This window comes from Megalobrama amblycephala, linkage group LG1 (genome assembly GCF_018812025.1).
Source record: "Megalobrama amblycephala isolate DHTTF-2021 linkage group LG1, ASM1881202v1, whole genome shotgun sequence".
Classification (NCBI taxonomy): domain Eukaryota; kingdom Metazoa; phylum Chordata; class Actinopteri; order Cypriniformes; family Xenocyprididae; genus Megalobrama; species Megalobrama amblycephala.
Genome location: NC_063044.1, coordinates 3,306,660 through 3,427,544, shown reverse-complemented (window position 1 = coordinate 3,427,544; position 120,885 = coordinate 3,306,660). Strand labels below are relative to the sequence as shown.

Sequence of the window (120,885 nt, the reverse complement as noted above, 5' to 3'; positions counted from 1 at the left end):
GAAGACCACAAGCACTCAGTCACTTCAGAGGATCAGATGTTATTCGTCAGATCGCTCGAAGCTGTGGAGCAGAACACCCAGCGGCGTTATCCTCCACGAGACTGAGGAAGCACATGGCCACCATGTCCAAGGTCCTTAACTTAAAGGACAATGAAATGGATGATCTTGCTGACTTCCTAGGGCACGACATCAGGGTCCATCGACAGTACTATCGGCTACCTGAAGGTACATTACAGCTGGCCAAGATAAGTAAAATACTTATGGCCATGGAACGAGGACAGCTATCTGAATTCAAAGGAAGGAATCTCGATGAGATCCAGATTGATCCACAAGGTAAAACAAGCCTGATTAAATAACCAAGTAAACTCATTTACACATTTTCTTCCATAGTTTTTTTTTTATTATTATTTCTTTGGCAGATGCCAATGAAAAAATAAAGCTGATTGAAAAATCTCAAATACCATGTTACAATCAGCAGGAACACCACTGTTGGTCATAGACATTTATTGAATGTAGCTGTTTAAAAAATATTTAGTTTGCTTCCTAATTATTTAGTTTGTGGGGTGTCTGTGTTTTCTAGAGAGAGTACTGATGGACAGTGATGGATCAGACTCTGAGAACGAGAAAGAAATGACTGAAAATGATGCTTTAGATTCATCTTCAAATTCAGCAGGTATGTAGTCTGTCTTCTTTGCTTAGCAGGCAATAATGACCAGTGACCACTTGAATTAAAAACAAAAGAGCTGTTTATTGTAGTTTTGTGCAGTGTTATACAAGAAGGAATTCACTTGTGAAGTGCACACGCGTGCGTCATTCACTATTCTCCTCCCAGCATGCTCTCAGTCTTGCAAAGCATTATGGGCAACATATTCTGAAAGTGAACAGGACTATAAAGATAGTTTAAACTGTTACTGCTGACATTATTGGAGAACACTCTCACTATTACTAATATAATTTAATTCACAACAGTCTGAAAGGGAACGATGGGAAAGCTAGAAAAGGCTAAATATTACTGGAAGAAAAAAAATGAGTGTGCTTGCTGATATTTAAGAGTTGTTATTGAATAATCATTTATGCATCCAGACAAATCAAAGAAGTCCACTGCTGGAGTTGGACAAGACAAAAATCAACAACCTCCAAAAGGTAATACAGTTTAAATGAAAAGGGATTAAGAAAACTTCTAATATTGTTGTACTTGTAAAAAGAGTGCATTCCATGCAGTGCTTTTATGATTTGCATGCCTTTTATTATTTTTATATCCTATACATGCTATATTATATTTTTATATCCTGAAAAGAGAAGGAAGTGAAAAGATCTTTTTTGTTGTTGTTTCACCTGTTAATCTTTGTTAAATACATGTGACACAATTACTGGTAATCATTTAGTCAGTATTCTATGCTTTTACTGAATATGGCATATATTGAAAGTCTTCTCAGTTGTGCTCATTTGTTTATAACAGGCAAGAATGATAAAAAAACTGCAGTTGAATGACAAGGACTTGGAGGGACCACACACAACAAAGAGTAAGCTGTTTTTCAGTGTCTTGTGAAATAGGTCACACTTTCCATTTTTTTGTGAAAGTTCCATCATTTCAATAGGAATCTGCACAAAAAAAAAAAAAAAAAAAAAAAAACATTTTGATGACAACAGAATTCCCTTGCTTTTCATGTGGAGGTGAAATTTGGAGAAGTTTGACATGACCATATAGAAAGTGTGTATTTTTCAGTGATCTGTATTGATGGAGCTTTGTTACAGAAGCATGACAGTTCCAAAATGGACAAAGTTTTTATTTTAGCGGTTTCTTCCTAGACAGTTCTGTCCAATACAACATGGTATTTTTGCAGCTTAATATTCACAGACACTAGTCCATATCGCATTTTGATTTAAACAGAATCAGAAAGAGCTTTATTGTCAAGTATGCTTGCGCATACAAGGAATTTGTTTAGTGATGCCGGCCAGATGGCAAAAGCTCAAAGATGGGGTAACTTGGATGTGAGGGATCCAGAGTGATTTTCTGAGCCCTTTTCCTCACTCTGGATGTATACAGTTCTTGAATGGTGGGCAGGGGAGCACCAATAATCCTTTCAGCAGTCCGAACCGTTCTCTGTAGTCTTCTGATGTCTGATTTTGTAGCTGAACCAAACCAGACAGTTAATGAAGTGCACAGGACAGACTCAATGACGGCTGAGTAGAACTGTTTCAGCAGCTCCTGTGGCAGGTTAAACTACCTCAGCTGGCGAAGGAAGTACAACCTTTCTTGGGACTTTTTAACAATGGAGTCAGTGTGATTGTCCCACTTCAAGTCCTGAGAGATGGTGGTGCCCAGGAACCTGAATGACTCCACTGCAGTCACAGTGCTGTCCATGATCATCTCCACTGTCTTGAGCGTGTTGAGCTCCAGGTTGTTAAGACTGCACCACACAGCCAGCTGTTCAACCTCCAGTCTGTAAGCAGACTCGTTACCGTCCCACATGAGGCCGATGACTGTGGTGTCGTCCGCAAACTTCAGGAGCTTGACAGAGGGGTGTTTAGAGGTGCAGTAGTTGGTGTACAGTGAGAAGAGCAGTGGGGAGAGGACACATCCCTGAGGGGCACCAGTGTTGGTGGAGCAGCTGTTGGACATGAATTTCCTCAGTCTCACTAGCTGCTGGTGATCCACTGACAGATAGAGCTAGGAACAGAGAGCTGGGTCAGTTTGGTCTGGAGGGCTGTTGGGATGATGGTGTTGAAAGCCGAACTAAAGTCCACAAACAGGGTCCTCACATAAGTCCCTGTTTTGTCCAGATGTTGCAGGATGAAGTGCAATCCCATGTTGATTGCATCATCCACGGACCTGTTTGCTCGGTAAGCAAACTGCAGGGGGTCCAGTAAGGGTCCAGTGATGTCCTTCAGATAAGCCAGAACCAGTTTTTCAAACGACTTCATGATGACAGATGTTAGAGCCACAGGTCTGTAGTCGTTAAGTCCTGTTATCTTGGGTTTCTTTGGGACGGGGATGATGGTGGAGTGTTTGAAGCAGGAAGGCACTTTGCACAACTCCAGAGATCTGTTGAAGATCTGTTGAAGATCTGTGTGAAGATGGGGGCCAGCTGGTCAGCGCAGGTTTTCATACAGGCCGGTGTAACACCATCAGGGCCTGTCCATCCAAAATTTGGCGAATTCCGCATTTTACAGTAAATAATTTTTTTTGACTGGATTCTGCGATTCTGCATGCGTTTTCTGCATCGCGGAAGTCATAGGACCCTACGTTATGTGACACAATTTGTCAAGAAGGAAACACTGTGGGGGGTGTTGGGGTATGACTGAAATGTGAATGGGTCTAATTAAAGTATCAACAAAACTGCTATAGACTGCAGTGCAACTAGAGATAAAAGAATCGGATAAACATTTACAAAATCCCTTATAATTTGTTTTTTAGGTGATTGAAAAGCTCCCCAGCAGCACTTCAAGGGAGAAGTTGGGAAGGGGTGAAATTTTATGTTAAGAATCATATTGATTCCTTAAAGCGAAAAATGTAACGCAAAAGGTGAAAGGGCCTTTATCTAGATGTCTTTGCCACTATGTTTTTAAAGGCAACAAGTTCATGTTGGTTTCTTAAAGCAAAAAATGTAAAAGCAAAGGTGGAAGGGCCTTTACCTAGATGTTTTTTCCTGTTTGTTGAAGGCAACGTTCAAAATGTGTTTGCTTACAATACAAATTTCAGTACGTTAATAGAGCTTTCAAGTTAACACACTGACAAAGTTAAATAAGTGTTTAAGAGAATTAAGAAGTCAGTTTTGTGTTGATTCACAAAGACAGTGTTAATGTGAACAATTGCTCAAGCTGAAATTGCACATTTTTATTTATATGCAGCCAGTTGCATATTGTGCCAGTAGTATTGTATATTGAATAAAAGAAGTGATGCATTTGATCTATTCCTCTACTCCTGAGTTTTGTGTACTGTTACAAGCCTAATATTTATAGAAATATATAGCAGTATGAATGGCAGGCATGTGGTGTTTTAATTCAGAGTGGATTCCAGTATGCACAGATCACTATTATTTAGACCATGATACCCATTGGTGTCAATGCTCCATGAACATTTCTTACTTGTCATACAACATAACTTGTCTTAGTTGTTATTTGGACCTTTTCAGATTCTCAAAACTGAAGAAAATTAGATGTGTTAAACAGGAAGTGAGGTAAGGCTCGTTTTCACTGTTTACATCCCCAGAAATGGTCTATTCAGTAAAATATAAATACAGACTGAATTTATCCCTTTTAAACAACTCTTTAATGATTGTCCAAACTTAAACTTTGTTGTTAATCTTATAATGTCTTATAATTCTTATAAAATAGATCATCTATAGATAATTCATAGTAGTGACACCCGATGGTGGTTTGTGGTAAGACACAATAGCGACGTCCCCACCAGAATAGAAAAACCTGACAAAAACGAAGCTTTTTAAACTTAAGATTTTTTTGATAATAAATATGATTTTTTTGAATAAAAAATTCCTCCTGACACCTCTGACTTAAAATTATGGCTTTATTGTATTTAGAAATTGCTGTCCCCACATGTAACCTCCTACTCATGAGTCCCCGCAATGTAGCAAAAACAAGTATGTGTGTGTGCGTATGTGAGAGACGCAGGGAAAGGAAATGCAGCTAAACGTTATTTGCTCTATGAAAGACATTGATAAAGACGAAAACTAAGGACATTTAATCTATAATTTTATTTTATTTTAGTTAGTTTTTCCAAACACACATTACAGTTTTAGTTAGTTATCGTTTTTTTGTAATGCCTCGTTTTTATTCTATTTCAGTTAACGACAATGTTTTTTCCCACCTAGTTTTCGTTTTTCCGTTCGTTTTCGTTAACGATTATAACATTGGTATACAGAAAGGGCAACATACTCGTTTGAAATCAGAGTTTCGAAATCCTACATGATAAAAGACACCACGTCTCGACTTCAGTTTCAATCCCACATCATAAAGAGATTCAAAGGATCCTGAAAAATGCACAACAACATGTTAATATACAGCATGAGAATGAACTCCAGCAGCATCTGCTTGTGACGAAATACACCTGTGCAGATCAGGTGAGGAACCAGCAGAAGACGAGGAAAAATGAAAACTAAACCCAGAAGCATCAGGCTGACATAGACATGAACCGTTGGCTCAGACGGATCTGTGCCTGTCGGATCCACTCTGGATGTGTGTGGAAGCTCCTGCGATGGATCCTCAGGCACAAAAGCACACACTTGGGTTTCTTCCTGGGTTTGGATGGAATCTTTCTTAGACTTCCACTTCCTTCTCCGGAGGCCAGCAAAGAGTTTCCTCCCTTGTGTGCGCTTTTCTGCAAACAATCAGAATGAGAAAGAGCTTTATTGCCAGGTATGTTTACACATGTGAGACAGAATGACAGTGACAAGACACAGATAATGTGGCCAGTTACATAAACTTAGCCTCTATGTTAAGACTGAATTAAGATCTAGTTAGACCAACTAGCAGTTAGTTAGGGCTAATCAGTCTTACTTTTCTTTGATTTAAAGGTGGTACAGGGGATGTTTTCATCGACTGAGTTTTTGAAATGAGCGCATGCGGAAGAACAATCCCCCTCCTTCACAGCTCATTTCAAGTGAACGCCTCCCAAAACTCGTTCACGAGTGTTTGTTTACCACCGGCATTCGCTGTGTTATTAAGCCGGGCATACATTTAACGACCAGCTTAAACATTCTGACTGTGATCAACATACAGCGATTGTTTCCTGCTCCTGAAGCAGATTTATATACTTTCACATGGAATTTGAACACCGACTGTAATCGCAGACTGAACGCAACTGGCTCTGACTGGATGCGTTTGAGCGTGATCAGTCATAAGTATCAATTTACATTCATAATCGGCCTTACAATCATTAAGTGTGGGCGCGACTTAAAGCCGCGCACACAATTAGTGGATTCATTATGTCGGACTCACTGCAGGTAACTCATAATCTGCAGTTGTTACTCCTTTCTCCTGACAAAAACATTGCATGCGGCGCCTGTGGAGTGTGGAAAGTTACTGGAGAGCGCAGCCGTGCGTCTCTCACAAGGATCGTCATGGCAGTGATTGACAAGCCAGAGGGCCATAATTCCTATGTAATGTTTATGTACATTATTTTACAGTCCTGTCCTGTTATTACCCACAATTGTCTGTAAGTACTACATAGTAATTGTGTATATACCACTAGTAAGTACAGTAATGTGTCTTAGTTACCATACATAAATGCCTTTTATTACCCGCACTTGTCTGTAAGTACTACATATTTACAATGTACATACCATTAGTAAGTACAGTAATGTGTCTGTTAGTTATCATATACGGACACTATAAGTAAGCGCCTGTTATTTTCCTACACTTGTCTATATGTACAAAGTAGTTACCATGTATGTACCGTTGGAAAGTACAGCAGTGTTTCTTATTAGTTTCCATGTACACACATGTCAGGTAAGTACCTCGTGTTACCACTCTTTTACCTGTATGTACAACATAATTACTATATATGTACCAGGAAAGTACACAAACTGTAAAATAAAGTGCTACCAAAAAGTTACTTTACCCTTTTTTCTTTTATTGGGGTTTGAATTGGCAGTCCGTGGCTGAAATTGCTGGGGCTGTGGCTGGGTCAGGACCTGGAGCTGTATCTGCGGCTGATGGTGGACCAGAGACTCTGGGGGCTGGGGCTCTGTTGTGGGGATATGCTGTTGGATATGCTGGTCAGGCTGGGGCTGGGGCTGAGACATCTGGGGACCTGTTAAGAAGGTAACAAGTTAACATGAATTTTAATCTGTATACATTAAAGAAATATGTATTTTTTATATATAATTTAAAAAGAAATGAGTTCTGCATAACCCTAACCTTGCTTTTTAAGTATATACTCATATGCCTTTTTCATGGCATCAACAAAAGGTCTTGTGTCCTCAGTCAGTGCCATTCCAGCACTTATATTGGCGATCCATGAATTTTTTCTTTTTTTGCCTATAAATAAAATGGGCATATAGCCCAAGGCAGCCAGTTTCTGCACCTGAAATGAACAAAAGTACTTAGAAAATTCACAATGCATTAATATCAAGTTTACACAATTCACATCAACATCACTTTTTGTCCAGGTGACATCACATTTGTATGAAATCAATATTCACATAGTGTCAGGCAATGACTGGTAATGCTTTACTGATCTGAGTTTCTAAACACTGAGAGGAGCGTTTCACAAGTGTTAATGGGATCTGATGACATTCATAAGCTGACCCACTTCCGTCATAGAAAAAAACGTGTAGATTATAGAGTGAAACAGACTGGTTGTAAGCTGATGAACCATCAACATGCTGACAATGAGCTCTGACATGACTGTTAAAATGAAGGTTGCATTGCAAAATAAACAGAGCCATATCTGATTTAGAACAAGATTTGGAGGTGGCCCTAATCAGAATTGACAGTCAGATTCCCTTGTTGTGCACCATAGCTGCTAAAGGGGCTTCTCTCTATTGGTGCCGTTCGGCAACTAGAGGGTTGCAGGTTCAAGTCCAGCTTTGCCTGTCCCCATCGAAGTGTCCTTGAGCAAGATACTGAACCCAAAACTGCTCCTACTGTGCAGGTTGGCACCTTGCATGGCAGCCACCGGTGTATGAGTGTGTGGGTGAATGCAAGGCATACATTGTAAAGTGTTTTGAGTGCTCAGAGGGGTGAAAAACACTATATAAATGCAGTCCATTTACCATTTTACCATATTGTGAGTGGGAATAGAAATGTAATTACAAACTGGATATTATTTTGTCAACATTGATGCCATTCTCTTTCTCTTTTCTTACGAATGCTGCTACAAAGAAACTTTGGGTCATCACTATTAGAAAGCTCATCAGTTGCATAGGATAGACTATGTTAAATGTATCTGTTATAAGCAAATTGAGAGAACATGAGTAATTTTGGACAAAGTTCACATCCATCCAAATGTGGTCCTGTTTATGGTATGTGTGCCAGCTTTAGGATAAGTCAAGGTCTGTGGGATGCATGCATAGCGTGTCAGTGAAAGGAAAATTTTATAGGAAAAATTTATAAAACTGTACATTCAGTCACAAGATGACAGAATCTTTGACCAACCAAAAGGAAAAGTCCAGCATAAATCAACCCATATCCCTGTTCCTCGAAATCAGTGAGTGTTGTCATTAGGTATAGAAATGAGAAAATTTGATACAACAAGAACCGAATAGCAAAATGGCAGCTAACACTAAGTAATGAGGGCAAGGAAAGTTTCAGTTTTCTGTGGCAGTTTCAGTTCTGGTCAGCTCCCACTTTGCAAATTCGGTCTATGTCGATGTTTTTTCTTCCTATTCCTACTGACAGCACTCTGTGAATCTCAAGCAACAGAAATATGGGTTGATTCACGCCAGATTGTTCTAATGATAATGTCGATAGTTTGATCATAGGATAGTATTTATGTTAAATGTAATGTGTTTTGAGTTTCATATTGACTACAATCCAATTCATGGAAGCATGAGTATTTTTACTTACTGCAACTTGGGCAGAAGAAAGCCACTCTTGATGCATTCCGGGTTTTTCCAGACCCCCTGCCCCCACTCATTATTCAGGCGGTCTTTGAGGGCCTCAATCTTTTTATTTTTGCTGAGGCTTGCATAGCAGGCGATGCAGCACTTCCTAATCGCCTGGTTCTCAACCTGGCAAGAAGGGGAAACGTTTGAATTTTGGCTTTGTCATTCTGAAATGTACCACACACACACACACACACACACACACACAGGGTTTATTACAATATTTTAATACATTATGATATTTTAATTTAGCACATTTTAAGTGCAAACCAGTTGTCATACAAATATAACCACAACAAACACATACAGAAATAGCCTAAAGGCACATTTAATGTCAAAATTAAATTCATTTAGACCAACCCAACTGTGAATGGACTCTCTGTTGCCCTACTATTAGGCTTGGACTAAGGTTTTTCATTACTGTCAAAAATACACAGGTCTATGTCAATGGTTTCAGTCATTGAATATACATGTGGAAGACCCTAAAGCTTTTTTCCCCTAAGGAAGCTCCATGGCTTTTGGGGCACATTAGTCACATACACAACATATAGTAGACTAAATGATCATTCATAATTAGTCAAACATGTAGAGTATACATTTCAACTGTAAAAAATATGTAGCAAAAGAGGTTTGCCTTTGTTGAATTAATTTATTTCTAGAATAATTAGTGGGGGCCTGTATCTATACATCTGTATTTGTGGAACTAATGGTCACTCTTTGATTTGTTAAACACAATCCAGAATGCACTAAACATACTCCATTATAGAGAAAAATAGCAAATGAAAAAAAAATATTTAATCATAAACTGACCCATAAATAAATAAATAATCTAGGCGACTATATAATTCAGAAGCTATGGAATGGCTTCAGATGACTTTGAATATAGTACACGAAAACTTAATAGAGTGCCTCAGGGATGACGCATTTTTGTAGGCAAAACCCGGAAAGCGAGTTAGCATTTTAGGACTTCCGGTTCCAATCGCCTGTAAAGTCTATGGGTTTTTGAATGGGTTTTTGCTAAATCGCCTGAAATAAGGTCTGTGGTTAACAAAGCCTCTAAATACTTTCACGTTTTGATCTATGACATAAAACACACCAGTTATAACCCGCTTGTGATTTTTTTAAACTTTTACTGGTGTCTTAAAATTCGGCGGTTTGCTAACAAATTGCTAAAAGGGACTACTTCCTTTGGCGGGGACTTTAGATGTCATCATGACAAACAGGACATTTGGACAGCATTTCTCATGAAAAAGTGGATAAGTATTCATAACAGCACTGTTATGATCACCGTCTGTTCCTGTCAGTTCCCGGACTACATTACCCATAATCCTCTCTGCCAATCACCTGCACTCACTCCACCAATCACTATCACTAATCACCACACCCAGCTGCAGTACATTAACAGGACTATAAAGGACTTTCACTCACACCACCTCACCGCGAGGTCTTGATTACTCTGGTATCACTTCTGAGCGTTTATATTCCTGTCTGCCTGTCTGTTGCCGTTACTGTCTGTTCCCTGTTATTGACCCGTTGCTGCCTGTCCTGACCCTTGCCTTGTCTACCGTCCTGTGAATGATATCTGCCCGTCCTCGATCTACTGCCTGTACTCTGACCACGACTCTGCCTGTTCCTTGCTGTTCCTGTCTGATCCTGATTGACCCTGCCTGTACGACCACGCTCACTTCTAATAAAACGCTGCACTTGGATCTCCTGCCTGAGTCTCCATTCGTTACAAGCACAGATCATAATCAGTGAGCATGTTTTTAAATAAGACTTGTTTTCTAAATAACAGTTTGAGGAACGCTTGGTGGTGACGACGTTGATCCGCGACCTATGGTGTGCCTGTAGTCCGTTTATAGCCTTACTGTTAGCCTTTTATATATCTGACGACTTTATTTAGGCTTCAAAATCTATAAATGTTGTGTTAACTTGTAAAGATTATCTTGATAGACAAAACGTGTAAGTGTCATAACCCTTTGTTAAACACAGAGCTTATTTTCTGCGATTTTCCAAAAGTCTATGGGAAAAATGAATGGGCTTTCAGTCGAGGGAACCCGTGCGCTGCTAAACTTCCGGGTTGGCCTACAAAAACGCGTCATCCCTGGGGTACTCTATGCTCTCTGGTATAGGAGCATGCACTGGGCTGAGTTCAAGGACTGGAGAAGACACTGGAACGGATTCAGGGGCTGGTACAGGCTTTAACCAGAAGTGGGTGGTTGCCTCAAAATAGAGAACTGTGTTTTATAAACCTAAAACTGTCAAACATCTGTCCTAAATTAATTAAAGAGGCTATATGTAAGATTTATACTTTAATAAAGCACAAAAATACCCCAATATGTTTGCAGATATTTAGGAAACATGCTAAGTTCACCTACTTGTTTCCCAGACAAACAATGCTACAGCCAGATATTCTACTTTGAAATGTGTGTTTCGTGTCAGAATGTCTGTCTTTGTTTTGGTCTGTGCGAAACTGTGTGCAGCCAGTTTATCCAATAGTATTTTGACATCACAGGTTGCCAATTTGCGGAAAACACTGCATATTGCAGCCATGGAAACCAGCAAACAAACTGGGTCAAATAAATGCAGATTCTACTTGACCTCAGGGATGGACTGGGACCAAAAATCAGCCCTGGCATTTTGTCCCAGACTGGCCCACCACCACATAAGATCACAAATACCACCCGTCCTTCCGCTTATATATATATATATATATATATATATATATATATATATATATATATATATATATATATATATATATATATATACACACAGTGGGTACAGAAAGTATTCAGACCCCTTAACATTTTTCACTCTTTGTTATATTGCAGCCATTTGCTAAAATCATTTAAGTTATTTTTTTTCCTCATTAATGTACACACAGGAGATGGGAGAAAGTTGTAGAAAGTCAACCATCACTGCAGCCCTCCACCAGTTCGGGGCTTTATGGCAGAGTGGCCCGACAGAAGCCTCTCCTCAGTGCAAGACACATGAAAGCCCGCATGGAGTTTGCCAAGATAGTGAGAAATAAGATTCTCTGGTCTGATGAGACCAAGATAGAACTTTTTGGCCTTAATTCTAAGCGGTATGTGTGGAGAAAACCAGGCACTGCTCATCACCTGTCCAATACAGTCCCAACAGTGAAGCATGCCCTAGTGAAAAAAAAGTATACTTTATTGTATTTTAAATATATTCCCTTTTTCTATAGTACACTGCAAATATACTAACAAAAAATGTACTATCATTAAATATATAAAAAGTATATTAGTATCATATTTTCACAATGCAACATTTAACACACTTTAAAATAATTGTACTTTAGTATATTTTCTAAAAAATATATTTTAGAAAAATATACTTGAAGTGTAAGTTCAGTTTATTTTTTAAAAGTGTATTTATTTGCACTTTATAAAAATATATTTGAGGTATATTTTAACAGTGTGCTGAAAATGATCATTGTAACAATGCACTGGAAGTATATTTAAAAAATACATTATTTAATATCCTGAAGTTGTAGTGTATCTAATGTTAAATTTGAGTTATATTTTTTAAGTTTACTTCTTCATCCTTGGAATTCATTATATTACTTGTGCTATTTATTTCAGTATGAATGCATTACAAGCCCATTTCAGTATATGCAGTGTAGCCTATACAATTTCCAAATATGTGTAAATGTTTATTAAGTTTACACTGGCAGAATCATTTTACAATCGTACACACAAATCTATATTAAACAACACACCAGCAGCACAAGTAATGCGAAAAAATATGTCGAGTGGTTAAACTTATCGGAATTCAAATGTCTCTTCAACTTGGTCTGTGACCAATCAGATTTTGTTGCTCACTGCCTTCAGCCAATCAGAGCTGCTGACGTCACGGTCCTCATCTGAATCCCCTCGTTCAGTCACTCGGGTGAAGTATAATGTCGCAATGTATAATTTATTTAATAAAACACTGAAAGCGCAATACATCGCTCAATCTTGGGGATTCTGACCAGTTCAATCAAGTGACATCGCAGACTGACCGTGATGGCGACGACAACCGGCTAATCTAATGGCCTACGCGATCCTGAAAGAACCGAAGAAAAGTGCTGCTATTGGGAGGTGAGTTGTAGTCTACCAGTTAACAAACTTTATTTTATTTTCTTTAACAAACGGAGAGTGAGATTTCGGCTTGATATCTCCCTTTTGAGTTTTTGTGTGGTAGTTTATGGCACATGTTTGTATGCAGCACCAAAACATTCATATGATTGGTCAAATCGGCCCGTATTCTGTACGATATTAATTCATAAAGTGTTTTATGCTTGACTATGTACCGAAAACAATATCGACATGCCATTCTGATACAGTTCCCTGCTGCTAATCCTCATTTACTGTTCAAAAATAGTATTGGTTCAATGTAGGATTCAGACAGACTATTGTAAACGTGAATAAAGAGTGAACATGCTGTCTTATATCTTTGGTATATTCTGTTAACAGATGCTGTTCTTCACGAGTCTCTGCGGTCATTATTGTGCCATCAAACACAATGAGAAGCTCATCAGAAAATGGAATATAATGTGTAATTTGTATTTGTGTATAGAGGGTCACCATGGTCCAATATTTTTTTTTTCTTTAATGAAAAACATGGTATGTTTTGCTGAATCTAAGTTTAAATAAAAACTATTGGATTTGTCAATGAAATATGTCTCTTCATTAGTGATGTTGTTACATTTTATTTATTTTAATGGCCTTGAAAACAAATGCATTCAACTTTGGGAAAATGTGTTAAACTGTATTTAAATAGTAGCACAACTGTATTGTGTGAGATTATGTAATTCAAAGTACAGTAGTCAACATTTAAAGTGGATCAAAAAAGTTAGGACAACTTTGATTAAAGGTTTTGATCCGCTTCAAATGTTGATTATATTATACAAAGTATAAGTAATAACAAAGTGTATTGTTGTTGACTGCAAAGTGTGTAATGTTTAATATTTGGAATAAGCCAAAGGTACTGAGCATACAGTATATACTATTACCTGTAAAATAATATATTAAGTGTATATTGCTTGTGTTTTCTGAAGACACTCGTAATTATTTTGTAATGTACTTAAATCACAAATAAAGTGTACTTATAACACAAAGTGTACTCATAACAGAAATAAAGTATACTTATAATACAACATATATTATAACAAAAAATATACTTTTTACACAAATAAAGTATACTTATAACACAAATTAAGTACACTTTAATATCAATCATGTAATTAGTCCCTACACAGACATATACTTAAAGTGTACTAAGTATACTTGAAGTTGTTCCAATTTAGCACACATAAGTATACTAAATAAACTTAAAGTTGTATTTTAATACTACTTAATTTCAACTTAAATATACTTAGTACAAAATTAGTTGTTTCAAAATAGCACACTTTAAATGAACTAATCATTAACACACTTGAAATATACTAATAATTAGTCTTGCTGCAAGTATACTTAGTATATTTTTTTTCACTAGGGCAATCCCGCCACCAGAAACAAGGGGTCTGACCACCGGATGAGGGTGTGACTGCAGCTCGGTGTCACGAGGACACGGAGTGTACCGCACTGCCACGCCCATCTCGAGACCCGGCTGCGGAGCCAGTGTTGAAGCGGCAACATATGGAGCAATCCGAGCAGCGTGACCGCGGCTGCAGAAGCGTACTCAGGCAGTTTAACACCGACTGGACGTGCTCCTCGGCGAGAGGCGTAGTCCGGGCGACCGAGTCTAGCTCGAGACCGAGATAAGAGATCCTCAGCCCGGGGGTGAGTTTGCTCTTGTCCCAGTTGACCCGAAGACCCAACCGGCTGAGGTGAGCTAAACCACGTCCCTGTGTTCGCACAACTGCTCTTGCAAGCTGGCCAGGATCAACCAGTCGTCAAGGTAGTTGCGAACGCCCTGTTCCCTGAGGGGAACAACGACACCTGAGTGTAGTGGACATCCCTGAAACCCGGAGGACACCGGACGAACTGAATCACATAGCCGAGTCTGATAGTGCGAATGAACCAGCGGAACAGGCTGGAGAGCACTACCCAGGCTTCCAGACACCAGCAGAGCCAAACGCACCACAGACGTACCGGGGTGGGGCAGCGAACCAGAGTACGGGGACCCGACTCGGACGGCATGGTAGCGGTCCAGAGTGTGATCAGACTCTGCGAGGTAGCAGTACGTATGGGAGACGGCACACAGGGCACGGCCTGCACCAATACACTGACACCTGCTGGCGAAGTGAGAGGGGACTGGGAGTGGCAAGGCGGAGCCCTGCACACTGCCAGCCACACCCACTTGGGACCTGGAAGATCAGAAAACAGCTCTTAGTGGGTACCGCTGGACTCCGGAGAGCCAGCGGCGGAACAGACCAAATTCTCCACCCGGCCCTCCTCCGGGGAGGGAGCGATGCGAGCATCGTCTCCCGAAGAACTGTTTACCTCAGCTCCAGGTCACCTTACCTCCAGGACCGCTACCCGCTAGCCAACTGGGTTGACTGCGGGCTGGGTTTTAGGCCAGCTTGTGAGATGAGTGCATCGAGAAAGCGTACTTAAATGGCGACACATCCCAACAAGGCTAGCCAGGGGTGTTTCTGGACCACCAAGGTGGACATCGTCTGGCCAGGGGCCTGCACTATGACTTGCATCATGTGTAGCTCAACCTCGACTCAGAACTACCCAATGCAATGAGTACTTTGGCCTAACACGGACTTGCCGGGGCCAAGACTCATGCAGGGCAGAGGTGGTGTGCCCGTAGCACTGCCACCCCACCCTAGAGGGTAGTGAGAGAGAAAAAACTTGCAATGCAGATTATGCCCCCCTTGGCGTTCCATATTTGACTCCAAAAAAGGCCACAAACTGACAAGTTTTTCCATGCACTTCTGGGCTAAGACAGGGTGCAGGGCAAGGCAGGTACGCGTCGCACAACGCCCCCAGAGGCCCGGGAAAGCATTGTTGTCAAGTCTGAATCTGATTCAGCACGAGCACACCACAACCGTGGGACGCTCAGCTTCATCTTCATTTTCAGAGCCCAACAACACTCTCTCAAATGTAGCAGTCGACATCTGATCCTCTGCTGAAACTCTGACTAAGACACTAGGTCCCCCATGAGAAGGACCAGCAATCCAAGCAGAAGCTACCAGCCATGTTGAACAGTGAACGTGGCCGCCCAACTGGATGACACACGGCGCACACGGCGCCGACATGGCCATGTTGTGCTAAACATGAACCACCCACGAACACAGTCACAACATGTTTGCGATGCAGTAGAGGAGTGGGGGGCCCACAGAGAACGGCTCGGCGGGTATTGCCCCACTGTGATCCTCTGGTCACCCAAGCTTATTAACCAAAGTAGTATTTTTCTGATTCAGAAAAATAACTAGATCAAGGGAATAAGTGAGGGGACTCCACCTCATTAAAAGGCACTCGAGTCTCGACCGTTTTTGCATCTAGAGCGCCAGACAACGTGCAGGGTTGCCATAGCAATGCGCGCTGTCAACCGGCAGCTTGACGGCACAAGGCGTGCTGAGCGCTCAAGCCCTTACGAGAAAGGTGAGACAAACAACGCGCCGATGTGGGCATGCTCTCATTTTTCACGAGAACAAGAACCACTCACAAACACAGTCTCAGCACGCTAAGCAGACATGAGAGAAAGTGATTGTGGCCGTCAGCGAGGATAGGAAACGACCGCCTCCAGAAACGCACAGCTGAATGACGTCTTGAAAAAGCGAGTGTCTGTCTGTGAAATCTGATTTTAGAAGGGGAAAAAGCTCTTTCTGTGTCGAGACACCAGGGAGTGCCGAGAGTGTGTGTACACACACACACACAGGAGACCAGCCCAAACGCACACCAACTTTATGGATTTACAGCGGAACGCTGTTTCACAGCAGTAGTTTCTGCCTGGCTCCTGAAGCTCGCGGACTCGCTGCAGAGTCGTAACAACAACACGGTAAGGCTGCTTCTTTCGTTCTTCAGACTTGTTTGAAGTTCAGTCAGGCTGTAGGACACCAAAGTGTTGGCTCCGAAGTGAAAGACAGAGTGCGATTGCATCTGCTGCCAAATTTATGTCCCCCAGATGTGGGCAGTGCGCATTATGCAAATATCGCACGCCAATGTTCATTGGCTTGTTTTAGTTCTCTCGAAGCTGATAGGGGCTCTCTGGCGATATCCCAATTCGTCTGTCATTACTGACGTACGTCGAACGTGACCGACTGAAAGGGAACTCAATGCATCACCAGGTAAGCGACTGTCATCCTTGCACTGTGAGTGCTGTGACAAAAAAACAAACAAAAAAAAAACAGTTCTTCAGTATAGTCAACACAACTTCTAAAGTAAGAGTGAGATAATATGAAAGCAGGGTCATTGCTAGGGTATTTATCTACGGCCCGTGTACCTTCGTATAATTTGTTTTTTCGTTTTTGTTTAAAGAACTACGGAGCCCGGCACGTCACCCATAGGAGAAAAAAAAACAATCCGTGCTGACGGTTTTGCAATCCGTTCCCTCAGTTTATAAACCGTACTTACGAATTCTTAAACTGTTCCCTCGGTTTAACAAATCATGCCCATGGATTAATAAACCGTACCCACGAATTCCCAATCCGTGCGCTCAGATTTTGCAAACCGTATCCTCGGTTTTTAAATCAGTTCCCACAAATTCATAATCGGTTTGTAAAAACCGTACTCACGGATTCATTTTAGAAGAAGAACAGCAAACTCCCAGGTATGTGTTAACGAATCTTATTGTTTTATTGTGTATTATTCATCAAATTATATTAACTGCAGTGATTCTCTATCAACGGGTAGCGGGATACAACGATTTAATAAGAATTATGTGCGTCAAAATCTTGTTTAATTGTAATAATCTTAGCACTTTATTATTATTGCCCAAATAAACCTGGCATTGTGTATTATGACTGACTTTTAATTTCTTTGTTCCTCTTTTCTTCTTCTAAATGCAAGTAGCCTAAATGCAATAATAGGCAAATAATAATTATAATAATAATAATAACAACAATTATTATTATTTATTGTATTTTTTTAAATTTATTTATTTATCAATTATTTTTAATATATGACTATAAATGAGTGCACTTAAGACAGTATGTTTATCATAAAATAATGAATGCTTTATTTAAAAAAAAGTGTTTACAGTTTTAGAAATGTTTGTGTACTATTCATTCTTAACATGAAGACCTGTTTTGGTGATTTTATTATACTATGCTTTTTGCCCAAAATTGACTTCAAAAGATAAAAATAATAACTCTCTCTCTCTGTGTCTGCCCTTAGACTTCCATCCACCTCGAGGTCACATTTATTCCTTACCCTGTAGGATGGACAGATTTGGACTAATTCAACATTACTTTGACCTAGGTCTAAAGTATGAAGAAATTCTTCATATTTTAAGTGTTAAACATGTGATTATCATCAGCATTAAGACACTTAAAAGAAATCTTATGTAGAAATGGACTAATTCGCAGAAAACTATTTGACAACTTAATTGATGTTATTCAGTTTGTTAGGGAAGAGCTCCAAGGCTCAGGAGCATTGCATGGATATAGATGGATGTACAGTAAATGCAAGGAAAGAGGACTTCATGTGCACAAAGAAGACGTCCACCTCATTCTGTCCACTCTTGACCCACTGGGCACGGAAATGCGAAGAAAAAGAAGACGGCACAGAAGAGCTTACTTTTCAAAAGGCCCCAACTTTATATGGCATGTTGACTCATGATAAATTGACTTATGATAAATTGAAGCCATTTGTCATTTGTATCAATGGGGCAATAAATGGATTCTCAAGGAGAATACTATGGTTGAATGCATACTGCACAAGCAGTGATCCTAAAGTCATAGGGGGTTATTTCCTCGAGACAGTAAGAATTTTGGTGGCTGTCCTCGAATCTTGAGAGCAGATATGGGAACAGAAAACAGCACCATAAGGGATATACAGGTCCTTCTCAAAAAATTAGCATATTGTGATAAAAGTTCATTATTTTCCATAATGTAATGATAAAAATTAAACTTTCATATATTTTAGATTCATTGCACACCAACTGAAATATTTCAGGTCTTTTATTGTTTTAATACTGATGATTTTGGCATATAGCTCATGAAAACCCAAAATTCCTGTCTCAAAAAATTAGCATATCATGAAAAGGTTCTCTAAACGAGCTATTAACCTTATCATCTGAATCAACTAATTAACTCTAAACACCTGCAAAAGATTCCTGAGGCTTTTAAAAACTCCCAGCCTGGTTCATTACTCAAAACCGCAATCATGGGTAAGACTGCCGACCTGACTGCTGTCCAGAAGGCCATCATTGACACCCTCAAGCGAGAGGGTAAGACACAGAAAGAAATTTCTGAACGAATAGGCTGTTCCCAGAGTGCTGTATCAAGGCACCTCAGTGGGAAGTCTGTGGGAAGGAAAAGGTGTGGCAAAAAACGCTGCACAACGAGAAGAGGTGACCGGACCCTGAGGAAGATTGTGGAGAAGGACCGATTCTAGACCTTGGGGGACCTGCGGAAGCAGTGGACTGAGTCTGGAGTAGAAACATCCAGAGCCACCGTGCACAGGCGTGTGCAGGAAATGGGCTACAGGTGCCGCATTCCCCAGGTCAAGCCACTTTTGAACCAGAAACAGCGGCAGAAGCGCCTGACCTGGACTATAGAGAAGCAGCACTGGACTGTTGCTCAGTTTTGCATGTCATTCGGAAATCAAGGTGCCAGAGTCTGGAGGAAGACTGGGGAGAAGGAAATGCCAAAATGCCTGAAGTCCAGTGTCAAGTACCCACAGTCAGTGATGGTCTGGGGTGCCATGTCAGCTGCTGGTGTTGGTCCACTGTGTTTTATCAAGGGCAGGGTCAATGCAGCTAGCTATCAGGAGATTTTGGAGCACTTCATGCTTCCATCTGCTGAAAAGCTTTATGGAGATGAAGATTTCGTTTTTCAGCACGACCTGGCACCTGCTCACAGTGCCAAAACCACTGGTAAATGGTTTACTGACCATGGTATTACTGTGCTCAATTGGCCTGCCAACTCTCCTGACCTGAACCCCATAGAGAATCTGTGGGATATTGTGAAGAGAAAGTTGAGAGACGCAAGACCCAACACTCTGGATGAGCTTAAGGCCGCTATCGAAGCATCCTGGGCCTCCATAACACCTCAGCAGTGCCACAGGCTGATTGCCTCCATGCCACGCCGCATTGAAGCAGTCATTTCTGCAAAAGGATTCCCGACCAAGTATTGAGTGCATAACTGAACATAATTATTTGAAGGTTGACTTTTTTTGTATTAAAAACACTTTTCTTTTATTGGTCGGATGAAATATGCAAATTTTTTGAGATAGGAATTTTGGGTTTTCATGAGCTGTATGCCAAAATCATCAGTATTAAAACAATAAAAGACCTGAAATATTTCAGTTGGTGTGCAATGAATCTAAAATATATGAAAGTTTAATTTTTATCATTACATTATGGAAAATTATGAACTTTTATCACAATATGCTAATTTTTTGAGAAGGACCTGTATAGCTGGAGAGGAGAGATTTGGCTGTGGCTAACTTACACAGAAGAGATTTTTTTATTCAGCACATAAAAATGAACTACTTCATTTCAGACTGTGGTGATGTGGTTTCTCCACTGCATGGATCTTCATGTGTATCTTCAGGTGACTTTTAAAAGAGAAACTCTTTCCACACTGATCACACGTGTGCAGCTTCTCTCTGCTGTGGATCATCTCATGTGTTTTCAGATTTACTGACTGAGTGTATCTCTTGTCACAGTATGAACACTTGAAAGGTTTTTCTCCAGTGTGAATCCTCTCATGTGTTTTCAGAGATGATGACCGACTGAATCTGTTGTCACAGTGTGAACACTTGAAAGGTTTTTCTCCACTGTGGATCCTCTCATGTGTTTTCAGAGATGATGACTGATTGAATCTCTTGTCACAGTGTGAACACTTGAAAGGTTTTTCTCCAGTGTGAATCCTCTCATGTCTTTTCAGAGATGATGACCGACTGAATCTCTTGTGACAGTATGAACACTTGAAAGGTTTTTCTCCAGTGTGGATCCTCTTGTGTGATTTCAGATCTGATGACTGACTGAATCTACTATCACAGTGTGAACACTTGTAAGGTTTTTCTCCATTGTGAATTCTCTGGTGCAGTTTTAAATGGTTTGCTGTAATAAAAGTCTTCTCACACTCAAAGCACACATACTCTCTCACACCAGTGTGAATTTTCTCATGTTTATGTAAACTACACAGCAGTGAAAAACTCTTTCCACAAACAGAACATGAATGTGGCTTCTCCTTTGTATGAACTCTCAGATGTCTCTTCAGGTTTGATGCCCATAGAAATGTTTTGTCACACTGATCACATGTGAATGGTCTCTCTCCAGTGTGACCTTTCGTGTGACTCTTAAGATTTCCTCTTTGTGTGAAGCTCTTCCCGCACTGATCACATGTGAACGGCTTCTCTCCTGTATGAACTCTCATGTGAACATCAATATTTTGTTTGTTAGTGAAACTCTTTCCACACTGATCACATGTGAACGGCTTCTCTCCAGTGTGAACTCTCATGTGATCCTTAAGATGTTTGGTTGAGAAACTCTTTCCACACTGAGTGCAGGTTGAAAGATTTCTTGGCTCTTCTTTTCTTTAGAAATGTATTTTTAGTCTTTAAGTGACTCAAAGGTTTTTCTCCAGATTTGTCATGATGTTCCTCCTTCACTTCACTCAGTTCTTCACTCTCCTCCTTCACTTCTATCAGTTCTGAAATGAAAGAAAAAAAAAATTCATTTTCAGTAAATCAAAATAATTTAAAGAGAGAAATATGAAGTTAAAGGTCATAAAATTGAGACTTGTTGTGATAGACAACTGCTACAAAACTTTGATCATTTTGATGCATTTGCATAAATTGAGTTGCATATGTCCCTGAAACTTTAACATTAATCCTCCAATCGTAAAGGACCAGGGCTGTTGTTCCAGCGACAGAATCCAGTGGTCTGGTGAAGGTATAATGTGTGTACGTCTTGTTCAGTGCTCCATGTGAAGTTCACTTAATTTTAGAATTTAGTCTCAATTTTACTTTAGCTGCTCGTTTAATCTGACTCCAATTTCAAATGGTTATTACATTTAGATTTACTGAATTAAGACAGTCAGCACTGAATGGACGTCTTCTGGCTACAGAATTTCCCAAATAGCTGCTCTGCCACCTTCCTTTAAATAATACTTAATAATTTATAAATAATATTAAGAAAATAAAGAAAACATTGCTCTGAAATATTTTGAGTAATATATTTGATCAATGACAAAATGATCTAATGTGATATTAACAGCCATATTTTGACATCAACTTTTAAGATGATAATAGGTTTAATAAATTTTCCTAAAAACTGTGTAATTATTAAGGCCCGTTCACAGCAGACTTCTCCTTCCACTGACTTCCTTTCAAACACATGTGAATGTGGGACACCAGAAACACAAGATCAAGTGAAATTTGCAGTAAAGTGGAGTAGATTGTATATTTTAAAATTTGAGTGATTATTATTTGTTATTTATATTTTTTTAAAATATATCACAAGTCATATCTTAACCATTGCCGTCTCTGTAGAAAGTTCACATGCTCAAAGTCTAGACTGACTGCATCTTTAAATGTGTTATTATCAGTGTCCTACATGATTCACTCAACCCTGTTACTTCTGACATGATTTTCCTCCTTTCAAAAACAGAGGATTTCTTAAAACTGTGACACCAGGAAGTGACATCATCTGGGCTCTTTTCTACAACATGATGGGAGGACAAGAAAATGATCTCAATCCATTGTCTCAGTTTTTACACACATGAATGACTGCATTCATCAACCCTGTTACCAAAGTTACTGTAAGAAGAGATTTTGCTCAAGTTACACTCACAACCCTGTTAGTCATTCTGGAAAGTTAATTTACTTCATACATTTTGGTGTTTACAGTTTATTCCTAAAATTAGCAATGTTGAAAACTGTATTGAAAATGCCTAAATTCTGGTAACACTCCTGGAAATTGTGAAGCAGATATGAAACAAATGTAAAATACGTAAACATTTAGTTTGATCTGATGTTGAAAATCAGTATGAAGTTTCTCAAACTTCCCCTTACTGAGCTTCTGTTAGAAAAGAACATTATGTATCATTTCATAGTTTAACTGCAAATCTGCAAATTAACTGCAAATCACTGATGATGTGACTGATGTGGGAGGAGCTTCACTGATGATGTGACTGCTGTGGGAGGAGCTTCACTGACTGAACTACAGATTGGTTGGAGGAGATGTAACGAATGTAGCGGTTCGTACAGTTATTAATCAATTTATGGCTGAAATATGAATATAATAATTCATAAGGTTATGAATAAATTATGATTCATATATCGACCCAACGGGGAATTAAACATATATTGTGAATCAATTACAACGAATTATAATCAATTACATATATGATTAGTTCTGGTTTAATAATTATTTAGAGAAACTGTTCGTTTGTCCAGCAAACTAAGTCCCTCACCGAATATTATAAAACGGAGTTATTCTCTGGCCAATGAGAATAAATTCCTATTATAGCATCAAAGCCTAAAACGATCGAAAAACGTTAAAGTGACTTGGTCTTCAGTTGAAAGAACAACAGAACAATCGAGCGTGAATTAAGTGTTTAATGCAGCTACGACTACAGAGATTATACGTCTAAAATATATACAGAAGTATACACATATATATACACAAGAGTGAAAATAAAGAAAAGACATGGAAAGAAAGATGATCAAAGGATGGCAAATTACACAGTTAAACCTTTTTGGGAGAGAGCCAGCACAGAAATCAGTTTAGACAAATTCAGATAAATGATAATACTTGCTTATTGGTTCAAGTCCGTGTGTAGCAGTTTCAATGCGCCTGGCTGGGTTGGTCCTTTCAGAGAGGGTTTATCCGGCGGGGTTTTCAAAAGAGGTTTAAGCTGAAGTAACTTAGCCGAAGAGAGAGAGAGTCTAATGAAGTGGTCCTCCCGAGCTGCGCGCGTGGTTGGGAAGCGCGGTCACCTGAGGCGTCCGTGCACGAGGTGCTCGTGAGTCAGTCGGGAGACAAAGGAGAAGAAGAGGAGAGCGAGCGAAGGTGTGTGTCGTTGTCTTTATGGAAACCCAAGCTAACACACCTCCTGAATTGTAGCGACCAATAGATGCGCAGCACTATTTGGCGGGCAAAGTTGCTTTGTTTGGTCTCCTAGCTGAATTTGCATACTTGATGACTATCAGCCCGGATTTCGAGATTGAGTGCTTTCTTCACAGTATCATTAAACACATAGAAAAATGCATATGTCAGCCATGTGACCCACCTCAGTGAATAGCTCGAGTCCAGGGGCCGTATTCACAAAACATTTTATCTTACCACTAAGAGTTCTCCTAAATGGCACTAAAAGTTCCTAGTTAAGAGTTTTCTCTTAAAACCTTTTCACAACTAGCTGCTAAGACAAACTTTTACCAAGGAATAGAGAAAACTCTTAAGCTAAGAGTAAGGGCGGGGTTGACCTCGTTGCTATGGATGAAGTCAACATTCTTATTACATATAACCACAGTGATTGGCTGATGCACTCTAAACCCGGATTTTGTCTTAATGAAACTTTTAAGTGGTCATCGCTTATTCTTTGTTGTTTTATTTTTTTATTATTATTATTTTAAGTTGTCATTACTAAATCAAATTAGTTGTTTGCACTAATCAGACGAAATATTTAGTGCAATAATCATGTTAAGCTGTGATAACTCTGAATGTGCTTCTGTAAGGGAGGGATGGGCCTATTGAAACAGGTGATTGTGTGCAGAGCCACTGTTTGAAGAGTCTACCCGATGCTGCACACTAAACGTGGATTTTTGAAAGAAATTTGAAACGGTGAGTGTATAAATCCTATCTTTCTGACAAAAGTGATTACCCCAAAACCGGGCCAATGTTAGTTAAACAATAAAGGTAACGTAATGTTATTATCAGAATGCTTCCAGCATATTTATGCGGCATGGCCCAGCTAATCAAAATACGTAACATATACACCTACCCCAACCCTATACCTTACTACAATACAGTGTTGATAGCAAAATGTGATAGGTAGCAGCATTATTTGTTAAAACACCGCTCGACGTTACTCTTTTTTTTCCCCTGTTGGTTCACAGATTAGCTACGTTAACATGTCAATTTCAAAAACGTTTGCATTTCGTTGTTTTTTTTCTTTCTGTCTGTTCATATCAGCATGTGTGAATGTATGTAGGCTACACATGCTTGTGGCTAACATTAGCGTATAGCTGCGTTCCATTCAACAGGGTCCCTACGCAGTGTTTATTGTTCCCCTCCCTGAGCACGGTATATCCGTTGAAGTGGACTTCGCTGACAATAATCGCTCATTTGGAACGCCCTGCAAATGTGATCAAAGAAAATCAACGACGGTGTCGCGCAGATTATGATATAACATAAATAAATAGATAGGCTATTATAATATACTTTCGAATTTAAAATTGACTCTTTACAGATTTGAAGCTGTAACTGTCATGCCATATGAAAATAAATTCTCATTTGGTTAACTGTATGTTTTCTTAATCCATGGTCTGAGTCTCATCTTGTGCGCTTTCTTTTCCACGTGCAGCCATATAGTAAACACTTCTGAGGTAAATTAATATAATAAAAATGACAAAGCCTCAGCTGCTTTTCAACAATTTTACTTTGTCATGCTTCTTCATACAATAAAATATGCAACTGTAACATTCATCGCCATAACCATTCATTCTTTCGTTCGTATAAGAATAACAACATGTATGAATACTCGCAACCTAAATGGACACAAACGTAAATTCCTCAATCGCAGAGCCGTTTAAAAACTCGTTTAACGGCTCTGCTCCATCGTAGTTCTGACTGGTGACACTGTGCGCAATAACAGTTGGGTAATTTTACCTCTCTACTTCCTGTGAAGTGTTGTATCGATGTTCCCTTATTCCCTATACCGTTCGCAGTGCCCTTTGAACTGAACACGTTCGCTCCCTTCGGAATGGAATCTCACTTAAGATGGTGAAATACCCTGTGAAGTCCACTTCGCAGTCCACTTACGGTCGAATGGAACGCACTTTGTCTCTTTGGTGTATTAAGAGAACTAACAGTTTAAAATTGTGCTTCTTAAGGTCATAAGCCAGATGGTTGAACGCTGTCCTGCTCCTTTAACAGAAGATCATGTATGTTCAAGAATGTTTTACTTATCTATCTTTCTATTATTATTTGATGTCATTGTTTGGTCATATTTACACACCCTCATGCTTTTCCCGATGTATATGACTTTCTTTCCTCAGCTGAACACAAACCAGTATTTTTAGAAAATATTTAATTTTGGGGTCCATATAATGCAGGAGGACCCCCAAAGTAGACACTTTAAAAACAACATAAATTGAACATAATCCACACAATCAGTTATGTTGTGTTAAATGTACTGCTCTGTATTTTTTTCTATTTTTGCAGGTGTTCATGGAGTTCAACAGGATTTTGGGAAAGAACCTCAAGCAGAAATTCTATGAAAGCATTGATCGACACAGTATTCGTCTAATTGAGATCTTTCAATCTGAGAGAGAATGTTGGACAGCTGTTGATAATGCTTTCACAACAAACCAGGCTTAGCCCATATCCATTGTACATTTGCAAAACATGTCACACTCACAATAAGTGATACCACATTGGTTGTCCAATACAATCAAAATTGTTATTTGTTGGTTATTCTTTCTTGTAGATCACTTCTTGTACATTAAAGTATTTCCTGTTTTGTTTTGTTTTTGTAAACAATAAAAAACATTGAAATGTTATTGTTTATTTCTTCAAATAATACAAATAATATAAATCTAAGTAGTATTATTTTTTAAATAAGACATTACTTAAATATATTTATTTCTACTTAAAATAATTTAACTTAATAGATATTTCATAAAATGTATGCCAGAAAACATTAATAATGTGAACTAAAGAATTTCAGTAAAAACATCTCAGATGTAAACTTGATTTGTCTGCAGCATCACTTAACACATAATATTTTATGTTCATGCTGTGTAAAAACAAAAATGGTTAAGTTAAATGCATTTCCAATAGGGGTGACGAGACAGGTAGCTCACGAGACTCGAGATTGAGTTCACGAGACGAGACAAGATTTTTACACACTATTTTTAAGAAATCTTCAGTGGCGAAATACATGACTAGAAAAATATTCTGCAGGTGTATTTGAAATGTTTTAATTAATCATCTTGTAATGAATGTCATTTCAGTTCTACTCTCTGAGTAGGAATTATCATATGCAGTAAAAGACAACAATACTCAAGTACTATAAAAGGTTTTGCCACTAACTCGACTGACTGACTTCTCTTCTGTATGATTTCAGTCTCTTCAGATCTTACTGTACATGATTTATGAGCTTCTACAACTTTTGACCTCCTAACTGAACTCCTTTCCACAAACTGATCATAGAAATAAAAACAGTATAAATAAAAATGATAACACTTTACAATAAGGTCTCATTTATTAACATTAATGTATTTACCAACATCAACTAACAATGAGCAATATATTTGCTACAGTATTTATTAATCTTTGTTTATGTTAGTTAATAAAAATAATCATTAATTGTTAGTTTATGATAGTTCACAGTGCATTAACTAATATTAACAAATGAAACCTTACTGTTTGTGCTTACTAAGATTAAGAGAAAACTGTTATTAATTTTTATGGTAACACTTTACAATAAGTGCAACCATAATCGCACTCTCTCAATATTCAAAGTGCAAATAAGACCACATTTTTCTTTGATATAAGAGATGGTTACAACTACACTGCCCAGCCTGATATAGCTTTTATATTGGAAGATATTGAATACGCGCTCGCGTTTACTTTCACTTTTTTATTTTTTTTATTTAAATGTGTAATGTAAACGTAGCATATTCGTCGTCACAATTTAATTTCGCGAGATCTCGTGACACGACATCTCGTCACACCCCTAGTTTCCACGTAATTGTCTAGTTAAGTCAGCTAATTCAGGTTAAGAGGGTGTCTGTCAGTGATTTAATCATAGAAATATTGTAGAACAAAGTATTATGTTGCCACAATCAAATAAAGGTTTTAAAATACAAATGTTGCCATATTTAAATAAGGGTTTTAAATTGTAGTTACACAAATTACTAATTACAAAAGTATAAGTATATTTAAATTACTAATTACACAAGTATATGGTCAGCTAATTGTCCGCCTGCTTACATCGTAAACAATTAGTAAATATGTACATAAACAGCCTTTTAAGTAATAGACTAGAAAAATCATGGCTGATAAGACGTGCAAACGTAAAAGAAAGCCGAATTGGACACAAGAACAGCTCTTACTTCTCGCCCAACTTGTGGACGAGAAGAAGGATATCATTAAAGGGAAATTTGGGGTTGGGATAACTTCAAGAACTAAAAAAGATGCGTGGGAATATATATGTGGCCAAATAAATGCGGCTTTCCCCCTTGTGCTGAGAAGCAAGGATGATTGTGAAAAGCGCTGGTACTGTCTACAATCTCAGGCAAGGGCAGAGATCGCCGAATTCAAGAGGCAAACAACTGCCACAGGTAGGACTTTTTTTTTTAAGTTGACCGTAATGTTAACCTTTGCTGATTAAAATCTATACTTCAAAATATTTATTGTATTCATGAGGAGGAGGATCAGCACCCAAGGCTCTGTCACCTGTTGCCTCAATGGTGTACAGTGTACTTGGGCACTCGGACACAAGCATAACAGGGCTGGAGGGGTGCATTGATCCTGCAATGCAGCTTCTGAATGAGCTTGAAGGGTAGGCTATGTTTATTTTATTTATTTAATGGAATATTTGCCTCATATAATTATTCACAGCTGGGACAGTAATGTCAATAAATCAATTACAAATCATATAATTACAATGACTAACAAAATGATGATAAACATATCAATTTTCATATCAAAATATATCTCTCTCTCTCTCAGGGCCATCACTTCATTTGGCAATCATGATGATGCTCCTGCTCCCCTCCTTCCTGCCCCCCTGGCTCCTGCTCTTTCTCCAGGCCCTGCTCCTGCCAGTCCTGCAGCTGCTGGTGGTGGCCCTGCTCCATCAGCATCTCTGTTGGAACAGAAATTGGAGCTCGAAATTAGTTTATTAAAGAAACAACATAGGCTCCTTGATGCACAAGAGAGGCTTCTTCAGATACAACAGGAGTACTATTCTCAGAAACTAAACATGCTTAAACACAGACAATCCCTTGAATAAAAACATTACACTAACTTATGTTTTGACTCATTTGTGTACATGCAAGTTAAAGCTATATAATTGTAATTTAAGTACTTCTTATAGCTTGGTAACCCAAGGTCCATGTGTCTATACTATTGCACTTACTAAAGCTGAAAAGTAAGTCTCTTAGTCTGTGATTCTGCTCTTATTAGCAGGATATAGTGGTTGTGATGGTTTACCCAAAGTGTATGTTGACAAACTGGTCCCTGTATGCCAGTCCACTTTGTAAGTGAACAGCCACTCTGCCTTCGTCAGCAGCATCAACGTCGTCGTCATCATCATCATCATCATCATCATCTTCATTCTCCTCTGGCTGTGGGATATTTTGTTGCTTGCACAGGTTATGCAGAATGGCACAGACAGTGATGATTCTGCTTGCTTTCTCTGGAGTTAGACGGATTTCCCCATGTAGGACATGAAACCGACGTTTCATCTGCCCAATGCCCCTTTCCACAACACTACGAGTTTTCTTGTGGGCTCTAAAACATAAAATGTCTTGAGTGAGACTGTGAATACATATTGAAAAGTTCAATACATTTTAGGTTCCATGTGCAATTTTTTTTTCTACGTTTTACTTAAGGTGTTTATGCGAGCTTAGAGAGAAAATGCACATTTAATTCGGATTTGCCCTACATAATCAGAGAGTGGCCTATTCTTTTCGTTTTTAATTATTTAATTTAAAAGTACACATTAAAAGCGTTCTATATATTTCTCATGTCTGCGAGGCAGGCAGCCTAAATGCTGAGTTTCGGATCATTTAGCCTATAAGACGTGCTCCAGTTCATGTGCAAGTGATCGCGCCCGTGCCTCCATGTCATTATAATATTTTCTGCTATATTTGCTTCTTATTTATTAAATCCAGGCAATTGGTTGATAAAACATTTATTAAAATTAAGATGCAATTTTTACTAAACGAAATTCACTTAAAAAAAAAGGCTTATTACAAAACAAAACTTAATGAATTGGTCAAAATCATGTCTGGATGTCTCCCTAAATATTTTGCGCATCTTATGATGTATTCTATCTTACTCATGCTGTTTTCTTTTCATAATCAAATAGATGAATTTAAAAAATAGCAATGAATTATTATAATTATTAGCCTATTATTAATTTATTTTTAGACATTTAATTTTGGGGGCATCCAAGTTAATTGCCATATGATATCTGAAGTTACGCAATAGTTACTTTCCCTGGTAATTATTACTTTTATAATGATGTTACTCAGTTACTATTTGTGAGAAGTAACTAGGCCTATATAATTCTCTTTTTAAAGTAACGTGCCCAACACCGGTGACCAATATAACTATAGCTAATTTCAGAAGAACGCAAGTATTTTGTGAGCTTACCTGTTGTAATTTAACTGAGGTCCAGGATGTGGGTGGATGTAAGGCGTGAGGAGCCACGTCCTGCAGGGATAGCCACTGTCCCCCAACAAGTGACATCCAGCTGGCACATGATGCCTCTCAAAAAGGAGTCTCAGGCCACTCTCCTGTAGGATCCGCGAATCATGTGTTGCGCCTGGCCACTTTGCGACAATGTCTAAAATAGTGTAGCTAGCATCAAAAACTATCTGAGTGTTAATGCTGTGGATTTTTTTTCTATTTACATAAGCATGTTCGTCTTCTGATGGTGCAATAATTCGGACATGTGTCCCATCTATAACACCAACTACACCGGGAAGTCCAGCTATGTCCATGAAGTGGGCGTTGTTTCTGTGTAGTTGGCGAACATCAAGTGGAAACCTTATAAACTGTCGGATGATGTGGCGTCTACAGAGGGCATTTATTGTCTGATGCAATATTCTGCTGACGGATGGCTGAGATATGTGTAGTTCGTCCGCGCTGCACAGCTGCATTTTCCCCGTGGCCAGGTAGCGCAGAGTTGTTAAAACTTTGATCTCCGGTGTTATGGGGTTATTTCTATTTGTCGGTGAAGTGACTGCGTCCCTGACCAGCTCGACAACAGTCATAATACCTCCGCGATTAAGGCGATATCTTTTTAAAAGCTCGTTATCGTTAAATCTTTCTAAAATGTTTGCGTTCCGATGTGGATTGCCGGCAACAGCCATTTTAGGATTGTTTGTGAAGAGGCACTAAAAGTTCTTAGTTAAGAGTTGTCTCTTAAAACCTATTCACAAAGCTGCTGAGACAAACTTTTACTAAGGAATAGAGAAAACTCTTAAGCTAAGAGTAAGGGCGGGGTTGACCTCGTTGCTATGGATGATGTCAACAAGCTTACTAACTATGCCCACAGTGATTGGCTGATGGAGGAGGAGTCTCTGTCAGTGATTCATTCATAGAAATATTGTTGAAATGTATCATGTAGCCATATTCAAATAATGATTTTAAAATAAAAATGTCATATTCAAATAAAGATTTTAAAATAAAAATGTCATATTCAAGTAAAGATTTTAAAATAAAAATGTTGCTATATTCAAATAAAGGTTTTAAAATGTAATTGTCACCATAGGCATAATTTGCGGGTGGGACGGGCGGACATGTCCCCACCACTTTTTGAAAGGGTCGATATTGTCCCGACCACTTTTTGAAACCTCTCGCGGCACGGATCTAATACAAAAGAAACACCTCTAGTTGATTATCAATTTGTGTTAAATAATAGGCGATCTGCCGCTGGGATGTGTTGTTTTTGAAATCATGTTGAGTGCTCCTTGTCGCTGTTATCAGAGGTGCAACAGTGTTCTCTTGGCGCTCGTGCATTCATTTCTCACAGATGAGCGCTTCTATGGTTTTAATGAAATTTTTTTTTTTTTAAATAATACATGGTTGGTTTAGAACCCAGAACCTCTTGCATGCTAAACGATAATGCTGCCACTAGTCAATTAGGATAATCTTATTTTTAAGAACGGATCCACGTATTTAATTAATTTACTCACTCTGGGCCATCGGGGCTAACGACATAACGTCAATAATGACCTATTGTATTATAGCAGATGTAAGGAAGAAACTATCATATTATTTTAATATCATATTATTATTATTATTATTATTATTATTGTAATAATAACACAATACACCCTCCACATACATATTCCTGTCCCACCCAATTTTTAAAACAAAGTTACGCCACTGGTTGTCACTAATGAAACTATGTAGGCTATATGTACATGTTTGCGTCTCGAGAGATTGAAGTCAGGTACATGTATATGTACATGTTTGCGTATCGAGGGATTGAAGTCAGGTACATGTATATGTACATATGTACATGTTTGCGTGTCGAGAGATTGAAGAATTCAGGTGACAAATTATGTTTTATTACCAAAGTTTGCGAGGAGCACATTCAAACTGTCTATCTAATCAGCTAAATTCTTTTTGGGCTAAATTCCAAGCTCGGACCCCTCGGACAATTATTATTATTATTATTATTATTTACTCTATTCGATCATTTGTAAGTGTGAACTAGAGAAAATAATTTCCACATGTAATCAGACATTATGTATTTATTTAAGATATGTTTTTTTTTTTTTTTTTTAATTTTGCCTTTATCGTAGATTCAAATCTATAAATCAAAATATGTATTGCATTTAGGCGGATTGCTGAGGCAGACTGACAGTAACAGCTATTAGGATTGCTTGTGATTTGGTCTTAGTGACTTAGGAGTCCTCTTGACTACTCCTTACGTCTCACAGATTTAGGAGCTAGTTTTAGCGCTAAAATGCTTTGTGAAATACTCTTAGAACAAAAATTTAGGAGTCCAAAAATTAGGACGGACACGCCCATTATTTTTAAGAGTTTCTCCTAAATCGGCAAGTTAGGAGCTACTTTTAGCCTTAAGATAATTTGTGAATACGGCCCCAGATAGGAGTCCTCTTGACTGCTCCTAACGTTCACAGATTTAGGAGCTAGTTTTAGCGCTAAAATGCTTTGTGAAATACTCTTAGAACAAAAATGTAGGACTCCTAAAATTAGGACTGACACGCCCATTATTTTTAAGAGTTTCTCCTAAATCGGCAAGTTAGGAGCTACTTTTAGCCTTAAGATGTTTTGTGAATATGGCCCCAGAGCTTTACGGAGAGATCAAACTCGACAGATCAGAAAGGCATAGACAAGAAGTTATGGTTTACAGACAGGATTCCCCTATTAAAATGCACACTAGCACAAATACACTCATTTAAACACTAGGAAACATGCATAGGCTCTAAAATATATCATATATATATTCCAGCATAGTGGTAGTTCACATATACAGTTAAAAATGTATGATTGTGTGTTTCTGTATGTGTCTGTGTTCTTGTGTGTCCCAGTGTGTGTGGGGTGTTGGAATGTGGATCTGGTCAGTCTGCGATGAGGTTTTACAACCCAGTCCAGCATGCTAAAAGCGTTCTGAACATTCAAAAGTTTATTGATTATCCTGATACGTGTGCATACGCTACAGAGATGATCTGCCTAAATCAAAAATATCAGTTACTGTGTTTGTTTTCATAGGGTTAAAGACCAGACATCAAATTTTAGTATCCGCATCAAATTAAATGTACAAAAGTGAATTTAAATAGAAAACTATGGAAGAGGATTTTTAATAAAAAAATAAAACCATCTCGAGATTAAACTTGTTAAATTTCGAGAAAAAACTTGTGATAAAATGTTGAGAATAAAGTAATTAAATTACGTGAAAAAAAACGTTAAATTATGAGAACAAATTTGTTAAATTTGGACATTTTTCTCATAATTTAACGAATTTCTTCTCGTAATTTAATGAGTTTTTTCTCATAATTTAATGAGTTTATTCTCAACATTTTATCTCGACTTTTTTCTTGAAAGTTAATGACATTTTTCTCATAATTTAACAAGTTTATTCTCATAATCTAACAACTTTTTTCTCGTAATTTAATGACTTTATCTCAACATTTTATCTCGACCTTTTTTCTCAAAATTTAATGACTTTTTTCTTGAAATTTAACGAGTTTTTTCTCGTAATTTAAGTGTCAATTTACAGCAGATCTGAAGACATCAGCATAATGAATGAGGTGAAAACAGGAACTATTGACATGAATAAAGAGTGTTTTCAGCAGTTTCTCTTTTAATATTGATGATCCTTAGACTATCAACACTCATTCAACAAGACATTAGCAGATCATCTCACTTTATTCTGAGTGTTTGCTGTTATACATTATTGGAGTCACAATGTATGAGAAAATCCTATAAAACTGCTCCATTGAAAGACAATACTGTTATTTCTGATGATATAACATGAATAAAACATTAACACAAAAACAAACACTAATGACACTCTAAAGTAGAAGTAATTCTACCAGATCTTTTATACAGTGATTACACACACACATACATACAGTGTGTATGGAAAGTATTCAGACCCCCTTAAATTTTTCACTCTGTTCAACTAAAAAATCATTTAAGTTCATTTTTTTCCTCATTAATGTACACACAGCACCCCATATTGACAGAAAAACACAGTATTGTTGACATTTTTTGCAGATTTATTAAAAAAGAAAAACTGAAATATCACATGGTCCTAAGTATTCAGACCCTTTGTTGTGACACTCATATATTTAACTCAGGTGATGTCCATTTCTTCTGATCATCCTTGAGATGGTTCTACACCTTCATTTGAGTCCAGCTGTGTTTGACTGATTGGACTTGATTAGGAAAGCCACTCACCTGTCTATATAACACCTTACAGCTCACAGTGCATGTCAGAGCAAATGAGAATCATGAGGTCAAAGGAACTGCCTGAAGAGCTCAGAGACAGAATTATGGCAAGTAGTGTTGTCAAAAGTACCGGTACTTCGGTACCAAGTCGGTATTAAAATTTTGAAAATGTGACGATACCCGCATTTCTGTAGTACCGGTAGTACAGAGATTCCGGGTATATTCGGTACCCCGTGGCAGTATTTACGTGAATAAAAGTGAAGCACAAAGCTTTGTTTACAAAAGAAATAATAGGTTAGCAATTAAATGTAACATTGCAGCAATGGAAACATTTTGGTTCATGCCGAATGAGAGAGATAGGCTACGTGAGTCCATACATTTAAGCTTTGTGTTCTGTTTAGCGAATCACGATCTGGTCACCTGATTATCAGAGAATTTAACAACATTCCATTGGTTATTCCACTGAACATGGAATCTGTTTCTTTTCCCAAATCTTCACTCACGCACGTTTCTTTCTTTCGTTCGCATTTAGGCCTATTATAGGCTATTACTTCTTAACTGTGGTAAAGCAGAAATAACAAGCAGTGTGTGCTTGTTATTAGACTTTATTTGACGCGTCAAGTTTATTTGTATAGCGCGTGTCACATGCCGGTTATTTTTACTTTCGCTTTCTCTGGCAGCACAAAATCAAACATAGCCTGAATGTCTTGCCCCTGCAGAGGATTAAACTCGCTCTTCAGACCCTTTACAACAAGTGTCAGTTGCTTGTAACATCAGGAGATAACATTAAGATATTATTATAGAGATATTATTATATCTCTTTCCTGCTTGTGTCCCACATCCCTCTCAAGTGCAGAGCGGTAGCTATATCAAAGACTAATAACGAGACTTTGGCTATATGACGCATCTTTGTGTGGAAATAAAAAATGAATGGGTTTTTTTATATAATATTTAACTTTCTTATTATTTAGGTTACCATTATTTACCGATATTTATTTCATAGTTTTACAGGCTAGTGTGTTGTTTCACTGACAGAATAGCTAAAATAAACACACATGTCTGTTATCCCTGTTGAAAAAAAACAGCAAATTTCAAAATGTATTTAATTGAGGTTGCCTATATATACACACAAACATACACACTCTTCAAATCATATTTAATGCTTTTAAAATAGGCTACATAAAATAGTAAAATAGTTCCAGCAGATGTGGTACCGAAATTGGTACCGAGAACTGTAAAATTTTCTTGGTATCGGCACCAACTACTGGAATTTTGGTACCGTGACAACACTAGTGGCAAGGCACAGATCTGGCCAAGGTTACAAAAAAAATTCTGCTGCACTTAAGGTTCCTAAGAGCACAGTGGCCTCCATAATCCTTAAATGGAAGACGTTTGGGATGACCAGAACCCTTCCTAGAGCTGGCCGTCCGGCCAAACTGAGCTATCGGGGGAGAAGAGCCTTGGTGAGAGAGGTAAAGAAGAACCCAAAGATCACTGTGGCTGAGCTCCAGAGATGCAGTCGGGAGATGGGAGAATGTTGTAGAAAGTCAACCATCACTGCAGCCCTCCACCAGTCGAGGCTTTATGGCAGAGTGGCCCGACGGAAGCCTCTCCTCAGTGCAAGACACATGAAAGCCCACCTGAAGGACTCCAAGATGGTGAGAAATAAGATTCTCTGGTCTGATGAGACCAAGATAGAACTTTTTGGCCTTAATTCTAAGCGGTATGTGTGGAGAAAACCAGGCACTGCTCATCACCTGTCCAATACAGTCCCAACAGTGAAGCATGGTGGTGGCAGCATCATGCTGTGGGGGTGTTTTTCAGCTGCAGGGACAGGACGACTGTTTGCAATCGAGGGAAAGATGAATTTGGCCAAGTACAGGGATATCCTGGATGAAAACCTTCTCCAGAGTGCTCAGGACCTCAGACTGGGCCGAAGGTTTACCTTCCAACAAGACAATGACCCTAAGCACACAGCTAAAATATAGAAGGAGTGGCTTCACAACAACTCCGTGACTGTTCTTGAATGGCCCAGCCAGAGCCCTGACTTAAACCCACTTGAGCATCTCTGGAGAGACCTAAAAATGGCTGTCCACCAACGTTTACCATCCAACCTGACAGAACTGGAGAGGATCTGCAAGGAGGAATGGCAGAGGATCCCCAAATCCAGGTGTGAAAAACTTGTTGCATCTTTCCCAAAAAGACTCATGGCTGTATTAGATCAAAAGGGTGCTTCTACTAAATACTGAGCAAAGGGTCCGAATACTTAGGACCATGTGATATTTCAGTTTTTCTTTTTTAATAAATCTGCAAAAATGTCAAAAATTCTGTGTTTTTCTGTCAATATGAGGTGCTGTGTGTACTAGGGGTGGGAATCAGAGGGTACCTCACGATACGATACGATCACGATAAATGGCTCACGATAACAATAATATCGCGAGTCAGCGATTCTACGATAATCGATATATCGCTAGACAATCCTATAATGATACATCGCGATATCGGTCTTAATATGAAAACAAAATGCAAGTGAAAAGGTTAAGTGCAGGTTAACTGATAAATCCGATCTTCAGTTCCCGCGATATATGTAGATTAATAGAGTTCACGTCACCGAAAGAAATATGAGGTGCATTTTATTGACCATCAGTTAATTTCAAAATCAAGACCGCAATAGGAGAGAGCGGCAACAGCACTGGTAAGGTTTCATTACTTTTAATGTTTGCGCATTAGCTTGCTGAAGAGATCTGCGGCGATACGTGATGCAGTAGCGTTGTCCTATCTGACTCTCACATGTTTCAGTTTTAGTATTTTTGGGAGAAGTAAAATTTACATATGTAGTTTCAACAACCAGATGCATTTAGACTGATGCATAGACAGTTTTGACTGGAATGCGTCCCAGACCACCTCCTGAAGCGGTTTGAACGATCGGATTTAAATCCGTCTCAAATGCGTTTCGGAGGGCATTTAGACCTGGTCTTTTCACGATCGGATAGCTATAAAATGCAGACCCTTTGACGTTCTTCACCGAGTGCTTAGATATACACGGGCGTTCGAAAGCAGGCGTCTATCAGAGGATCCCTAATATATGCTTTCAAACGCTCCCGTGTATATCTAAGCGCTCGGTGAAGAACGTCAAAGATGTCTACGTTTGTCACATCAATGGGATAAAAGTGTGTCAAGACTTTGAACTTAAACGTGGCTGGGGCATCTATTTTACTCACACTGCTGTCCGCCATCCTGTTAATAACCTCTTTTTCTTAGGCTAGTTAACTTAAGTTCACGTTTCCCTCATTCATGTGTTGAGCGCCGCCTTGAAGTAGTGACGCTTTGAGCAGAGAAATCTATTTATAGCGCTTTATTGTTTTTTTAATTAAAATATCAATATTTGGCGCAGCGATGCGATTCTCGTATCGCACAAAGAACGACGATATATCGCCATATCAATATTTTGTCCCACCCCTAGTGTGTACATTAATGAGGAAAAAAATTAACTTAAATGATTTTAGCAAATGGCTGCAATATAACAAAGAGTGAAAAATTTAAGGGGGTCTGAATACTTTCCGTATTGTATTAAACTTTGACAAAGAGTAGCTTTTATTGTTATAATTGTCATTTCATAATATTTAGATATAAATCCAACTGAACAATACTTGTGAAAATGTCTTTCAGTCAGTCAAATAGCAAATAGTGGAGCTCTGCAGCATTTACTGGTAAAAGTGATTTTTTTACTTTTAAAACTGCATTTTCCAAAAGATGGGCAAAAATCTTACACTAAACCATGTCAAATTATCCATTACTCCTATTTTTTCTGTAATTTAATTATAGTTACTTCTGATGTAATTGAACTAGATACTGTGTTTAGAACAATTATATATAATACAATAGTGGATTTAACATCAAAATTATGGCTGTTAATAGATTAAATTTTAATCACGATTAATCTCACACTTATCGTGAAATTAAGCATACATCAGATTGAAGTGTGATTCTCACAAAACTGTATTTTTCAGCTTTTATCAAGGTAAATTTAGGTCTGCAAGAGGACACTTGCAGACTCCAAAAGGACACCAAATAACCAAATGCTATGAGTGAATGAATGAATATGTATGTTGAACTAGGAAACTAATTATATATAAGATTATACTTCTGTATATTCTCTATTTCTGTAGAGCTGGACATTTTAATAATGATCAAATGACTGAGTTCAGCTGTGAGAATAAAACCAACCTGTTTGTTCCTCAGTTTCTTCATGTTTCACACTGAATGTTTCTTCAATCTTTATTTCTTCAAACTCCTCTTTATTAAACTCAATCTTCATGTCTTCAGCCTCATCTTTAATAAACACCATCTTTAAGAGGAGAATAATTATACAGTTAAAAGTCTTCAATGACCTGTTGGACAAAAAAAAAACACTCAAAACTAACGCTGCAAATTAATAAACTTCATATTTCAGGCATTTTTGATCTACATTTGGTATTTAATGAGTTATAGATTATATTTAAATTATTACTCTTTGATGAAAACATGATTAGTTAGTTTGTTAGTGTTTGTTGTTCTCGTTCATGTTTGAGCAGCACGAGTCGTGATTCACTGAATCATTTCTCAAAATGTTTGATTCAATTGACTCGGAGTTGAAAAGTTCAGTTTCTCCATCATTACTCGCCAGAGACTGAACTCGAGTTCATGATAAACTGATTTATGATATATATAGAGAGAAATGAGACGCAGGTTTGCTGTTTCTCATCAGTGGATATGAGTTTTACTCACATAAATATCCTTCATTACAGTTAGATAAAGAATCACAATGTTACATTAGATAGTAAATAAACTATTTTAACATCGCTGGTAAAACTATTAAAACTACAAAACTGTTTCTGTCGATTAAAACAGCTTAAATTCTTAAAACAAACCTTTATTCAGCAGAATCACAGCAGATGCAGGAGCGCGGCGCAGTTATATAACGTCATGTCGCCACTCCAAAATAAAAGACACGCATTGTCTACAATCACAGAAGTGCATAGAAATCCAACTATTTTACCAGATAATTTTTGTATATTAAAACAGTGACAAATATGGTACAAACAATGTTTAAAAAAATATTTGTGACAAAAACAGAAGGGGGATGTTTTGAAAAGTTTTTTTTTTTTTTTGTTAAAAACCACAGTGGAGCTATATACTATTTTTTGGCAGCTGTTACAGAAACATTTTTACAAAAAATCTTCTGATTTAACCTTGAGATTTGAAGTATTAGATAGCTTAGATATTTTCACCACTATTTACAATGACACTAATAATTCTTAATTTCTGATAGAAATGCAAAATCAATCTGTAGTTATTAATAGAATAATGAGACACAAACCTTTACATTCAATTGCGTTTGGCCCCATTTATTTTTGATCACAGTAATACACGTTTACTTCAGATTTCTTTAGATAGAATATAAGCCGGGCCGTACGCAGGGTTTCATAATTACCCTGGTCAGAAAATGTTGGTCCCATAGAAAATTTAGATTTCCCTGGTGTACATATGTGCATTTTTAAGACGTTTTAAGGTCAACAAACAGGATATCAAATAGCTTTAAAACCATGTCAATAAATACAATGGTGTGAAAAAGTGATTTTTTATTTTTTGCATGTTTGTCACACTTTATTGTTTCAGATCATCAAACAAATTTAAATATTAATCAAAGATAACACAAGTAAACACAACATGCAGTTTTTAAATGAAGGTTTTTATTATGAAGGGAAAATAAAATCCAAACCCACATGTGCTTGCCCCCCGCTGTTAAAACATAACTTAAGTATCTAAAGATTATCAGTATTCTGCTCTGTTGCTTAAATGAACAATGAAGAATGAGATTTATTTGCTCACCCTCATGATTTTGCCCACATGACTGACTTCTGCAGAAACACGAAATATGGAAATACATTGTGAATCACTCAAGTGTCAGCAAACAGTGTGTGTAATTCACTAATTATTAATTCTGTCAGTTTTGGTGACTAAGAACCAAGTCCAGGGGTGTCCAATGGGTGTCCAGGGTGGCCTGCACTGTCCTACAGAGTTTAGCTCACCTGAACCAGATAATCAGCTTCTTACTGGGCATACTAGAAACTTCCAGGCCACTGTGGAAGTCAATGGGGCTCGAAAACTGGTTACAAACAGTCTTAAAAATATCTTCTTCTGTCTTCAGCAAAGAAATGTTTACAGGTTTAGAATCGAGGGTGAGTAAATTTCATTTTTAGTTGAATTACCCCTTTAACTTAAAATAACTTTCACTGACATCTTAAAATAAATAAATAAATAATAAATATCATAATAGAAGTAAGGGCTAGTCCTATCTTAAGCTAAGCCCTGTCTGTGAAATCTTCCAATTAATACCAAGGTATAAAACCAGCATCTTCCCTCTTCCTGTTGTTAGTTCTTTTGCCTGTTATAGGGGGGGCAATCGGAGCTCGAGTAGAATATCCTTTCCAAGCCCCTCTATAGACGACAGCGAGCCAAATCTGTTTACCGCTTACACTAAGATTATATGGGCATATGAACTCATGAATTACATATTGTAGAAATGGGTTCCAGATGTTTGTAAATATGGACATAGTTTTCTTATTGGTGTATGTATATAATGTGATGTATTCTGTAAGAATATCAATCCAGTGTTTAATATGTATAAAATTTTTGGATTTTCAGTTTAGTAGAATTATTTTCTTGGCTATAGTTAGAGAAATAAGAAGAGTATCTTTATATTTGATCGGGAGGTTATGGACTTCTCTACTGTTGCCGTGTGATTTTGAGTTAACCCATGTGACCATGATTTCTCTCTGCTTGTCACAGTTGCATTTTTATACCATTTTCTTGTGTTATATTATGAATGTTTTTCTTTTGTAATAAACTGTGCGCACAAATGATAATAAATGAATCTTAATCTGTATCAAGTTATAATCTGTATCATTGCTTTACCTGGCAGCTCAAACCACTTCCAAGAGGGCACTTTTCCTGACCTACTGCTACATCTACTGGTGGCCTGTTTGCTCTGTAGCTCATAGGTGTCCCTGTCAATCCTCTCAGTAAATCCAAATCCTCATCCGTCACTTCAGTCAAGGCTCTGCGATATGCAAAATTCTTGTCTACTTGTGTCATAAAAGGACTGGTACTCCAACGCCACAGTATGTTACATGGTTTATCATATTTGGTCTTTATAAAGTATAAAAAAAACTCACCTGTCATTGCTGTAGTGACAGAAGACGGGTTTCCGTTTTCGGTATTTCTTCGCCTTCACCACCACAACAGCTGTCACTGGCAGTGGTGTTATTTTTCTGCCTCTTGGCTATGCCACTGTCGGGGCAGGCTTGTGGAGGACTGGACTGACACACTACTAACATGTTTGACTTTACAGAGGTCCAGCGTATAACTCTCAAAATGGATCTTTACAAACTCTTCGTGATGCAGCATATCAGATCACCAAAAATAATAACTAGGCTTACTTTATAGGCCCATTATGTTTTTTTTTATTTTTTATTGTGGGGCCAGTGAACCTGCTACATGACTGGATTTAATAGGGGAAACTGGGAAAACGCGAGTGAAACAAACAATTACACTAAAGATTGGGCTTGAAAGTGTTCCTTACGACATCTCAAATAAACCTAATCCATGGATATTGACATGCAGCCAGCAGGAGTCGTGTTTCCTGACATTTATACGTGCCTGATTTCAACGCCGTGGAAACAATTAAAGCAAATTTGCCTATGAAAGCTTTATATAATTACAATATAGGTAGGTCGTCCTAAGCCCTAAGCCCTAAGCCCTTGATCGAATCCGCAATGGAGCCGATTTATTATTTATTTTTTTCCCCTTACAAAATTGTTTAATACAGCATTCTATATGTATATATGTGTTTTAAATACTTTAAAAAATAATTATTATATATACAAATAGAGTTGTTTGTGGTGGGTAAATGGGTTGGCTTGCATTGTGGGTTTTTGGAGCTGCCTGAAGTGTACATATGAAGTAGACTCGTTCCCTCGGTTAAAATCGAGTCCATATAAACTTCTCGTCACTTCACGAAGTGGAACGCACTTCAAAATGGTGGCAGGGGAAGTGTTTAGGGAAGTTTGCAATTGGAATGGAACGCAGCCCTGGATGGAAATCCTCCCACCGACACGGGATAACAGGTCATCAAACTGGGACAGGCTCAGCAGAAATACCGCAGAAAGTAGCCGTCATCCAGGCGCAGCTATACCCTTGCAGAGTCAAGTAGTCTTTTATTATTATTATTTTGTTGCCTCTTCTGACTATAGAACCCATCCCGTTTGAAGATCCAGTAGTGTCAGTTACTTTTCAAATGTCCTATGGTCAGATGAAACAACAACAAAAAAAGAGCTTTTTTAGCAGCAAACACTTAAGATGAGTTTGGTGCACACAGGGGTGAAAAGTAGCCCATGTGTAAAATGAAATATACTGCTGGATCTTTAATGTTGTGGGCTTATTTTTCTGCTGGAGGTCCTGGACATCTTGTTTAGATACATGGAATAATGGATTCTATCAAATACCAACAGATAAAAAATCAAAACCTGACTGTCCCTGTTAGAAGTCTTATAATGGGTCGTAATTGGATCTTCCATCAGGACAATGATCCAAAACACACATCAGAACCAACACAAAAATATGTCACTGAGCACAAAACCAAGCTTCTGCCATGGCCATCTCAGTCCCCTGAGCTGAACCCTAAAGAAAATGAGTGGAGTGAACTGAAGAGAAGAAGTACCAACATCTGAAGGATCTGGAGAGATTCTGCATGAAGGAATGGTCTCTGATCTCTTCTCAGGATCTTGTCAAGGAATGATCTCTGATCTCTTGTCAGGTGTTCTCCAAACTCATCAGGCATTATAGAAGAAGAGTCAGAGCTGTTCTCTTGGCAAAAGGAGGTTACAAAAAGTATTGAATAAAATGGTATGATTAATTGTGAGCAGTGTGTATTAGAGAAAAACATTTCTCTCATAATGAGATTTTCCCATTTAAAATTATTATTCTCCAATGAAAGGTTGGATTTTTGTAGATTTTTAAAATGAAAGATAAAAGTATTAATGATGCAGATTTATTTTCACAGCCTTCTTTAGTCATATTTACAAAGGGTATGAATAATTTTGAGCACGACTGTATTTTATAACCAGTAATCCTAGTCGAAACATAATAATATCCAGTTGGGAACCATAATAAACCATGTAAAATGTAGTTAAATATAAATATATACCTAATTTTTAATGCAAACACTGAAATATATTTTACCTCTTAAACTGTCTGGGAAATTGGCACCTGTCTGAAACTGTAGAATTAAATACAAATAAATAAGAATGTAATACATGTTTGACATATCAATCAAAATGTGAAAGATTTGTAATTATATAAATAAGTACCTTCAGATAATCTTCTTTTAAAACAAGATGTAGGGCCTTACAAATCTCTGCAACAATCTTGGATACAGTGCTGGCCCCCATCCTGAACTGGAAACTGAGGGACTTATAGGTTTCACCTTTAAAAAGATAACAATAATCCATACTCAAAAACAAAAAGTAAGTTAAATGGTCCTAAAGCAAATCAAAAGCATACAAACATCTTACTTCCTGGTCCAGAGGTGGCATCTGCTCGTCGCCCTTTTCTGACCAGTTGCCAAGAAGCGCAGAGTTACAGCAAGCCTATCCTTTACAGTGATTGCTAGCCCTAGTCTGGTGTCCTGTCATGAAATGTGAGGATCCACTTTTTCCAAGAGCAGATTTAAGTCAATATCATATCTGTTATTATATAGCATGTGATAATAGTGAGCATGATAATACACTGTTTTTACGTTAATGTTTATTAACTGTTGTACCGATTGTCATGGTTGTTAGCTTAGCGCTGCTAATAAGATAGACAGGGATAGCTGCATACTGTAATGGGCATGTCGAAAGGTGAAATGCTACAATTGTAAAGACCTTACGTCACGTCCATCATCATAACAATCTAGGTGCTGGCAGATGGAGGCTTAGCGATGCTACTGTGATGGAGCATCAGTGATGATGCAGGTCAGGAGAGCTGAGGGGACCATGAATAAAGAATAAAAACAAAAGGTATGTTTCAAATAAGCCAGCAATAAAGTATTCTGCTAAATGTGTATTGTACTCCTGTTTTATATAAGGAATCATACTAAACTAAATATAAAATATATATTATAAATAATTTAAGGAATCATACTGCAGTGATGCTGTACGTCATGAGTGCTGCAGGGTGAAGACCAATGATGTTGGCTGGGTGCTGGTAGGTTGAGGAGTAGTGATGTTGGCTGCGTGCTGGTAGGTTGAGGAGTAGTGATGTTGGCTGCGTGCTGGTAGATAGAGGAGCAGCGATGTTTGCTGGGTGCTGGTAGGTTGAGGAGTAGTGTTGTTGGCTGGGTGCTGGTAGCTAAAGGAGCAGCGAAGTTGGCTGGGTGCTGGTATGATCGCATCACAATTGCTTCCACCAGAACGCGATTGTATTCTTCAAAAAGCAGTTCCGTTCCGTAAGTTGAATGGGGAAGGCGTAGTTTTGAGTTTTCGATACCTCTGCTCTGGCGATTATTACAGCATACAGGTGTCTACCAGTATGTCACAGATTTGGAGTTCTCACTGCTTTTTGAAAAGGTACATTTTACATATTTTACAAATTTACATTAGTTTTTTCATGTAAATTAGGCCGGGCTTAAGCGTCACCATTGGTCCACTGGTTCTAGTTTTGCTGTTTTAATTGGACCGATAGTTAGATTTTACTGAACAACAATAATGTCATTAATTTCGGATACCTGGCAACTGGTGACTCCTACACCACCATTGCTTTTAGTTACAGAGTGGGCATCTCCACTGTGGCAGGCATTGTGCCAGATGTGTCCAAGGCCATTTGGGACAGCCTGGTGGATGACTTTCTGCCTGTACCAAAGACTGCTGGTTGGCAGGAGATTTCCCTTGGCTTCAAGGAGAGATGGAACTTCCCTAACTGTGTGGGTGCAATGGATGGGGAGCATGTGGTAATCCAGGTTCCCAGTATTTTAATTACAAGGGAACATACTCTCTTGTACTTCTGGTGGTTGTGGATGCAAGGTATCTTTTTAGGGTGGTGGATATTGGAGCTTTTGGTTGGAAAAACATTGGCCGCATTCATCTTTCCCTCGATTGCAACCAGTCGTCATGGGTCTTGCACTGAGGAGAGGCTTCCGTCGGGCCACTCTGCCATAAAGCCCAGACTGGTGAAGGGCTGCAGTGATAGCTGACTTTCTACAACTTTCTCCCATCTCCCGACTGCATCTCTGGAGCTCAGCCACAGTGATCTTTGGGTTCTTCTTTACCTCTCTCACCAAGGCTCTTCTCCCCCGATAGCTCAGTTTGGCCGGACGGCCAGCTCTAGGAAGGGTTCTGGTCGTCCCAAACATCTTCCATTTAAGGTTTATGGAGGCTACTGTTCTCTTAGGGACCTTAAGTGCAGCATAAATTTTTTTGTAACCTTGGCCAGATCTGTGCCTTGCCACAATTCTGTCTCTGAGCTCTTCAGGCACTTCCTTTGACCTCATGATTCTTATTTGCTCTGACATGCACTGTGAGCTGTAAGGTCTTATATAGACAGGTGTGTGGCTTTCCTAATCAAGTCCAATCAGTATAATCAAACACAGCTGGACTCAAATGAAGGTGTAGAACCATCTCAAGGATGATCAGAAGAAATGGACAGCACCTGAGTTAAATATATGAGTGTCACAGCAAAGGGTCTGAATACTTAGGACCATGTGATATTTCAGTTTTTCTTTTTTAATAAATCCGCAAAAATGTCAACAATTCTGTGTTTTTCTGTCAATATGGGGTGCAGTGTGTACATTGAGGAAAAAAAATGAACTTAAATGATTTTAGCAAATGGCTGCAATATAACAAAGAGTGAAAAATTTAAGGGGGTCTGAATACTTTCCGTACCCACTGTATAAGGGAACCTTTTCTATAGGTCTCCTTGCGGTTGTGGATGCACAAAGTCGCTTCCGGGTGATTGATGTTGGGGCATACGGCAGGACGAGCGATGGTGGGATACTGGCCAACTCCGCCTTTGGTCAGGCGCTTCGTAGTGGCACACTCCATCTGCCACCTGACCATCCAATACCTGGAGTGGACCAAAGAGGACCCCAGCCCCATGTCTTTGTTGCAGATGAGGCCTTCCCGCTGTGAAGAAACCTGATGCGGCCATTCCCTGGGCGTGTCCTTCCCCGAGAGAAGCGCATCTTCAACTACCGCCTCTCCCGAGCCCGGCTGGTGGTGGAGGATGCTTTTGGGATGCTGTCTGCGCAGTGGAGGCTGTACCGCCACCTGATTGAGGTCCACCCTGAAGTTGCGGAGAAATGTGTGAAGGCGACATGTGTTCTCCACAATTTTATAAAGGTCCTCAGCAGCGAGACAGGCACCTGCAGTGAGGGAGGTTGTGGCCACCGGAGAGGAGCCGCTGCCAGGTCTGGGACGGGTTGCAGCCAATAACTCAGGTTATCCACAACAGTTGATAAGGTGAAGTGATTAAAACATGATAAATAGTAAAACTTTAAATAATTTTTTGCACAGGTCTGTTTAAAAAGAAACAATTATTTGTTGTCTTGCTATACTGTGTGTTTTTGCAATATGACATAGTACAAATAAACAAATGTTTGCCATAAGTAATCTAATCTTACTGAATAAATAAAATTATTATTATTTTTTTTAAATCAGACTGGAATTTCCTGTGAGAAATATAATGGTTTACTCTGTTGTGTACCACACCAAACTTTTGGTCACTACAAATATAGAATTAATAAAAACATAAAAATTATTGACATTAATAATAACTTTAATAATATAAAAATAACATTTGAACTATTAACATGTGAGACAGGAATAAAAAGGACCATGCATTGGAAGAGGGACGATGGGATAGTGAGGGACACAAATTAAAGAGGAGATTCCCTGCAGAAATTAATGCCTCATTTAATTAAAAAAAAAATCTATTCCGTAGAATCCAATGTTTCCAAATTAAGCAGAACAGTGCTGCTTTCATAAATTAATTTATGTATTTGAAATTTGACGAATTCCTTCGTCTGAGGCGGCAACTTCTGCAGTGACGGAAGCAGACTTAAAAGAAAATGCTCATCTTCGGAGCAGGGAGGAGGTTGAGGCCTGGATCTCAGAGCTGTTAACAGCTCCTTTTCAAAATTCATGGACTCTTCCCGAGGCCTTCTACTCCTCCTCGATGGTGGTACTGTAAAAAAAAAATAGTGCAATGAGAAGATGTTCACAGAAAAGTCTAACTAAAAACAAAACTAACATTTTTAGTATTAAAAATCTCAAATAAGACTGGCAGTGCAAATGAGCAATAACTCTATTGAGCAGAAATGAATACTGTTTATTGGAGGCATGTTGGCAAAAGAATAAATGCCTGTACACACCAGTGGGTACAGCAGCAGCTGATGGGCCAGCCTGAGCAGGAGAAGCAGCAGCAGACTCTGGCAGAGGGGACTCGGGCTCTGGTGGAGGTGACCCAGGCTCACTGCCTTCCAAAGAATCAGCGGGCTCTGCCATGGCAATAATACATATTTAATACAACACATTTGCATATTATACTGGTTAGAGAGATCCTTTCGTTGTTCACCTGAAATATAATAATACACAATAGTTTTTCTCTGTGTGGCTACACTTGTCAACACACCTCCTGTCTCCGATAGCTGCTGCTTCTGCCTGACTCTGGTGGTCATACCCTGCGGTCTGCTCATCCCCGTCCCTACTCTCCATATTCCCACTCGTCTCCCGCGGGTCGACGAAGGGGTCGAGGAAGGACAGGACCGCAGAGTACTTCCACCTTTTGGCTGACTCTGCTGCTGACCCACTCCTTTTCTCTGTCTCCTTTCTCCTCTCTTTCAAATATGTGTCCCTCAGACTCTTCCATCTTTTTCTGCACCATTCCTCTGAATAAAAACATCATCTCGTCAGTCGGAAACTAGTAGCGGCAATTTGGCGCGGTTATGTCGGCCGGCTTTTGCTAGCTTAAAGGTGGGCTAGAATCAACGGCTAAAATCATGCAAAGCGTTTTACAACTTACCAGATTGTCCGATTTCCTCACTTATCCTCTTCCAGGCAAGGTCCTTTTTATTCCTGTCTCGATAAAAATATGATGATACATCATACAATTCAGGGTGGCCACACACCGCAACTATCAATTTGTCCTCCATCTTTGTTCTGGTCTTCACCGCTGATCACGCCATAAACACGTAACTCCAAAGCAGAGTCCCTGATTGGTTAACGCGCCGCAAATTTACGCCAGATTTTTAAACTCGGGCGTCTAGGGCATCAGATGCTCAATTCGCGTGTCAGCCGCGCCGCGCTAGACGCTTGATTCGCGCCGCAGGACCTCTAGACGCGCATTTGCATTGACTTAACATGTAAATCAGACGCTCCAGACGCGTTCGGTGTGAACGCAGCATTAAAGCATTTGTCCACCCTGTCATGCAAAGGTCCACCCTGTCATCTTGAACTTTTCTTAAAATAAACAAATTATTTGAACAAGTTAATAAAATATTTTGTGTGATTTATTAATAAACAAATGAAGGCCAGTTAGTATTATTTTAAAATTTGACTAAATATCTTTGTTGTTAGATTTTATTTAGAAAAGAATGTGCAAGTTGCATATTTTATTGGGGAATAAATATTTTAGCAGTAATTTCGTTATCATCAAAAGACTTTTACCATTAACTAAAATGTTTTGTTGAGAAAGGGACACATTATCTTTCTGCAAATCTACATTTCATAATCACTATCCAATGAAAATGTATTTAAACTACTTTAAATTTGTCCATGACAGGGTGGACATATTTTGTGGTTTGCTTGTATATTGCCTGCTTGCAGTTAATTTATAAAAAATGCTGGAGCTTGACCAATATGCATTTCTAACAGCCTAAGGTCTCCTTAATACAAAACATATGAAGTTAAATGGAAAATCACAACTTTTTATTTTGGAAATTGTGCAGTCTCAAAGGCACTTTATAGTGATATTGACCCTTAAAAGATAAATGTGAATGCTAAATGGCTTCCAAGCTGTTGCTTTTGATTGCACTTGAGGGTGTGCGGTTTTTCTTTCTTTTTTTTTTTTTTTTTACATCCCAGGAAAAGCTCTATAAAACAATAAACAGTGTTCCTTTTATTAAAAGGTGCAAAAGATCGACAAATGAAAGCATTTAATTGTTTGGAGAGAGTGCTGATGATAACCTGGTCATATCCTGCTCTATTCTTGGAGTAATAGCAGAAGGCTGCTGTTGTTGCTGCTGCTGACGACCCTGAGCTGCCTGAATCTGACCCAGGCTTTGGGTCAGAAGATTTATTAAATTGTGTGCCACAGTAGCAACATCTGGATTCTCTCTCTGCTAAAACGTGTTATAGCAAAATAAATCATACACTAACAATGAGCATCGTTTAAACTTAGCCAACTAACGCAGAATTTTAAAAATGTTGGGATGGGACGTTTGTTTAAATCAATTTACTTTTTATTTATACATGTACAATCTGCTCAAAAAACAAAAATCATAATAGACTAATTCATCAACAGTAAAAAAGCATGCAAATTATGAAAACTGACGTAAGATGCTAACCTTTTACAACAAGTTCACATGCAAATTATCTCTAACTTCTTTGGCAAATGCCGTTAATAATAATCGCATTTAGAAAAAAAAAAACAATGCACATTTTAACGATAAATAAAAGGAAACAATCACCTTTACATACCTGGAATCCTCCCACTTGCCTCTGCTCTGCCATGCTTGATCTGTTCTGTTGCGATCTGCGTCTCCTGCCGATGACGTGTTTCGCGGGGGCGTGCCCCCGTTTCTTGACTCCACCCCACATCAAACCAGTGCCATCGTGAGCGGTATCGTGAGCGCACGCTTGACTGAAACACAGAATAAAATGAGCGTTGCAAATGATTTTGTAGGTTTGAGCATGAAAAATATGTGGTAAAGATAAAATAGGATTACAGCTGTCATTGATTTTTGTAATTGATTATATTTTTATTTTTGCACTACTTTATTTTATTTTGCAATTTATTATTTTTGTTTGCAAAACTTATTTTTTTCCTCTCAATACTTTATTTTTCCTTTGCAATTCTTTATTTTTGTTTGCAAAAATTTTTTTTTGCTCAATTCTTTTTTTTGTTTTGCAAAACTTTATTTTTATGCAAAACTTTATGGCATTAATTTGACTCCATAGTTTTCTTGCCATTATTTTGCATTACACTGTCTTTTTTAGGTCATCACATTGAAGCGCCGCTGCTGAAAAACAGTACTTGAAACACTGCTTACATTTGTATTTTATTCTGTCATAAATTTGGGGTGGCAAAGCTTTTTCTCAGGGTGGCAGTCACCCCATGCCACCCCGGTAGATCCGCCCCTGCTCCAAGTGTTAGATAATGATTGGTTAGATCTAAACTAATATGTGACAAAACATTTGAGTCTTCCCGGCAGAACTTGCGCTAGAGCTTCATATCTGTGATTTCTTCAAGAGTGGGTAAAAATGATGGTATAGAGCACAGGTTTTGGTAAAGCCTCTCAGAAAAGAAAGAAGGAAACAACCCTCGATGCACGAGTGCCACCGCAATCATTATATAAAATATTAAATAATACAGACAAATATTAAATACGGTACAGACCAATCTGTAATGCTGCAAAAATGAAAGTGCTGAAAAACAGAAGAGATTTTTTAATCGGTAAGGGTGTAGGAAGTATTTGCATAACAAAACAATTATAAATTCAAATCTACATTATAAAACAAAGGCATCTGTAAGTTGAGTTTGTTAAAAGAGCATATATGAATACTAACCATGGCTATCCAGAGACTGATTCTTATTATTCTGTGGCCCTTTAAGCTTTCCTTGAGCTGTCATAAGGAGCCTGAAAAACTCCTGTTTAGGCCCACCCTCATCCAAGCCAACAAAGTCAAATAGGTGAAAAATCTATCATGTTTATCAATATAAAAAAGAAATGTACAAGATATTAAAAGACTACAGGGCCTTGTAAAAATATACATTTTAAAAGTAATCAAATTATAAATTGCTAGATTTTTGGTAAATTATGAATAATGGTATGAAGTATTCTGATATCTGAACCCAATTTCTGAATCCCTGAATTGGGTGTGTGAGGTAAAATCTAACGATATGGTCATCAGGACACTTTAATTGGAGTGGGATGTCCTGTGACTCAGCCAGACTGCTCAAACTGAGATGCCTTCTTTCCAAAGCCTGTCAAGAAAGCACAGAAAAATATATCAGTCTATGATTGGTTAAACTAAACAACAAATAAGTTGCATGCATCTTCAGTTCTCCATAATTGCTTCCCTGCGTTGTGCCTGGTCCTGTGGGTGAATTGAAAAAATGGCCAAATTCGCTTGCAAACACATGAACTCATGTATAAACAAACAGAAAAAAAGTTTTAAATACATGCTGTAATTACTAACTCTGTCTTGATCAGCTCGCAGACTTGAAAGGTATTCCTCATCTTGACTTGCACTAAGTTCACGCCACTCACGCAAATCCTATAAGCAACATTAAGAATGCACTTATGATTGACGTTAATCATTTCAGTAGCCCCTAGTATTAACTCTTTAAGATAAAAAAAGATTACATCAGCAACATAATTTTCTCATATCATAAGATTCATGTGCAACATGTAAAATTATCCATGTCATTATATTACAATGTCTATTGATTATCTACTATTTCCATGGATAATAGCTTATTAAATGACTTGAATAGTAATTCTATCCAAGCATGGTTGAAGTCATGATTGAAGTCTTCCCAGTTATGCCATGCAAAGTATTTTTTATTTATTTATTTATTTATTTGCAAGTGTCAGAGTGATGTTCTTGAAACATTTTTGTTGCGTCTTAAAGAAATTGTGACTCATATTGCATGGACCACATGTGAACAATAGGCCTGATATTTCATATACATCAGATAGTGAATCAGTAAATGATGTTTAGGCAGTAAATTATTTTCTGGAAATAAACACTTAAACAGCCTGTGATTTTCAGAAATTAAGTGTTTTAAATAAACAGTAAGGCCCTGAGTTAAAATGGGAGAAAATACAGTGTTTACTATTTGTAGTAAAATTATAGTAGTTGGCAATATTTATCATTTCTTGGCCCAATGTCTCCAAATATTAGTGCCGAAATCATTGTTCTTATCATCCAGTTTTACAGCAGGAGGTGGATTTCTCCTCTCCATGTACGCATAGTTAAATGAATGCAATCTGCCATCTCTTTTGCTGTCAAAAAACTGTCTTGTACATAATGCAAATCAAGTTTTAATTCAAACTGTGCAACTCCCTCTAAAACATCATGCAGTATGTCTACAGAAAAATTGTCTGATACACTGAAGTACTGCAGAGTTTTTAACATGCATGGGGCAGTTTTGGGTCTGATTGAATAGCTTTGCAGTGTTCCAAGTGTGTCTCTTTAGTGCACAAAGTTACATTCGGCTCTTCTTAACAGAACACAGTTTGATAATCGCCCCTTTTCAATTAGGCAAATCCTGCAGCTATTCTGAGCTCTAAAAGATTCAACAAAACCAAAAATACAGTACAAACCAAGATTGTCTCCTGTTACTTGGACAATGCTTCCACACACACAACCACCAAAATCTTCTATTCCCCTGGTTTCAAGGATGTTTTGATGTCCCGGGCATGGAAAAGTGCACATAAATGTCTGTTTGCTAAAGATGAATTGAATTGTGGTGGGAAATTTCTCAAAGTAAAATATATACCACCCAATTTGTGAATCCCCTTCTTTGACCCCAATGGACTGGCAGTCTCGAAATAATCGTAAATCAGTTGAATCTGAAGTGCAGTTTTTTCAGTGGAAAATAAGGGATGACTCTTTATGTACCATCTTCAATATCAGGGTAAATGCCATCTTTATTTGGTATGCCCGACTTAAACCTGTATGAGGCGTTTGGATGCATTAAAATGCTCTTTAAGATTTTTAGAGTTGGAATTTATGCAAACTTGTCAGTCAGGGCAACTTGCTCATATCTGTCAAATCTGACCCCAAGTACTTTCTCCACAGGCTGGACAATTCCCCATTTTTTTGGTAAAATATGAGTTTCGTCTAGATATGAACTTAAGTAAGGTGAAAGGGTTTTCAAATTTCTTGAAATGACTGCTCTATTGTACTTTTAATGTCTGGGTCCTGTGAAGATGAGCAGTTTAGAGCGGTCTCTTTTACTTGATCCTGGATGTCTTGAACAACTTCTTCCATAGACATAAAAGTATTAAAGGATTAGTTCACTTTCAAATTAAAAATTCCTGATAATTTACTCACCCCATGTCATCCAAGATCCAAGAATATCCAATGAGATGTGGTGGTGCACATGTGGCAAATGCCAACAGAGCAAGAATCTCAATGCTGCCATGACTGGACCATTTCAATCCCGCCATTAGAATCAGTCAGTGAGTCAGCTGGTGAGACCATGTCTCCATCTCGCTGTATCACCGAACAAAATGGACCCCCTCCTAAAATCTCACCCTACAGCACTATTATAATGGATGTGTTTGGAGAGGACTCACCAGCTTTTACCGGCCTAAAAGGCTGTGAGACTAGTGCCACCTACGTAGATCTAACGGAAGAAAATCAAGCTGAAGCTGAAGAGGATTCAAGTTTTTCTTCCATTTCAAATGTTTCATCAAACACCAGTTATGAAGGTATTGCCTCTTAAAATAGTGGACTGATAAATAGGCTAGTTATAGGCCTGTTTACACGGAGTAGCCTACATAAATTTATGGAGCAATTTATCTTTTAATAAAGCATTCAACTTTTGCAGATAATCCCGACCCGCCTTTAGCACAGAGGACAGCTCCAAAAAACATGACAACAGCACCTGTTCGAAGGACAAGAATTCAGGATCCCCATTCTGTGTAACTGGAGAAAGAAATTATGAAAGTGGAGATGGAGACAGAGAAGTTAAGGGTAGAAAAGGAGAAGCTTGAGTTAGAGAAACGGAAACTTGTCTTAGAAATCCAGCTGTTAGAGCAAAGGGCCCACTACACAATCGAGAATGATAGTGTGTTTATGAACATTTAAATATTCCCATAGGCCTACATGATCTAAATAAATGTTCTTTGTATACTTTTAATCCATAATTAATCCCTAATTTTAATCCTAAATGCATCTAAATATATAAATATTAGAAAAACATCAGCAATCTTGTTTTATTTGACCTTATATACACAATTTAATCAGTAAATTTATTTTACAAGCTGGCTACAGAAACATTATGCCATTTTGCACAATTTTAATTTATTCACTTTGCTTATTTTTAATGACAATACAAAAATGCGATATGTCGAAATGTGAAAAAAAATATTAAAGAGGATATTTAACTAAAGTAGCTACAGTACATTCTTTTTAATATACACATTACAATTATATTTACAGGCTGATCAGCCAAATTATATTGTTTCGGATGAGACGAGCTGCCACATCCTCTTCTGCGACTTCTGCGTTCTCTGATTTGTACCACTTCTGCCTCCACTGGTCTCAAATCCTCCACTGGAAGAGGAACTCTCTTATCTACACAAATGTTGTGCAACACAGCTGCTGCACATATATTGGTGCATGTCCTCTCTGGCTCCATCCTGATTTCACTGTGAAGGCAGTGGAATCTACAGAAGAAGGGAAAAAATTGCAGCTATGTATTATCCCATAACATTACTCATTAAAAAACAATGCCAGTTTAAGTGTAGGCTAAAAATGAATAAGGGCTAGGCATGAGTCACACACACCTGCGCTTGAGCACTCCTATGCATCGCTCAATGATTGACCTCGTCCATGAGTGCACATAGTTGCATTGCCTTTCCTGCTCCATTCAGGGTACCATGACTGGTGTCATCAGCCACTTCTTTAAAGGGTAGCCACTGTCGCCAAGCATTATGCATTATGCCAGAAAGCCGTCCCTCCTCACACACTGTCGCCAGTGCGCTCTCCCTCAAGATGCGTGCGTCATGTGCAGAGCCATACCACCGCGCCACCACATCAATTCATTTTATGTTTGCATCGCAAACAACCTGCACATTGATTGAGTGAAAGCCTTTCCTATTTACAAAAAGGTACTCGTTTTTAGATAGGTCTTTAGTATTTATCTTTTGTTTACTTGCTGTAGTTTTGTTACTTTCATATTCAGTTTTATTTGTTGTTGTATATGCATCAACACTACATACTTATTATTGATGTCTCACACAAAAGTTTATTTGGAAGAATAAAACAAATTTGAGATAACTACAGTCACTGATGTGTAAATGCAACTGATGTAGGGTACCATAAGGTCTATATATTCAAACTAGCACAAGAAATCTTTTTTTTTTTTTTAAACCAACGGTGTATTCTGTCGTTACCTCAATAAGAAAAAATGAGGAAAAACTATAAACAACATGAGTAATAATAGTTATTTTACATTAGACTCATAACATTTTAAAGTAAATTAGTGTCCAAATCTTGATAAGCACTTTGCAAATTTCTTCTTGCTTGTCAGGCCTTGGTTTTAAGGTATGTTCTGTGGCAATGAGCGATGAGTCAAATGAGACCTTGTAAATGTAAGGCCCATCCAATCGGCCCAATGGCGGTTTCCCACCGGGCGGGGAAGGTTTCTTGCGCGTTCCGTCTTTTCAGCGTGACAAAGTAGTTTAATTCCAAATAATCTTTTATCTGACTCCATGTTATTATGACCTCGAATTTAGTTTAGAATGTCAATTGATTATTGGTCATTTGTATAATAATTTGGCTTTACATTTGAATATTCTATTTAACTCTTTACTCTTATTGTTCTCGTTCATTCGGTTCTCAGTGTCGCACAGGGTCCTCGCACTGGCCATTCATTAATATGCAGGCCCACGATCACAAACTCGTCAGTCTTGGTCACTAGACAGAGGTAATTGACTATACTAATAGAGTGCCGCTCTCATGCTTGCTTTCTCTAAAAGTATTTGGTTTAGTCCCCCATAGATCTGTATACACTTGAATTAAAGTAACACTAACTCTAGTCAGAGGTCATAACCACTACTACAGATAAGCTGAACAATATTACTTCTCTTATAGTAGCTTTGGTTTGTTTATGCCATAGTTTCCCATGTACCCTTAGCTAGAGTAACATTACAATAAACAGAGGTAAGGCTCACCCTATGTCACGGTGCACACAAAAACAAGAAGATAGGATCCAGTTGCAGCGGTTGTTTATTGGGTAATCCAAGGTCGTAATCCAAAAGCAGGCAAGGGTCAAAATCCAGTAAAGCAGTCCATACAAAACAGGCACAAGAAAAACAAGAAAACCAGGGAAACAGAAGTACACGCAACATTAACAACGAACCACAACCAAAGACAGAAACAGCTCACTATAAATAGACAGACACTTATGACATGATACAAAACAGGTGAGTGCAATGACGTGAGATGATTAGTCCGGGAAGTGTGTATAGGGATATGTAGTCCATGTAACAGGTGGAAATGAGAGTCCGGGATGGAGTGCCCTCTAGTGGCTGAAAGGGCACTCTCACTGGTGATCATGACATTACCCCCCTCAAAGGAGCGGCTACCAGACGCTCCACCAGACAAAACACAAAAAAAACTCAGGAGGGAGGTGGACAGGAGGAGGATCAGGGGGAGGGATGGTGGGCCAGATCCAGGGTGCCAAACTGATAGCCAGGGCGGTGCTGGAGGAACTGACCAGGCTGGTTCCAGCGGTTCTGGAGTCCTGGCTGAGTGCCAGGGCGGCGCTGGAGGAACTGACCAGGCGGGCACTGGCAGGTCTGGATTCCTGGCTGAGTGCCAGGGCGGTGCTGGAGGAACTGACCAGGCTGGTTCCAGCTGTTCTGGAGTCCTGGCTGAGTGCCAGGGTGGCGCTGGAGGAACTGACCAGGCGGGCACTGGCAGGTCTGGATTCCTGGCTGAGTGCCAGGGCGGTGCTGGAGGAACAGACCAGGCGGGTCTCAACGGTTCTGGTAGCCTGGACGGCGGCGGCAGGGCAGAAGGCTTGGACGACGGCGGCGGCAGGGCAGAAGGCTTGGACGACGGCGGCGGCAGGGCAGAAGGCTTGGACGACGGCGGCGGCAGGGCAGAAGGCTTGGGCGGCGGCGGCAGGGCAGAAGGCTTGGGCGGCGGCGGCAGGGCAGAAGGCTTGGGCGGTGGTGGCAGGGCAGACAGCCTGGGCGGCGGGGGCAGGGCCGACCAAGGGTGCTCCGTGGCCGTATCAGGGAGAGCGGGCAGCTCGGTGACGGCCTCCGTGGCCGTATCAGGGAGAGCGGGCAGCTCGGTGACGGCCTCCGTGGCCGTATCAGGGAGAGCGGGCAGCTCGGTGACGGCCTCCGTGGCCGTATCAGGGCGAGCGGGCAGCTCGGTGACGGCCTCCGTGGCCGTATCAGGGGGCTGGGGCTGCTCTGAGTCCATCACAGGACTGACAGGGAAAGCATGCGGGGCTGGAGTGGACTCACTGGCTGGAGCGGGCTCTGGAGCGGACTCACTGGCTGGAGCGGACTCACTGGCTGGAGTGGACTCACTGGCTGGAGCAGGCTCTGGAGCGGACTCACTGGCTGGAGCGGGCTCGGACTGTTCTGAGTGCATCCTCCAGGCATGCAAGACCGCCAAAACATAAAAAGTGAAGACAGCCCTTCTGGCCATCACAGGACTGACAGGGAGAGCATGCGGGACTGGAGTGGACTCACTGGCTGGAGCGGGCTCTGGAGTGGACTCACTGGCTGAAGCGGGTTCTGGAGTGGACTCACTGGCTGGAGCGGGCTCTGGAGTGGACTCACTGGCTGGAGCGGGCTCTGGAGTGGACTCACTGGCTGGAGCGGGTTCACTGACTGAAGCGGGCTCTGGAGTGGACTCACTGGCTGAAGTGGGCTCTGGAGTGGACTCACTGGCTGGAGCGGACTCACTGACTGGAGCAGGCTCTGGAGCGGACTCACTGACTGAAGCGGGCTCTGGAGCGGACTCACTGGCTGGAGCGGGCTCTGGAGCGGACTCACTGGCTGGAGCGGGCTCTGGAGTGGACTCACTGGCTGAAGCGGGTTCTGGAGTGGACTCACTGGCTGGAGCGGGCTCTGGAGTGGACTCACTGGCTGGAGCGGGCTCTGGAGTGGACTCACTGGCTGGAGCGGGTTCACTGACTGAAGCGGGCTCTGGAGTGGACTCACTGGCTGAAGTGGGCTCTGGAGTGGACTCACTGGCTGGAGCGGACTCACTGACTGGAGCAGGCTCTGGAGCGGACTCACTGACTGAAGCGGGCTCTGGAGCGGACTCACTGGCTGGAGCGGGCTCTGGAGCGGACTCACTGGCTGGAGCGGACTCTGGAGCGGACTCACTGGCTGGAGCGGCCTCTGGAGCGGACTCACTGGCTAGAGCGGCCTCTGGAGCGGACTCACTGGCTGGAGCGGGCTCTGGAGCGGACTCACTGGCTGGAGCGGGCTCTGGAGCGGACTCACTGGCTGGAGCGGGCTCTGGAGCGGACTCACTGGCTGGAGCGGGCTCTGGAGTGGATTCACTGACTGAAGCGGGCTCTGGAGTGGACTCACTGACTGAAGCGGGCTCTGGAGTGGACTCACTGGCTGGAGCGGGCTCTGGAGTGGACTCACTGGCTGGAGCGGGCTCTGGAGTGGACTAACTGGCTGGAGCGGGCTCTGGAGTGGACTCACTGGCTGGAGCGGGTTCACTGACTGGAGCGGGCTCTGGAGTGGACTCACTGGCTGAAGTGGGCCCTGGAGTGGACTCACTGACTGGAGCGGGCCCTGGAGTGGACTCACTGACTGGAGCGGGCCCTGAAGTGGACTCACTGGCTGGAGCGGGCTCTGGAGTGGACTCACTGGCTGGAGCGGGCTCTGGAGTGGACTCACTGGCTGGAGCGGGCTCACTGACTGGAGCGGGCTCCGGGCCTTGACGTCCGAAGGAAGCCTTCTTCCTTCTCCTCCTCCTCCCTTTACCGGGGTGAAGCTGAGGCTCAGTGCCCACCTCCCCTGTGACTTCAGAGACGGATTCATGATCTGGAGCATGCACACTGCCTGGTTGACTTGGTGAGATAGGCGGCGAATCTCCAGAAATCCAAGTCCTGTAGCCCTTCCATCTCACACTGAGGTAGAGGATCATCAATGCAGCAATTAAAAATATCCTTCAGTGCTGCATCGTTGTACCTCAGCCCCACCGCCATCGTCCAAAAGACCGTGGCGAAGCATCCTACCTCTTCTCCCTCCTGGCGTAGAGCCCTCACTGCCCCAAGCAGTGCCACACGCTCCTGCAAGTGCCTGCCAGAATGGTCCTCATGCTGCTGGATCTTAAATGGTGGTTCGTTCTGTCACGGTGCACACAAAAACAAGAAGATAGGATCCAGTTGCAGCGGTTGTTTATTGGGTAATCCAAGGTCGTAATCCAAAAGCAGGCAAGGGTCAAAATCCAGTAAAGCAGTCCATACAAAACAGGCACAAGAAAAACAAGAAAACCAGGGAAACAGAAGTACACGCAACATTAACAACGAACCACAACCAAAGACAGAAACAGCTCACTATAAATAGACAGACACTAATGACATGATACAAAACAGGTGAGTGCAATGACGTGAGATGATTAGTCCGGGAAGTGTGTATAGGGATATGTAGTCCATGTAACAGGTGGAAATGAGAGTCCGGGATGGAGTGCCCTCTAGTGGCTGAAAGGGCACTCTCACTGGTGATCATGACACCCTATTTAGGTTGGTCGATTAGTTGTCCTAAACGGAAATTCCCATTTTAGCCTTTACAGTCTCAGTACACTTGAACTAATGCCAAGCGTTAGTCGGAGCTCTAAAATCACAGTTAGTGTGGCCCTATGCTCCACTCAACTGGACTTTAGTCCGTTACTAACCTGACGCAGATTTGTGGTAACAATGGATACATCGGTAATCTACTGAAGTCAATAATTTCAGAGTAAATCAGAATAAAGTCAAATGTGACAATTTATTAGTCAGGTAAATGTATCATGCCAATTACATAATCAATTCAAAGATGATCAGTACAAAACATCAAATCCTCAGAAATAGAGTAAGATGAATACCTGACATTAGGAAAATACACATTACTGGGTGTCCTAGACACCCAGCAATGAGGGCACATCTGAATACAGAAGCGCCTTGAGCCTTGTTGCCACATTTCTTTAAATACTCAGACCAAGACAAAACATCCCCCAATGTGAGGCATGAACTTACAATCAGAATTTGCATTGACTAGGGTCACAGACCTCAGGGGTTCGCACCTTGCTGTGGAACAGGAGGTAATTTAGATGAAAGACCCTGGGAAAGAGGCACACCCATGGTTGCAACCAAAGTATCCCTAAACTCTTAAAACCTTTAATACCTTTGGTTTACTTTTATGTAGACGAGACCGTTGTACCAGTTGCACTGAGACATTTCAGACGATACCAAACATTGTATAGCATTCTTTGATGATTGTTCACATTAAACCAGATAGATTTTGGGTGAATTCTAGGTCATCTCTGTATGTAGAGAGAAGGAGATGGGGGAAGAGGGTGAAGGGAGTGAAATGTAGATTAAGGCAAATGCTGAGGTGTGATCGACTCAGTGTGATTGCGTCTTCGGGTGGGGATGCTATTTTGCAAGAGAGAGTTCAAATGTTAATTTCCTTTGTTTTCTCAAAGAGTAGCCCTTTCTTGGTCCAGGCACTCTGGCATCAGTCTTACACATAAAACTGTTACATGTTAAATATCTAATTACTTTATTACAATGAATCTTATCATAAAATCAAACCATGTTTCATGGTTATAGTTAATTCATAGTTATTTAGCAGCAGTGGTTGATGAAGATGAGTGGCGTTACTGTTTGTTTTTGTATTATTGGTGTTTTATCCATGTCATGGTGTGAGAAATAACAGTATTGTCTTTCATTAAAGCAGTTTTATAGTCTTTTCTCATATATCCTGACTCTAATAATCAGTTTCTATCAGCAAACACTCAGAATAAAGTGAGATGATCTGCTAATGTCTTGTTGAAAGAGTGTTGATAAGAGGATCATCAATATTAACAGAGAAACTGCTGAAAACACTCTTTATTTCATGTCAATAGTTTCTGTTTTCACCTCATTTATTATGCTGATGTCTTCAGATCTGCTGTAAATTGACACTTAAAGCTCATTTCATTGCTGTCAGCAGACTCAGGATTTGTTGACTACAGATATGTACAATTATTTTTGTCTTTATGTGTAGAACTGTTTTCCTTACCATTATCCATATTTGGAATAATTTTGCTACATTATATTCTGTTATCATTTACTGTTTTGCGGTGTGTATTTTGATCTTAACACCTTTTAACCTTATTATTTATTATTCTCAGGTTAGGTAAAGTAAGTCGAGTCTGGCCTAAATTATAAGAATTTTAAATTACTTACAATTTGGTCAGAAGACTCCTCTGTGGTACGTTCTTGTTCAAAGTCTTAAAACACTATAAATCAAGCTAAGGTAGGCAGCTTTTGTAATCAATTAAATTTCTTTGAATTGGTTACTTTTCTTTTATAATAAACAAAAATGTAAAGGCAAATAAAACTTCATCATTAAGGTATAAAATACAGTAATCACTCTTGAGTCAAAGGTGTAGTCAGCTCTGGGCTTCCCATCTTCAGCTTGGGGTTTCTTGTCCTCAGCTCTGGGCTTCTAGGCGTCGGGGTACTGACGTATCAGTATCCCAAGAGGCAATCAGCTCATCAGTCTTTTATACTCGTGTTGTTTATCACAGACGTTACGTTATCTTCTTGATTGACGTACGTTGTAACTTTCCCAAAGTTTCCAGACACTTCTCAAGGCCTCGCAGGTGCAAGCTGTCTGGCTTTTGTGTCCTTGGACTCCAGTAAACTCAGCCAAGATGGCTGATGTCCTTATAAGGTTCTAGGAGTAGAACCACAGTTCTCTGTGTCCTTGAGCACACACACATAGAACCACACACACTTCTGTGTGCTGCAGTCCAGCTCTGCTCCTCATAAACAGGCACACACACATAGCAATAACTGTACATCTCTGGCCATACAGTACAATACATTTCTTAGAAACAAACAAATATAAATAACAATAATATTATAAGCAATGCCTAATATTTAATACATTGGCCAAATGTGTAGCAACAGACATCCAAAACCTTAACAAGGAGGCAGGGTAATTGCATTTTCTTGATATAATACAACATTACATATAAAAACAAACCCCATAACTGATATATTTTTTTTGGCAGATCAGCTCCTCCCACACTGGGATTCATCATCAGTGAAGCTCCTCCCACTGGAATGCGTAAATAAATGCTGGAATAATCCCATCAGATGAGCATCAGAGCATCAGGAAGAGCTGAAACCAGTAAAGACTGAGTTTATTAAAGAGGACAGAGAGAACATGAGTGATCCAGAACCCTGCAGAATGAAACACACTGAAGATACTGAAGAACAAAGAGGTTGGTGTTTATTCTTCATTCTTTCATGATGCTGAACAACATTCATGTTCTTGCACATTTAGATAAACTATCAAATACATACTGAACTTTTAATGACAACATTCATGTTAGAAAGATTCAACTACACATTTAGATAGGCAGTTAATCTAATATTCAACAAATGGTCAGTAAAGTGAGATTTGAAAAATGTTCATATTGATTATCAACATCAGGTACAGATTATTTTACATTTATTTTATATCTGGTTCAAAATTTGCAACAATGTAACCAAAATAGAAAAATATTAACATCAGTAAACACCAAATTGTATCAAGTAAATTCACTTTCCAGAATGGCTGACAGGGTTTTAAGCTTGACTTAAGCAAAAGCTGATTTATAGTTATTGATAAAGTTGTATTTTTCATAAAATGTAGAAGTTATTCGTAGTTATAGAGATTATTCTTCTTAGGCCGTGTGTCCACCTAAGCGTTTTTCCAGCGACTAGCGTACTTTTTCAATTGTTTTCAATGGGAACAGCAAGTTTTTTAAACACCAGGAGCGTAACGAGGCGCTGAACGTCTTTTTCACGCTCAAGCACTGAGAGCTCGCCGTTTTTTACTGGTCGCCTCGAGTTGAAGAATGTTCGACTTTGAGTAAAATGCTGCACTCATCACTGTCACTTTTTAGCCAGCCGTCCAATCAGAGTGGAGGAGGGGCGGGACAAATACAACTCCGACCAACTGTCACACTCTTGCTGTACAACATCACCAACAAGCAGAGAACGGAACAAAATGGATGAGAAATTAATATTGCTGCTCTCCGAACATACATAGCAAGTAATTCCACATTGTGTGAACATTTTTAGTCTGAAACAAATTACCTGCAAAATCAGTTATAAGTAACAGTGCCGCGGATATTCCGTATCATAGCAACAAAGCGTCTCAACGGAAAAAAACACTGTGCTGCAGAAGCATTCTCAAGCGCTCACAGACGGGCGTTTTAAGCAGAGCACCTAGCGTTTTCAGCTGGCTAAAAACGCTTTGTTGGACACACAGCCTTACAGTAACTTTGGTAACAGTTTATGTAAAAACAGAGATGATGGATTGAGATTATTTTCTTGTCCTCCTATCATGCTGTAGAAAGAGCCCAGATGATGTCACTTCCTGGGCATCACAGTTTTAAGATGAGGAAAATTCATAACAGGGTTGAGGGTCGAAATTCACTTGAGTTTGTTTTCAGTGTCCCACATTCACATGTGTGGAAGTCTGTGAAAGAAAAACTGTGACCAACCCTTAATAATTAATCAGTTTTAGTAAAATAAATATCAATCTAAAAGTTGGTGTCAAAATATGGCAATAATTGTGTCATTCATCAAAATATTTAATAGTTCTCACTACAGAAACAATGGTGATTTGTCTATAATGTTTTAAATATAAATATATAAAAGGCATCAAAGTGATCAGTATATTTCATAGCAGTTGTCTACTTCAGTACACGAAGGTTCACTTTTATGTTCTTTCACTTCATAATCCTCATTTTGAATTTAATATACTGAAATTGAACTTTTTTTGTAATTTCAGAGCTGATGGAAGTGAAGGAGGAGAGTAAAGAACTGAGTGAAGTGGAGGAGAAACATCATGAAAAACCTATTGAAAACCCTTTGAGCCGCTCAAAGACTAAAAAGACATTTTTAAAGAAAAGAAGAGCCAAGAAATCTCCAACCTGCACTCAGTGTGGAAAGAGTTTATCAACCAAACAATATCTTGAAGATTCACATGAGAGTTCATACAGGAGAGAAGCCATTCACATGTGATCAGTGTGGGAAGAGCTTCACACAAAAAGGACATCTTAAGGAACACATGAGAGTTCATACAGGAGAGAAGCCACACACATGTGATCAATGTGGGAAGAGATTCACAACAAAACGAAGTCTTGAGATTCACAGTGGAGTTCACACCGGAGAGAAGCAGTTCACATGTGATCAACTGTGACAAAACATTTCTCTGGGCATCAAACCTGAAGAAACATCTGACAGTTCATACAAAGGAGAAGCCACATTCATGTTCTGTGTGTGGAAAGAGTTTTTCACAGCTGTATTATTTATATCAACATGAGAAAATACACACTGGTGTGAGAGAGTACATGTGCTTTGAGTGTGAGAAGACTTTTATTTCAGCAAAACAATTAAAACTGCACCAGAGAATTCACACTGGAGAAAAACCTTTCAAGTGTTCACAGTGTGACAAGAGATTCAATATGTCATCAAATCTGAAAGCACATGAGAGGATCCACACTGGAGAAAAACCTTACAAGTGTTCACACTGTGACAAGAGATTCAGTGATTCATCACATCTGAAAACACATGAGAGGATCCACACTGGAGAAAAACCTTACAACGTGTTCACACTGTGACAAGAGATTCAAGCAGTCATCACATCTGAAAACACATGAGAAGATCCACAGCAGAGAGAAGCCGCACATGTGTGATCAATCTGGAAAGAGTTTCTCTTTTTAAAATCAGCTGAAGATACACATGAAGATCCATGCAGTGGAGAAACCACATCACCACAGTCTGCAATCACAATAAGTAGTTCATCTTTATGTGCTGAGAAACAAAGTAGTTTCCTTACAGACACGATAAGCGGCAGGACAGTTTGGTGGTTGCTTGGAAAATCTGAATCTTCTTCTGAAACTACAACAGAACGATCAAATCACTGTTAAAACAGACAGTATGGATTCTTCCCTTAAGGTCATTGTGACAAACTAGCGACTTACACTTGAACAAACTGCCATGTTTCTATTATTGTCATTGACAACATAACAATAAAACAACCTACAACAGACAATATTAACTTGTTGTTGGTCCTTGTTGTGGAAATTTTAAATTTTTCATATGCTTTTTACCTGTATTCTTGTGAAATATGAAGCTTATGGAACATGGTATGATGTTGGCTTAAGTGGTAATGGTTAACATAGTGTTAACATAGATGTTGGAAATAGAAAGAGCAAGATATGGTATGGGGACATGCAAGATGTATATTAAAAACATGTCTGTGCTAACAATGTGTGGAAAGTGTAAGAGTGTATAAGAGATGTTCCAAATATGGTAAAAGGACAGAGGCTTCAGCCTTGGAGGTTAGAGATATAAAAGTGAGGGGAAGCTTTCGTTCTTGGTCTTACACTCTGCAGCTACTTGTGTTTCTGTATAACCCTGTCTGACCTTTCTTGCAAGAAATAAAACTTTTAAAGACAATTGGACGTGTTTGTCTCTTATGCAGTAGTCAGGGTTGATTTTTTTGCCACAACAATTTGGTGTCAGAAGGTAGGATTCCTTGGATGTGCCTTTTGGACCCGAGAGCGGACGGTGACTGATCATCCTGGACTTAATAGTAGTCTCAGCCCTACCCCGAATAGATTAAGGGATGAGGGGCCGACCGCCAGGGTCCAGAGGGGGAACCACTGGAATCAGAAAACGAACCCAGGTGGCTACACGACTCTCTGGTAAGAGATAAATTTAAATTTTATGGGGAATTAAGAGTAAGTGTGATTTGGTAAAATTTGGAAGATTAGGAAACAGGAAAAAATTGATTTAAGTGATTTAAAAATGAGTTTATGTGGGTAAAATAAGTTTTGAATAGAAAAAGTGAAAAAAGGAGAATTTATGATTTGGTAAATAAGTAATTAGGAACCGGGACGAACCATTTTAACTGCTCTGGCTGACTCTGTGGTCGTGGTCGGGGGGGTTTGGGAATTGAGGTCGGCTGCTGCAGAAAATTTCTAGGGGAGAAATTTTGAGCTGTATCATGCGAGCTGGAGCAATCTGTGGGAATTGAACCCGGGAGGCAGATTGTGCCAGGTGGTATGACATATTTATAAACATCGTAAAAAAGAAGCAGTGCGATCAAGAAGTTCCTAAAACTGACCGTGTGGGCAGTAAGAGCGTTTCCATAGGGGGAGATTTATGATAAGTCTGGACTGAGTCACACTGAAACAAATTTTGGGATTGAGCCCAGCTACAGCCGGGGTGCTGTAGTTTATAAATTTGTGAAGGCGTGACAGTCTAAGCGCTCGAGTCTGTAGTAGTCTGAGCATTGAGGCTCAGCCCATCCAATTTTGGGATAAAAGTTGGATCTGGAGGAGACGTCCACCAGATTATTAGGTGCGCATCGAAAAGTAAATCCACGAGAGTCGGGAGAACCGAAATGGGGAATCCCAGAGCAAGTTTGCAAAAAGTGAAGTGATAGGGGGTGTTGTAAAATATGATGTAGCAGTGTTTTATCAAATGAGAAAATTGATTGGCCAAAGATGCATGTAAGATATAGAAAAGTTAGTTAAGTATTATGATTTTCCAGAAGAGGGAACGTTGAGTGGTCATAAGACTTAAGGTCGTAAGGGAATGAGTTGAAGAGAACTGCGATTTGGGGATGTTGTGTTTGTGTGAAATGTAAGCAGACAATAGATTGTAGGCTAGAGGAAGCAGACAGAAGGAAAAGAAGGTGAATGCAGAAAGAATTGGCATGTAGGGAAGGAGGATAGAATGTAACTTACTGTAACAGAGCGGGACTCAAGGTAAGATCCAAATGCAGCTTTATTAAAAGGTGAGCGTGGTCATACAGGCAGGGGTCAGATAACAGCAAACAGGTACAGCAAGGAACAGGCAGAATCGTAGTCAGGAACAAGCAGAGGGTCAGGGCTGGCAGATATCAATCACAGGTCAGTGTACAAAGCAAAGGTCAGGACAGGCGGCACAGGATCGTAGACAGGAAACAGACAGCGTGATCGTGACATAACGCCCCCCTCCCGGAAGGCGCGTCCTCGCGGCGTAAAAGGAACAGCTAGGGAGGGGGGGTGGGTGCATTGGAGACTAGCATGTCGACAGGAACGAGGTCCCCAATGCAGATCCAGGAACCCGGGCAGTCATGGAGGGTCAGGAGCCTCGGGTGGCCACGGTGGGTCAGGTGGTTCAGGCGGCCACGGTAGGTCAGGTGGTTCAGGCGGCCACGGCAGGTCAGGTGGTTCAGGCGGCCACGGTAGGTCAGGTGGTTCAGGCGGCCACGGTAGGTCAGGTGGTTCAGGCGGCCACGGCAGGTCAGGTGGCTCAGGCGGCCACGGCAGGTCAGGTGGTTTAGGCAACCACGGCAGGTCAGGTGGTTTAGGCAACCACGGCAGGTCAGGTGGCTTGGGCAACCACGGCAGGTTAGAGTCCATAGATGACCACGGCGGGTCCATTAATGGCCATAATAAGTTGCAGTCCAAAGGTGGCCGGGCATGGTCCCCACCCACAAGCTCCCCACCCTTGGTATACTGCCCCCCCCCCCAAAAAAGTTCTTGGGGATTTCAACGGGGTCCGTAGTGGGTTCGTGGGCAAGGGGTTTGGGTGGCGCCGGCAGGGCCAGGCGTTTGGGCAATGCTGGCAGGGCAAGACGCCTGAGTGGCGCTGGCAGAGCAAGGAGCTTGGGCGGCGCTGCCAGGGCTAGAAGCTTGGGCGGTGCTGGCAGAGCAAGTAGCTTAGGCGACGCTGGCAGGGCTAGAAGCTTGGGCGGCGCTGGCAGTGCGAGGCGCCTGGGCGGAGTAGGATAGACCTCTGGAGTGGTCTCCAGACCCCCAGCGGCCTCTTGAAAGGCTTCTGAGCCTAGATGAATGGAAGAAGGCTTCTTCCTCCTCCTCCTCCTCCTCTTCCGAGAGTGAGGTGATGGTTCACCGGTTGGAGCGGGTTCTAGAGCGGACTCAATGGCTGGAATGCCCCCTACCTCCGTGGGCACCGAAGGGGCGGCCATCTTGCCCGTGGGCACTGGCAAAGCAGCCATCTTATCCATCGCGTCCAGGGCGCTTGAGTGCGTTGCAACTGATGAATTTGAGTGCGTTGCAACCGGTGAATTTGATTGCGCTGCAACAGGCTCACATGCGAAGCATCCGGCAGGCTTGAGAGCGAAGCGTCCGGCAGGCTTGAGAGCGAAGCGTCCGGCAGGCTTGAGAGCGAAGCGTCCGGCAGATGCTTCGGAATGCCAGCCGCTCGAGCTGAAGTCAGTGGAGGATCAGCCACACTGGAACGTAGTCCTCTCCGCTCCCTGGCTGATCTAGAGACGTGACGTGGCTCTGGGCGATCAGCGGCGACGTGACATTGCTCTGGGTGATCAGCGAAGGCGTGACGTTGCTCTGGGCGATCAGCGGAGATGTGACGTGGCTCTGGGCGATCAGCGAAGGCGTGAACTGTTGCTGTTGTGATGGTAGCCGCCATTTCATGCGTGTTCCTTGGCTCGGCGGCCATTACGTGATTTACCATGGTGTCAGAATCCTCCGCGACACCCACAGTTAAACGTGAACCATCAGTTAACAGGGCAAAGTCCAGGAATTCCATAAACGACCCTCGGGGACCATTGGTAAGCAAATAGTCCTTTAATGGTTCATTTAATCCATAACAAAAAAAGTCCATGAGGGCACAGTCCGGCAGATCAGATAGGTAGGCAATATCCAAAAAATTCTGAATATGTGCCTCGAGGGTACAATCACCTTGACGCAGGCTGACGAGACACCATGCTGGATTCATGCTGAGGCTGGACATGCTCAGAAAAGCTGCTGGATCTTGATGGGGCGAAGTCTTCTGTAACAGAGCGGGACTCAAGGTAAGATCCAAATGCAGCTTTATTAAAAGGTGAGCGTGGTCATACAGGCAGGGGTCAGTGTAATAAGTTCAAGTTCGTAGGGAAGGAAGAGGACAGGGTCGACTTTGACTGCTGACTGAGTTTTTATTTCAATAACAAGATGTCCAAACAAAAGTCTGTGCAACGCACAATAAACAATCCACATCCACAGACGGGCTTCACTCCAGTAGTGCTCTCCAGCTCAGTCCCAGTGTTTCTCAGTCAGCAGTCCCTCTCTCTCTCACACACTCCTGCTTCTCCTGGTGTTTTATCCTGTCTCCGTGCCAATTACTGGAATTAGAAACAGGTGTTCGTGATTTACAATTAACCCACTCACTTACCAAGCGTCTCCCGACTCTCTCTCCTGCTGCAGACTTCACTGAACCACGCCCTCCCTGCCACAGTCAGATAACAGCAAACAGGTACAGCAAGGAACAGGCAGAATCGTAGTCAGGAACAAGCAGAGGGTCAGGGCTGGCAGATATCAATCACAGGTCAGTGTACAAAGCAAAGGTCAGGACAGGCGACACAGGATCGTAGACAGGAATCAGACAGGAATCAGACAGGAATCAGACAGGAATCAGACAGGAATCAGACAGGAATCAGACAGGCAGACAAGATATAAACGCTTTGAATTGTACACAGAGGCAACAAGACTTCGCGGTGAGGTGGTGTGTGTATGAGTCTTTTATAGTCCAGGTAATGTGTGGCAGCTGGGTGTGGTGATTAGTGTGGAGTGATTGTGAAGTGAGTGCAGGTGATGAGCAATGGAGGATCATGGGAAATGTAGTCCGGGATGTGACAGGAACAGACGTGATCGTGGCACTTACAAAAAAAAATTTTGTTTATTCATCCATTAAATGGATGCATGACATCAGATGTCTAGAGAACTACAATGTATATAAGAACAGTTGAAGGAGAAAGCAGCTATAATGCTGTCGGTGCAACTTAGTAGTAGAAATATGGCTAAAATAATATTGTGGTTCTGCAAAACAGTAGAAAACATACTGATAAATATTTTTTGCATCTGCAGACTAACTATTTGATAGTGAGATAAGTGGCTATGATGAAGAAAAATATAGCAGGAGAAAAAATTAATGTTATGAATATGAAAATGAAAATTCTGAAAGAATGTTTCACTTTGAGAAAAAAAAAAGGTTGAACAGTCTCAAGTATGTTTTTATGTGATGAGCGCATCGCTATAACAATGTAAAATGACTAAAATGATTTTGGACCTTTAATGTCTAAATGTTTGGTTTTGATGGTCAAAAGTTAAATGGCAGGAAAAATGAGGCTGCCAGTTGTAACAAAGACTCAACCTGACTGGAAATTTGTAACCTCTAATTTCCATGATGTGTGAGTAAAAGACAAATATAAACATAGTTGTTTATTTGGAAATTAATGTCATTTCTGGCAAAGTCTTAAGCTGGGCCAGAGTCAAAAGACAGCAGACAAAGTTTGATATTAAAAGTTATGAAAGGCAGAGTACCATTCCTGAAATCCTCAGAGTCTCTCTCATTCAAAGTCAGCTAAATGCTGCTATCTGAGCTTGTGTCATAAGTGATAACAAGCCATTTATAGTGAAGCACAGTGTCTCAGCTGAAAATCATGACACAGAGATGTTGAAAGAAATTATTGCCATGAAGAGGGAAATTAACTGTTAAATTTGTTAAAGGAAAACTCCATAGTGTAAAGAGGTCTTCAAATTAGCAATATAGACCTTGAAGGACAGAAGTGACTATTCTGATGAATTTCTTCTATGACCAGTAACTTTTTTTGTCTGATCTTTGTCACCACCATGTGCAGGGCTGATGGCTCCAGTTACAGATGTGGCAGAACATTACACTGAATGGACAGCTGTGAGAATTAAATTCACCGAGTATATTCTCAGCACTGATATGTTGCTGCTGAGAGAATGCACTTTCTAATGATTTCAGTGATTAAATATTGCTGTTATTAACCTGTCTCCATGTTTTAACACTATTAGGCAGTCCAATGGCTCTGGTGGCTCTTGAATGCAACTTCCCTAAGCTCCAGAAAACACCTGATTCTGTTGAAGAAAACTGTCAAAGATCTGGAATGGGAAAGAGCGGGTACCAGTGTGTACGAGGTGATTTCTCAATGACGGGTAAGATCCTCTTTGGCCAGACGAGGACAACCTAAGGCAGGGGGTTGCCGCCGCCACTGGGCATCTACCCTGGAGGGAGGTGTTTATGTGAGATGGGTATGAGAGTTGAGCAGGATGTCTGTGAGGGCAGCAGCATCATGAAGGGGGAATGACCTGTGAGAAGGACAGCAGTCTGACCCAAAAATGCTCCTCTATACCACTCACCAGAAACCGCGTTCCTGAGAGGGCTTGTTTCATTGTGACAAGTCCACAACTATGCCAGGGGACAAGACCCTGAGGAAAAGGAGATTATTGATATAGAGCTGATGGGAATGAGCTTTCAAGAGCCGACTGAGACCATGAGGTGATTGTCCGTAATTTCTGTGGAGACCAGAGTAAAATTTAGTAACATGATGTTGGTTGCCCTATTGGCAAGAACTGTATAGAAGTTTTAGATTCAACAGTACTACGAATCCCTGAATTCATGAGGCTGTGTGATTTTGAACTAATGTGTCTCTATCATAGTTTTTACTCCTGCAGGTCATTAGACATGGCAGAGGATAATTCCAAGGCAATGGTGGTGTTAAAGATGAAGACTGATTTTGCAGATTCAAGAGAAAGTTAAAGGGATAGTTCACCCAAAAATGAAAATTTGATGTTTATCTGCGTACCCCTAGCGCATCCAAGATGTAGGTGACTTTGTTTCTTCAGTAGAACACAAATGATGATTTTTAACTCCAACCACTGCCGTCTGTCAGTAGTATAATGCGAGTCAGCGGGAACTTGGACTATTAGAGTAAATAAAACACGACAGACAAATCCAAATAAAACCCTGCGGCTCGTGACAACACATTGATGTCTTAAGACATGAAACGATCAGTTTGTGCGAGAAACCGAACAGTATTTATATCATTTTTTACCTCTAATACACCACTATGTCCAACTGTGTTCATCACTCGATTCGTGATGTCTGATCGCGCTCTGACAACGGCAGTGACGTCTCGCGCATATACTTTAATGAGTGCTAGACATCACTGCCGTTGTCAGAGCGCGATCAGACAAGATCTACGCAGGTGCCCATTGTTAGGTTGGGGTGGTAGATGATCTTTGGGGTGCTGTGGTTTGAATTTCTGTTTGTGCCCAAACTAATAAAAAAGTTTCTGTTTCTTTAGGAAGTTCTGGAGCAGACACAGGAGATTGTGTGTAATCTGTTATCCGGAAATAACCTTGATTTTTCTTACTCCTTACAGAGCATGTTCAGAGACAGAGAAAGCTGGAGAAAATCTGGTTGCAGAATTAAAGATGGATTTTAGTTTAGTGTTGATGGCAAATGTTGTTTAGAGAAACATGTCTCCAACCACTATGATCAATTGATGATGAACAATGCATCAAAAAGGGGGATGGTAACTAACGAATGTATGGCTGAAAATATGCCTGAAAATTTTAAATTAGGTTGGAAGAACCTATTTCTGGGAATAGAAGGGGCTAAACAACGAGTGGCATCAACAGAATTGTGTGAACATGACACGTTGAACTATTGCAAAGAAATGTTTTCTATCCTGTCTAAAGTTTGTGTACAGGTGAAACCAGCTCAAGGAATTCCAAATCACCACTGAGGCTGGACAATGACACATCGTGGGCTACAAAATGGATCTGTTGTGATAAGATGTTATAGAACCTAAATTTGCATGCTATATGTCTGTAAAATGAAGGATTTCTATGATTGGGTGATGTATCTGAATTTGTTGTTTGTATGAAGATCAGAAATGAAGAGCATATATGTGACGTAAGAACTTAAATTTACTGTATAAGATACTTTAAGATGAATATGGATGATTAGTGGTTAATCCTCAAAGAATGTGATAGTAAAATGTAACCGAGGTATTTGACTTCATGGTAAAGCCCATTCTTTATCTATCCTATTTAGCTTGCTAAAATACAGGGTCTACCCCACAGAAAAGGCCTTAAGCATTTTCTAACTTTCTTCACAAACTTAAGAGTGTGATGTGAAATGAAGTAGAAGTAATCATTAGTTATCAATGAATGATAAGAAGAGGGAATTGTTGTGGAAATTTTAATTTTTCATATGCTTTTTACCTGTATTCTTGTGAAATATGATGCTTATGGAACATGATATGATGTTGGCTTAAGTGGTAATGTTTAACATAGTGTTAACATAGATGTTAGAAATAGAAAGAGCAAGATATGGTATGGGGACATGCAAGATGTATGTTAAAAACATGTCTGTGCTAACAATATGTTGAAAGTTACAGCCACTAAGAGATGTTCCAAATATGGTTAAAGGATAGAGGCTTCAGCCTTGGAGATTAGAGATATAAAAGTGAGGGGAAGCTTTCGTTCTTTGTCTTACACTCTGCAGCTACTTGTGTTTCTGTACGACCTGTCTGACCTTTCTTGCAAGAAATAAAAGCTTTAAAGACAATTGGACGTGTTTGTCTCTTATTCAGTAGAGTCGGAGTTGATTTTTTGCCACAACACCAACAAGTATAATATGGTGGTGGTAGTATGATGGTCTGGGGCTGTTTTGCTGCTTCAGGGCCTGGAAGACTTGCTGTGATAAATGGAACCATGAATTCTGCTGTCTACCAAAAAATCCTGAAGGACAATCTCCAGCCATCTGTTCGTGACCTCAAGCTGAAGTGAACTTGGGTTCTGCAGCAGAACAATGATCTAAAACACATAAGCAAGTCCACCTCTGAATGGCTAAAGAAAAACAAAATGAAGACTTTGGAGTGGCCTAGTCAAAGTCCTGACCTCAATCCTATTGAGATGCTGTGGCATGACCTTAAAGGGTTAGTTCACCCAAAAATGAAAATTATGTTATTAATGACTCACCCTCGTTCCAAACCCGTAAGACCTCCTTTCATCTTCGGAACACAGTTTAAGATATTTTAGATTTAGTCAGAGAGCTTTCTGTCCCTCCATTGAAAGTGTTTGTACAGTAGACTGTGCATGTCCAGAAAGATAATAAAAACATCATCAAAGTAGTCCATGTGACATCAGTGGGTTAGTTAGAAGTTTTTGAAGCATCGAAAATACATTTTGGTCCAAAAATAACAAAAACTACAACTTTATTCAGCATTGTATTCTCTTCCGGGTCTGTTGTTCATCCGGGTTCACGACTCTGCAGTGATGCTACTGACGTGTTATCTGGTGCGCCAGAGTTTCATTTACAGTCTGAGGGAGACGCACGCTGTATTCAAGCTATTCTACATTGTTTGTATTTTGGTATTGCTATATTTTTTTTTAAATGGTGCGTAAGTGTGCATGTCGCAGATGACCTAATTGCCAAAAACAACGACGTAAAAGTGCATTACCAATGCCGACAGATGAAAGGATTCAATGGAATCGATTCAATGGAAAGGATTCCGGAAGAGAATACAATGCTGAATAAAGTCGTAGTTTTTGATATTTTTGGACCAAAATGTATTTTCGAAAATCAAGCTGTGAAAAACTCTTTCCACACACAGAACATGAATGTGGCTTCTCCTTTGTATGAACTTTCAGGTGTCTCTTCATGGCTGATGCCCAGAGAAACGTTTTGCCGCATTCATTACATGCGAACGGATTCTCTCCAGTATGAACTCCACTGTGAATCTCAAGACTTTGTTTTGATGTGAAACTCTTCCCACATTGATCACATGTGAACGGTCTCTCTCCTGTGTGGATCCTCATGTGTTCTTTAAGGCGTGATCATTGACTGTAACTCTTCCCACATTGATCACATATGTGTGGCTTCTCTCCTGTATGAACTTTCATGCGTTCTTTAAGATGTCCTTTTTGTTTGAAGCTCTTCCCGCACTGATCACATGTGAATGGTTTCTCTCCAGTATGAACTCTCATGTGAATCTTAAGATGTTGTTTGGTTGAGAAACTCTTTCCACACTGAGTGCAGGTGAACAATTTCTTGTCTCTTTTCATTAGAAATGTCTTTTTAGTCTTTGAGTGACTCAAAGGTTTTTCTTCAGGTTTGTCATGATGTTTCTCCTCCACTTCACTCAGTTCTTCACTCTCCTCACTCTCTTCCGTCAGCTCTGAAATTACAAAAATAGTTAATTTTCAGTATATTAAAGTAATTCAAAATGAGGATTATGAAGTGAAAGAACATAAAAGTGAACCTTCATGTACTGAAATAAACTACTGCTATGAAATATTCTGATCACTTTGATGCCTTTTTATATATTTATTATGTCCCTGAAACAGTTATTATATTTAAAACATTATAGACAAATCAGTGAGAACTATTCAATATTTTGATGAATGACACAATTATTGACATATCGACACCAACTTTTAGATTGATATTAATTTTGCAAAAACTATTTAGTTATTAATGGTTGGTCACACTTTTTCTTTCACAGACTTCCACACATGTGAATGTGGGACACTGAAAACAAACTCAAGTGAATTTCTACCCTCAACCCTGTTATGAATTTTTCTCATCTTAAAACTGTGACGCCTAGGAAGTGACATCATCTGGGCTCTTTCTACAGCATGATGGGAGGACAAGAAAATAATCTCAATCCATCGTCTCAGTTTTTAAACAAACTGTAGTGTTGATCACATTCGTCAACCCTGTTACCAAAGTTACTGTAAGAAGAATAATCTATATAACTATGAATAACTTCTACATTTTATGAAAAATACAACTTTATCAATAACTATAAATCAGCTTTTGTTTAAGTCAAGCTTAAAACCCTGTCAGCCATTCTGGAAGGTGAATTTACTTGATACAATTTGGTGTTTACTGATATTACTATTTTTTTATTTTGAAACATGTCTAAAATTTTGGTTACATTGTTGCAAATTTTGAACCAGATATAAAATAAATGTAAAATAATCTGTATTTTGACCTGATGTTGACAATCAATATGAACATTTTTCAAATCTCACTTTACTGACCTTTTGTTGAATATTAGAGTAACTGCATATCTAAATGTGTAGTTGAATCTTTCTAACATGAATGTTATTCATCATGAATGAATGAAGAATAAACACCAACCTCTTTGTTCTTCAGTATCTTCAGTGTGTTTCATTCTGCAGGGTTCTGGATCACTCATGTTCTCACTGTCCTCTTTATTAAACTCAATCTTTACTGGTTTCAGCTCTTCCTGATGCTCTGATGGTCATCTGATGGGAACATTCCAGCATTTATTGGTGAATTGATGTGGGAGGGGCTTCACTTATGATGTTACTGTTGTGGGAGGAGCTTCATTGATGATGAATCCCAGTGTGGGAGGAGCTGATCTGCCAAAATAAAAAAATATATCAGTTATGGGGTTTGTTTTTGAATTAAATGATAACAATGTAATGTAACAAAATTATTCCAAATATGGATAATGGTAAGGAAAACAGTTCTACACATAAAGACAGATTTAAATGTAGATATTTGTAGTCATCAAATCCCCTCAGTCTGCTGACAGCAATGAAATGAGCTTTAAGTGTCAATTTACAGCAGATCTGAAGACATCAGCATAATAAATGAGGTGAAAACAGGAACTATTGTCATGAAATAAAGAGTGTTTTCAGCAGTTTCTCTGTTCATATTGATGATCCTCAGACTATCAACACTCATTCAACAACACATTCAGATCATTAGCAGATCATCAGAGTGTTTGCTGTTAGAAACTGATTATTGGAGTCAGGATATATGAGAAAATCCTATAAACTGCTCTAATTAAAGACAATACTGTTATTTCTCACAACATGACATGGATAAAAAACCACAATACAAAAACAAACAGTAATGACACTCATCTTCATCAACCACTGTTGCAAAATAACTATGAATTAACTATAACTATGAAACATGGTTTGGTTTGATTTTATGATAAGATTCACTGTAATAAAGTAATTAGATCTTTAACATGTAACAGTTTTATGTGCAGAAACTGAAAACTCTCCCCGTCTCAGACTCAGAAATCCTGCTGGAAAGATCTCACTTAGAGAAAAACTCTGAGATTTTAGATTTCTACTTTAACTATTTGCAATTTTTGTAAAGCTTTCATTTGTTGTATGGATATTATTGCATCAGGAACTACTTTGTCACTTTCTGGAACATGTTTTTATTTTTTGTTAATATGGTAATTTATCTAAAACCATTATAAATGTTTTGCTTTTGATTTAGTATGACGTTGTTATTAAACAGTGTTTCGTTTTGTTTCTGAATGAATCTGCGTTTTGAGCGAATCAATCGGGTGAATCAATGATTTAGTGGTGCACTCATAAAGAGAGCCATTTACTTCATTTCTGAATGAATCAGCCGTTTGAACCAATCGACTGAATGGAAAGGACTCAGTAACTCACTCATTAAGACATTTACTTCCACCTACTGGCAGTTTTAAATTCTTTTTTAGAGTATAACTTTAATAAATAAATCATTTTTCCATATTAATAATTATAATTTACTCACCCTCACGTTGAATCAAATAAAATATTTAAAGCTACTTTTTGTAATGTCTCTTAGATGGTCTTTTGGAGGTAATTTCTCAGACAAATTTTACATGGGATTAAATTGTGATTAATTAATTGCCATACTGTGTAATTAATTAAATAAATTAATTTATCTAAAACTAAATGTTTTGTTTTAATATGGTAAAATGTTTAGCAGCAGTGGTTGTAGAAGATGAGTGTCATTAGTGTTTGTTTTTGTATTATTGGTGTTTTATCCGTGTCATGTTGTGAGAAATAACAGTATTGTCTTTCACTAGAGCAGTTTATAGGACTCCAATAATGGGTTTCTAACAGCAAACACTCTGATGATCTGCTAATGATCTGAATGTGTTGTTGAATGAGTGTTGATAGTCTGAGGATCATCAATATTAACAGAGAAACTGCTGAAAACACTCTTTATTTCATGTCAATAGTTCCTGTTTTCACCTCATTTATTATGCTGATGTCTTCAGATCTGCTGTAAATTGACACTTAAAGCTCATTTCATTGCTGTCAACAGACTGAGGGGATTTGTGGACCTCAAATATAAACAATTATTTTTGTCTTTGAGCTTTTAACTGTTTTTCTTACAGTTCTTTACTACTTTTCTAGATATCTGTCATTATTTTAATGGAGAAACAGAATAAAGACAATAATCAGTTGTTTTACGATAGACTGATATAAATTCTGAATGCGTTTAGTTTATGGGTGAAATACAAAAAGGGGTTAATATAGCACAAAAAAAAAATAATTAATTGAAAAAGAAAAAACTTTTCAGGCATATTTAGAACAAGAATCATTTGACAACATTCAAACACTGTATTGAAGGATCACAGTGCAGCCCAAAATACTCTTTAATTGACATTTTAAATCTTTATAAATCTTTATACCACTTTCCTTCAAACCACTAGCTTTCACTCATTTGTCACCAAGAAGTTTTTAATCATTTAAAATATAATGAAATTTAGTATGATCTCTTATTCTTTTATATATTTTATTAAATACAGGTTAAAATAACTATTTTCTTTTTGCATTAAATATATCTGTTACACCAAATGATGATGGCACATTAAAACATTTTGTTTTCACAAAAGTAATTTGAAACATTAAACAGACACATTTCATTTAGTGGGTTTTCTATGTAAAATCACTTTTGTACATTTCATTTGATGCAGACACTACAGTTTGATATTTGGACTTTAACCCTATAAAAACAAACACAGTAACTGATTTATTTTGGATTTGGGCAGATCAGCTCCTCCAACCAATCTGCAGTTCAGTCAACAAAGCCCCGCCCACTGCAATTTACTTAATGAAGCTCCTCCCACAGCAGTCACATCATCTTTACTTTCCCCTCCCACTGTTATTACATCAACAGAAAAGCTCCTCCCACTGCAGTTCATCAATAAATGCTGGAATATTCCCATCAGACAAGCACTGAAGCATCAGGAAGAGCTGAAAACTGCAAAGACTGAGTTTATTAAAGAGGACAGTGAGAACATGAGTGATCCAGAACCCTGCAGAATGAAACACACTGAAGATACTGAAGAACAAAGAGGTTGGTGTTTATTCTTCATTCATTCATGATGCTGAACAACATTCATGTTAGAAAGATTCAAGAACTTTTGCACATTTAGAGAAACAGTTGAACTGTGAAATGATACATAATGTTCATTTTTAATACTCAGTTTGAGAAACCTTCGTATTAATTGTCAACATCAGATCAAATATTTTACATTTGTTTTATATCTGGTTCACAATTTGCAATAGTGTTACCAGAATTGAAGCATTTTCAATACAGTTTTCAACACTGTTATTTTTAGGAGTAAACTGTAAAAACAAAATTGAAATGGTTTACAAAAGTAAATTTACAAAAGTAAATGAACTTTCCAGAATGGCTGACAGGGTTGTGAGTGTAACTTGAGCAAAATCTCTTCTTACAGTAACTTTGGTAACAGGGTTGATGAATGCAGTCATTCATTTGTGTAAAAACTGAGACAATGGATTGAGATTATTTTCTTGTCTCCCATCATGCTGTAGAAAGAGCCCAGATGATGTCACTTCCTGGGCGTCACAGTTTTAAGAAATCCTCTGGTTTTAAAAGGAGGAAAATCATGTCAGAAGTAACAGGGTTGAGTGAATCATGTAGGACACTGATAATAACACATTTAAAGATGCAGTCAGACTTTGGGCATGTGAACTTTCTACAGACACAGCAGCCGTCAAGATATGACTTGATATATTTTTAAAAACATAAATAACAAATAATAATCACTCCAGAATATACAATCTACTCTACTTTACTGCAAACTTCACCTGATCTTGTGTTTCTGGTGTCCCTCATTCACATGCGCATGAATGGAAGTCAGTGGAAGGAGAAGTCTCTGTGAACGGCCCTTAATAATTACACAGTTTTAAGAAAATAAATTAAATATCAATCTAAATGTTGATGTCAAAATATGGCTGTCAATATCACATTAGATCACATTTTGACACAGTCTCCTCTGATAACAGATCATTCTAAATTATAATGTTGACATGCATTTCCTGTAAAGCTGCTTTGAAACAATATGTATTGTGAAAAAGCGCTATACAAATAAGTGTGAATTGAAAATTGATAGTTTTGTCTTTGATCAAATATATTTAATAGTTCTTACTACAGAAGCATGCTCTAATGTTTTAAATATAAAATTGTGTAAGACTAGATTTTCCTGCTAAAACAAAAGCTGAGATCAAACACCCTGCATAAAATAATAAACACCCCCTGGAGAGAAGATCTCATAGAAAGAGCACAGGACACGCCTTGACCAAACTTTTCTCCTCCTTTATCTGTGCAAAATGAAATGTTATTACTTGATTCATTCTGGACTCTGCATCAATATTATCTGTTTTATAGCAGTTGTCTATCACAGCAAGTCTCAATTTTATGACCTTTCGCTTCATATTTCTCTCTTTAAATTATTTTGATCTACTGAAAATTAAATGACTTTTTTTTCCCTCTCATTTTAGACCTGATGGAAGAAAGCGCAGAAACATTTTTAAAGAAAAGAGCCAAGAAATCTTTCACCTGCACTCAGTGTGGAAAGAGTTTCTCAACCAAACAATATCTTGAGATTCACATGAGAGTTCATACTGGAGAGAAGCCGTTCACATGTGATCAGTGTGGGAAGAGATTCACGCGATCATCACACCTTAAAGAACACATGAGGATCCACACTGGAGAGCAGCCGTTCACATGTGATCAATGTGGGAAGAGCTTCAAACAAAGAGGAAATCTTAAGGAACACATGAAAGTTCACACTGGAGAGAAGCCACACACATGTGATCAATGTGGGAAGAGTTTCAGTCAATCATCAAGCCTTAAAGAACACATGAGGATCCACACAGGAGTGAGACCGTTCACATGTGATCAGTGTGGCAAAGCATTTCTTGGGGAATCAACCTTAAAGAAACACCTGAAAATTCATACAAAGGAGAAGCCATATTCATGTTCTGTGTGTGGAAAGAGTTTTTCACAGCTGCAATATTTATATGCACATGAGAAAACACACGCTGGTGTGAGAGAGTACATGTGCTTTGAGTGTGAGAAGACTTTTACTACAGAGAGTGATTTAAAAGTGCACCAGAGGATTCACACTGGAGAAAAACCTTACAAGTGTTCACACTGTGACAAGAGTTTTAGTCAGATAGCACATCTGAAAACACATGAGAGGATCCACACTGGAGAAAAACCTTACAAGTGTTCACAGTGTGACAAGAGATTCAGTGTATCATCACATCTGAAAACACATGAGAGGATCCACACTGGAGAAAAACCTTACAAGTGTTCACACTGTGACAACAGATTCAATCAGTCATCATGTCTGAAAACACATGAGAGGATCCACACTGGAGAAAAACCTTACAAGTGTTCACACTGTGACAAGAGATTCAATCAGTCATCAAATCTGAAAACACATGAGAGGATCCACAGCAGAGAGAAGCTGCACACATGTGATCAGTGTGGAAAGAGTTTCACTATTAAAAATCAGCTGAAGATACACATGAAGATCCATGCAGTGAAGGGCCACATCACCAAGGTCTGAAATCATAAGTAGTTCATCTTATGTGCTAAGAAAAAATGTCACTTTTGTGTAAGTTAGATACAGCCAAATCTCTCCTCTCCACCTATAGTTGGCGCTGTTGCTCTGTGGCTAATGTTGAATTATCCAGGTTGTGGATGAGGAGCGACCACAAAATGCCTCATTCATTCATAGTTAGCCGTTTCTCAATATGTGCTCTTGTCTGTACTTGTGTGAAACGTCATCAGTCGCTGTCCAAGTACTGTTCAAATGTGTTCTTGATCCGCCCCTTTTATCGAGGATGCATCGAGAGGTGACTTGTGCAGACTTGAGACAGCCAGGTATACCAGAATGCATCACGCACTAACCAGCAAGCATCAATAGTAAAGCAGAAAACCTGTGTAATTTAAACATATTACTGTTATTATGTCATGATATGTAGAATTAGTGTTCAGGCATGTAGGAATGTACTGGTTTAAAGCTCAAATTTGTGGTTTATTGATAAAAAGAAGCACCTATTTGGAGTTGTGAGATCCAGGCAATCACCGGGCGGTGGGCGCTCAGTGCTCATGTACTCCGCCGAAAACCACCTAACCTCAGCTAATCCTTCTGACGTTTGGCTCTGACGCTATTTGGTTTGGTTGATGCTGGCTCTGATGTCTCTGTAGTGGTTAAAGATAATATAATTCATCTTTTGTAAATCTAATGGGTGATCTTTGGTGTCATTAATCTATAATTTGTTTAACTAAAAGTTTAATGTCATAACTTATAGTTTGCTGTTGTAGCCTACTAGAGTGCTGATTTTGTATGTTTGACTGAATCGTTTGCTTTATTTTTTTATTGTAGCTTCTTATACCTTTTGCTTATACTTTTATAATGAGTATTTGGATATTGTTGGCCATTAAAACTGACATTTAACAAAAAGAGTCAGGGTTGTGTTTTATATTTGCAGACTATATGCACATACAGCCACATATGTTTAATATTTTTAAAATGGAAATGAAAAGTGGAAGAGCTGTGTTTTATAGTTCGTTTGGTAATAACTAGACATGCAGTGAAGACTGTAACACTGCCTAAATAAGGCAGGCTACACAAATAAAGTTTGTTATTTTCCCTCCTAAAACTGTTTGAATGAGTGCAGATACAACAAATAACCACAAAACACAGAATAAATGCCAACCCAGAGTGTATTATACAAGATGAAACAGAAAAGCAATATATAAAAATGTATACAGTTGTGTGACAAAGTGCTTGCCCCTTCCTGATTTTTTTATTTTTTTTGCATGTTTGTCACACTTTAATGTTTAAGATCATCAAACTAATTTAAATATGAATCAAAGATAACACAAGCAGTGTTGGTCACATTGCTTTAAAAAAGTAATTAGTTATAGTTACTAGTTACTTCTCACAAATAGTAACGGAGTTAGTAACTGAGTTACATCATTATAAAAGTAACTAATTACCAGGGAAAGTAACTATTGCGTTACTTTAAAAAAAATAAAATAAAAATATGCCAAATAAATTGAATGCCCCCAATATTACATATAAGTCTAAGTATAACATGGAGTGGGTCAGATAAGATTTTTACCACTTCATTAAGTTTTGCTTTGTAGAAAGCCTTTCTTTAAAGTGAATTTCGTTTTGTAAAAATTGTATCTTAATTTTAATCAATGTGTCATCTACCAATTGCTTTGATTTAATATATAACAAGCAAATATAGTAGACAATAAAATCATGACATGGAGGCGCGGGCGCGATCACTGGCGCGTGAACTGGAGCGCGTCTTAAATGAACCGAAACTCAGAGGCTGCTTGCCTCGCAGACATGAGAAATATATCTATAGAATGCTTGAAATATCTACTTTAACGAAAATGAAGTTATTAAAAACGAAAAGAAAGAGGCTACTCTGATTATGTAGCCTAATCCGAATGAAATGTGCATTATCTCTCTAGGCGCGTCCATATGAGCAGATGATCAACAATGAGAATCAGCAATGTCAACTTCATCTTTGCAGCCGAAACTGATTCAGAAAACATTACTTTATTAATAAACAATTAAAATGTCTCCTTACTGTTTTTGTCACACTCATAATCATTACTTTTGCCGGTTCTTTATGGCAATTATGCGTGCCATTGAGTGCTATATAGCCTTTATTATGTAAACGCTCCTTATTATGGTTTATTCTCTCCAGTATTTAAGAAATTAAATTAATATAAATGTGATTAGTCAACTAATAGCTTAAATGAACAACTACTAGTCGACTAGAAAAAAAACTCATTTCACATATTTTCGATCAAGCATCAAAAAGGGTATTCTGGTTTGAGCTCGCGCTTCGCGCGCATGCTCTGACAGACACACACACAGCGCATCGTACATTATTATCAGTTTAAAATTATATTTGTGTATGACTTACCGCAGCACACACCAGAGAAAAAAACTTTGCAGGTCCTATGGCTGAGAGAGAGCTTACTCGGATGAAAACCGCTTCAGTGAGCTCAATTATAGTAACGCGGCATTTTTTTTTTTGTCAGTAACGGTAACGGCGTTGTAATGGGAGAAAAAGTAATTCGTTTGATTACTCGTTACTGAAAAAAGTAACGGCGTTAGTAACGCCGTTTATTTATAACGCCGTTATTCCCATCACTGAACACAAGTAAGCACAACATGCAGTTTTTAATATGAAGGGAAAACAAAATCCAAACCCACATGGCCCTGTGTGAAAAAGTGCATGCCCCTGCTGTTAAAACATAACTTAACTGTGGTTTATCACACATGAGTTCAGTTTCTCTAGCCACATCCAGGCCTGATTACTACCACATCTGTTCGCAATCAAGAAATCACTTAAATAGGACCTGCCTGACAAAGTGAAGTAGACCAAAAGATCCTCAAAAGCTACACATCATGAGATCCAAAGAAATTTAGGAACAAATGAGAAAGAAAGTAATTGAGATCTATAAATCTGGAAAAGGTTATAAAGCCATTTCTAAAGCTTTGGGACTCCAGCGAACCACAGTGAGAGCCATTATCCACAAATGGTGAAAACATGGAAAAGTGGTGAACCTTGGATTTAGTTTTCCCTTCATAATAAAAACCTTCATTTAAATACAGCATGTTGTGTTTGTTTGTGTTATCTTTGATTAATACTTCAATTTGTTTGATGATCTAAAACATTAAAGTAAAAAAAATAAATAAAAAATCAGGAAGGGGGCAAGCACTTTTTTTCACACCACTGTATGTGTGTGTGCAAGATTGTCCTTTTAAGTCGTTTTGAGTTCGGGAGCACGTTGAACAGCACTGTCCTGTGATGAAGTCCAAGGCAAAATTATCCCACCAGGTTGGATATTTCCACAAGGATAAAAAACAGTTACAGACAAAAACAGGGAGTGAAAATGGAGCAATTGTGTTTAATTATCCAAAGAGAGCATTTTGAGTGTTGCTCCAGAATGCCGGTAAGTCCACTTCTTTTATGGGAAATGTCATGATCCTGAAAATGCCTTGTTGATGCTAGAGGTCAGAGGAGAATGGGCCGACTGATTCAAGCTGATAGAAGAGCAACTTTGACTGAAATAACCACTCGTTACAACCAAGGTATGCAGCAAAGCATTTGTGAAGCCACAACACGCACAACCTTGAGGCGGATGGGCTACAACAGCAGAAGACCCCACCGGGTACCACTCATCTCCACTACAAATAGGAAAAAGAGGCTACAATTTGCACGAGCTCACCAAAATTGGACGGTTGAAGACTGGAAAAATGTTGCCTGGTCTGATGAGTCTTGATTTCTGTTGAGACATTCAGATGGTAGAGTCAGAATTTGGCGTAAACAGAATGAGAACATGGATCCATCATGCCTTGTGACCACTGTGCAGGCTGGTGGTGGTGGTGTAATGGTGTGGGGGATGTTTTCTTGGCACACATTAGGCCCCTTAGTGCCAATTGGGCATTGTTTAAATGCCACGGCCTACCTGAGCATTGTTTCTGACCATGTCCATCCCTTTATGACCACCATGTACCCATCCTCTGATGGCTACTTCCAGCAGGATAATGCACCATGTCACAAAGCTCGAATCATTTCAAATTGGTTTCTTGAACATGACAATGAGTTCACTGTACTAAAATGGCCCCCACAGTCCCCAGATCTCAACCCAATAGAGCATCTTTGGGATGTGGTGGAACAGGAGCTTCGTGCCCTGGATGTGCATCCCACAAATCTCCATCAACTGCAAGATGCTATCCTATCAATATGGGCCAACATTTCTAAAAAATTCTTTCAGCACCTTGTTGAATCAATGCCACGTAGAATTAAGGCAGTTCTGAAGGCGAAAGGGGGTCAAACACAGTATTAGTATGGTGTTCCTAATAATCCTTTAGGTGAGTGTATATTGAAAATAGCAGAGGGCCTAACACAGATCTGTCACAGACACGTCAGGTTCCACCATCGACCAATCCCAGGACACTCAATCACCTGAATACTAATCATCGCCACCTGCACCTCATCATCACCGCAATCACCAGCACTATAAGGATTCCACACTCACACACACTCTTTGTCCGATCTCGTTTGCATTATACTTGCCTGTATGCTTACCTTAAGGACTCCAGACGATCTACTTACCTGTCTCCAGCGTCTCCTGTATTCCTCGTGTGCTCCTCCATGTGTGTGTGTGAGTGTTTCCTGTCTCCAGCGTCTATAGTCTCCAGCAGCATTCAAGCTCTTCACTCCTGAGATCACAAAAGGACAGTATTCTGCATCACTCCATTCATACTTCAAGTTATACTCACCTGCACAACTGTTTACCTCTGCTGGTATCAATAAACATCACTGTTTGTTTTACTCCTGCCTCCGACCCTTCTGTGTTGTAACAAGATCCTTGCAGCACTCCATAATTTACTATCGTTATCTTAGATTTTTCCCCGTTTAAATAGACAAAATTGTGATGGTATGATAGGTATGACCTAAACCACTGTAATGCCTGTCCCTGAATACCAGTGTAATTTTGTAGTCGATCTAGGAGTATTTTATGTTCTATAGCAGGGCTGGGCAAACTCAGTCCTGGAGGGCCACTGTCCTGCAGAGTTTAGCTGCAACCCTGATAAAACTCACCTGTGTGTAATCCTGAAGACCTTGATTAGCTGGTTCAGGTGTGTTTGATTAGGGTTGGAGCAAAACTCTGCAGGGACAGCGGCCCTCCAGGACCGAGTTTGCCCAGCCCTGTTCTATAGTGTTGAACGCAGCACTGAGATCAAGTAACACTAGTGTTGAGATACAGCCTTGGTCAGAAGCTACAAGTAAGTAAGTGAAAATTTTCATAGATAATGTTTTTTTTTTTTTTTTGCAAGAAGGAGCATAATTGGACCGACACTACTTTCTCTAGTATTTTAGACATAAATAGAAGATTTGATATGTGTCTGTAATTTGCTAGTACATTTGGATCTAATTGTGGTTTCTTAATGAGAGGCTTAATAACTGCTAGCTTGAATGGTTGTGGGACGTGACCTAGAGATAAAGATGAGTTGATAATATTGAGAAGAGGCTCTTCTGCTACAGGTAACAATTCTTTCAGTAGTTTAGTGGGTATTGGATCTAATAAACATGTTGTTGGTTTAGACGCAGTGATAAGTTTATTTAGCTCTTCCCGTCCTATAGTTGTAAAGCACTGCAACTGTTCTTGAGGGGCAATAATTGAGGCTGAATCATAAAACTCTGTCAAAGGTTGTTCATTTACATTTATCATTGTATTTCTTATGCTTTCAATTTTCTGATGTCTGTTTATTTGTTAATCTAGCTACAGTACTAAACAAGAACTGTGAATTGTTTTGGTTATTTTCTATGAGTTTGTGGAGATGCTCGGCCCTGGCTGCTTTTAGAGTCTTTCTATAGCGGGACGAGCTGTCTTTCCACGCGATTCTGAAGACCTCTAAACGAGTTTGTCTCCATTTGCGTTCTAGATTACGAGTTTCTTTTTACAAAGCACAAGTAATACTGTTGTACCATGGTACAGTATTTTTTTCTCTAACCTTTTTTAATCTGTAAACGCAGCCCCTAACGCATCATTTGTATTGTCTACATGAATGTTAAAATCTCCAACAATCAGCGCTTTACTTTTATTGTTAAACCTCACTATTCGGGGAATAGACAGTTTCTATAGATTGTACTACACTCACATGTCTATCAATTAAGTGGGCAGAACACAAACTGTGATTTGAGATTTGACTTACTAGTCATACTGTAACGGGACGGGACTCAGGCAGAGATCCATTTGCAGGCTTCATTAAACAGAGTTTGTAGTAAACAGGCAATGGTCAAACAGTGGCAAACAGGTATGGCAGAAAGCAGGCAGAATCGTAGCCGAGGAACAGGCAATGAATCAGGGCAGGGAGATATCGTTCACAAAACCAGGAAACAATAAACAATCCAAAAGGTCCAAAGGGCAGGTGGCAGAAATACAAACACAGGGAACAGACAGGATCAGAAACAGGCAGACAGACAAGGTAAATAACGCTCAGGGCAGCGTTTCCCAAAAGCATCGTAAGCTTAAGTTGATCGTAGCTCCATTGAAACCAATGGAGCTACGATCAACTTGGGCTTACGATGCTTTTGGGAAACGCTGCCCAGAATTGTACACTGGGTGAAACACGACCTCGCAATGTGTGTGTGTGAGTGAGAGTCCTTTATAGTCCAGGTAAAGAGCTTCAGGAGTATGTGGCAATAGGTGATTGGTGGAGTGAGTGCATGTGATAGGCAAGGAGGATGCTGGGAAGTGTAGTCCGGAACTGACAGGATTCGTGACACGTACGGTGCAAAGCGTCTTGGAGATGTTCTCCAACAGAAGATCAGCTCCGATTCTGCTGGGCTGCAGGCCATCAGCACGGAAGAGCCTAGGTCACTCCCAAAAAAGATTCCTGTGACGAGCAGGGCGGGCGAGAGCTGTGAGGGAACAGCGCAAGGCCGGTGACGCGAGAGTGAATGAGCTCCACCTGTGAGGCCTTGAGTCTCTCACGGTGGAGCTCCGGGGGGCATAAAAGGAGGAGCGACGACAGTGAAGGACGAGAGAGGACCAGGCCTGGATATTATTTTATGTTTCATTGTGTTTGTGTGGCCGGCAGACGTCCGCAAGGTTCTGCCGGCATTACTTTCGTTTTGTTTTGTGTTTTGTTTATTTTGATATTAAAGTTATGTTGAATGTTCGCCGGTTCCCGCCTCATTCTTCCCGTACATGCAAACTGTGTTACAATTCCAATTATTTATAAAGACCAGCTTCTGTTCAATACACCAAGACATCAACCATTCAATTAAAGCAAAAGATTTACTGAACCTTTCATGTCCTCGTCGGTACGTCGGAAGTGGTCCGGACACGATGATCCTCGTCGACTGGGAGTGGCGGTGGCAGCAGTGTTAAAGGGTTAGTTCACCCAAAAATGAAAATTCTGTCATTAATTACTTACCCTCATGTCGTTCGACACCCGTAAGACCTTTGCTCGTCTTCGGAACACAAATTAAGATATTTATGTTGAAATCTGATGGCTCAGAAAGGCCTCCATAGCCAGCAATATAATTTCCTCTCTCAAGACCCATAAAAGGTACTAAAGACGTCGTTCCAAAGTCCATCTCACGACAGTAGTTCTACAATCACTTTATAAAGCGACGAGAAGCGTTTTTGTGCGCAAAAAAACTAAATAACGACTTATATAGTGATGGGCCGATTTCAAAACACTGCTTCCGGAAGTTTTGAAGAGTTATGAATCAATGTATCAATTCATGATTCGGATCGCGTGTCAAACCGCCAAACTGCTGAAATCACGTGACTTTGGCGATCCGAATCATGAATCGATACACTGATTCATAACGCTTCAAAGCTTCAGGAAGCAGTGTTTTGAAATCGGCCCATCACTATATAAGTCATTATTTAGTTTTTTTTTGCGCACAAAAACTATTCTCGTCGCTTCATTAACTGATTGTAGAACTACTGTATTGAGATGGACTTTGGAACGACGTCTTTAGTACCTTTTATGGGTCTTGAGAAAGGAAATTATATTGCTGGCTATGAAGGCCTTTCTGAGCCATCGGACTTCAACATAAATATCTTAATTTGTGTTCTGAAGATGAACAAAGGTCTTACGGGTGTCGAGCGACATGAGGGTAAGTGGGTGAACTAACCCTTTAATATTGTGATGCAAACTTACCGAGGATTGGTGAGTGTCTGCACGGGAAGTTTCCAGCGTCGTTTGCCATTCCAGCAGCTCGGCCTGCTTCACCAGCAGATCTCAGATCTGCTTCTCCACGGCCTCCAGCTCCGACTGCACTGCATGCAGCTCGAACGTTTCTTCCAACACAAAGGTAGAGAAACATCCGATATACTCGCCATTAGAACAGATGAACAATAATATTGTGAGAGAGAAGAGTACAAACGCTAGCGTGACCATGACGCTACTGCTAGCGGGCTAAAGCTAGTAGCGTATGTTTGGGAAGTCGGATAAAAATAGCGATATCAAGGCAATCCAAGCATTTTTATATAAAATAATGTCGGCGATGTGTTCCCTCGCTGTAAAAGAGAGAATGATATGTTATAAATTTGATATTAAGAAAAAAAAACAAGCAATTAGGATTCAACTTGACGGAGCTCTAACTAAAACAGCACGCCAGCAACAGACGGGAAATGACATAATCCAAATCAGTATTACACACTGTTCGGTTACTTGCAGTTTGTGCAGTTAGTGGTGTACCTCTAATACACCACTATGTCCAACTGCGTTCAGCATCCGGTTAGTGAGGTCTGATCGCGCTCTGACAACAGCAGTGATGTCTCATGCATATACTTCAATGAGTGCTAGACATTACTTCTGTTGTCAGAGCGCGATCAGACCTCACTAACCGAGTGCTGAGTACAGTTGGACATTGCGGTGTTTTAGAGGTAAAAAATTATATACTCTTCGGTTTCTCACACAAACCGATCGTTTCACGTCTTAGGACATCAATGTGTCGTCACGTGCTGCAGGGTTTAATTTGGATTTGTCTATGCAAGTTTTTTCAACTCTTAATGATAGAGTTCCCATTCACTCCCTTTATTTGACTGACAGACGGCAACGGTTGGAGTTAAAAATCATAATTTGTGTTTTCCTGAGGAAACAAAGTCACGTACATCTTGGTTGCGCTGGGGGTAAGCAGATAAACATCAAATTTTCATTATTGGGTGAACTATCCCTTTAATAATTGCCTTTTTTAATTCTATTACTCCTTTTCCTATTACTACTTTAAACCTAATTTTATCACTGTTTGCAAACACTCAAGTTATCTATATGTGTGTGTGTGTGTGTTTTATGGGTTGTTATGGACTGTTTGTAATAGCAATAATTACACAAAATGTATTTGTATCTTGTAGTCAAAGTCATGAGATCAGGTGTTTGATTCTATGGGTCTTAACAAAGACATATCACAACAGTAACTCCGCCTGCTCGTCACCGAGGGTGCCCGCCTGCACTGTCCTCCACCCCTGCTAAATCTGCAAAGCAGCAGCCTGCACCCGGCAGACAGCAGGGTGCCAGACGCTGCGCCCAGCCTGCAGCCGAGCCAGGTGGACCTGAGACGGACGACCTGAAGGAGAGGAATACAGCCCACAACCTCACAAAAAGAGCTGGCAAGAATGTACTAGTCCGTTTGGACAGCACTGCAACTGTTGTGTAAATCAACCATCAGGGCAGTCTACGCTCCCGTTGCATGTTGCAACTTGCCCGCCATCTCCTCTTTTGGAGTCAGAATAATCTGAGGTTGCTTTGTGCCATTCACATCCCAGGTGTGCTCAACCGTGCAGCCGACAAGCTCTCAGAGCAGCCTCCACTTCCGGTAGAATGGAGATTCCATCCCCAGGTGGTCCAGGTGATTTGGCAGTGGTTCAGACCGTTCAGATCTGTTTGCCTCCCCGGACACAGCCCATTGTCAGTTGTTTTACTCCCTGAGTAAAAAGCTTGCATTGCATGCCAATGTTCATTGGCTCATTTAGTTACACTCAAAGGTGATAGGGCTCTCTAGCGATATCCCAGTTCGTCGGCTCACTTCTGACGTACGTCTCCGTTCCCTCCTTCAGGGAACGAAGGTTACATACGTAACCAAGACGGTCTCTGATATGGGAAACTTTTCTCACACTGAAGCCATGGAAACTTCTCTTTGGTGTTATTACATGGTTCTTGTAGTTTTCCTGTCTGTGAAACTCTTTCCCATTGGTATATTATTTTGTATTTGAGTAAATGTACAGTAATTAGTTACTGTACTTAAGAACCTTTTTGGAAATAATGATGTAAGCAAGTTTAACTCTGTACTTGACTATATTTTTTATAAAGTAAATGTACTTTCAACTCCTGTACATTTGTGATGAGTAATGCAATTAACCTTTTTGCATGGCACCTAACTTTTTCTGCAGCAATTTGTTTCTGCTATAAAGAAGGCACTGAAGGTACTTTATCTTGTGCGTTTTGCCTGTACTCAACCAAACTTGTACTTTACATGAATGTGAGTGCATTAGCAGTTAGTTGTGAATCGGAGGTGTTTGATTTAGGAGATGAGGTCATGACTGCACCGGTGATGAGCAGGGTTGCCAGGTTTTCACAACAAAAACCCACTGTAAAACACATTCGTACTACCATTGGTCCGTGATGATAATGTAATAGGAGGTGTGCGCCGAGGCTCTGCCTTCACTCGCGTGGAACGTTTCTATGACTCATGTGTTTGAGTTCGTTGAGGTAAGATCTCCGCAGGTGAAAACATGAACACACTGGATAGCCGTAATAGTACAAAATGAAGTTGTGCTTCTGATGAATTGAGGCACTGACACTGTTTTTCATGTTTGATACTGTAAAGCTGCTTGCTTTTAAGCAATCTATTGAATAAAGTGCTATATACAGTGGTGTGAAAAAGTGCTTGTCCCCTTCCTGATTTTTTATTTTTTTGCATGTTTGTCACACTTTAATGTTTCAGATCATCAAACTAATTTACATATGAATCAAAGATAATACAAATAAACACAACATGCCGTTTTTAAATGAAGGTTTTTATTATGAAGGGAAAACAAAATCCAAATCCATATGGCCCTGTGTGTCTCGTTCAGCTGTGTGTATTTAAACAACTCTGTCTCATAGCTTCTTTGCTTGGTGTTTAGTTGTTCTGAAGCCAGTTGCCTGAGTAAGTGTTCTCTATCTCTGAGACTTTTTCATTTTTCTCTTACCTGTGGATTATTCCTTCTCTGTTATTTTTTGTGGACTTTCTCATCTTTGGCATGCCCATTTGGACAGTTTTTTTGAGAACTTCTTTTGCTGTTTTTGCTTCAGCTGTGGATTTTTTGTTACTTGAACTTTTATTAAAAACTTATTCTGCATCTCAACTTCTCCAAAGTACGTCTTACTGTTGCATTCACCATTCTCCATTGGCTCAAGGATTGGGAGTCTGACTCTCACGCTGGAGACCTGAGGTCTAGTCCCTGCTCTGACAGAAACCAACACATCCAGAGCAAGTTGACTGTAACTACTTAACATTATTTTATTTATCCACTGTATTGACAAGACCTTTATGAAGGATATTGGTTTACTTGTGGCATTTTTGGGCACTTGTGCTTCACTGAGACTTTTTGTAGACTTTTGATTTATTACAATGTTGAGGTGTTCAGTTTTATTTTGATTTTAGAAAATAAACATGATTTCTCATCAGTCAAATCAATTGTTTATTTTTACTGGCATTTCTCTCGGGTATCGAAGACTAGAGCATCTCTGAGCCTACATTTAGCATGAGTAAAATACTAAAGTAATGTTAAAATCAGATGCTCCAGTATTTTTTTACTCAAGTTGTATTAGAATTTGTCACTTTTAACTTGTAATGGGAGTGATTTTTTGCTGTCAGGTATTCCTGCTTTTACTCAAGTATGGTTTTCAGGTTCTCTTTACACCTCTGCTCTTTCCACAGCGACAACTTCTAAAACTTCTCGCCTTTTCGCCTTCTCTTGAGTGTGAACTTTCATGTGGGCTGCAAGTTGACCTTTAAATCTGAAACTCTTTCCACACTGCACACATGTAAAAGGCTTCTCTCCAGTGTGAATATTCATGTGTTCCCTAAGGTTTTGTTCTCGTTTGAAGCCATTCCCGCACAGACTGCAGGTGTAAGGCTTTTCTCCAGTGTGAGTTCTCATGTGGACTTTAAGGTTTCCTTTATGTGTAAAACTCTGTCTACACTGTTGACAGGTGAAAGGTTTCTCTCCAGTGTGAGTTCTCATGTGGACTTCAAGGTTTCCTTTTCCACGGATACTCTTTCCACACTGTTCACAGGCGAATGGACTCTCTCCAGTGTGATTTCTCATGTGGACTATAAGGTTTCCTTTTACAGTGAAACTCTCTCCACACTCTTGACAGGTGAAAGGTTTCTCTCCAGTGTGAATTCTCATGTGGACTATGAGGCTTCCTTTTTGACTGAAACTCTTTCCACATTGTTTGCAGGTGTGAGGCTTTTCTCCAGTGTGAGCTCTCATGTGAACTTTAAGGCTTCCTTTATGTGTAAAACTCTGTCCACATTGCTGGCAGGTGAAAGGTTTCTCTCCAGTGTGAATTCTCATGTGGATTTCAAGGTTTCCTTTTCCACTGATACTCTTTCCACACTGTTCACAGGCGAATGGACTCTCTCCAGTGTGAATTCTCATGTGGGCTGTAAGGCTTCCTTTTTGACTGAAAGTCTTTCCACACTGTTGGCAGATATAAGGCTTTTCTCCAGTGTGAATTCTCATGTGGACTTTAAGGTTACCTTTATGTGTAAAACTCTGTCCACACTGTTGGCAGGTGTAAGCTTTCTCTTGAGTGTGAACTTTCATGTGGGCTGCAAGGTTTCCTTTAAGTGTGAAACTCTTTCCACACTGTTGGCAGGTGTAAGGCTTTTCTCCAGTGTGAATTCTCATGTGGACTTGAAGGTTTCTATGTTGATCAAAACTCTTTCCACACTGTTGGCAGGTGAAATAACTTTCAGTTCCTGTTTTTTGAGCTTTTTTTTGTGAGGAACACTTTTTAGCCTGTGTCAATCTTTCTCCAGTCATGAAATCATGATGTTTATTGTAATGGTTTTTCTCTTCCTCCCTTTCATTAAGTTCATGACTCGCCTCTTTCAGCGGCATCAGTTCTAGGACAAAAACAGACATAAAACAATTGAGACATTTAATGCATCAAAACCAAAAACATGTATGCTCTATACCAGGGGTGTCCAAACTTTTTTAAAAGGGGGCCAGATTCGATAATAGGGATTTTAAGCAACAGCTGTCGATGGAACAGCAACGGCGACCGAAAGTAAACTTTCAACTGCCGTAGCTAAAGAACGCAAAAATCGCTAAGCAACAACAAAGAGGACAGCGTGGATCATTTAATCATTTTTACATAGTAAACAATACATTACATTAGGGATGCACGATTTATCGCGATAAAATCGCACGCAATATGGCAAAGGCTGCGATTATTTAATGCGTAGCTTGTCAGAGCCTTACGGCTCTGTGATCAGTAGTAAATGCTTCTCCATCTGAAAGCTAGAGGGCGCTCTTGCTCAGAAAATCATGCCCTGCAGCAGAAGAAGATAACACGCATCATATCGCTGTAGCTGAATAAACAGAAGATTGAAATGCTTTGATTAATTAAACATGACTAATAAACACACGACTGCCTTATTCTGTGTAAGAAGCCACATCATCTCACAGAAGGATGCTAAACTCGTTATGAAGTGAGTTTGGAGTAAAAACATGTTATTAAATGTTGTCTTTTGTTGGACAATATGTTAATAAATACTTCTCGTGTTTGAAAAAGTTTGACGCGTGTTGCTTTTTCAAATGTACATTATAAACGACTCAAACTCGCAGTGCTTTCAGATGGATTAGCATTTGGAGCCATAGTTCATTGACAAGCTGCGCAAAAAAAAAAAAAAAAAAATCGCAGCCTTTGCGATTTCATAATCGCACTAAGAATCGCGTTTAAACGATAATCGCGTTAAAGTTCAATGTTATTTTTCGTATTGTACGATATATCGTGCAGCCCTACATTAAATGTAAATAAAAGCAATATATATTGCATCTTTTGTTTCTTAAAAAACATTACAGATTTGACAAAAGCTTGAGCTGACAGCAGAGTGGTTTTAGGTAGGACAGAGATGTAAGTTTATTACACAAACAATATCTGTAAAACTTTTATCAACCTCATTTAAAAAGTACTCTAATTAGATCACCGCAGGTAAAACCAGACATGGCACCTCACTACATGGTAAAAGGTTAAAATATTGTTATAGTTTGGCATAATAACTATGTTTTATTTCCTCTTTCCATATTGTGAATAATAAATGTGTAACATGTTAATTTGCTTGTTACACAATGGACCCTAACTTGTTGTAATAATTATTTGACATAGCCTACTTTAACACTCAGAATTATTCCTTAGCATCCTCACGTAGCCTACTAAACTGCATTTTCAAATTGTTTGCGTGCTGGAGGTAGCCTACACTATTACGTTGTGTGCAGAGTGATGTTAAGCTAGCTGGTGAGAGAAAATGACACTATCAAAGAGTCTAAAGTGGAAAGTTGTCACTGAAAACAGGGCATACAAAGATGAATGGAAAGACAACTATGCATTCATATAGCTTTGTGAATGCAAAGCCGCTGAATGCGTTGTCGCTGTTTTCAAAGAATATAACACCGACACCGGACGGGAGCAGCGCGACGCTACAAAAGATAATAGAACCCATTATATATAATCAGTGATATTGTCTACGCTGGATGTGGCGCGGCGCGACAACACATTCCCGACAATAACCGGATTCCCCGTTCTGTTTCTGATATACAAACCTGGTTCCAAAAAAGTCACTGTACAAATTGTGAATAAAAACAGAATGCAATGATATGGAAGTTTCATATTTCAATATTTTATTCAGAATACAACATAGATGACATATCAAATGTTTAAACTGAGAAAATATATTATTTTAAAGGGGAAAATAAGTTGATTTTGAATTTCATGGCATCAACACAACTCAAAAAAGTTGGGACAAGGCCATGTTTACCACTGTGTGGCATCTTCCCTGAAAGAGACAATGTCTGGATGGGAGCATATGTTGTTCTAGAACTTGGATATACCTTTCAGCATTGATGGTGCCTTTCCAGATGTGTAAACTGCCCATGCCACACGCACTCATGCAACCCCATACCATCAGAGATGCAGGCTTCTGAACTGAGCGCTGATAACAACTTGGGTTGTCCTTGTCCTCTTTAGTCCAGATAACATGGCGTCCCAGCTTTCCAAAAAGAACTTCAAATTTTGATTCATCTGACCACAGAACAGTTTTCCACTTTGCCACAGTCCATTTTCAATGAGCCTTGGCCCAGAGAAAACGCCTGCACTCCTGGATCATGTTTAGATATGGCTTCTTTTTTGACCTATAGAGTTTTAGCCGGTAACGGCAAATGGCACAGTGGATTGTGTTCACCGACAATGTTTTCTGGAAGTATTCTTGAGCCCATGTTGTGATTTCCATTACAGTGGCATTCCTGTATGTGATGCAGTGCCGTAGACTTGTGCCGATATTTGGTAATGCGATATATCGCGATAATGAATATGCACGGTATTGTTATCATGGGCATTTCAAAATACTGTAAATAATAATTTATTACCAATTATTACAATTTTAATAATGCATATAAGAATACTTTCCCCATCAACTGTATAAAAATACAACACTGCTGTATTCTGCGTCAAAAGAACACATGCTCAGATGTAAACAAGCCCAACGTGCATGAGAAGCACATGGCGGAATGAGTGAAGGAGACGAGCTGAATTAAATTGCGTGTTCACTCTCTGACAGCAGAGGGCACTGATGGAACAGCAGAGTGGGGTTACCCCGGAAATCCCATAAACAAAGCAACTGAGCTGGTGAAGATTTTAAAATGCCTCAAACAAATTTGATACCGTCACATGCCTACAGTGCCGTCTAAGGGCCTGAAGATCACGGGCATCCAGTATGGTTTTCCGGCCTTGACCCTTACGCACAAAGATTGTTCCAGATTCTCTGAATCTTTGGATGATATTATGCACTGTAGATGATGATAACTTCAAACTCTTTGCAATTTTTCTCTGAGAAACTCCTTTCTGATATTGCTCCACTATTTTTCACCACAGCATTGGGGAAATTGGTGATCCTCTGCCCATCTTGACTTCTGAGAGACACTGCCACTCTGATTCCCCTTTCCACCAGCATGAACCAGGTACTAGTTCAGAGCTAGTGCTAGTGCCAGTTCGGAGTTGGTTCAACTGACGAGCCTTGTAAGAACGGGTTTGCCTTTCCACGGGCTAGAGAGCCAGCATAGAGCCAGGTCTTACGTCACTATATATGTCTCATATTTCACAGCAAAGCTAGCGCCGCAGCGCCGAATTCAATCACACCAGGCTCGTTTGAGATGCATCGCCTTCCCGTAGGGCGATCGGCGCATGACATCAAAGCTCCGCGAGAACGATCCAAAAGCACAAGGAGTCGTATGCTGTACAAACGCTCCCACGGATCCGCGGCACCCGCCAAATCGGCCCGCGCTGCTCCGATGCATCTCAAACAAGCCTTCTATCAACAATCATGGATGTTTCACTACTGTTGATGCTCATGACTTTGCGAACCTACATCGTCATCCAAACACGGCTTGCCGTAATTTGTATATAGACGGAGATTACAATCGAGCTGCATTAGCTCGATTAGCTGCTATTTCATAAATGGCGGCCACAAGTTCCTTGTTGGTCACGGTAACCCCGCCCCCAGCCCCTGACGCAAGCGGTTCTTACTTCTAGCCCAGCAATGTTTTGGTGCTTCTTACGAACCACTTTTCCTGGTTCGGAGCTGGTGCTTTGTGTGTCGAAAGACAAAGAACTGATTTGAAACTTGGCTCTGGCTCCGAACCAGCACTCAAACCACCATGGTGGAAAAGGAGTATCAGAGGCTCTTTTTATACCCAATCATGTTGCCAATTGACCTAATAAGTTGCAAATTGGTCCTCCAGCTGTTCCTTATATGTATATTCAACTTTTCCGGCCTCTTATTGCTACTAGGGCTGGACGATATGGCCAAAATTTATATCACGATATAATTCTTAATTTCGGTCGATACGATATAATTCCGATATCGATATGAACTATATAATAGCCCCAGAAAAACTGCCAAGAACGGCCACAACGGATGTCTGTACCTACAAACGTCTGAAAAATGAATTTGCCAAATCTATGAAATCTCTTCCTATAAAACTATATAGGATTTTAGAAATAAAAACAGTACAAATTTATGTTCAGCTTTTATTTGTATTTAGCCTTCATACAAACATAAAAATAAACATAAGACTCACTCACTTTAGTAATATTAATATCTTTAACAATAAACTATAACGTAGGCTGATTTTATTATTCTTAAAGGGTCATGAAACCCCAAAACACTTTTTTTGAGATGTAAACAGATATGTATAGGCTGCACATCATTGAAAACACTAAAGGTACTCAATGTTATTCATAAGTGAAAAATAGTTATTTTTGCATTTTTCATAGCGATTTCTGTCTTCCTGTTTCAAAAGCTGAGTCGGAGCAACATCACAAAATCGGCCCAAGTATGGGCATGGTCGAACATGCTGACGTAGACCGTTTTGAGCGAATCTCGACATATATTCATGACATAAAGCTCATTTAATCCAATCACTGCGCTGTAGTATGCATAAGATATAATTGCAGTATTATGCATGAGGAAGCATCACTTCTCTTGGAAGTGGATTGTTTTGCTGTAATCTACCAGCACAAATGGAAAATATGTTCGCATGAGATCGCATTACAGCGGAGAATTCAAATAACACAAAAGTGCTGCTCGTTCACCTCTGCCTGCTCTAGCTGCGTTCAAATACGCAAGCCGTAGGCTGTTTACCTCAGCACAGCACGTGTGTTGTTTGTATTTTGCTCGCGATGCGGTCAAAACTGGAGTTTGAATACGAACCCATGAAAAATACAATTGTTTTTATGATATACAGGCGGAGCGCGCATATGCTTGGTTTCTGCGCGGAGCTCCGCGATGAGTTTAATAACACTAGCCACGTGACACATAGCTCATACAGAATAAAGTATCCGTGTTTAAAGTTTTTATTTCACACATTCTCCTGCACCAAACATTAACCAGCACGGTGTAGTTATGCACACATATTTTCATCAAGTTGTGGAAGCTTGTTCCGTCGCATTTACATCAGGTGTACTCATTGTGTAAAACTTGCCGCGTTCGCGTTTGATCTTAGCTGAGCACTGGCTGGTGGCTGCGTGTCTCTGTGGTGTACGTCATCACGCAAATAGCCAATCGCGTTCTGCTCTTTCTAAAGGCTGCGCCTCAAGTCAGTGATGCTGTAATGTCTATATCGAAATACCGGAAATGTGTTTAAAAATCATATCACCGTTATCGAAAAAAATTATATCGCGATATATATTGATATTGAATTATTGTCCACCCCTAATTGCTACCTGTCCCAACTTTTTCGGAATGTGTAGCTCTAATGAAATCCAAAATAAGCCAATATTTGGCATGACATTTCAAAATGTCTCACTTTCAACATTTGATATGTTGCCTATATTCTATTGTGAATAAAATATAAATTTGTGAGATTTGTAAATTATTGCATTCCTTTTTCATTCACAATTTGTACAGTGTCCCAACTTTTTTTGGAATCGAGTTTGTAGTCCAAGTGCTTTGCAATGGTCGTTTTGTTCAGTCTAGACAGCTTTTAGCTGTTGCAGCGTGTCTGGTATAAGTTAGTAGACACGGTGATAATAAAGCACCACGAGTCAAGGATCTATTTCAGAACCGGATGCTATTCAAATAATCTGGCTGTGGGCGCGGGCCAGATATTATTGCTGGCGGGCCAGTTTTGGCCCAAGGGCCGCCTATTGCGACCACTCCTTTATGGTATTTAGTCTATAAACACTTTTAATATAAATACGAATGCACAAAACTGCAAGTCATAAAAATAATAAAGACCAAATTACAGACTATTTTTTTCTATTGAGCATGAACAGAAAAAATCTTTTCCATTGTTCTCTATTCAGAAGATGATATTGGGTTTATTGTTTCAGAAAATAATTGTTTTGGCAACTTCTGTAATATTCTGTAAGATTATATCTCTATTTCTGTAGAGCTGGACATTTTAATAATGATCAATTTCAGCTTTGAGAATAAAACCAACCTTTTTGTTCCTCAGTATCTTCATGTTTCACACTGAATGTTTCTTCAATCTTCATGTCTTCATTCTCATCTCTAATAATTATCTTCATAATTTCAGTCTCTTCTTTAATAAACTCAATCTTCATGTCTTCAGTCTCCTCTTTAATAAACGCCATCTTTAAGAAGAGAATTCTTAACAGAGTTAATGGTCTTAAATGACCGGCTGGACAACAACAACAACACTAATGCTTAAAATTAATAAACTTCATATTTAGACAGTTATGATCTACATTTGGTATTCAAAGAATTATAATTATATTTAAATGATTACTCTTTGATGAAAACATGATCAGTTTGTTTGTTAGTGTTTGTTGTTGTCGTTCATGTTCACTGTTTGAGCAGCACGAGTCGTGATTCACTGAATCATTTCTCAGTGTTTGATTCAATTGACTCGGAGTTGAAAAGTTCAGTTTCTCCATCATTACTCTCCAGAGACTGAACTCGAGTTCATCCCTGCATCCCAATGTGCATACTATCCACCCTAAATAGTATTGAAAATGACTAATGTCACATACTATTTAGGATGGATAGTATGAACATTGAGACGCAGCCCATGATAAACTTATTTATGAAATATATAGAGAGAAATGAGACGCAGGTTTACTGTTTCTCATCAGTGGATATGAGTTTTACTCACACAAATATCCTTCATTAGAGTTAGATAAAGAATCACAACGTTACAATAAATAGTGTATAAACTCATTTCACATCGCTTTTAAAACTATTAAAAACCATTAAAACTATTTCTGTCGATTAAATTCTTAAAACAAACCTTTCTTCAGCAGAATCACAGCAGATGCAGGAGCTCGGCGCAGTCTTGTGACGTCATGTCGTCACTCCAAAATAAAAGTCCTGTTCAGACGCTGCATCGTCTACAATCACAGAAGTGCATTGAAATCTAACTATTTTACCAGGTAATCTTTGTATTAACATTAAAACAGTGACAAATAAGATACAAACAAACGTGTTAAAAAGGTTGTGTTGTTTGAGTTCATAAAGCAGAGTTTATTCATGTGTCCGAATTGAAACACATTTAATTGAAACACATTTAAACTCAGTGTGTTTTACCAATATATAAAATGTGGTTTTTGTTTAAACATGGGTGTAAAATGTGTAAAAAGTTATCTTTCAAGGATAAGTTTAAGTAAAAGAAGTAATCAATATTAAATGTAATTCATTCAATACCAAAAATTATTGGTAAAAGGTTCAGTCAAATTAAAAATGTAATCTTTCACATATTTTTACATATAATTAAATCAATAGCAAATAAAGTCTTCAATGTCAAGGGTCATTTGTGTGAGTTGCTGCCTATGTAGTGATTCAAATTCTGTGATGCTCTTAAAAGAGACTGTCGGTTCTGTTTTGTGCTTTTATGTGGTTGTCACCAAATATCTATATTTCATAGGTGTGTACTTCAGATGCGTGGATCACGGTATCCGCGGGGCGGTAATAAAAAATAACTGTCAATTAAATGCAGGCGGGACACAGGTGGATGAGACAAAAATCATGAATGTTTTGAGTTTAAAGGGATAGTACTGAACTAAACAAAAGTCACCTACATCTTGGATGCCCTGGGAGTAGCTAAGATAAACATCAAATTTTCATTTTGGGGTGAACTATCCCTTTAATAAAGACTCAAACTCTCATTTCATGGTAAAACGCAATGAATGTGCATCACGCTTACTTTCCTTTTCAAAAACAGCATCTCTCTTCAGGGAAAACCAATAAAGGAAAACATTTGTCCTAGTGGACATTATAGAACGCATAGGAATAAAATCTACATGAGATATTGCTCAATTCTTCGTCAGATACTAATTGCGGGATAACTTGTTAAGCAGCAATGAAGGCAAAACAAATCTGAGAGAAATTTTAAAAAATGTGAATTTTTAAAAAAAAAAAGCGAAGGAAAGAAAAGTACCGCATGGGAGCGTTTTAGTGGAGTAGTTAACTAATCAAGTGTTGGGTATATGATATGCAGCATATGAAACACAGTATATATTTGATAATACTGACTTTGGAAAATGTCAATTAAAATGAATACAGAAGCAATGGCCTGTTTTCAGAAGAATGAAGAAATATAACTGAATAAAACACTAGTGTAGCTTTTGTTAAAACATACAATAAAACACATTAGCGCTTTACCAATGTCTATGAATTATGAGCTGACATGACTGAGATTTAAGAAGAGTTTAAGTTAGTATTGAGTTTACACTCTATAAATCCTCCTTTGTGTTGCTATTTAAAGTCAGTCTGTCTCTCTAAGTGTGAAAGTGCTTACTGTGTCAGCAGCAATGGAAAACACAATAAATAAAATGGATGTAAATGAAATCTAGTTAATTATTTCATATGCAAGTTTTAAGTGAGTAATTACTTGCATTACTGTGCTAACTAGCTGAAGAGGCTAGTCAGCCGATAATATATTATATATATTTATTTTTAAGGTGAAGTAGTTACATTGTAATTAGAAAAAGCTCTGGGTAATATTAATTAATTAATAAAAACAATAAAACAATGTATGGTTAAAGTCCCCTTGTAGTCAATTATTTTATCCCTTAAAACTCATCTTTGATCACCATCCATATATGGCTCTGATCCATTCCAGTCTGACGAGGTCAAAATTAAAGCAGAGACTGAATTTAATTTACTTTATTATGACCTGGCAAATGTATTCAACTATACAGTAAATGAACACTACAGGCCATACCAAGATTGTTTAACTGAGCTTATTAACATCACCAGAAGATGAGCAAATTGTGCTATTTGGCATAAATAACATGCAATATATGTTCAATGTAAGGAGAATGATAAATCCCAGTTATGTCATTTTGGATAAAAATGAAGTCCTCTGGTTGTAATATAACACTTTAGAGTTATATATTTTAATAATAATAATAATAATACATTTTACTTATAAAGCACTTTACATTTTAAAGAAAATCTAATATTCATTGTCACTTTAATATTCTCTGTCACAAACAGATAAGCCATAGTTTGCATGGGAATTAAGTTTAAATGCAAAAACTTAAGAAACTTACTTGCTGAATAAACTTCAATATGGAGATTGTGTAGAATACATAACAAAAGAATCAGCTTACAGAGAACATTAGCAAAAACAAATTAGTTTGGTACACCATCTATGTACATATTGTTTGTCTTAAATAATTCTGACTTTAAGTACAGAATTTGTTAAAGTACATGTCATAAAACAATCTGTTGGCACAGAACATTTTAAATCTATGTTGTTTTAATAGAACAAAAACTTGAGCACATTGCTAGTAACATTTCAAACTTCGAAGGATTGTATTACATTTAAAACCTTAGAAAGGCCAGCAACAGGGACCAGGGTTTCTGCTGAAATTTCAGCCTTGGCATTTCACGCAGCCTTGCCCCTCGTGGATAACTGTATCTGCACAGTTTCGGCAGCCAGAAAAAAGTCTTAGAATTTCTAATATCATTAATTATCATTATGTCCCCCTATAGTCAATAATTTTATCCCTTAATACTCATCTTTGATCACTGAAATTACATATTTAAACACTTTTTCCTGTGAAAAAAATCCTCGACTCTACTTCGTTTAGTATAAACAGAGCTTTTTTTTCCCCCTTTTCAAAAAATGTCTGCGTACACATGGTCGTTTTCAGATTTATCCATTTTGGAACCCAGTTTTAAAAAAAAAATAGCAGTTTCAGGCTCCCAAAACACCAGATCTGCCTGACAGTCGGATCTCAACAACCCCACACAGCTCCGTATGGACTGGATCTCAGTATGCACAGAACCAATATGCAAATTAGCCCTGCACCAGCTCAGAGACCCTCTTGGTCAACTTTTACTCAAGTTACTGTAATAAACGCAGCATACAGGTATTGCTCTTTACAACTTTGGACCCACAGCAGTAATTAATATGATTAGCCTTTTGCTTCACTACGTTATCAAGCAGGTAATAATGTGTTGCACAGCCATGTTCCCACTCGCCATCTCTAAAAATATAATCAAGGGATTATAGTTCATCATAACATCATAATATACATATTACATCATATACACGATTCACCCCCCATATTGCTAAATGTACATATGTTCAGGCATGGCTTCTTGTTAGACACCCCTACTTTGCATCATAGTAATGATATGCTAAAGCCTGCTTGCACACCAGTTACAAGGTAGCTTGTGACGTCAGAAAATACCAGCAATTTCAAACTGCATTTTTTTTTTCTTTGGTTAACTGGACTTTTAAGGTGAAAATACTCAGGAATGGTATTGACTTATGAATTTGCACATGGTTTGTCTGAAAGCATATTAAAACACCATATAGACATATAAACAACATTAAAAATGTGATTTTCACCACGGGGTATTTAAGTAATATCATTTTTACCATTAACACAAATATCTTTTCTAATTTTTCATTGTTTCAAAACTAACTATGTATAACCCCAGCTCTTGTCATAGGAATAGCCTTAGTGTTAAGGAACGAAGGAGGCAGACGAAGGCAGATATACAAATGTAAACAGGGTTTAATCCAACAAGCAGGCAGAAGCGCAACAGTGTGCTACAAACACAAACCATAACCGACAAGGAACACAGAACAGGCAGGAACTTAAATACACAGATAATGATTACAAAACGGGAACAGCTGACAAGACTTAACTAATGGGAAACCGTGGTGACTAACGAGGATTAATGCAGACAACTCACAAAAGTGTGACAAATACCTCTGTGCACAGAAAACAAACCATAAATGGTAGCATGCTTTGTCTTCAGGATAGCATCACTGAGGTTAGGGTATCATGGTCCTGGGCAGTTAGGGTACTGTGTCTCTTTAGGCACAAAGCTTTCAGGTATCACCATGTCCTTTACAATTAAGTCTTGTGGAAGATTTTCAGGAATTCTCTTGCACCCCAAAAAGTACTCTGCCATTTTAATGACTGCTGATGCTGTCTCATTTGATGGTCATATGTCATCATCCCTCTCTTGTTCCTTCTTCTCAAGGTCCTCTATTTCTTCAGGACTTGCAATTGAATTTCCTCTTCCTCTGACGGATGCTCCTGGAATACCCACCACATGCATAAATATCTGTGGACACAACTCAATCTGTGTTTACTGCCCATACAGTGACAGTGCCATATTCCAGACATTGTGTCAAATGTTACTATAACTCGCCCATGCAAGCTGACACCAGTTGTCTTTTAGGTTAGTAAATACTGAAAAGTATATGTATGTCTGTGACAGGCCATATCCCCCCATAACACAATCAACTAGAGTTGGGTATTGCGACCAATTTGGCGATTCAATTCTTGTTTGTGTGGTTTTGACACAAATCGACTAGTTATAAATATTTAATTTTAAATGTTAGTTTTACAGACATGTAATTCATTTTTAATATAAATGCTGGTAACTGAAACCCTCCTACTTAACTATATTAATGAAATACACAAACAACCAGGCCCACACAATTGTTTAATTACTTTTTGTTTGAATAACAAACATTGTGACAACAGTGAAATTCATTAACACATTGAAACATGTTTAAGAAAATTAAACATGTGATGGTGACATATGAGTCTGTTGCCCTGGATGTCCAGCTGTCACAGGTAAGGGCAACTCTTTCTGCCGACAGGAGAGACGCTGTGACATTGCTCTTAAAGGAGTAGTCCACTTTTAAGTACACTTTTCCTGATAAATTTACTCACCCCCATGTCATCCAAGATGTTCATGTCTTTCTTTCGTCAGTCGAAAAGAAATTAAGGTTTTTGATGAAAACATTCCAGGATTATTCTCCTTATAGTGTATTTCAATGGCTATCAACAGGATGAAGGTCCATATTACAGTTTCAGTGCAGCTTCAAGCAGGGGCGTAAATTTCATCTGACAGTAGGGGGGGACAATAAACATAAAATTTCTTAAGAGCAATTTTTGAAGGGGACACAAATAACACAGCCAAAATTTTACTTATAAAGAATATATGTAATGTTACACAGAAGAAAACCTACTATTATTAGTGTAGCATAGAGACTGCCATTATGCTCATTGTTTCTCATTTGGTTCAATGAAAAAACTGACTAAATTGGCCAAAATATTCTTCAAAATTATTTATTTATTTATTTATTTTATTTTATTTTATTTTTTTGAAGTTGTTTACAACCAAGTCACCAAAATACGATGAATACCAAAGTCCCTTTTAGTCTTTGTGAATACACACGGAGCATAACCGAACACACAACAGTAAATCTGTTAGCCTTATTACAGTTCACATATTCTTATCACAGTGTTAATTGTTGTTGGTGTGGGTGACTCATCTTATAATATCCAACAAGCTAGGTAACATTATAATCGCTAAAATAGCGGACTCACGGCAAAATAAAATCATCAGTTATCATCTTTTTTGTTGTTGTTATGACTAATTACTCAGCACCGTCAGCATTAAAGAGAAAATAATCACTTCATCCGATGTTTTTGAATAAAATAGCCTTGAGAGCCGACTTACTGGAACTCATCTCTCTGTAGAACTGTTCTCTCCCGCCGGCGCCGCCGGACTTCTACAGAATCTAAACACACGCGAGTGTGACGTGCGCGGTGGACCAAACCACTGTGAGGCAAGGGAGGGGTGACTCAAAATGTTTCTAAACTTAAAACGCCCGTTTGCGTTTGTATTGCTGACCCCCCTGTCCCCCCCCCGCGATTTACGCCCCTGGCTTCAAGGGCTTTAAACGATACCAGATGAGAAATAAGGGTCTTATCTAGCGAATTGATCTGTCATTTTCGGAAAAAATACAACCGTTTAAGCTTTATAAACAAAATATCAAATATCACGTTCAGTATATTGAACGTACTTTCCGCTTCCGCATTCTTCATAACGCTTACGTTGAATTTCCTACGCCTTCCCTATTCTACTTACGGAAAAAAACGAAACTGGCGCCGCGTTTGTTCCGTAAGTCTAAAGTCATTTTGTCTAAAGACGCAGTGTCTAGTGGTGGTGGAGGAATGTAACGCTGTGCAGAGAATGTTCTTTGAAGATGGTGGCATTCAGTTCCAGGGTCTTCACTCCTGGCTGCAATCTTTGCCACGTCTCTACAAACTTCTGACGCGCAGTATATTTTACCCAGAAGCAGAGATTTAATTACATGGACTGACTGGCACTCTTGGCCCATGTAGTTCATTTGGAATGAGTATCGCAGAAAGCTTTAAATCTCAGGTGAATATCTCGGCCATTTCTAAATGGGAGCTATTTAAATATGAATGTAGGAAATTTTCTGTAAAATTTGGGAAAAATTTAATTTCTGTTAAAAATTAGGAAATTATTGATTTAATTTAAAAAAAAAAAAAAAAAAAATACATTTTAAAGAATACTTCCCCTGGAGAGGATGACAAGGAATCTCTTTAATTTATAAACCAATCTGGATGAACTCTTTCTAGAGAAAGCAAGGGGCACATTTATTAGATCAAGAGCAAAGTAGCTTGAGTTTGGGGGAAAATTCTGCTTTTTTGTAACCTAGAGAAGAAATCTCTTCTCTTTATATTAATAATACATTATTTAATGACCCTTTTTTGATTTCTTACCATGTATTTAAATTTGATCAAAATCTTTATACCTCTTCTTTTGACTCTAATGCTTCATCCTAGTTTTTTCATAAAATTCGATCTGTGATTCCTAAAATGAATGACCACAACAGAGAACTTTGTGAGGAACCCTTTAATATAGATGATCTTTATAATATAGTAAAAAGAATGCCAAATAACAAATCCCCAGGGCCGGACGGGTTACCCTTTGAATTTTTTTAAGTCTTTTGGGACTTTATTAAGCATCTTCTTTACGAAGCTTATTGAGTGTGCATTAAAAGGTGAATTGGCAGAATCAATGAAACAAGGCCTCATCTCTCTTATTCCCAAACCTAATAAGGATAACAAATTTTTAGATAATTGGTGCCTGATCACCCTTTTGAATCCTGATTATAGGTTATTGGCTTCTGTATATGCTGAAAAGATCAAATCTTGTTTAGCAGACATAATTTCTAACACTCAATCTGGTTTTTAAAAGGTAGACATATCTCTAGTAATATTATTAATTATAGATTATTCTGAATTTATAAACAAAGAGGCGTTAATTTGGTTTATCGACTTCTATAAAGCTTTTGATACAGTTGAGCATTCCTTTATTTTTGAAGACCTTTCTAAGTTTGGTTTTGGTAAAATGATTCAAAGGAATTAATAGTTGTGTCTCCTTTGCTTTTGGCATTTTCCCCAGATTTTCTGTGGATTGAGGTATTGGTCAGGGATGCCCCATCACCTTTTCTTTTTCTGTTGGGTGCCGAGCTACTAAGCTTGCATATACAACACTCAAATATTGAAGGCATAAATATTGGAGAGAATCCTTTAATAATTAGTCAGTTAGCAGTTAGTCTGTTTCTTAAAAATGAATCACAATTCAATGTTGCCATAAGTAAGTTTAATCTTTGTATGTATATGATTCAGATCAAGTTTCTGTCTATGGCATTACAGTTAAACGGCGTGTAAAATATCTTGGTGTCGACAGGTTCAGAACATCTTCATTACAATTTTCAGCCAAGGTTAGATAAAACTAAGAAAATACTATGTTGCTGGCTGCAAAGAGACGGTAGAGTCCTGCTGAGGCTGAGGAAATATCACACCTAGTTTACCCTGCTCCTTCACTTTATATTGATATTGATAATAAAACTATTAAATCTGTTGACTTTCTGTTGTTCCGTTTTATTTGGAGAAATAAAATAATGTGTTCGGAGGAAATCCTTGGTAAGAAGTTACAAGGAGGGTGTCTTATTGCTTTAGATTTACAAACTATCAACCAGACATTCAAAATTAACTGGATTAAGAGTTGTGTTTCTAATAATGGATTACCCTGGTTTTGGATCCCTAACCTTATCTTCAAACACTGTGGTGTTTAATGGCCTTAAATTCTTACTATCTTGTAATATTAAGTGCAGCAAATTACCTATCAAACTCTCGAATTTCCACAAACAAGCTCTAGATTCCTGGAAGATGCTTTCAATCATAATCTTTCCCCACACACGTGTATTATGTGGAATAATGAAAATGTAACAAATCCCTTTTTTTAAAGGAATGGGTGAGTCAAAATATATTTGTTTCTGATTTGTTTAGTGCTCAAGGAGTCCTTCTCTCTTTTTCTGATTTTGTGTCTTTGAAAGGTGCAACAATTTCATTAAGAGACTTTAATAAGGTGATTAAAAGTATTCCTGGCAGTTTAAAAAATGTGATTAAAGATTTGTTTAAACAATCATATTCGTTCACATGAATCAATGGTGTTCATGTATTAGATAAAAAATGCAATAACTTCTTTATTAGAAATGATTTTTCTTCAAGAACCCTCCCTGAAGCACAATCTAGAGCAGTGTTTCTCAACTCCAGCCCTCGGGACCCACTGCTCTGCACATTTTGTATGTATCCCTTATTTAACACACCTGATTTAGATCATCAGCTCATTAGGAGAGTCTGCATGAACTGAATTGAGTGTGTCAGATAAGAGAGACATACAAAATGTGCAGAGCAGAGAACCACTGATCTAGAGTATCTGTTATCCGAACTCTGATTCAATTTGATTAAAAGTAAAATTAAAGAACCCCATTTTAAAATTGCTCATATGTATTACCCTTGTAGTTTATTTTTGAGCAGGTTTTCTGAGAATCTATTGTTTTTATGTTCCTTTTGTTACGATCCCTGGGGGGTATTCCAGAAAGCTTGGTTAACTTACCATTTGATAAACTATAACCTCTGGGTTGATTTACCCCAAACAGGCATACCATGAGTATGTCGGTTCCAAAACACCTGAGAAGAGTTAGTTTAATCAACCTCTGACTGGTTACCCAGAGTTAATGCGCGTGCACGGTGCATGTATAAAGACATTTTCAATGGATCGCCGATTTCACGAGTCACCATGGAAACTCAAAGCGAAAAAAAGAGAGCGGCGTATTTCACAGAGGCGGAGTTGGAAGTTTTAATGCATGCTTATGAGGAGTTTAAGCCAATAATATTAAAAAGAAGCAATACAGCTGCATCGGCTAAAGCAAGAGAGTTGGCTTGGCAAAAAATAACGGACAGAGTAAATGCGTGAGTGTATTAAATTACAAATTTGGTATTGGCTCCCGTTTTATTGAAATGCAAAATAATGAAGTATGACTTATACATCCTTTTGAATATGTTAAATCACTATGAAAGCATTTACTTTTCCTGCCATTTATTTCTTTAGCTTGAAATAATAATGTATATTTCTTATTTAATAAGGTGTAATCCTTCTGGAGCCACAAGAACTTTAAGCCAAGTCAAAATGAAACACAAAAACATTCTGCAAAAAGGTAATATTTGATTACACAATTACTGAACTATTATTATAACAGGATTTAGTATATTCATTCTGTCATGCAGCTAACAGAAAGAAGACTGAAGCCCGTCTAACTGGCGGGGGGCCACCACCACCTCCCCTCACCCCATCTGAGGAGCTGGCTCTGTCCCTTAATAAAGGGCGACCAGTGGTTGCTGGCATTCCAGGGGGCAGTTCATCACACATACTATGCACCACAAGTGATGGTGAAAAAAGGGTGAAATGTAAGTTTACCTCTATGATTTGTTTTCATTTTTTGTCCTGATAAATTACTATCTCTGTCACTTAAAGGCTTTTTGAACAAGATTAATTTTTTATGTAGGCTTATTTTATTTAACTGCATATGATGTATTATTTTCTTTGATAATATTGAGAATTTAACGGGTTGTGTGTTCTTATAGATACTGATGGACGGATTGTATTATTGGACTCTCCAGAAAGAACACAGTCTGTCACAGTTGTAAGTGATTTGTTGTCAGGTACTTTTAGGGTTTTTTTTTTTTTTTTTTTTTTTTTGCCAAATAATGTATACTTGAATATTTGTCTTGTAGGATGAAGATGATGATGACGATGAAGAGACCACATCTGCTGTGACAGAAGTGGACAATGCTGGTAGATCCACTGAGGTATGATGCATACCATTATGATGTATGGCCCCTTTTTGCATTAGAGTAACAAACTGTCATTGTCCTTTCATAGTACATACCTAGGGATTTGCCCACAGATGAGGGTCCTTCAGCCTCAGCACACAATCTAAGCAGGGTAAGAATTTGTGTCCATGTGTCCATATTTGAATTTTATTGTCTGACCAAACAATCTCATTTATTACATTTTTCCACCTTAGTTGCCAGCAAAGGAGCTGTATAAGGTCCATCTTCAAAAACAAATAAGAAAAAGTGACATGGAGATGGACCTTATACAGCTGCAAATGGAAGAGAAAAGGCTCCTCATTAAAAAAGCAGCACTTGAAATAGAATTACTTGAGAATCGCCTTAAGGTGAGAACTTGTCTGAATATTAATCTGTTGCATGTTAAAAGTGGTCTGTCTGTGTCTGTCTCTATCTATCTATCTATCTGCTATCTGTATGTATGTATGTATGTATGTGTGTGTAAAGCAATATAAAAAAAAAACATGTTAATGAATTTTACTTTTATTTTTTCAGGAAATGAAGAAATAAACTGCCTGGCAGACCAGTGCAAAAAAAACTAATAAAAGTAATTTTGACAAATCCTGTCTCTCAAAAGTCTTCCGTCTCTGTTGGCCTCTAAAATCTGTCGGTGTTCCTCTGGGCCATCTTCCTCAATACAAGAAGGGTGGCTCTCTCCTCTTATAGTGGCAATATTGTGAAGCACAACACAAGCCACAATAATGTCGCATGCCCTCTCTGGACTAACCCGGAGCCCACGCAGACACTGAAACCGAGATTTGAGGATCCCTATAGTCATCTCCACCTTGGCCCGTGTTCGGCTGTGAGCCAGGTTAAACCGTGTCTGTGGTCCAGGCTCAGGTTCAGGGTAGGGTGTCATTAAATAGGGCAGACAAGGGTATCCTCTGTCCCCCAGCAAGTAACCATTGTACTGTCCTGTAATGATTGAAGTGTACAACACAAATATAGTAAAAACGAAAAAACAAAAATTGTATAAAGCAAATCATACCCTGCTGAAATGTCTGGCATAATGATGACTCGCGGAAAATTCTGGCATCATGCACAGATCCTGGCCATTTTGCCTCGACATTGGTGATGATTTGGGTTGCCTCACATATTACCTATAGTTAGTGGAAAAAGTAATGACTTTGATGATTTTAAGAAGGGGAAAAAATTAAGTTGTTACCTGCACATTGATACTATGAATAGATTTCCTATTAACATAGTCTCCCTCATTTATTGATGGAGCTTTAATAGGAATGTGAGTGCCATCAATGCACCCAATTACATTTGGAAACCCTGAAACAGAAAGTTATGGAAGTATGAAGTGTGTGCATAATGAATACATGTATAGATATTAATAATATGACTAAATATTAAATATGCGTCATATATTTTACTACAAAGGACAAACCTGCCACTCTGTGGAATTCGTCTTTAATAACAAGCAGAGGTTTATGGCCAGGGAACTGTACAAACGTGGGTAACAACTGTTTAAGTGCCAGACACACTGTACGAATGGCTCTACACACAGTTGCCTTTCCCACATGCTCTGAATCGCCCACACTGTACAAAAAATGGCCAGACGCAAAAAACCTAAGTGCTATGCACAGAATGTTTTCTGTGCTAAGCGCAGAGCCGCGGTTTGTCACATTTGCAATATGCGGTTTTAAAAGACGTGTTAAATAAACTAATGAATCTTTTGAAAAACGATAACGCTCTTTTAAATATTCATTAGGGTATGCAAACACATCAATACGCGGTCTTATAACCCTCTCCCGACGAAAAAAACCTCGTATAATTTGTGCTTCTACGTCCACAGGATCCTCGTCAAAAGGGCACGCCATGCTCACCAACCTTCTGAAACAAAGTTACACTGAAACATAACCTGCTCTCGAGCAGGTTATCTTCAGAGAGTCAGTTGCTATGGTTACATACATACCCAGAAAGTTACCTCTGTTTTTGGAACCGAACGTTGAGGTTATCCACGAACTTACCCTTAAACATACCCAGGTATGTCACATAACCTGCTTTTTGGAATACCCCCCTGCTCATATTGGGCGTTTTACAGTGTTGCGCCCTATAACCAATCACACACGATTCTGTTGAGCTTACATTTGCCATGGCCAATCAGAGGCGTTCAGATTAGTCATCGCTAAAACACCGGAGTTTTGTTCTGTTCGCGAGCTGAACTCAGAATTCTAACTGAATTCTGCACTCGCACGAATGCTCTCAGTCTCAGCATAAACAGATTTGGTGATTGTGCTCTTGAGAGCATTGAAACTAATATAAACAGGTTTTCTATTTACAACGTATATTTGAGCAATGTAGCCAATCACAAACTTACTTGATGATTTCTTGAACGCATGAGTTTTTGTCTGGTGCTGAGATCTGCACACTCAAATCCTCTCATTATAATTTAACTTTTAACAAAAAAGTTATTATGTAGGCCAAATAAGATATTCATTGTACAGTCAGTTTAATCCATTAGCAGAACTTTGTGAAATCGCAATGAATTAAGATGAGTGACAGCTTAGTGGTTATAAAGGACGCACTTTTATGCATGCTTTCTAGGCTTTTTGTAGTATGGAAGCTCGTTTCCGTCACTTAATAAAAAAAAGTCAGAATTGGCAGATATAAACTTGCAATTGTGTGATATAGTCACAATTCTGAGATATAAACGAGCAATATAGTAACAATTCTGACTTTTTTCCTCGCAATTGCGAGTTTATATCTCAGAATTGTGACTTTATAACTTGCAATTGTGAGAAAATTAAGTCAGAATTGCAAGATAAAAAGTCGCAATTACTGTTTTTAATTTTTTATTTAGTGGTGTAAACGGGCTTCCATAATATAGGGCTAATTCATTCAGAATTATGATAACATTTTTTTTGCATTTATGTTGGGATGTGTATAGGTTGCTGATAGGTGACACGTAACTATTTCAATTCAAAACAATTACTTCAATTGTTCAGACAAACACCTGCTATATACACATGCAGACATATATATTTGACTATCGCATCATGAAGTCGCTGCATGACTAGAACTAGTGGATGGCAATGAATATGTCTTTTACCAAAACTCCGGATGAGCACTGGTGCTTCTTTGATAAAGGCAACAATCCAGAAAAAGATAAATGACTATTTTCAATATTGGTTCTGCATGTATCAAGGAGATCATAAGGAGGAGTCCAAGTGAAGACTTTTAAAAACTGTGACAGAGCAAAGGGTGCACCTCCCTGGACACATCCTCAGCATGACCAAACAACAACACCCAAAGACAGATATGAAGTGGACACCACCAGGGTAAGACGTGGAAACTGATGTTTCACTAAGACCTGAAGAATGTCGGTGTCCCATGGGAAGATGTGAAGACCATGGCCACAGATTAGATACGTTGGAGGACACTTGTTGCCCAATGTGCCCAGCACAGCACTTGATGATGATGTTGTGAGTTCATACATAACTGTAGGATTTCCTTCTGTAAAGAGTGTTGCACAATTAAATGTAAAATGCATTTATGTAATAAGTTCACTGATGTGTGGACATTTCCATGATTAAAAGTATGTCTTTAATAGCAAGCTTTATTTATATGTAAAAAATAAAATAAAAAATAACATGTTTCACATGCAAGCAGGACATTATCAGCAGTGTAACGGATTATGACAAAATAATTGAATATCTGATGTCGTGTAGCAAATTAGCTAAAAAAAAATATGAATAATTAATCATAACTACTTATAATTAATTATAAATATTTGGATAAGTTAATACAATTAACTTAATGTAATAAAATTAATATTACAGTCAATTAACCTGTTGTCCACTGAACGCACAGTGTCAATTGTTTATTAATTCTAAGAAATGTTCATTTCCAGGTTATGGAAAATAATAACAATCTTATTGTACAGTAGTCAGGATCTGCATGAATAGGGACTCCAGTATATGAGCGCAAAACACGGACAACTTTACGTGTGACATGAACAAGACTTTATTAACTAGACTAAACACTTAAACTACTCTAACATTCACACACATATATGCATACAGTTTACCAAGAGAGAGAGAGCTAAAGCAAAGTACAGTAAAGCAAGAAATTACAGCATTGTTTGACATTCAGCAGATCAACAGCCTTGAGCAAACCATCAGTTTAGTTTTAACAGGCCCTTCTTTAAAAGGATACTTAATGTATCAAATAATGAGACTAAGTTTGATACTTGTCTCTCCAAGTTGAATTAAATCTGTCCTGATGCAATTTGTGGAGGCTTCCGTTGAATCTTTGCTGGTATTGTCTTGATGAAAGAGAACCAGTTGGATTCGGAGGATCTTTGGTGAATGGAAGTTTCTAGGCCGAAGCCTGGCACAAGCTTGGGGTTTCACAGAAGCTTCTAGCTTCTTACAGCATTATCTTAACATCAGCACTTTTCAGTAAAAGGGAAGCGAGAGATTTGATCTTGTGATCAGTGAATATAAGGGGTGAAGATGTCACACCCTCTTAAGGTGTCTGAGCCAATAAGGAGTTTCCCTTTCAGAGGGAAGTTTTACGAGTCTTTGTTCTGTAGCAAGATATTAGCATAAGACACTGGATTGGATGAATGAGAAAAGAACCTTCTAGATTCTTATAATACTAATGTGTCACAGAGTTAGTAACATGTAACATAAATTACCAAATAGGGAACAAAAGTTGGAGTCCGTAGATACCAAACATGCTACCAATGTGATTTCAGTTAACTATACATTTGCAACTATGGAACATTAATACCAAAATAGTTCAAAAGAGAGAATTAATACATAGAATAAAGCCTATAAAAGGAAAGTCATGAGATGGGAAAATTGGATACATGTTTATACATTTCCCAAGTGGTTATATAGAGAATACATAGGATTAAGAGAGTTTATTTGTCCTTTTTAGAAAGAATGAAGTCAGAGTCACTAGTCTCTGCAAAATTCTTCCTAATCGTAAGAGGTCCAAGTATCCTCTCGCACAGCGAATAACAGGGGTTCTAACCACTTATCCCAATTTTTGGCGTCCTCTTGAATGAATTTCTGAATCATGGATTTAAGTGTGCGGTTAAAACGTTCGATCAGCCCGTCCGTTTGTGGGTGAAAGACGCTGGTACGAATCGATTTAACGCCCAATAACTCGTAAAGTTCGCGTAACGTGCGTGACATAAACGCCGTGCCTTGATCAGTGAGGATTTCTTTCGGAATCCCCACTCGGGAGATTAGACTAAACAGGGCACCCGCAACACTTTTAGCGGAAATGTTGCGGAGAGCCACTGCTTCGGGATATCGCGTTGCATAATCCACAATGACTAATTCAAAACGATGCCCTCTCGCTGATCGCTCTAATGGCCCGATGAGGTCCATACCAATTCTCTCGAAGGGGACCTGCATTAATGGGAGGGGGCGCAAAGGCGCTTTTGGAGCGGCCGGTGGATTCACCAACTGACATTCACGACAAGACGCGCACCACCTGCGCACATTCTCGTGAATGCCCGGCCAAAAGAATCGGGTCATGAGGCGATTTAGTGTTGCCGTTTGTCCTAAATGTCCAGCCATTGGATTAGAATGAGCCGCATGAAAAAACATTTCCCTGCGGCTCTTTGGAACTAATAACTGGGTTGTATCCTCCTTTGTCTGAGTGTCTTGGGTCACTCGATACAACCTATCTTTTATGATCACAAAATATGGATAAGTAAGCGGACGTCCAGGCTGGAGAGGCTGACCATTGATAGTACTGACCTTTTCAAAAGCATGTTTCAGTGTTTCGTCTTGAGACTGCTCCAGGGGAAAGTCATTGCACTCTGAAAGAATTAGTCTCCCAATTCCGCTCTGTTTCCCTGAGGCAGTACTCATTGGTCCCTGGTCAGTCTCTCCCACCTGCACTCGCGCATGCTTATCCAGCGATTACTTCCCGCAAGAGGCATCCGAGCACAAACAACCCAATAATTTATTAAACACTGGCCAATTCGTCCCCAAAATTATCGGATGCCGAAGGTGCGGATTAACTGCTACCTCAACATTATGCTTTTGACCCCTGAATTGAATAACAACTGGCACTATAGGATATTCCACCACATCCCCGTGCACACACCGCACCCTAACCATGTGGCTTGTATCCAATGCCCCGGACGAAATCAGGTTTTGATGAACCGAGGTTTGGTTACATCCTGAGTCCACCAAAGCCTGATAGGTACCCCCCTCGATACTCACAGGTATTTGGTACCATCCAGCCTGACTGGGGGCGGCCTGCGGGTCGTCCGGGACCCGGATCATCTTCCCAACCTCCATAACAGAACACCTGTCCACAAAGTGCTCCGGGTCCCCGCAACGCCAACAGGTCGGCCCAGACCTGCCCGCTGCTCTCGTGGCAGAGAGGGGGTTAAATGGTTGGCGTGGAGAGAGGGGAGAAACAGGAGTGGGGTACGGCCCAGCAGCAGACGGTCCCGCCCCCCTGGGCGGGGCTCTCAGTCCAAAAAACTGTCCCTGTTCAGTCCCGCCCTGCCCCCGGGGCGGAACACGAGGAGGGCCGGGCGGACGAGACCTGGGGAGAGGGACAGGTTTAGAGAGAGAGGAGGAAGGGGGAAGAGAGAGAGAGAGAGAGATAGATGGCAGGGGTTCGCCGACCCCTGGGCACGCCACCATGTGGTCCTCCGCTAGATGGATGGCCGAGTCCAGCGACGTGGGACGGTGGCACTGGACCCACTCGGCTGTTCTCCTCGGTAGCCGAGTGATAAACTGCTCCAGTACCACCCGATCGATGACTTGCTCCACGTCACCTCTCTCGGCCAGGAGTCATTTGCGGCACGAGTCCCAGAGCTGTTGGGCCATCACGAAGGGCCGACCTGACTCACCCAACTCCAAGAAACGGAATCGTTGTCGATGCTGTTCTGGGGTCCGGCCGACCCACTGAAGGATGGCCCTCTTCAGGTCGTCAAAGACCAGGAGGTTCTGTACAGGAAGCTGCTGCGCTGCCACTTGTGACTCATCCGACAGCAACGGGATGAGTCGCATGGGCCACTGATCCCCGGGCCATCCTGAGACTTCAGCTGACTTTTCGAACAAGTCCAGGAAGGCCTCCGGGTCATCTTGCGGGCCCATCTTGTTGAGTGGCAGATGGGTGGGCGCAGCGAGCTCCAGTATCGGCATGTGTCAGTCCAGCTGTCTCAGTCAGCAGTCCCTCTCTCTCTCACATGCTCCTGCTTCTCCTGGCATTTTATCCTGTCTCCGTGCCAATTACTGGAACGAGAAACAGTTGTTGGTGATTTACATTTAACCCACTCACTCACCATGCGTCTCCCGACTCTCTCTCCCGCTGCAGACTCCGCTGAACCACGCCCCCCTCGCCACAATCACATTTACATTTATTTACAGTTATGCTTTTGGGAGATGCTGTTATCCAAAGTGACATACAGTGCTCTTATTACACGGATGATCCTCGTGGAGTAACTTGAAGTAAAGTGTCTTGCTCAAGGACACGTGGTGATGCTGCGGAGATCAAACCAGCAACCTTCTGCTGACCAGTTCAGTGGTTTAGCCCACTACACCACAAAAGTAATGAAACTACAACAGAAATGAGCATTTAATTGATGAAAAATATTTAAAATGTTTTACAATTCATGTCAGCATTCTGTTTCTTGCCATATTTTTTAATCATGCTGATGGAGAGCTTCCGAATGTTTGGAGCAGACACAGCGGCAGCCAGATTGTCCAGCACATCATCTCCCATTCTTGCTTCAAGGTTGTGGGGTTCAGGGGTCCATCATCATGGTCTTCCTCATCCTCTGGATCAACAATGTCCCCATTGAGAAGAGCAGCAGTGAGGGACATGATGGATGGCAAAGACAGGCAAAGGTGTTCACGCTAGTCAGCTGCTTCATCAAAATAAAGCCGCAGAATGGGCAGAGCTGTGTTGAGATGGCAGTAGGACTGTAAATAGGTGATTGTTACGACAATAAGTTTGAATAAAGCTTTGTTTCATGTGTTGTTGACTTGTATATGTATTTATTTATTGTGATGGTTACTTTTATTCATTCTTTTACTCATTTATGTTTTCTATTGTTGCTAGGTAATAAAATATATTTATTTGATTAATTCATGCATTAATTCATTGCTTTGTTTATTGAGGTTTATTCACCTTGGCTGTATTTGTCTAGTGTGTGTTCATGCACAGCTATGTCATATGACAGAAATTACATATTGCTTGTTTTACTAATACTTCAGTTTCAGTAAAAAAAGTAATATAATTAAGTATTGGTCAGCATTTATCATCATTATTGTGTGTAAGTGTTGGGGTGTAGCAATGCAATTAATTCTGGGGTAATTT

General features: G+C 39.3%; 6 protein-coding genes across 6 annotated transcripts; 2 read left to right on the top strand and 4 right to left on the bottom strand.

Annotated features, from left to right (window-relative positions):
• Positions 1–4,315: 4,315 nt before the first annotated feature.
• LOC125253121 lies at positions 4,316–7,036 on the bottom strand. Its single transcript, XM_048166946.1, has 3 exons — positions 6,880–7,036; positions 6,581–6,772; positions 4,316–5,338 (listed from the first exon to the last, which is right to left on the bottom strand). Exons 1-3 carry the CDS (start codon positions 7,016–7,018, stop codon positions 4,959–4,961), a joined length of 711 nt encoding a protein of 236 aa, XP_048022903.1. The 5' UTR covers positions 7,019–7,036; the 3' UTR covers positions 4,316–4,958.
• Positions 7,037–20,085: 13,049 nt separating this feature from the next.
• On the bottom strand, positions 20,086–75,999 carry LOC125252834 (zinc finger protein 235-like). Its single transcript, XM_048166476.1, has 2 exons — positions 75,544–75,999; positions 20,086–21,170 (listed from the first exon to the last, which is right to left on the bottom strand). Exons 1-2 carry the CDS (start codon positions 75,689–75,691, stop codon positions 20,185–20,187), a joined length of 1,134 nt encoding a protein of 377 aa, XP_048022433.1. The 5' UTR covers positions 75,692–75,999; the 3' UTR covers positions 20,086–20,184.
• Positions 29,912–31,265, bottom strand: LOC125253051 (putative nuclease HARBI1). The gene has a single exon (XM_048166824.1). The coding sequence runs from the start codon at positions 30,968–30,970 to the stop codon at positions 30,245–30,247; it is 726 nt and encodes a 241-aa protein (XP_048022781.1). The 5' UTR covers positions 30,971–31,265; the 3' UTR covers positions 29,912–30,244.
• Positions 76,000–80,277: 4,278 nt separating the features above from the next.
• On the top strand, positions 80,278–82,212 carry LOC125252903 (zinc finger protein 239-like; the record flags this gene model as incomplete). Its single annotated transcript, XM_048166599.1, has 1 exon — positions 80,278–82,212. A coding segment is annotated over exon 1 (996 nt), but the record flags the coding sequence as incomplete, so codon positions are not given.
• Positions 82,213–93,289: 11,077 nt separating this feature from the next.
• On the bottom strand, positions 93,290–102,461 carry LOC125252760 (gastrula zinc finger protein XlCGF57.1-like). The gene is made up of 3 exons (XM_048166362.1): positions 102,312–102,461; positions 101,502–101,655; positions 93,290–95,407 (listed from the first exon to the last, which is right to left on the bottom strand). The coding sequence occupies exons 2-3, from the start codon at positions 101,653–101,655 to the stop codon at positions 94,188–94,190; spliced, it is 1,374 nt and encodes a 457-aa protein (XP_048022319.1). The 5' UTR covers positions 102,312–102,461; the 3' UTR covers positions 93,290–94,187.
• Positions 102,462–111,254: 8,793 nt separating this feature from the next.
• On the top strand, positions 111,255–114,324 carry LOC125249366. Its single transcript, XM_048161651.1, has 6 exons — positions 111,255–111,881; positions 111,952–112,131; positions 112,309–112,367; positions 112,459–112,533; positions 112,607–112,669; positions 112,752–114,324. Exons 1-6 carry the CDS (start codon positions 111,788–111,790, stop codon positions 113,028–113,030), a joined length of 750 nt encoding a protein of 249 aa, XP_048017608.1. The 5' UTR covers positions 111,255–111,787; the 3' UTR covers positions 113,031–114,324.
• The last annotated feature ends 6,561 nt before the right edge of the window (positions 114,325–120,885 follow it).

Bases quoted from the DNA above. Each gene is read 5' to 3' on its own strand.
- LOC125253121 (XM_048166946.1), bottom strand. From the start codon at position 7,018: ATGCCCATTTTATTTATAGGCAAAAAAAGAAAAAATTCATGGATCGCC. The intron at 6,773-6,879 runs GTTAGGGTTATG...CCTTCTTAACAG, and splicing joins GTATATACTTAAAAAGCAAG to GTCCCCAGATGTCTCAGCCC. The intron at 5,339-6,580 runs GTAAAGTAACTT...GATTGTTTGCAG, and splicing joins CCCCAATAAAAGAAAAAAGG to AAAAGCGCACACAAGGGAGG.
- LOC125253051 (XM_048166824.1), bottom strand. From the start codon at position 30,970: ATGGCTGTTGCCGGCAATCCACATCGGAACGCAAACATTTTAGAAAGA.
- LOC125252834 (XM_048166476.1), bottom strand. From the start codon at position 75,691: ATGAAAAGAGACAAGAAATTGTTCACCTGCACTCAGTGTGGAAAGAGT. The intron at 21,171-75,543 runs ATCTTAAAGAAC...TCTCAACCAAAC, and splicing joins GAGCTTCAAACAAAAAGGAC to ATCTTAAGGATCACATGAGA.
- LOC125252760 (XM_048166362.1), bottom strand. From the start codon at position 101,655: ATGGCGTTTATTAAAGAGGAGACTGAAGACATGAAGATTGAGTTTATT. The intron at 95,408-101,501 runs GTTGGTTTTATT...TTTTTGTCCTAG, and splicing joins AGATACTGAGGAACAAAAAG to AACTGATGCCGCTGAAAGAG.
- LOC125249366 (XM_048161651.1), top strand. From the start codon at position 111,788: ATGTATATTTCTTATTTAATAAGGTGTAATCCTTCTGGAGCCACAAGA. The intron at 112,368-112,458 runs GTAAGTGATTTG...TTTGTCTTGTAG, and splicing joins GAACACAGTCTGTCACAGTT to GATGAAGATGATGATGACGA. The intron at 112,670-112,751 runs GTAAGAATTTGT...TTTCCACCTTAG, and splicing joins CAGCACACAATCTAAGCAGG to TTGCCAGCAAAGGAGCTGTA.